This window comes from Sminthopsis crassicaudata, chromosome 1, assembly GCF_048593235.1.
Source record: "Sminthopsis crassicaudata isolate SCR6 chromosome 1, ASM4859323v1, whole genome shotgun sequence".
NCBI lineage: Eukaryota > Metazoa > Chordata > Mammalia > Dasyuromorphia > Dasyuridae > Sminthopsis > Sminthopsis crassicaudata.
This window is the reverse complement of record NC_133617.1, coordinates 262960460-263104638: the sequence shown is the minus strand read 5'-3', so window position 1 is coordinate 263104638 and position 144179 is coordinate 262960460. Positions and strand designations below refer to the sequence as shown.

At 34.2% G+C, this 144179-nt stretch overlaps 1 protein-coding gene and 1 long non-coding RNA gene across 2 annotated transcripts; one reads left to right on the top strand and one right to left on the bottom strand.

Moving 5' to 3' along the window:
- Positions 1-40652: 40652 nt before the first annotated feature.
- Positions 40653-93395, top strand: BPNT2 (3'(2'), 5'-bisphosphate nucleotidase 2). Its single transcript, XM_074278701.1, has 5 exons — positions 40653-41494; positions 77026-77188; positions 81814-81909; positions 88877-89038; positions 90324-93395. Exons 1-5 carry the CDS (start codon positions 41108-41110, stop codon positions 90593-90595), a joined length of 1080 nt encoding a protein of 359 aa, XP_074134802.1. The 5' UTR covers positions 40653-41107; the 3' UTR covers positions 90596-93395.
- Positions 46322-127254, bottom strand: LOC141549268 (uncharacterized). Its single transcript, XR_012484307.1, has 3 exons — positions 127092-127254; positions 47452-47586; positions 46322-47067 (listed from the first exon to the last, which is right to left on the bottom strand). It is a non-coding gene; the product is annotated as an uncharacterized LOC141549268 (long non-coding RNA).
- Between the last annotated feature and the right edge of the window lie 16925 nt (positions 127255-144179).

Genomic DNA, 144179 nt, shown 5'->3' with positions numbered 1-144179 from the left:
AAAAAAAACAAACTTCTAATCTTAATAAGTTCACATTTTAATGGGAAGACAACATGAAGATAACTAGATACATTCCAGATATATACAGCATAGATGAAGATAATATGATGAGGGGAAGAATGAGGAAAAGCTTCTGCATAAATTGGAACTAACCTTATCTTTAAGGAATTCAGGAATATAAGAAGACAGAGGTAAGGAGGCATACCAAACATAGGAGATAGCCAGTATAAAGAAACAGTTGGAGATAGACTGCCATGTCCGAGCATCTGCAACTAGGTGAGTAAACCCACATTGCAGAGAGTTTGTCAGGCAGCAGGATGTAAGGTAGGAAAAGGCCAAAGTCTGGAAAGCTTTAAAGACCAAACAGGAAACTTTTCATGAAAGTTTTAAATGATAATTTTGGACAGTTGAGCCATGAAAGAATCCTAGAGCTGTTATGTACAAAGCACACATTCATTCCTTCATTCCAGCAATGGGTGTGGTTCAGGTATGCCCTGGGGATAGAAGTGTCAAGAGATTATATAAGAGACTAGAGTAAAAGCAGATTCCAGGAATATTAGTCTAAGCTAAATAAAAGATGGTATTTATATGTATATAACAGAAATGACAGAAATAGTGTTGGAAGAAAAATGAACTATGGTATTTTGTGCTGATTTTAAAAATAGATATATCCAGAAATATGAATTTAGTTTGGTCATAGGAAGAAAACGTCTGTATTGAAGTTTAGGTATGATTTTTTTGTTTGTTTGTTTAAAATAAACAAAATGAAGGCAACATGACTTCAAAATTCCAATTCAAATACAACAAAAGGCTACTGAAGCACCTTAAGCATTTTTAAGGAAACTGGTAATCCTTAAGAAACTGATTTCTAAGATTTGCCTCTGTTGTCATGGACCCTACTACCTGAGGGTCAGGCATATTTTTAAAGAATGAGAAGATACTAAAAATAAAATGAAATAAAATAAAAATAAAAAGAAGCAACACAGTCCTGTGATTGGTCAGTTCAAAGAGGGAAAAGGTTATTTGATTGGTCAAAGGAAGGAGGTAGAATTCTATATTTGGCCACAGGAAGAAACCAAAAGAAGGAACTCCCATTTTTGATCAAGGGTAATATCACATCCTCTCTCACCCTTAGTCACCTTTTTATTTAATCAGTGACCAGGCAAGGAGATTCTTGGACTTTCCAATGTTTGTTACAACCATCTGGTGTATAGAAAACAGGAAATTGCAGTTTTCTTGATCACAGCAACGAACAAAAACAACAAGATTTGGGGAGAAGAGAGAGGTTTTCATTCCAATAGGTCTTTGTTAATTATTATATTATATATTATAATAATACATAATTATAATAATATATAATTATATAATATAAAAATGTTATATATTATAAATCTACATATTATACCTGTGCTATAATTTAAAGCAAGATGATCATCAAAATCATCAATACATAATGAACTGATTAATTATAACTTCCTTAATTCTCATTCTAATAACATTAACTAGCTTAAACTAGCATATTCATGTAGTGACTGATACTTATTATTAAAACAAACTGAAGTGAGTAGATACTCAGGTCTGAATACATGATCAAAATGAATAAAGCATTAAAATCATTCTCAGATAACTTAAAATAATTTTTAAAGGTAATACAGAAGATTAAATAGAGAAAAAGTAAACTTAATTATACATTGAAATAAGGTTGATTGTTGTCCTTCATTCTTTTTTTTTTTTTTTTTTTTTTTTTTTGGTGAGGCAATTGGGGGTTTAGTGACTTGCCCAGGGTCACACAGCTAGGAAGTGGTAAGTGTCTGAGGTCACATTTGAACTCAAGTCTTCCTGACTTCAGGGTTGGTGCTCTATCCACTGTGCTGCCTAGCTGCCCCTTGTCTTTCATTTTTGAAAAGGACCAAAATGATAACCCTATGTTAAAGTCAACTTACAGTGTGCCTGACTGTGGCTGATCAGACCAAAATGAGCTCAGAATGCTCTGCCACAAGTTGGATATGAGCATTTGGGTGGCTTCTCTAACTTTGCTCACTTTGTGCTTCTTCTAGGCTAATTTAATTCTGCTTTGCTCATACAATACAGCTCCTTCTCTGATGAAGGCATTAATACAATAAACTGAAAGAAGAAAAAGGATGAATTTCATTTTGTTTGTTGTTGAGTCATTTTTCAGTCATGTCCACTTCTTCATTTGGGGTTTTTTCAGTAAAGATGGTAGACTGGTTTACTATTTCCTTCTCCAGCTCATTTTACCAATGAAGAACTTAGGCAAACAGTGACTTACAGAGACATACAGCTAGTAAAAATTAGAGGCAAGAATTTGATCTCATAAAGAGACTCTAGGTCTGGTACTCCATTCTTTGAACCACCTATTGGATGAGAAAATAGAACCTAAGGGTAGAGGCAAGATGGAGAAGTAGCAAGAAGTAATATAGTAAGCTTTTCTCCCATATAAATTCCTTGGAACAATTTTAGAAAATATTGAATTCAGATGGAGAACTCTAAGAAATCATAGTTGGTCTTTTTTTTTTTTTTTTTTTTTTTTTTCCCCTCAGCCCAGCTCAGCAAAGGAAGACAAACTAATTCTGATGATTTGGCAATAACTTTGGAAGTAGAAATGACCAAAACCTTTACAAAAGCATCTACTTCTTCCTAAAGTCTGTGATAAAGGAGAGGGAAGATGGGATAATCTAGTATGCATTCTAAATTTGGGGAAAGAAAATTCAAAGGATTTAGAAAGAGGATAGTTAAGATAATATGGTCTGAATTTCTACAGGGGAAAATTTCTACAAGGAAAAAAGAAGAGTAGCAAATTCTCAAGAATCGTATTATGAAGTTATAAAGATAAACAATTCAGTTTGACTATTAGAAGAGCCTTTTGTTTGGTCTCCCTACCTCAAGTGTATCCTCATTCCAACACAACCTCCACTGAGTTAATAAATGGATCTCCTTAATATATAGATTTAACCATGTCATTCTCCTCTCATCATTCTCCCATCTACTCAATAATAATCCTATTATAATATTGTAAAATATTATAATATTACATCTAGAATCAAATATATAAAATTTTGGCTTTCACTTCCCTTCAAGCTTGCCTCTGCTTATCTTTCCAGTCTTCTTGCACTTTATTCATTGTCACTTTATTCATATTCTGGGAATTAATGACACTAGCTTTCTTGCTATTCTTCACATATGACAGGCCATATTCTCTCTTCATAATTTTTCATTAATGGTCCACTACACCTAAGATTCTCTCCTTTCTTATATCTGGCTCCCTGTTTTTTCCTTGGCTTCCTTTAAGTCCTAGCTAAAATTCCAACTTCTACAGGAAGCCTCATGTATGTATATATGTTTATACAAATGTGTGTATATATAGACATGTATACATGTAGGTATATAAATTAATACATGCATGTAATACATGCACAAACACTTGAGATAGAGTTTGAACACTGTTTGTATGTTATTTTCCTCATAGACTGTGAGCTCTCCAAATCTCTCATATCTATCCTTTTCTTTCAATCACATGACCATTCAGGCTGTTATCAACATCTCACTTAAACTATTTCCATAACTTCCTAATAAGTCTCACTGACTCAGGTCTTTCCCTCTTCAACCAACCTCCTCAGAGTTGCCAACTTGATAGTTCTAAAACATAATCTGAACTATGTTCTTCTCCTATGTGAGAAGCTTCAATGAGTCCCTATTACTTTCAAAATAAATTATAAATTTCCCTGTTTGATATTACATCTCTTCACAATCTGACTCCATCTGGTTCTATCTTTCCAAGAAGTAATACAGTAAGTTCATATCTTACATTTCAGTAAATCCTCCTTCCCCATCTCTAGTTTGTGTTATTCCATTTCCTTTCTTAGTACTTTCATACAGACTGACCCACATACCTAAAAGGTTCTTTATCCTGTTGGAATCCCTAACTTCATTAAAGAAGCAACTCAAATTCCATCTACAAAAGACTTTTACTGATACAGTTGTTGGTTATTTTTATTCCCATCCCCCAAATTATGTTGCATTTGCTTTGCATATATTTTATATTTAATTATCTCTATATGTATCTTTTAATTATCTTTATGTGTATCTTTTTTCTCTATTTTTTATCTGTACCTTTTAAAATTTTTTCTTTGTGTCATAGATTACTTTGACAAACTGATGAAGCCTGTGGACTATTTTTCAGAATCATAATTAACATCACTTGGTCTCTATTTCCATGCTCTTACTACCTCTTTTCTGGGCTATTGTAAATCTCTTTCTCATTCTTTTTTTTTTTTTTTTTTTTGCATCCATAAAATACAAATAGAGTGAGAAAAATCATCTGTTGGTGTCATACCATTATCCCCTTCTTGCTTCTTGTAATTTGTAATAGCTTTTGTGGTTATTGTTGTTGTTTATTTTATTCTCAGAGAGGACCATCACATTAGGGAACTGATGCTATGACATGCAAGTTAATTGGGTTAATGGGAGGGAGGGCTGAGCAACTACTAATCTTGGCATTTGTAATATTTACTAATCAATTTGCCTTCCTTTAACTACCATCCTTATATTTCTCTACACCTTGACTGATTGGCAATTTCTATGCCAGTCAAGGAACACTTTTCATCAATCAACTATTATACTTTAGTTTCTATAGAACCCCGGAATCAGGATCGGTGTTTCTAGGTTTGAATGTCTATTCTGATAGCTAATAGTTCTAGGACCATGAAAATGGTCATGAAAATGAAGGTGATAATTCTTAAGGTACTGATTTAGACACTGGATTATTTTAAGGAAAGTATTTTGGAAGCCTTAAAATACAATATAAGTATAAGGCATTATAATCTACATCATATTATGTTGTTCCTCTCATCTCTTTTTAAAATACAGTTTACTTTTTTTAAATGATCCATATACTAATCACTATACTGATATTTCTTCCCCTCCTCCCTCTCAATGGATTGTTCATGTAAATATAATTGATTTTAGTTACTAAATAAGAGAATTGGGATACAAGCTCAACTTTTACAGTTACTAAAAGCAGTTTCAGGCTAACTCCATTTCCCCTACAGGACATATGTATGTCTTGCATCTCATTCTATACACAAATGATTTTAATTTTTTTTTCACTAGGCATTTAGATTGTAAAACTTAATATCTAAAAAAGAAAGCATCTTGCAATGTATGAGCAGAAGTTTAGGAACTTGCCCTCTGAAAAAAAGGTCTATGTTTGACATTTTAAAGTTTAATTTACACAAAATTAACATATTCTCCATCACACTGAGCCAAAATCAAGGACCAAAGCTTCCCACAAAACCCCTAAGTGAAAAACCAGGTTAAAATGTAATTAGAAAATATTTTACAAAATTAAAATATACAGTATAGGTTTAGTTATTTTTTTTATCATGTTTGACTCTTCATGACCCCTTTTAGTTTTCTTAGCAAAGATACATGTTTTACCATTTCCTTCTCTAGCTCATTTTGCAATTGAGGCAATTGAGACAAACAGTTCTAAGTGACTTGTTCAGAACCATACTGCTAATGTCTGAGGCTTGAATTAAAGTCAGGAAGATGAATCTTTCCGACTCCTGGCTTGGCACTCTATCTACAGTGTTACCTAACTGCCCACAATACAACATGATGTTAATTTGTAGTTTTCTAGGTCAATATGTGACCCTAAGGTATCCAAAACAATAAATCAAGGTCTGAGTTGTAGCATTTGCTGATTTGTGAGATATAAATACTTTAACTTTTATTTTCTTCAATAGTATTTTATTTTTCCATTTTCATATAAAGATAGTTTTCAACATTCATTTTTAAATAAACTTTTGAGTTCCAATTTTTTTCTCCCTCCCTCTCTAATCTCCCTCCTGAAGAGAGTAAGCAATCTGATAAAGGTTATATATGTACAATCATTTAAAACATATTTCCATATTTGTCACGTTGTAAAAGGAAAATAAGAACAAAAGAAAAAAGAAACATGAGAAAGAAAAGGCAAACAAAAAGGTCAAAATAATATACTTCAATATACATTTAGTCTGCATAGTATTCCTTCTGGATGAGGATGGCATGATTGAATTAGATCACTTCATTGCTGAGAACTATTGTAGTTGATCATCACACAATCTTGTTATTACTGTGCACAATGTTGTCTGTGTTTTGCTCTTTTTACTCAGTATGAGTTCATGTAGGTCTTTCCAGGCTTTTTCTAAAAACCAGCCTGCTCATCATTTCTTATGGCATAATCATATTCCATAATATTCATATACCATAACTCATTCAGTCATTATCCAACTCATCGGCATCCACTTAGTTTCCAATTTCTTGCCACAACAAAAAGAGCTACTACAAACATTTTTGCCTGGGTGGGTTCTTTTCCCACTTTTATGATCTCTTCAGATCATAGTGACACTACTAGATCAAAGGTTTTATAATTCTTTCGGCAGAATTCCAAATTGTACTACAGAATGGCTGAATCAGGTCGTTACTCCAACAATACACTAGTTCCCAGTTTTCTCCCATCCCTTCCAACATATAAATGCTACATACTTACACTGAAATTTTAACAATCAGCTTTCCTGGAGCCTACAGCAGCTGAGTCCAATTTATTCCTGAAAGTGTCTCTCTTAAGGCTCTCTCAACTGGCTCTTCTATTGGACTTAAGACATCTTTCTCCAATGTTTTTCATTCTTTTCCAGTATCTTTGTCCTATCTGGTAGGCTGGGACAATATATACCTTTGGTTAGCTTCTTCTGCCTCATCTTAATTCCCTAATGTTGCTATTCTGCAGCTACAAAATAAGATGAAAAAAATGAGAAAGCATTTCCCAGTTGAAGTCAATCAAATAGCCAGATATATATATATATATATATATATATATATATATATATATATATATATATATATATATATATATATATATATATATATATATATATATATATATATATATATGCTTGTTAAATGTGTGGATGTGTTGTGTGTCTGTAAAATAACTACACACTGCTATCCCAGCATGTTGGATAGGGTATACTGGAAAAATGTTGTAAATCCACACTCTGCTTTGATCCCACTACTGACTGGTGTAGTAGTAATCACTATTATTGATGTTCAAAGTACAGGACAGTTATATAGTAATATGTACCCAGAACCACCAAGGAGACATATTCTTGCACTTTCTATAAAATCACAAACAGATGCCCAAGTTTTTTCCTTGAAAAAAAAAAGGATGGAGTTATTGATTTACTGAACTCCACATCACTTAAAATTAGTAATAATAACCAATAAATCTATTTTAATACTATTCCTTAAATAAAGTTTGAAAAAATTCTTTCAAACTAGAAATTCATTATTGTATAAGAATCGTATTCAATAGGCAAAGGAAACTTGGCTTCTCTACAGAGGTCAGCTATAAATTATCAAGCAAGTTGAGAAGAAATTTATTTAAGAACTTAGAGCAAGTATGGCTTTTCAGAACATCTCAGAAGAATTGCTTAGGGGGAAGGGGAGACTTCAATTTATGTTTCTTCTTAACCCCTTTGATCAGAGAAAAACCTTGCAAACTTTGCAGAATTTGAAGGATTTTGGACTCCCATTGATGTCATAGTAGCATACACAGATCATCTGATAGTATTCTATTTATTAGAAGCCAAAGACAAACTAGGTATAGATTCATGTCTTTATAAGTATATCATCAAAGAAACTACACCAAATCTAACAGAAATTCCTTGATCACCCAATGAATAGGAGAAAAGGACTTATAGAAACTTTGCCCAATGTATTCTCTCTTTTTAAATTTTTTTTTCAATAGTATTTTATTTTTCCAAATACATGCAGAGGAAGTTTTCAACATTCATCTTTGCAAAACCTTTTTTCCAAAATTTTTTCCTTCTCCTCCCCCCCTCCAAGACAGCAAGCAATCCAATATAGGTTAAACATGTGCAATTCTTCCAATTATATTTTAGTATTAGTAATGTTGCACAAGAAAAATCAGATCAAAAGGGAAAAATACACACAAAAATGAAAAAACCACAAGCAAATAAACAACAGCAGTAACAACAAAAGATGTAAATACTATTCTTTGATCTACATTCAGTCTACATAGCTATCTCTCTGGATGTGGATAGCTCTTTCTATAACACATTTTCTGTAATTGCCTAGAAAGCCAATGTATTTTTTAGTTGACCTCACTTTCTTTTGGATTCAATATGTACCAGAATGAGACTGTGTCAAAAGAATATTTTGTATAATTGTTCTTGCCATACTATCTTGGTAAAATCAATTTTTAAATAAGTTAGTCGAAGTTAGTTGATAAAATTATTCTTAACTGTTAATTTTTAATGAAAGCATAGCATTAGGAAAAAAAAAAACACCCTAACTGCCTAAGAGCATCCCTAGTTGCCTAAAGGAGAGTTATTATTAACTTCAGAGACAAAGTAAAATTAATCTGTGAAAATGGAAATTAGGATAAGAAAGCATAATCTTTATATGGGTATATGCCTTTATAAAAATTGTTTCCTATGAGGGTTGGACTTATACTGGTGTTCTTGTGTCCCTCAAAGTCCATATTTTATCCAATAAAAACAAAAGTATATATTAGTATTGGACCAGAAATTTTATAGTAATACACTGGCCTTCATGATTACAATAATTTACATTGTCCAGCATCAATATGAATTCCTTTCATTTTATTAATCTTTTCTATTCCAGGAAGGAAACTCTCTTATCAGTCACAATACTGGATTATAAATGCATTTAGCATTTTACCGTTTTCCATCCAGCTTAACAATAAGGTAGATGCCCTTTTCTAACAAATCTCATTATTGATTGTTTCCCATATCAAGTCTCTTTTCCTTGTCAGGTTTAATTAAGAATTTATTTGAACTACCACACTGGTCTTTGTGGATGTTTTAGAAGCTCTGTACTATAAGAAAAGTGCACTTTGCAAGTGCTTGATTGAGGCCTTTTGATGCATTGTGTTGTCCTCTTGTGATAATGTTGAGTTCCTATATAATTCAGAATTTAAATGTTCAGGAAGAAGATTAATGCATACCATTAATCAGCCCATTTTTGGAGAGCCAGGAATGAACACTTTATGACAGATGCCACAAAGTTCTTTATGTTCATTTGTTTTGTTTTGCTTTGTTTTCCCTCTCAATTGAGGATCAGATAATACAAACCTGAAGTATACTAAGCCTTTGTCTAAATGGAACATGAGAGTAAATTAATATTATGTCAAGTAAGTGACAGAAACAACCTTAATAATTGTTTGCTTTTGTTAGACAGAAACTCATATATATTTTAGTTGGTTTTTGTGTTAGTAGAAACTATTGGAGAGTGCAAACCCTTCTCTAAATCCCCTGTCTGAGTTCTGTAGCCCTATGTAGTTTAATGAAAAAAGCAATAAGATTTAGAGTCAAAGACCTCTTTTTTCTTTTCTTTAATTATTATTATTATTTTTTTTATTTCCTAATTACTTTCAAGGGTTGGCTTGGATCGAAACAAGTCCCCAGACAAGCATTACCTTTGGGAACATTTCTGGTTCAATTCTATGACTGTATCTGGGGATAAGTGTAATTTTCATACTTACCAACAATAGGAATTCTCAGATCTCTTTAAAAACTCTTCATTTCAAGGATGCTAACAAGTATGCCTAATTAACAATTTCTGTAGCTTCCTTAAATTGATAGAGAGGTATCCAGAATTGGGAAAATTGTCCATTATTTCCCAGGATATTTCAGTTTTATTCTCAGGGATAAAAAATATTTTACTGGGAAAAATAAGATAAGATTAAAGGGGTATCTGATTAGTTCCCACAATTTATTTGAAACTACAAAGCATAAGCATGTCCACTAGCATCTTTCTGTGAGAATAATGAGTATCCATAATGATTGGATGATAAAGATTCAGAGGGCTAGAGTCTTGTCAGGGTAGGGAGTCCTCTTTGTCATCATCTCTCTCTTATTCTCACCAGATGCTACCATTCTTGCTACTCCTCCATATCTTAGATAAGGTCCTTAAAAAATCTGTCCCTACTCACAGCTTCCATTTCCTCTGTCTTCTAACTCCTTCACAATGAGACTTCTGATCTCATCACTGAATTGAAACTACGCTGTCTAAATCAGTAAAAAGGATCTTTTAATTATTACATTTAAAGGCTTTTTCTTGGTCTTTATTATTCTTACCCTCTGCATCTTTAGAAGCTGTTGTTCTCATCTTCTCCTCCTGGATACTTTATCCTAAGTGTTATTAATGTGGGGTCCACAGATCCTTAAGGATTTATTGGATAGATTTCATAAGGTCCATTAATGTGGATAGAAATAAAAAAATACATTTTATTTCAATATAATTCAATAAAAATGAATTTTACCTTATATATTTAAAAACATTAGTCTGACAAAGGGTCTATGGGCTTCACTAGATGACCTTTGTCCATGATGTAAAAAGAATAAAGAGTCCCTGCTGTACCCTTTATAGAATTTCATGATCTTGCTCTCTCTCTTTCTTGGTTCTTCTGCGTGTCTTACAGAAAAATTTCAGCTTCCTTTGCCGGATTCATCATCTGGTTCTGGCCCACTAACTATAGGTTGACCCTAAGTCTCTGTCCTTTTATTTTTTCTATCTATAATCTGTCACTTGGTGTCTTTATTAGATTCCTTGGCTTCAGTTGTCATCTCTGAATAAATGATTCCCATTTCACCAACTGCCAAATAGATATTTTAAATTCTATTGTTCACAGACATCTCAAACTCAAACATTTGAAACAGAATTCAGTTATTTTTCTCACCAACCCACCCATCTTCCAACATTCTTAATTCTAAAAAGTGCCAATAGCTTGACAAGTCACCCAAATTTACAGTTTTAGTGTCATTCTTGCCTCTTCACACTATTACTGCAGGTATCCAATCTGATGCCAATTTTTTATTTATCTCACAATATCTCTCATACATCCCCTTCTCTCTACTTACAAACCTCCAACATTACAACCTTCTTACCTTTTAGCTGTACAAGTGCAAAAACTTCCTAATTGGTCTCTCTGTTCCAAGTATATCCCAATGCCAAAAGTAACTTTTGCATTGCTTCCAAAGTATTTTTCCCTTTAGGACAGGTTTGACATCCTTTCCTATTTACTCCCAATCAGTAAGCTCCAATGATTTCCTATTAAATCTAGAATTAAATATAAACTTTTATGTTAGACCTTTCAAATTTTTGTTTCCTGCCTTCTTCCTACATTTCTAGTCTTTTTATTGGTGAAATCTCTCCATAGCACTCCACAATTCATCCATACTGACCTACTTACTGCTCCTGATACAGGAACTTCACCTCTTGTCTTCATGCCTTTGGAGGCTCCCCCTCCACCCAAACATAGAATGCTTGCTCATTATTTACCTTTGCTTCTTGGAAATACTGATTTTCCTCAATACTGAGCTCAAGCACTACTTTTTGCATAAGGCTTTTCCCAGTTCCTCACATGCTAATGCCTTTCCAATTTCAGTTACTATTTATCCACTTCATTTGTATCTTCCATATTCCTATATATGTACATGCTGTTTCTCCCATTAGAATGTAAATTCCTTCAGGACAAATTTTGATTTTTGTCTTTTGTCTTTCTATTTCCAAAACTTAGCAAACACCTTATGAAACAGACACTTAATGGCTATTGAATGATTTAATTTCTCAATATCTTCAGGATTTTTTCTTTGCATTTTTCTTAGTGCTTTCTTTAAAAGCACAACAAGAATGTGATAGGACTTCTTATCTTCCCTCATCACAAGTACAGTTAATAGCATATCATATCTGACTATAGTAAGCTTTCATCTATTTACTTCGGACCAAAATGCATGGCATTTGTAAAAGCTCTCACCCCTGTCATTATTGGGATCCTTCTCAGCAACCATAAGATCATCTAATGAAGACTTCAGGTTTCAGGTCCTATCAACCAACATATCATCTCCACCTCTGCAGTTCCTCTACATGCCCAAACTTCTGAACTAAGGGAGAAGAGAAAGATCTGTCCAAATCCTGTTCTATCCTCCATATAAATGCTCCCTCCCACTCCCTGTGGCCAAAACTCTGGGACCATTCTCTACTGGAAAGTAACACATCACAGTTGTGCTCTTATCCTGCCTGGTTGTTTCTGGTAAAAAAAAAAAAATACATGCTGAATAAACCTACTGACTTGCTTTGCTTTGCTTCCTGCCTCCACAATTATAATTGTTTCCTAAATTTCTCCTGGGGATTTCCCTTGATGTGTTCTAGCTCTGACCTTGTGTCAAGTGATTCCCCTCTACATTAACTTTCTAAGCAGAGCAAGTGGGACATAGAAGCACATGGAATGCTGCACATATTTGCCCATGTGATCTAAAAGGAGTCCACCATACTTTCTGCCTTTTTATTTCCTGTACTGAGAACATCAGATATTAGAGACCTAAGAATACTACCTTATCACTGGGAAAAGATAGAAGTAGCAGAGGCAATACAGAGTACATACAAAAACAAATGTAAATTTCTACTCTGCATTAAACAGGTAACAGTTCTCTGATAAATGTTCCTGACTTTCAGACTCCTGTCTGGGGAGGGGGAAAAGAAGGAAGTAATATGGAATTCCTTAGGTGCTGTAATCTGGGAATTCAGCCTTCTACCCAGGAAAGGGGGATTTCTTAGACAACACTAGCTATCTCATGGGTAATTTCATTTTTTTTTTTTTCATTCCAAAATCCAAGGCTTTAAGCATTAGCCTAAACAAAGAATAATCCTTGCACAAACTAATATCTGTATTTTTTCTTGGATAAGGAAGACAGCCTTTAAAGTACCTAAGTCTAAAGTCCATCAAGAACAGGAGAAAGGCAAGAGATTTGGAACTTGCAATTTCCTCCCCTACTATTACCATGAGTTCCTTGGACATTGAAGCTACATTGGGAAGTGAATTGCTTTTTCAGCAGTCACCTAAGTATGTTTGCCTTCCAGAGAAATTCAAAATTACATAAAATTTGTGGGAAAGAGGCAATCACCAGAAGATCAAAGGTTTGCCCAGACTGTAACCCATATTTCATTTCTGTTAGGATTCTTACAAGGTTCTAAGTCACTGGAATGGATATAATTATCTGATTTAGCATGGTACTTAACAATTCTTTAGTTCAGAGTTCACACTTTTCACACCTTTAAGAGAGCATACTTTTAAGGAGCTCCCACAAGCCCAGGGAGTACCCACAAACCCATTCTCTGGGAGGATATAAGGAGCCAGGATTCAAGGAGGAAGAGTCAAGATTTCATTCCCATGTCTACCTTCATGCTGGCTGGAGACATTGGGGAAGACGAGAGGCTGGAGACACTCTACAAGAGCTCTCTGGAACCAAAGAGAAAGGAAGGCCTCCAAAAAGCTAGCCGAGCCCCAAGTGAAGGAGACAAGACTTGAAGGAGAAAATAAAGGATCTGGAGATAAGATTTGGAAAGAGATAGTAAAGGACTTTAGCTCCAGGCTGCATTTTGGGATTATTGAACTGAACTGAAAGGAAGGCTGCCTCCAGAAGCTCCCCAAGAAAATCTGCCCCAAGAGAATGATTACAATTTAGAGACAACAGAACATTACACATTTCCTTTCCAGAGAGGAAGTAAACTGACTCTCTGTGTACTTTATGCATTTTCTGTATATTTATATATCCTCTGAATTTTTGCTACTTAGTTCATTTTCCAGGAGATTAGGCTGCCCCAAACTTAATTTACCTTTGTCATCTTGAATATTTGTGTACAAGCTGGGGTCCTCTTTACTTATATTTGGAGGCATCAAGAAACAAATTAAATGGAAACTATAGTTAAACTTTTTCCTAGAGTAAAACCAGGTAGAAGCAATTAGTCAAATAGAGAAAATATCTCCTTGAGTCCCCATGATTGAGCCCAATCCATGGGAGCCAGTTTTGAAAGAGACCTGCTTCACAGATTACAACTAAATGAAACATGTATTATAACAAGAGAATGACTTACATTAATCAATGAGATGCCAGTCATTTAGATATTTGAGGTATAAGTGAGAATCATATCTCATTTTTCAAGGCTTTAATTCATCAAATGACAATAATAATGGAGAAAATATAGGATAAAATAGGAAGGAAAGGCAGTTGTCAAAGCTCAGGTTACGGCTTTGTAAATAATAGTCTTTCACATACATGTTAAATAGCAAGTCAGTAAGTTAGTCAACAAGCATCTGTTAAGCACTTACTGTGTGCTAGGAACTATGCTAAGTACTAGGGATAAAAAAAAAAAAAAAAAGCACCTTGTTCCTGACATCAAGAAGCTCACTTTCTAATGAGGAAAGTACCATGCAAACAATGGAAGATACATAACAAAAATAGGAAGTAAAGTAAAAGTGCTACAAAGTCAAATTCATGCTATCTCCTGATTTCTGTTATGACAGAAATATCTTACAAAGTGAGCAGATAATTGAGAACTGAACTATGTAATTTAGACTTAAACACACTTCTACTTTATTTATCTGGCAATTTCCACTGAATTCTGGATTTCCAGCGGACATATAGTCTCACAGTCTTAGGATTTACTTAAAACCTCTTGATAAAGGGTGCAAAGAATATATAATGTCGTCCTGTGCTATGGAATCCAAATAATGTTTTTCTAATATGAGATAAGTCACACAACATGTAAGGTCTAACCAGCTGCTAACCTCATCTGCTAGGCCTGAAGATTGGCCTGAGTGGTTCCTTAACATTGTAGTTCATATTGTATTTAATCAGAGTTAAACATCCTTTTTTTAATAGAACAAATGAACAAACCCTAGAGGTCATTGAATATTTCATTTAGAAACAAGTCACATAAGGATTCACTGAGGAGTTGGGACAATTCTTTGACACTTAGTAATTATACCTATAAATTCCTAAGCCCTATGACTTAATGTTTCTCTTTTCTCCTTCCACCAAGTCTGAACAGACTTCCTCACCTAGGGAATTTTCACATGAATTTCCTCTGTGACCAAAATAGCCCTCTGCTGAGAAAGTGACTGCAACTTGAAAGGAAACTCTAGACTTAGCCAAAAATATTTAGGGATTAAAAATGAATGTAAATTCTAAATGATTTTTTAAATTAGGAGGAAGAAAAACAATAATAATAGATCAAATTGCAAAATCATATTCAATAATCCCAAACCACTTACAGCCAAATGACCCATCTCATTAACTTTAGTATTGTCCTAGTAATGTTAAATTCTCTATATCTTTGAGAATATGAGATTAAAAAAATAGCAAACAGATTTTTCAACTCAAACATCTTTCCTCTATTTGCCTCAGAAAGATTGGGAAGAAAAGTAGGAAAGAAAATGAAAAATCAACTTGGGTTGCAACAGATGCCATCTGATACTGGGAAATATTTCTTTTTTATGCTATTTGCCTACTCCATGCCACCTGATTTAAAAAAATAATCCACATAACCCTTAACAATAAATTGTTTAATCCTATGAATTTAAATTGCAAGATTGGTGGTGGTCTGGAATAAAGGAATTGAGCTAATTGAAGGAAGGAGGTTTTGGGGGGTTTTATTGTTTGGTAATTTATGAGTGTACACTAGAATAGAGCTCCTAGTTACAAAACTCAAAAAAAAAACCAAAGAATGAGATTATAGATTAGGTGGGAGAAGGTATGAATATCTCCAAACACATTTTGACACTTCATTCCACTAAGCAATACAGAAGTTCCTCTCCAGAGGACCCATTTTTCAATATTTACAAAATAAATATAAGGTAATTTGAAGGGCTTTTAAGAAATAAAGTTGACTGATAGATGTGGCCATTTTCAACAATGAGATGAATCAAAACAGTTTCAATAGAGCAGTAATGAACTACAGCCAGGCAGCAAAAGAACTCTGGGAGATGACTATGAACCACTACATAAAATTCCCAATCCCTCTATTTTTGTCTGCCTATATTTTGGATTTCCTTCACAGGCTAATGTTACACTATTTCAAAGTGTGCAGCAAAACAACTGTTTAGTCATGTATACATATATTGTATTTAATTTATACTTTAACATATAACATGTATTGGTCAACCTGCCATGGGGGGGAGGGGAAAATTAGAACAAAAGGTTTGGCAATTGTCAATGCTGTAAAATTACCCATGCATATATCTGGTAAATAAAAACTATTAACAAATTAAAAAAAAAAGAAATAAAGTTGAGATTATATTGAGATTTACTCACAAAATTAATCAGCATGTGCTCTGAAACCTTCATCCAAGATGGGCAACTAATGCTGGAGAAAAAGCAAAAAAGGGGGGGAAATGAAGGGTCTCAGAATGTAGAAAGGGGAAAAAATTCTTCCTTTTTACTTTTTTGGAGATAGCAGTAGAGATTAAATTTTAAAAGTAAGCAAGATAAAGAAATAGGATCTGAGAGCCTTTAATATAGGGGTCTATTATCTGGGCAATCATTATTTTTCATATTCTCCTTGTGCAAAAGATTTGTCTAAGTACTAAATACCCATATTTACTTAACATTGGATTAATTTTTATTTTTTAGGTTATATTTATTTTATTTTTAATTTATGGAACAAAATAATCATTTCCATAATAGTATAATTCTTAAAAATTATTGCACATAAAATTACAAATCTCTATGTATAATTTATAATGTATAATCATGATATATAGAATATATAATATGTTAAATATTATATTATGTGTATTATACTTTAATATATTATATATAATTTATTACTCCTTCTTAGTTTTTTAAGAGAAATATTTAATTATTTAAATCAAGAACAACAAGAGAAGTATTTTTCCAGCACCTAAGTTATGCTACTTTAGTGTGGAATGATGTATTGGGGTTGGGAATTAGTCTCACAATTTAACTCAGTTCCTACACAGCAATGAGAGTACCAAGCTCTGGTCCAAAGCCAGCACTAATCCAGGCTTTTGATAAGCTAAAGTTCAGGAAAAAAGACACTAACATCATCTACAAATGACCTGTTTTATGACATTTAAGTTTTAAAGGATTCTGTTTTTAATTTCTAGTGACAAAAATGACCTTCACAAAAGAATAAATCATTTTTCTTGGGTTCTGTTTTCAAATAATTGTAAAGTGTCCCACCTTTTCTTAATCTGATCTTTCATATATAAGCACATCCATAAAATGTAAACGTACAGTCATCATGAATGTCTCTTCCCTAATTCCCACTCACTTGCCAGCCAAGCTAAAAACTTTTATTATAGCCTAATAAGTCTAGGAAGCAGACCTGAAAGTTTGGGTACATGGAATCTGTTTTTAGTATTTGACTAGGTAACTCCATCTTCCTCCACAATTGCTCATATTTTCTACCTTCATTTTCAGTCTTCCATTGCTATACCTGAATTATATGTTAGATTAAATTGAAAATCCAACCCACTCCCACAGGCATCCAACTTGATATGTCAATGATGCTGTCAGAGCTGGTCCTGGGATCTTGATCGAGACAGGCTTTGGGAGACTATGCCTTTCTGATGCTCTGAGTAAGTCTGACAGCCAAGTCAATATCAATTGTAGGAAGAGGGTCCTCTACTATTAAAATTCCAGTGTGCTTTTCATGACAGCTTGTTAAAAATCCCCTTCTTCTGATCTCTGAATCTCTTATGACTCAGGGGTCTGGAAAGCCACAAATGAGTTTCTCAGTTCAGCAGAACTTTTAAAAAGTACATGGGAACAGAGAAAGCTTACAAACTTCCCCACAGGGATGAAACTAAATTGTTAGCTTACTACCCCTGGAGGTTAAAAAAAGGAAAAAAAAAAAAAAAACCTTCCAATAAATTCTTTCTTTGACTTGGCCTTTGATCGAAAAATTGCCTACTTCTTAGAAATGGCTAAGGCTTCAGTGAAGGAACTCCTTCTCCAGGGGAAAAAAAACTAGAATTAAGGGAATTTCTTTCTTGACTAGATTTCAGTCCACAGACCCTGCAGAAATCTAATGTTATTATTGTAAGTTAATTCTTTCATATTCTCCTAAAGAGATCTTTCTAATTTTTCTTTTGATAAATTCTAAAAAGCTGTAATTATTTGAAATTATTTTGTTCCTCCCTATATTAAAAAAAAAACACCAAATAAAGTAAATATGACCAAAACAAGAATATGAAATGGTAAAAATATAAAAAAATATACACATTTTACAACTGGCATAGCATAAATATCACTGAACTTGAAATTAGATTGTCTGAGATTTGGGCTTGACTCTCTTCCTAGATAATTGCATAACTTTGGACATGGAACTTAATATTTTTGCCCCTTAGTTAACTTATCTGAAAACAGGATAATAATGCTTGTTCTATTTAGTTCACAAGGATCAAAGGAAATATAACACGTGAAAATGCTTTAGTAAGATAGGATAAACAGTGTGACAACAATTTGCCTGAAAAACATCTAGTGGCTTTTTATGGTCAATGCATTTTAGAAATAACATTGATATCCAGAAATAACTGGGGATAACTGGGGATATCCAGAAAAGGGCAACCAGCATGGTGAATTTCTAAACCCTACGAGAACAGAAGCTGGAGTTGCTCAGCCTAGAGAAGAGAAGTCTAGAGGATAGCTGGGCCCATAGGTACTGGAATTGATCTCAAATTAAGTCTAGGCTGAATGACTATTTATTGAGTACATTATAATGAATATTCTTTTTTTCCAGGTATATGTTAGATTTAAAGATTGGCTAAAGTCTCTTCTAACTCTAAATTTTTTTTGGAACTAAAGAGTGTAATGTAAAGATAAGACTTTATAGTAAAAAAAAAAAAAAAAACAAAAAAGCCATTTTGGGTTTCATTTGGAAGACCAAGGTATGAGTTCAAGTTTTGCTAGGATCAAATCATTTGATATCTTTGTATTTCAATTTCCAAATTTGTTAAATCCAGATAATACTATTCCTTCTTAGGATTGTGAAGAAAGCATTGGCTAAACCTTAAAGCACCATATAAATGTGAGGAATTATTATCAGTACTACTCTTAGTAGTCATTGTTGTAAAAAATGTTTGTGGTGGTGGTAGGTATTACTAATTACTAATAATAGTAACAACTTTATTCTTAAATTTATTCCTTAGCTCTTTACATGTAAGCAGAATAGTGTCTTCTCATTAAAGAACATATTTACTATAAGTATGTATAACATCTGTCTCATGGAGAAGGTAAGTCTCAGCTGCATCTATATGTGTTTCTATTTGAAAGATTATTAAGTTATTCCATAAAATCCTAATTAAGCTAAAATAAAATAATGAGCTTTGTTTTTAGGTATAACCTGCTACAACCTCCCAACATACATTGGCAATTACTCAACCCTAGCCTAAATATTCTCATTTCATGGAAATTGGCAAAATCTTTGTGCTTTGGTGAGATCACAAACTTATACTCAGTAAACATTTCTAAATGTCAAAAACCTGATTTACATCTCTTCCACACTTTTTGTGCTTGTATTACTTCTTTGACTCCTAATCAGTTTAATAAAAGATAGGAGGAACTATAAAAACTGCCAAAAAAAATTCTTGTGCCTCCAGGAAAATATCCATCTTCTGTGTAGGAAGATCCAACTTTAGATAAGGCAGAAATGAAGCAAAGATAAAGCCAGGACATCTTAATGTATCCCTCATATTTAAGAAGACCTCATATGGACAATCAGATAAACATGGAGACAGTTTTCCATGCCATGTATGAATTCTTTTATTCCTTTTTTTTTTTTTTCAGAGAGATTGGCGAAAACATTTTTTTCCTAGATCCATAATTAAGATGAGGTGACTGAGGCTTTCTACTAGAAAAAAGAAATTTAGAGCATAGAAAAAAAATCAAACACATACATTCTGTCCTTTATTAAAGGCAGAGCAATAAATTACCCCTTCCATCTTAACTGAATGGCTTAATTACTTCTTTCATTATTTTCACATTATTAATTAATTACAAAGTCACTTAAAGAGTATGAATTTAATTCTTGTCTTCAATGCTATTTCAGGCTGCATGCCTCCTATATTTTTTAGCTCTATCTGTCCTGTGTAAGGAGCCTTTAAATGGGCTGCACCACAGCGTATCATTGAGACCCAGAAGTAATTTCTGTGGATATTAGGACTGCCTTGTAGGTGGGATCCTGGCCATATTGAGATAGCTTCGTAATGGGTGACTCTCTCACTGATTGGCTGTGTGTGTGACCTCACAAGCCCTATGTAAGCCCACTGCAGGCAGCAATCGCCCTCTTTAATCTGGCCTTCTTCACCTTGGCTTCCTAGCCTGGGTGGCCAAGCCAAGATGGATAGCCAAAAGAGGTAAGGGTTTTGGTAGTGAACACATGGGTCTTCTGACCAGGTGTTCACTAGGGAACCAACAAGTCAGGGCATCAGTTAGGGCATTATGTGAGTAGGTATAATAAAGGCTTTTAAGATTACACGTGGCTGTTCTTGAGTGCGCTACCGGTTATTAAACTATAGATTCAAGAGATTGTGGCCAGAGACCTTTGAAGGCCTCAGAGGAGGCGAGCCGGGTAGAGTTCACACTGCAAAGGACAGTGGTCAAAGGTACTCTGGTGGGTCTAGGACAGACTAGTAATTGTAACTGCCAGGAGAGCACGTTACAGTCCTGGATTCCAAAATTACAAGTTATAGCTTTGCCTAAACGTGTGTAAATTTCTAGCCATACTCACAAAGTGGTACAATGACCTGGCATATTAAATCTCTGACAAAAAATAACTTGGCCCAAGAATCATTAATTTTTTAAGCAATTCCATGATGTCCATCTGGATTTAATATAGTTTACAAGACTAAGTCAGGCAGGAAAAGATAATGATAAATGTTAGAGGGGATACATTGATGGTGGGGTTGTAAAGTGATCCAACCATTCTGAAGAGCAATTTAGAATTTTGTCCAAAGGGCCATCAAACAGTGAGTACCCTCTGATCCAGCAATGACAGTGATGGAGTGAGAGGATTTTGGGAAGATGGTGGGTAAGTTAGAAAATTCCAATCTTTTCATATTTCCCCCACAAACAAAACAAAATAGCACCTCATGGTAAATGTAGGGTAATAAAAATAACAAGAGTTGGCATAGAAAGTTGGTCCTTCTGAGACAATCAGAGAAGGGCCTAAGAAAAATCCTAGCATAGAGATTTGGAACTTAGGAAGTGTAAATACCTCCAGGCCCAGGCAAGTTCCACTGAAAAACCAAGTAGGGAGTCCTGGGGCTAGCCCCAGGGTTGGGAGGTAGCCTCAGTCCCAGTCACAGAAACTTTCACTATCCAGAACCTGTGCTTCTGAGGGGGGGAAGGTTGAGGGAAGCTCAGCTAATAGAGGATATCAGGCCTACCTATGCTGCTGAAACATGGCCCTGGACAAGAAGGTACCAGCACATACCCACTGAGTACAGAAAGCTATGGGCCCAGAGGTGCATACTGGAAGGTAGAGTTCTTGGCTTTGGTCCCAAGCCAGAAGGGAAAATCTGAAGGAGGACCTGATACCAGGGACACCATCCCCCATTCCTCAGGACTAAAGATAAATCCACTAACAAGCTCCTAGTAAAAAAAAAAGAAGAAGAAAAAGAAGAGAGAGCAATCAAAGAGAACTCAGCCATAGAAAGTTACTATATTAGAGAGGATTCTGGGAAGATGGCAGAATCAGTCAAAAAGTTTCAAGATCTCCAGATTTTCCCCACAAACAGAACAAATTTGTGCCTCAGAGTGAACATAAATTAGTGAAAAAAAGACTTGGGTTAGAAAAGGGATCCTCCTGTCATAATCCAAAAGGACCAAAATAAAGACCCCAGGCTAGCTCCACAGAAATAGCAAATGGAGAACCCTGAGGATAGCTGGGTGCTAGTCATAGCCAAACCCCAGGAACTTTCACCTCCCAGACAGCATGGGGAATGGGAGGCGGGGTCTGGGAAGACTGAGAGAACCTCTGCTAATTACAAATGCCAGGCACAGATGTGCTGCAAATATGCCCTAGAGAAGAAGGAAACTGGTATACCTAGTGAATACAGAAGCAGTGGGGCAGGGATGCTACTAGCTGCTGGCACTTGCAGAGAGTTCTTAGGGTTCCAGGTCAAATGAGAGAGCTGAAGTGAAGCTAGAGGCACCATTGCCCTACTCCAGGATTAAAGGTGTTTACACTAATAGTTTTTATTTAAAAACAAAACAAAACAAAACAAACAAATGGAAAAAAAAACATAATGAACAGACAAAAAAGAAAAAATCCAATCACAGAAACTTAGTATGGAAATAGGAAAGATCCAGATTGTCCTTCAGAGGAGGACAATGAAATTTAAAAAGCCTTTTCTACCTTACAAAGTAAAGTTAAATGACTACCTAGCCAGAAAAATATATAGAGAGAGAACTCAGAAAAAATAATTTAAAATTCAAATGAAAGAGATTAAGGAAAAAAAATTAACAGATAAAAATTAAAACTATCCAAGAAAAACAAGATTATGGGAGGGGGGGAAGTTAACTAGCCACAAAAGGAAATACAGTGTCTTAAAGAAGAAAATCATTCTTTGAAATTTAGAATTTGGCAAGGGGGGAAGATAGTGAAACTCTAAGAGACTATTATTTGTTATAAGAATAATATTATAATTATTATAATAACTTAATGACAAAATGGAACAAAATGTGTGAAACACTTATAAGAAAAACAACAGATCTAGAGAACAGACCAAGAAGAAAAAATATAAGAATAATTGGACAACTTGAAAGCTGTCACCAAAAAAAGAACTTTGATAATGTAAGGCAAGAAATAATCAATAAAAATTGGTAGAAATTAAAAAAAAAAAAAACACACTGATCACTAACTCAAAAGGATCCTTTGTGGAAAACACATAGGAATATTATTGCCAAATTTCAAAACCTCCAGGTCAAAGAGAAAAAGTTTCAAGAAACAACAACAACAACAACAACAACAACAACAAAACAATTCAAATGTGCTGGGCTACAATTAGAATTGAACAACACTCATCAGCAGCCACAATAAAATCCACAGTTCCTGGATTAACATATAGTGACAATCAAAAGAATTGGCCTGTGATCAAAAATATCATATTCAACAAAATTGTACTTAATATTGAATGAAAAAATGGACATTCAACAAACTTTCGGATTTTTAGAACTTTATCTCAGTCAAACCAAATTTTATAGAAAATTAAACATATAAGAGCCAATATCAAAGATTAATTTTAAGAAGCTCAATATGAAAAAATAGTTTGTGTTATGCATGGAAATGTATATCATATACACTCTACAAATAATTGGGTAATACAAAAGAAAGATTGGGGCAGAGTTGAGTGTGATCTAAAATCAATACTATCTAGGAAAAGTTAAAAATAATAATCATATTGTATAAATGAAGTGCAGAGAAAGAACTGATAACAGATGCTTGTAGCATTACAGAGGGGAGAAGGGTACATGCTTCTGAAAATCTACTCACATCAGGAATGGGTTAAATATTAGGGAACTCTATCTCTATATCTATCTGCCATAAATGGCATAGCCCCCTCCAAAATCCCAGAAATGGGGAACTTAAATAACTCCCCTTCCCCTCCCCCCCAAAAAGAAAAGAAAGTGTCTATAAGAATAGAGAATACCAGGATTCCTTTTCAGAGGAGGATACTGAAGCAAAGAAAACCCTCTTCTACTTCAAAGAGTAACATCAAATGGTCACCTGTCCAAAAAGAATTCATAGAAGTTTAAAAATTGAATGAAGGGGGTTAAGTACAAATTAAAATAACAATCCAAGAAAAACAAGGAGATTATGAAAAGAAGGTCAATCAACTGGAAAAGGAGATGCTCTAGTGAGTCTAATCTGCCAGATTATGGCTTTCTCTTACTTCATGAGGTATTCCCTTTCTCCTGGTTAATTGTGATTTCCCCGGGGGACTTGTCTTTATCCTTAGTCTAACTACATGCTCTCCCAACTCTACTTCATACTTATTATTCCTGATGTCTATTGTATCTTTCATTTTTCCTGAAACATTTTCCCCTAAATAAATCTACCTTTTATCAAAAAAAAATATCAAAAATGCCCACATTTGAGAAATGGAATGTCTTCTTCAGGCAACAACTGGATAAAAAATTGCATGGAGGACAGGTATAAGAAATTTGGTTTATAAGCTGCAAATCATATGTTCAGATAGAAGGTCCTGCTTCCCTAATTCTTTTCCCTCTAAAAGTTGGAAATTAGTTTGGAAAGGATATATTAAGCGATGTGGTATGATTTGTACAATGGGAGAAGTTCCAGAAGGGAAAATGGAAATTAAAACAGAGATACCACCCTCATTATCCCAAAACTAGAAATAGTTACACTAATAAATTCTCATTTAAAAAAAATAAACAAAGAGAAATATTGTAATCATGGAAAGTTACTATGAGAATAGGGAAGACCAGGATTCATTTTCAGAGGAGGATAATCCTCTCCTATCCTAAAGAGTGATGTTAAATGATGTTAAATGACTACTTGTCCAGAAAGAATTTATAGAATTCAAAAAAGATTTTAAAAATCAAATGAGAAAGAATGAGGGAAAAACATTTTAAAAAGAGAACCATTCAAATAAAACAAAAATATGATGAAAAGAAAGTCAATAAAGTAGAAAAGGAGATCCAGTCTTAAAGAAGAAAATCTGAAAATTAGAATTCGTCAAGGGGAAGCCAGTGAAGCTATAAGAGATAAATAAATAGCAAAACAAAATATAAAATAACTTCTTGAGACAATAATACAAGAAATAATCAAAGAAAATGTCTTGAAATGCTAGGGAAAAAATGAAAATAGAAACAGAAAAAATCCATTCATCACCACCTCAAAGAGATCCTACAGCGAAAATATATAGGAACATTATTGCATAAATAGATAGATTATATATATGTAGAAATAAAAAGAGAAAGAAAGAAAGAAAAGGAAGGAAGTTAAGGAAGAGAAAAAAGAAAGAAGAGAAAAAGGAAGGAAAAAGAAAAGAAATAAGGGGGAGAGAATAGAATAAGATGGGATATAGAAGGGTATGTAGATTAAAGTCAATGGGACAAGGTGTTCAGATTAATGGGAAAGGGATAGAAAGGAAAAGCGTTAAGAGAAAAGATAAGAGAGAGACCCATGGGTGGAGGGAGGATAAATAATAGCAAAGCAACTTACAGTATAGGACTAAAGCAGAAAGTTAAGAGGGATAGGAAATAATAGATATATACCAATACAATAACAATAATCGGGAGTAGAATTTATTGGGAAAAAAAGTAGGAAAAGTTATCATTGATCTCAAAGTCAAAGTATCAAGAGAGAAATATAGATTATATGTCAACCATATTATTATTGTTGTTTTAAATGCATGTTTATAGATACATGTATCCATTTATCTATATAAGTACATATATTTGTGTATATAGATATATGCATGTTTGTGGGTATGTATGTATATGTACATATACACATATGTGTACATAAAGATATCCATGCTTAGCTGTAGCCCACTTTGAGGGAATTGGGGGGGTGAAAGGGAAAAAAAGAATAGTAAAAAATACATATCAAAGAATATAAGAAAACCTACAAGAAAGCCAAGAAAAGATAGTCATGAATATAATTCTTTCTATTATTATATGTTTTCTTAAAATGAAATTTATTGTTGACATATTTTCGATCCTTCTTGATGTTCTGCTAAACACATGAAAATGTGTTTTTTCTTTTCTTTTTCTATTTTGTTTTTTCTATTTTCTATTTGTTTTAAATAAATAAAAATTAATAGTAATTTTCCTAAAAAAAAAAAGTTCCCTACAACTTTCTTCTTCCTCTTTTTTCAAAGAACAGGTACAGACAAAGATGGAAGGCTTAAATCAAAAGGAAAGTTGCTTCTCTTTTATCTAAGATTCTCCTCATTCAACCTGGTAGACACAATTGGCAGCAGGAGGTACAGGTTGCTGACACAGATGGAAGTCATTTTGGGGTAAATGGAAAATGCACATCTTGACACTTTGCCACTTTTCCTCAGGGACATGCTGCCCAGATAGAGTGGAAGGTTCAAGGTGTGGTTAAGTTTCTTTTCTTACCTAAAGAGTAAAGGTGGAAGAGGAAGTAATAAGTTTCTTGTGCAAGGGAAAGTCACTTTAAGCAGGAAATTTTATTAGATTGCCATGAAAGTCCCTTCCAGGTCTTAGATTATGATACTGTGGTTATATTCAGAAGAGTCCTTGGTTCACATTCTGATTAAAACTTTGAGAATATCATTTATCTTCTATGAATCTCAATTCCCTCATCTGAACAAATAACAACTTGGTTAATACCCATATATTCCATATCTATCTATTTATATATGTATATAGATATAAAGAGAGAGGTCTATATTAAAGCTTCTTAAGCAGCTTGCAACCTCAGAGGGAGTTGTATAATTGAATGTGGGGGTCATGGAAAATTTGGCAACAGTAAAATGTATCAAATATTCCACCAACATTAATTCTTTATGTAAAAATAAATAAGCATATCCATCTCATTGGCATGAATTTGCTTTCATCTTTAAAAAATGGCAACATGATATTTATACCAAAGAATTATTTTAAAATAAACTTATTTATGATTTGTTATCAGTAAATGTTTGATTTATATACCTATATACCTAGTGTCACATAAACATTTCTCAGATGAAAAGAGGTCACAAGTAGGAAAAGTTTTAAAAGCCCTAATTTTTATCATTATTAATATCACTAATGAAAATGTTAAATAATAATAGCTAATAATAACTAGCATTTCTATTACATTTAAAGGTTTGAAAAGCATCTCACAAATGCAACTCATTTGATCCTTGCAATAGCTTTATGGGGTAGGGGTTATTATTATTCCTGTTTTGCAAATAAGAGATTAAATGACACAACTGTTAAATATTACAGGCAAGTTTCAAACTTCAAACTTCTTTACTCCAAGTGCTATATTCTATAGAATGCTAGAAAATTCAATGAGAAGCATTCCTCCTTTGGACTCTTGGATCTTGATCTGACCTAAATCCAGAATCATCTACAATTTTTTATCTTGTCCATAAAGATAGCATAAAAAATTATGTCAATTCTTTGATGAAATCTAGATAAACTATATCTATAGACTTTCTCTTATCTTTTTGTCTAGTAACATTGTCAAAAAGGAATTAAGATTATTCTGGCTTGACTTGATCTTCAAGTCATACATAGGGATTTTCCTAGATGCTCCCAAGCTATCCTTTCAAAAATATATTCTCTAATATTTTTAGGAATCAGAGTCAAGCTCCCTAGTTTAAAATCTGTATGTGCAACTTTTTCCTTTGTGGAAAACTGTGATACCATTTGCTTTTCTCTATTTGCCATGACCTTTAAAGGATCAGTGAAAATGACTCAACAATCACCACTACTAATTCTTACAATGCTCTAAATTTAGTTTGGTTGGTGCTACAGACTCAAATCCATGAAGTGACTCTATTAATCATTTTTGTCCTGACCTTTCCAATCCAAAAATCATTCATCATGTTAGGAAAAAATAAAACTAAATCCAGAGCTGAGAAGCTTGGACTTTTCTTCATATGTCATCTATCATCATTATCCTATCTACCTGAGAAGCAAAACTAGGAGAATCCCTTTCTTTGATCTTCCCCTTGTTTTCTCCATATCCTTAAATGCCCCTTATATTGCCCTTTCTATTTCTCAGCAACCTTACCTCATATGTGATCTTGAACATTTTTAAGGCCATTTTTACAAGACTATAGCAAGTTTTATTATACTTGCCTTTGATTCTAAATTTTAAGAATCTAAATTGGTTTATGAGTTACTCATGTAGCCACATGAAGTATTTTAGATAAGTTCCTATTTTCTTCTTTATTGGAATGGTTTCTCATAGTCTTCAGATTTTCACAGATTTCATTCTCAACTGTTTCTATCCTTCCTATGCTGACTTCCCTTATAGAATTTTAGGCTTTGGGATCCTACTCTTTCCCTGGATCTTTGGAAATTTGGAATTCATTTTAAACTGTACTCAGTTTTCCTTTTCTTCTCTATCATCTATTTGGAGATAGAGTGGTCACTTCTTCCATAGGTTCTCACTTTTTTTCTTCAGCATCCAATTTCTCAAACTTGATAAGAAAAAAGTCCACAACAACAATTTGTCTTGTTGTTTCTATCAACTTTGGAATAAGGAAATACTCATTAAGTAAATCAACATGTATTAGCTGTTCTATTTTAGGAAAGATAATTCCAATAGATGTCCATATAATTAAAGTTTGCCATCACTGTTCTATCAAGTTTTGATATTAGGCTTATGGTTTAGTACCAAAACCCTTCATCTATTTCTACCTTTTGTATAGTCTGTTGTATACTATCATAATATTACCACTTTTCCATCACACTTTTTCATTCTTGGTTTCTGGATCTTCTGAGATGAACATTTTATTGATATTTAGTGTCATTTTCTCTGTCACTGCCACCCCCTCCACTAAAATGTTCCACTTCCTCAGGGAACAATAATCTACCTATTATTATAATATCTCCTTGATAGAACATGTCAATCTATTGTTCTGTGGCTTCGCTTACAATCTTTATGGCTGATTAGACCAAAGTTTTCTTCTTTGACCAAAATTATCCAATATGCCTAATAGAATACTAATTCTTTTGAGTGAAAAAGCCATCTCATTTTTGTATTAGCATCTCCTTTTGTATTAGCACAACACCTGGCACATGGTAAGTACTTAATAAATTCTGGATCAATCACTCACTCAATATTTGTCAATTGTAGATGATGGTTTATATTATAAAAATGAAAATTCTAATTATACCTGTATTTTTGTTTCTTTCTGTCTTTTTCTGTCTGTCTGTTTGTCTCTCTCTCACACACACTATATATATATGTATATATATACATACAGTTATCCCTTCCACATCATGGCAGGTGGGAGCATGGCACCCCTGTGATTTGAAAAATTTACATAAAAATTTTTAGCTCTCATTTTGTACCAGGGAAGAAGTATTAATTATTGTGGCATTAAAAGACAAAAAGATAAAATACACAATGCATGTATTTCATACATTTCTGAGTTTCTAAACTTTTTTGTGAAATGTTGGGGAAAAGCATGGGCAAATCCATAAACATGTAAATTAATCAAACATAGGAGCTAATGAGAAAATTATAGAGAAAATATTATATGTCTTAAGAAATGAAATTAGAATTACAGCTTTAGATCTGGAAGGTACTTCAGGGACAAACTAACCTAACTCTCATTTTATAAAGAAGAAAACTGAAGTCTAGGAAAGTTAAATAGTCTGTTCAAGGTCACAGAGCAATTATGACAGATGAGGTTTGGTTATAGAAGTTACTGTTGTAAATTTCCTAACATTCACTTTTAAATCATTCTTTTAAAAATTATTGAAGCCAGCCTCAAAACTTTGTTCATTTAGTGGTCTAAAGACTGTGACAAATTATATAGTACTTCCTGATTATTTGAGTATAAAATATCCAAAAAAATCTCTATCCTCTCTCTGATGTTTTGCTGGAAGACTACCATAGTTAACTCAGGGATAAAAGAATCAACTCTGTGTCCTCACTATATGCTCATTAACTATCTTTCCCACCAATGCCTAAGCAAATACTTTTATAAACTGTTTAATGACCTACAAGTAGCTTGTTTCATTCCAAATTAGCCCTAAAAGGGAATGGCCTGAGTCAGGCCTAACCCTGAATAGCTTTAAAAGCTAAGCAGAGACTATTACTTTTGATGTTATAGAGCAGACAATAAAGAATCATTCTGGATGTTTAATATGATAGCTGATAGCATGAAAGCAATGTTTGTCACTGATTAGTTAAATTGGTGTTATGTACAAGATCGTTTATGTTCTATCAAAATAAACCAGATATGAGGTGAAATGAGTCAGGATCACAATGGTGACAATAGGAAGGAAGGGGAAGAGGCAAATCCAAAGACATTATAATAAACACATTATGATTATTATAGAATTAGTTAAAAGGAAACTTATTGGTCATCTAGCCAATAATTCATAATATGGTGTTCATAAATTATAACTATTTCAATATAACTGATTATCAATTCTACTTCTTTTATATATTTGAAAACATTATTCTAAGAAGGAAGCCATAAGTTTTAACAGCCTGCCACAAGATCCATGACACAAACATAATTAAGAACACCTGCATTAGTTGAATTCTCTCATTTTCAGTTGAAGAAACTGAGTCACTGTTGTTTTATGTAATGTAGCCCCAACTTCTCAATGTAGCCCCAACTTCTGAAAGAAAAATGCAAATACAATGGTGTACATACATTCTTCTTATTTATACATCCTAATATTTGCCCTCCTTTCTTCTATCCAGTTATTTGGTCTCTGTAGACATTCTCTGGGCATCATCGCTCCATCTCTCACATTTGGTATTCTCATTCCAATTAGAGACAAAACTCTTTCCTAAATTTCCTTAGTAGGTATCTTCCTCTTTGTGTGATCTTGCTTCAGCCTCTTTATATTTAAGAGATGTGACATTTATAAAGATTGTCCCAGTTTTCACAGGTAGGTCAGTCTTTCCTAGACCTTATGGTGCAACACCAACCAGACTGGTAATTTTCACCCACACAATTGAGATTTATTTATTGTCTACATTTTAGAGTCCTGTCTTGCCCTTTCTAAGTCCTGGGTCTCAGGTGTATGATCTACTGAATGGGACTCTCTTTCCCTCATACTTTATATTAAGTTTTTTTTTTCAACTTTGACTTAGAAAGAAGAAAAAACTTCCTTTTCCTAAGGAAGCTCAGGTTAAGGCATGCAAATATAACCTGAGATATGAGTGAGGGAATTTTAGCTGTCAGTTCTACTCTCCCTTCCCTACCCAACTGTTCCTGAACTTTAAAAAGAAAATCTCTTTTATCTGCTCCAATCTTTTTCTCCTTTCTTAAATTGGTGTATAGACATTAGTCTGCATGCCTTTTGAATGCATGGCAAACTTGCTTTCCACAACTAACTCTTATCTTTTCCACTAAAAGATCTTGGGGTTTTTTGTTTGTTTTTATTTGTGTTTTACTGTACTTCCACTTAGCCTGGCTTTCCCCATCCTAAACAGTGGCTTGAGATTTGGTACTTCTGAAATATTGGAAATCATAAAAAATCTATTTACTTTTTGCCCAGTTAATAAGGTAGTTGTGATGATGCAATTAGTCTGACTAGCTTTGTTTTTTCCTCCCTTTTATTAAGCTATCCCATTAACTAATTGACAATTCTTCTTCGAGAGACTAGTTTAGGCCTTAGGGAAACTGGCTGCTTAATATAGATTAATAAATCAAACATCTTTTTCAGTTTTCTTATTGTTCAGCTTTTATGGGATTTTGTGCTTACGGTGGTCATATTCTTTGTGATTGTTAGCTTTTAGAGAATTCTAAAAACAGATGAGAGAGTCTGCTTTTGAGATAGTGGGCAAACATTTTTCAAGAGTAATCCAAGCGCTAATATAGTAGGATCCAAATCATTTTTGTGTATCTAAAATTTATTTGGATCAATTTGTCAAGGAGGTTTTCATCATCATAATATAACCTTCAAGATAATCTTCTACTTTATGGACACTTAGAATTTTCAAAGATGCTCAGGAGATGAAAAGCAATAGAAAAATTCATTCCAAATCAAGAGTTAATCCAAATCACTCTACCTATTTGAAGAATGCTGGGCTAATGATCATCATTCACATTTATCTATCAATCTGAGGTTTACAAAGCACTCTCCTCATAACTTTCTGATGAAATAGATGATACAAGCAAAATTATGCATATTTTTTAGATGAAAAAACTCAATAGATACTTAGAATTTGAACTCTAGATTCCTGATTCTTGGTCCATTAAAATTTCTATCTCATGAGGGAAACTCTGAAACTTGGACTTTTTCTAGACCAAAAGTTCTTAACCTTGGGTCCATGACAACAGATTCCAGGAGATCTATGAACTTGAACTTTTAATATTTTGATTCTACATGTAGATATAATTGTTTTCATTTGGAATCCTATGTATTTATTTTACATACTGGACAAACATTTTGAAATTGGGTTCATAGGTTTTACCACACTGCCAGATTGCCATAAGTTTAAGAACCCATGCTCTAGGCCTGAAGTTCTTTTTTTTAATATTATTTTTTATTTTTTTATTATTTTTAAAATTATAACTTTTTATTGACAGAATATATGCCTGGGTAATATTTTTACAACATTATCCATTGTACTCACTTCTTTTTCGACTTTTCTCTTCCTTTCCTCCATCCCCTCCCCTAGATGGCAAGCAGTCTTATACATGTTAAATATGTCATAGTATATCCTAGATACAATATATGTGTACAGAATTGGACAGTTCTCTTGTTGCACAGAGAGAATTGGATTCAGAAGGTAAGAATAAACTGGGAAGAAAAACAAAAGTGCAAACAGTTCACACTCATTTCCCAGTGTTTCTCCTCTGGGTGTAGCTGATTTTGTCCATCAATTATCAATTGGAACTGAATTAGATACTCTCTTTGTTAAAGATATCCACTTCCATCAGAATACATCCTCATACAAGTATTGTTGTTGAAGTGTATAGTGATCTCCTGGTTCTGCTCATTTCACTCAGCATCAGTTCATGTAGATTTCTTCAGGCCTCTCTAAATCATCATGCTGGTCATTTCTTACAGAACAATAATATTCCATAACATTCATATACCACAATTTATTCAGCCATTCTCCAATTGATGGGCATCCATTCATGTTCCAGTTTCTAGCCATTATTAAAAGGACTGCCATAAACATTTTGTAGGCCTGAAGTTCTTAAATGAAGTGTGTATGATGGTATGTGTGGTAGTGGTGGGGAGACACATAATACTGAGATATAAACATCTTAATACTTGTTTTTGGTGAATAAATCCAGTATTGGTTTAAAATGAAGCTTATAGGTTAAAGTAGATGACTGGAAGCTGTTCTGATGCTAACACTTATTAAAAGAACATGCTTTTTAGAGGGAAAGGTCCTCTGGACCCACAGCAATCACAGATTGCTATTTCAAATGTACAATATGTTTTCCATTTGATTTGAGACTAAGAATGAGAAGTAAATTTGGAAAACTGTTTTTAGGATTAAATTGGCTTTACTGAGTGAATTGCAATTAGAAGCCTATCCAAACTCATAAAATAAAAAGAATGTTTTGTACTTTTTAAAAAATGAGTCTTTTTTACTGTTGGCCTTTGTAGGCAGATTTGTGGAGGAGGCTAATATGAAGTCTCTGAAATACTTGATAGCTAAGAAAATATTTGATTTATAATTCTTTCCCCCTATCCTTTTGGCTTAAAACCTACAAATACTTTAAAACTTGATGGATTTTTTTTAAGTTTGTGAATTAAACCTGGATTTCTGTACTTCCTTATTTTCAGAGTTCTTACTTTTAGAGTTTGAGAATAGATTGAAGGTAGAGGTACTTTGTAACTCTGGTGATTGGGTGGGGATGAGGATGTTTCCTCTATAAAGATAGGGTGGTGAAGTGCTGAGAGCAACAATCTTGGACTGGAGAGTATAGTCCAAATCTCAGCCATGTGTGATCTTGATCAAATCACTTAATCTTTCTGAGTCTCATTTTCTTTAGCAATATAAGGAGAGTGGAGGTGGGAAGCAATCCTTGACTTCCAATTCTGTAATGTCAAAGATAGAAAGTTTTATTTCAATAACTTGAAGCTCAAAAGTAAATATTTTTCTCAGCTTTGATTCTCTAAGTTTCTCATTATGGAAATGTTTGCCCTCTAAAATTTAAATCAATAGAGTTAGAAGGGCCCTAGAAGTTATCTAGTCTAACCCAGTAGCAGAACTTCACCTCAACAATCAGGTTATTAGGTAATATGATGAAGAGTATATCATGCCTGGAAACAGGACTACCTGAGTTCAAATCCAGTCTGAGACACTTACTGAGATCACCTTGTGATCCTGGGCCAGTTATTAAATATTTGTTTGTTTCATCTGTAAAATGGAGAAAATAATAGCACCTACCTTACAGGGTTGTTGTGAAAATTAAATGAGATCATAATTATAAAGTACTTAGTACAATGACGGCACCTAGCAAGTGCTATTTTTATAAATGGTTATCCAGCATTTCCTTAGATATTATTAATCAATCAACAAGCATCTTAAAATATATCTATGTTTTTTGTTTTTACCTTGCCTTTCTTTTTTCAATATTGTCCCTTTTCCTTCCCCACCAGGTAGACATGTTTTATTAAAAAAAAAAAAAAAAAAAAAAAAAAAAAAAGGAAAGAAACAAAGAAGAAAAAGAAAACAATCAGCTGAACTAATCAACACATCAATCAACTCCAGTAGTCTGTTTTCTCTTCTACTTCCATAGTTCTTTACTTCTACAAAGAAGAAAAAGGAAATAAATTTTCATCAAACTGGGTCAGTATTGTTTTTATGATTACTTTTGTTATTGTTTTATTGTTTATTGATCTGTTACATTGTAACCACTGTACATATTATTTTTGAATATGTATCCAAACCTCCACCCCCAAAAATATATTTTGCTGGTTCTTCTGAGCTCCTCTGAAGTCCTCAGGTCTCAGTCCTTATGTCTTCTCTTACCGCCTTGTATTCTTTTTATTCATCATTTCTTGTGGAGCAAAAATATTTCATAGCATCTATATGCTACAATTTGCATAACCATTCCTCAATAAAAAGGTTTCTACTTTGTTTTCAATTCCTTCTTATTACAAAAAATGATATGCATATGTTGGCATATGTTACTAGAAAGGCTTCTGAGGAAAGGGCAGGGATAGAACCTGGCTGGATGCTTTATTGACCAGATAGCTAAGTTTAAAACAAAGACTTCGATTTTAGGATTCACAGGAAATTGGTACTTGGGAAATTACTGCAAAAATGAACTTTATTATGATGTGGCATAGTTAGCAAGTATGACAAAACAATATAAAGTATTTACACACACACACAAATATAGCATAGAGAGGCTGGATCCCATGGATGTGATGCAAAGAAACCCATCTGTCATCCCATCTCAATGGATGACAGATAATATAAAGATCTGGTTATGTGGGAAGAACTCTCAAAGTAGAAGTCTGAATAGAGAAGCTCAGGGACATTTTAAACTCTAAAAAATTGGCTTGGTAATTGACGACAGATGTGGGAAGGGGGATTCCTAATCAAACCCAGATGCAGTAGAAAAATTCTCAATTACTTATCTGTACCATGTTCAGGTAGAGGAAGTTTCCTTATAGGAACCAGAAATTAGCTGAGGATTTAAGTTGGCTTTCTGAGGAAGAAGGAAAGGAGTAGGCTTACAAGTCACTGTAGTGGTCTTGGCGTCTTATCCAGTGAGAAACTGTGGTCATTAACTGCTACACGTAGAATCAGAATTGGTCAGGAAAGTGAAAAAAATATAAATTGTATGTTATTGCTTTAGAATCACTTAGTTTAAATGATTCCCTTTTGGAATTCTGTTATATTATTATAAACTACAACATCAAATAAAGTAATTTTAAATTCACAATGATCACTGTAGGAAAAGCTCATCAGGAGTTTAGAAAGCTCTAAATATCCCATGCTAGGCAAGATTATGAACTCTCTGTGAAATGAATAGTATGGTTCCTCAAACTTGGTAGGGCACTGTAGGAAATAATCTGCTATTTTGAGTGTGTGATCCAACTACTCTAACTTTAGGATGATGGAGGCCGGGTGTGATAGGTATGGGTAGCTAAATGACCCACAGAAAGGGGTATCATTGGCTAAATGCTGGAAGTAAAAACTGGAAGGGCCAGTTGAATAATAATAATAATAAAAAATATTCTAACCTAGAATGAACCACAAAAGGCAAAGGACAGTATCCTAGAAAACTGCCACAGAAAGGAAACATACCACCTCTATGTTGATATGCAGGGACAAAATTCCAGTTACTTCACTCTTACTGCTATGCCTCTGGGACACAGAAATCTGTTCAATCTAACCACCTCAGCCTCTGGTAGTTTTCATTCTTGCTTATTCCCACAGAGATTACAAATACCAATGATTTTTGCCTGATTATCAGGGAATGGTTCCACTAATTTTGCTCAGGCATACTTCTAAACTAATTTCTGTTATTTATTTCATGAGTTTATGGCAATTCTATTTATTCTTTATATTTGAACGGACTGCATCCATGAAAAAAAGAACACAAAACCCCCCAAAGAAACAAAGGAAGTAAGTTCCAAATGAATTCAAGGAAAAAAAAATGTTGACACTTTTGTTTGAAGGAAAATAAGATTTGAATATTAATAGATGACTTTTAAAAAAATCAGGTTCGAATGAATGAAAAAGCATTTATTAAGTGCCATTAGTGTGCTAAATACTGTGCTAAGCACTAAGGATAACAAACAGAAAAACAGAGATATTCCTACTCTCAAAAAGTTGTCATTTTAATTGGATGAACACACACACACACACAAATAGGTGTTCCAAAAGTCTTAAAGCTTAAACTGCACTAAGACTTTTGGGACAACTTGCATATCAGATACAAGGTTGATGACAATGCCCAGAGGTATAATGGCTTATCAGATGCCATTTCCCATAGATTTATTTGGAGGACATAGCTGAAAAGGAGTCAGGACAGATAGTAAGGTCAAATTGGCCTCCTTATTGGAAGGATTGTAGTAGTTAATAAATCCTAACTGCCCCAAATATTTTAAGCAGCGGAATCTACTTTGTAAAAGGCTGAAATCATTAGACAGAAATAGCAAGGAGCTTGAATTCTATGTTTTCCCCTGAATCTGTGGCAGAACAGGAGGGGAATGGAGTTTTCAATGGTAGGTAGAAGAGATCCTGTCACCTATTCAAGATGTGGGATCACAATGGGAAAGCAAAAAGACTTTTCCTCCTCTTTTCTCACCTGGCTTCCCCATGGTTATCCAAATGTCTGATCCTGACACTGTGAGAAGAGTATAAGATACGGTCTTTGCCTTTTTTCTTGGTTATCTAGGTGAAAAGTCATTCTTTATTAATCAATTTTCTTCAAAATTACAAACCTAATTGAGAGGTAGACAAGTATAAAATAAGGTCTTTGGCCTTTCTTGGTTATGTGGTGGAAAAATTATTCTTTATTAATCAATTTACTTCAGATTCATAAATCTAATTGTTTTTGATGATTGCTTAAACAAGTAATTTTCAATATTTTAACTATTAATTTGTTTACTGTATAACAAATTCTTCAGTAATTACATATATATATATATATATATATATGTATGTATATATATATATATATATGTCATATGGAAATTCCAAATTCTGCCCAGATGGTATTAGGTCACTGATGTTTCCTTGTATACATTATCTAAGGCAACAGCAAAGCAATATACATTTATTAAGTGCTTACCATATGCCAGGACATAGTAAAGCAAAAATTCCAAATTAAAAATACTAAATTTTTTTCAATACAATGTATTTCATTCACATAGTCTGCACTTTGTGAATATTTGTTGGATCAGGTTCAAACATATTTTTTGATCTTTCATTCTTTCAATTCTCCTTTAATAGATGCAAATCTTCTCTGAAGTTGTTTTTAAAATCTTTGTCATCTTTGCTCTCTGTTATTTCTCTTAATTCTTTAATGTTTTTGTTTTAATAAAATGTGTTTTTACAGTTTTATTTGTGTTGCCTTACTAGTCTTTCTTACAGTGCTGGAGCTAGGGTGACACTATCTTCTTTTTCATTATTGATGGGATACAGTATTCAGTTTACCTTTATAAACCCCAGGCAGACTTTCCACTAATGGTTCAATATTTTTCTGTATGATTAGTATTCAACAAGGCTTTTTGTTGATCTCATGCTACTTATAATTTAGGATGGTTCAGTATCATAGAATGTTTCATATTTCAAACTGTCTTCGTTGCTTTATAGTTCCCTGAATTGTGTAACCATCCTTACTACATAACCTTTTCATTTAGAACTCCTTAAAAATCAGTCATGCTTGGTTGCAAAGCTTCCTCCCTACAAGTTGGCGTGAAAGACAGTGGCAATTTCCAAAGATATGATGTTGTCAACACTATGGGGACTGCTCCCTCATATCTAATTTCTGTTAGTATTTCACCATCAGCACTATTTATTTCATAGCTAATTACAAGAAACATTAGTATCAAGAAAACCAGCAAATTCTTGTATATCATTATCTCCATAATAATATGCGGATTTTGGAGATGGCTACAACTCAAATAGAGAAGACCTGTCTAGTTCAAGCAGACCTTTCATTGCCCTGCTTTGTTGACTGCTTGTTGTTTAGGTTTCACTTTTATTTCCTGTTTTCTAAATAATTTCGAAAGTTTTTATGTCCATCTGTCTGATATTTCTAATAATACTATCTGATTCCACTCTCTAAGAATTGTTCAGTACTTTATGGGGCTTGGGGCATGTTTCTTCTCTACCATCAGTTCAAGCTCCCCTCCAATTGTTTTGTCTTAATTTTATGAGGTTCAGTGCCTCACACCTTTTTTTCCATTTAACCATCAGATTCACCTTCATGACTAAATAGGGCAACAACAAACATAAATTTTCTTCCCAACTCTTTGGGAATATAATTCTCTTCCCTTCTGCCCCAGCACACACACACACACACACACACACACACACACACAATTAAAGAGAGACAGACAGACAGATCTTATCTTTGGCAAGGTGATTAGATTCATATCTTAGTTATTTTCTCCATCTGTTCAAGTTCAAAATTCAGCATAGGCTCCCAGAGTTCCAAATCTTGAAGTCCAGAATCAGAAACCTCACTCTGGCATCAGAACCATGATAAAGATTTTTTAAAATAGCTTCAAAGAAAGTTTGCTGCTGTTAAAGGAGAATTGGATGAAAGACCAAAATGTGTTTGAATTCAATCCAATGAGTATTCATAAAATACAGACCATGTGAAAGACAATATATTGAAGAAATTTAATATTTTAAATTTAAAATGTTTTTCTTTTACTATGACTTGGCATATAACTCACTTAATAAATGTATGTTGCTTTGCTTTTGCCTTAGATAATGCAGTGAACTGATAACATTTGGCACAATTTGGAATTTTCATATGACCAAACATGTAAATGTAATTACCGAAAAATTTGTTATTAAACTTTTGAAAATGACACGTCTTCAGCAGCTGTCAAAAACAATTAGATTTTTGAATCTGAAGTAAATTGATCAGTAAAGAATAACTTTTTCAACCAGATAACCAAGAAAGGCAAAGAGTTCTCTTTTACCATTGTTCTAGGTCTGATTCTGGAAGTCATTTAGCCCAAGGAGTGAGGAGGGAAATGAGATCATCCTTAGTCCCTCACCCCTTACCACATGGTGTATGTGAAGTTTACCCTCAGTCAAGAATTCAGGAAAAGGCACTTTAAATTGCTGAGTCATGCCATTTAAAGAGACTAACTTTTTCTGCTTCTTCATACAATAGAAAAGTTTGCTCCTAACCAAATAGGCTGTTACAGAACTTGTCCATGCATGTGCTAGTCCTCCAGTCTTCCAGAAGTAGAACCTCAGATTCTTCTATGTAGATGACACCATTTTTATGTAATTTGCGCATGCGCTAAACCTTTTTCTTGCCTGAGCTCTAATGCTCGCTACTACCTGTGTGACATTAGGCAAGTCTTTTAATGTCCCTGACTCTAAATGGACATAGCCTATATGGACAAAACGTGAATTTCTCAGGAGGAGCAGGCAGGAATCACTTTTAAATTACCTTACTAGGGACGACTCCCACCCAAATCAATGAAACCACAGAGTCATTTGTGCTTTGAGGAAAGCACTGATTTAGGGACTAAGGAACACAAGGAACCAATCTGGCCTGCTCTCAAAGTACTTACACTCTAGTGTTAATAATCCAATACTATTTATAATCTGATAATGAAAGAGTCCAGGAAGGCAACAATCCAATAGAGAACAAAGTGAAGTCTACTTATAAACAGTGCCTTTCATCCCTTAAGAACGAATTCAGGTACATTGTGCAGGCTCCGCTATAGGAACGTTCAGAATTTTTAAAAGTGACATTCTCTGTCTGATAGTGACTGGAGCTTGGGTCCTAAGGTGAATAGGACAAGTCTAATGCGGCTAGAGATTTACTCATTTGGTAGCTTTGAAAGGTTTATACTGGGTTCGAAGTAATTGATCGTGTTTTCTATTAGTCTAGCCCATCCCAGAAACTAATATAGGAGCTTCATAAAGTGAGTCAGTTTCAACGGGGCTCGATGAGAAAACTAATTTCTCCAGATCCTTTCATCACTGGCGCTCAGAGGTAGCAAGTGAAAAGACTTGTACCCCGACCTTCAGGCTTCCCAGGAGCTCCAGCCAAGGAAGCCGGGCGACCCATGTTTAAAATGGCTCGTTCTAATTCACCTTTTCTCTAAGCCTTAATGTGCTCTAGTCATTTGCCGACAGGAGCATCGCGATTTAGGTCACGAATCATTTTGCGGAGGGGTGGGGGGAGAATATTTTTAAGCAAAGCTCCAGCATATCCCTGCAAGAAACCCTATGACTCATTCTCAACTCCAATACCCCCAATTCCCAGCCACTTGAAAGTGCAGATCATTATCTCCGGGCTACAGCGCAATTAACACACTGGGGCAGGCATGCCACACCCCCATTCCAAACAGGAGGCCGGCACGTTTCCAAACCGGAGCGCCAGCTCCGCCCGCTGCGCCCACCTCCCGCGCGTAACCCGGATACACACCCACTCCTCCCCTTTCACCTCTCGCTGCTGTTGGCTAGCGAGAAAGGGAAAGACCCTGCCGGGCTGTGGGGACTGGACCCGGCTGCACCCCTCCCTCCTCCCCCGGCGTGTGGCCGGGACTGGGATGGGAACCGGAGGCCGAAGAGGCCGCAGTGGCTGCAGACGCGGTTAGCGAGCTGTTCGGCTGGGAGCAAGGGGAAGGAACTGCCTTTATTGTGCCTGGGAGAAGAGAGAGCTCGGGGTAGGGTGGTGGGGGGAGGGGAGGAGAAAAGGGACCCCAGCAATTCCATGTGGGCCCCGGCTCCCGGGGGTCTCTAACTGCACGGGCCGGGGAGCCTTGCGGGCGCGATGGAACGCTACTGATTGTCTCCGCGTTCCAAACCTCCCGGGCGGCGATCTCTTCGTGCCGGCTGCTTTGGGGAGGCAGCTGGGGACCGGCCTCCTTCCCCGGGTCCAGCCATGGCCCCCATGGGCATTCGCCTCTCTCCGCTCGGGGTGGCCGTCTTCTGCCTGCTGGGGCTGGGCGTGCTCTACCATCTCTATTCCGGGTTCTTAGCCGGCCGCTTTGCCCTCTTCGTCTTGGGGGGCGAGCGAGGAGGCGGTCCCGACGCGCCGGGCTCCCAGGCCGACGGGGGCACGGTGGACCTCCGCGAACTGCTGGCCGTGTCGGTGCTGGCCGCCGTCAGGGGCGGGGAGGAGGTGAAGAGGGTCCGCGAGAGCAATGCCCTCAACGAGAAGGCCAAAGGGAAAACCCGGGAGGGAGCCGAGGAGAAGATGACTAGCGGGGATGTGCTGTCCAACCGCAAAATGTTCTATCTCCTGAAAACCGCCTTCCCCAACGTGCAGGTGAGTGACCTAGCTGTGGCACGGCAGAGGGGGTGGGGGTGGGGGTGTGCAGCCGGGGCTGGAGTCCTTCAGTCTTCTCTTAAACAGCCGAGCCCAGAACGCCACATGGCTGCTTGTGTTCTGACTCCAGTAAAGCAGAATAACCATCAGACGTTCGGCTGAAAGTAAAAGCTCTGAAATCGGAATTAATTTCCAAACCCTATGCGCGGGAGCTACTGCTGGATAGTTCTAGACTGCTCTGAAACCTCACTGATAAATACTTGGAACTAATCTTCTATTACTTTTTTTTTTTTTTTTTTTTTTTTTCCCTGAGGCTGGGGTTAAGTAACTTGCCCAGGGTCCCACAGCTAGGAAGTGTTAAGTGTCTGAAAGCTGATTTGAACTCAGGTCCTCTGGAATTCGGGGCTGGTGCTCTATCCGCTGCGCCACCTAGCTGCCTCTTCTATTACTTTTTAACCATGGTTGAACATACTATAAAGTTTCTGGCATGAAGTAAAATGACCTTGGGAGTGTGTCTCACCATGATCCAATGAAGGAAATCTTCCTATTCCTTCCTCTCCTCACGCTTACTTTATAATGATCCACATTTACCTCTCTCTCCCCTCATACTTATTCCTAGAATGAGAGTCAGGGGGAAGCTGTTTCATCCAAAACAGAGAGCCCTTCTTCCCCACGCATTGTTAGGAGCGCTGGGCAGCAGGCGGGTCCATGAGCAAGGGCTTCATTCTGTCACCAACCGCTTTAAGGAAGGCTTTAGAATCATACAGTCCCTTACTTGGATGTCATTTGAGGACGCCGTGATACAATGCAAGTTTTATTATCCCCATTTTATGTATGAGGACGAACCTCATAGGGAGTTAAGTGACTGGTCCAAGTCTTCCTCCAAGCCTAGGCTAAGTTTCCTTAGATCTCCTAGAAATTGCGTTTGGTGGTTTTTAGTAAATGTTGCCACATTGCACAAACATCTTATTAATTAAATTAATTTTAAAATTGAATTCATTTTATTTCAACTTTATTAATTTCCACAGCAAGAACTCAGGGAAGTTACTGTGGCATTTCCCTTTGGAGGTTTATGACCTGAGATTTATTAACAATACAGGTCATCTTTATAGTATTTTCTGATTTACTAAAATTATTTTCTATACCGTAGCCCAGAGTTAAAGCTGTGCAGAAATTTAGTTCATGTTACAGGTGAGTTTGGGCCTCTGAGAAGTGAGAGGGCTTTTTTATGTCAGCCTGCTTCACGTGCAGGAGACGAGATTTACACCCAGGTGGTGACTGGTGGCTGTTCAGCATCAATGGGAAATTATTTCCTGAGGAATTTAATAATTGAATGGAAAATGGATTGCAAATGAACTTGAAGTGATAGTCATGACACTGTTTTTGAAGGAAGACCTGGATTAAAATTCAGCGCCTGAGTGATTCTGGGACAGAATCCCTTCTCTTCTCTGGAACTCAGTTTCCTCATTTGTAAAGTAAAGGCTTCAACCAGGATGGTTTTAAAGTGCTTTCTATCCCTAGGTCCTGTGACTTCCAATCAAAAGACCCAGCTTCTGTGCCATATTCTTAAGTATGAGCAAAGAGTTTAAACTCCCAGAGTTCAGTTTTCTTACCTATAAAATTGAGAAAAAATATAAAATTTTGGAAACTTAAAAGTGACAATTTCAAGAAGGGTAATAAAGTGATATTTAAGATAATGGGAAAGATTGTTACTAAAATCTTTCAAAAAAGAATAAGTTTTTTTTTCCCCCTTATATTATTTCCATAACCATTTTGTTCTTTGGGTGATTTCCTAAGGCTGCTACATTTGTTTTCTCACTTACTAGGGAATGCTAAGGCATTATTAGTTGCCAAGGATAATGATCTGCATTTATTCAAGCACAAACACTGAGCTTTTAAAATTGCAGAAATTGGACTCTCCCAGTTTGAGCACAAAATAACTTTTTTGTTCTCTTATGAATATGTGAATGTGTGCAACTAAAATGTTTACATTGGATGGGGGTTGGAACACTAGAGAAGGTAATGTTCGTTTTCACAGTCATAATAGGGTTTGTGTCTTGTTGAGATATCTCCCTTCTTTTCTGCTTTTTTAAGAATAGAGGCCAAATGTTTCAGCCCTCAAAGAAGAAAAAGAAATGGGGCCCTTCCCTCACTCATCCGTCCTGGAAGAAATGAGGACTGCAAAGCTTCAAATTCTATTCTGCTGTCCCTTTCCTTTCCTGTTGTTGAGGGTAATCACTACACCAAAACCTACTGCCTCCCTAAAGACACCTTCCTTCTCAAGCCTGATTAGAGCCTAAGGCTTGGTCCTAGCCAGATGGTGAAGTTCATTTCTCACTCTCCAGAAAATTTCCTTCCAAGTTATCAGCCATGTATTAGTACAAGCAGACAGGTACCCTTGATAGCCAGAGCTAGGTTATGGTCAGGAGATCTCGTTTCAAATGAAATTTCAGACATTTACTAATGTGATTATCTCAGCCTCCTTGGTAAAATGAAATAACACCCCCCCAATGTTGTTTTGAGATTCAAATGGGATACCCTATTTAGAAAATCCTTTGCAAACCTTAAAGGACCCTGCTGATACTTATTGTTGTTTTCTTCATTTCCTATCAAAGAATAACTTACTATCATGCATTTCTTAAGCACTTATGTTCTAGACACCGGGAATACAAAGACAAGGAAAAAATAGTCTCTGATTTGAAGGAGCTTACATTTTATTTTGATACTGATAAATGGCAATGATAAATAAATGCAAACTATATGCAAAGTCATTTGGAGCTGTAACACTTGGTGGTTGGGGGAGGGGAATTGTATTGTACTTTGCTGGAAATTAGAAATTCTTATAGGTGAGGAGCTAGTGTGTTCCAAATACTAGGGCCAAACTTGTTGGTTAGTTGCTTGGTTGGTTGTCCTTTACTCTAAAAGAAGACCAAAATGGCATCATTATGTTAGGATCAAGTTAGTGAATCTGAATATGGCTGATCAGACCAATATAAGCTTAGAATGCTTTTCCACTAGATGGACATAAATACTTCCTATGAACATTTGCAATGGATTCTCTAACTTTGTGCATCTCATGTTTCTTCTCAGCTAATTCAATTCTGCTTTGTCCACAGAGCATAATGCCTTCTCAGATAGGGTCACACTATATTGGGTGATCCTGTGCCATTATCTCCCATGTTATACGTTCTTAAAAGAGACCTGAGAGGTCTTCCTTCTTCTCCTGCCTCTTGAACAGTGGTATCCTAATCAAATACAAACCAGGGCTATGAAACTACATGAGGATTTTTGTGGGTTGAGTATTTGTTTAGAAAATCATACATTAACATCTATGTTTAATTGCATTTTTATTTATTTTCTTAGATGCTTAATTTTAGTTTTAATCTGGTCTGGGCTGTTATGGGCCCAACTGTAAGCAGCCTACTGGCCATGTCTTGAATGTCTCTGCCCTAAATCAAAGATTCTTAACCTTCAGTTCATGAACTTTTTTTCTAAGTTGCAGACAGCTACATTCCAATATAATTATTTTTTCTTTGAAATCCTATATATTTTGTTTATTTAAAAACTTCTGAGATGGAATCCATTGACTTTACCTGACTGCTAGAGATCCATGACATAAAAACAGTTAAAAGCCCTATTTCTAGACTACTGTCATGGGAGGTACAGAGCTCCATGCTTCTCTGCTAAATAGTAGTCATGTAGTTTGGGCTCTTCCAACAAGGTCTGAAGCTTATGGGACTATACTTAAAAACTAGGATAAGGCTAATGTAAGGCATTTCCTCATAGTTCTTTTTGAGTATGATGCTGAGGTTCCCTGGATGAGCCATAATAACTTATTTTGAGGCTCATCTAGTTTTACCATTCTCTATCTACTTTCCATAGCACTCTTGATAATTGACAAGATTCAAAATGGTCTCAGACAGAAATGGGGTAAATATCATATTTTGCTCTTAAGTTAGAAAAAAAATTGAATACCAGAATTTACAGTTGATAAAGGAATTGAAATTTGCTTCATATATGCTGTTTCACTAACAGTATGATGAAGCTGATAATAATAAAAACAATAATAATAATTCAAATCACCATTAAGCCAAATTAATAGAAATTTAATATTTCATATAAGATGAAGTAATGCTTTCACACAAGGTGCTCTGTAATGGTCAAACAGTATTTCATAAGATCATAGGGTTTCAAGGATAAAACAATACTAAGGGTCCTCTAATCTAGCCTATCATTTTATAGATGGGAAAACTGGAACCAAGAGAGGTTATCCTTTGGGTGCCAGGCTTCTGTTGGGATTTTGGGTATAGCTCAAGTAAGGTAGAACACACATAGCATGTCCCTGAACACCTTCTCTCGTCCCTTCATCCCAGTCCACACAACTTCCTTTGAAGTAGTATACCAAGGATGAGTGAGCTCAGAGAAAATTGTGAAACCTCAATGACTGGATCTTCCACAAATTAATGTTAGGTAATTTCAGTTAGGCAATCCTTTTATATTGTTATGGATCTTTATCTCACTCAGATGTCTTCCTCCACTATTCCCTCTTTCACTTCTACTCATTTTGGATTCCAGCCTCATCATTTCAAATGAAACTATACTTTCCAAAGAGATTCCAAATGATTTCTTAATTGAGAAATCCAGTGGTCTTTTTTCAGTCATTGTCATTGACTTGTCTGTAGCCATTGACACTACAGATCATTCTCTTTTCCTTGTTTATTCTTTCTAGGTTTTCAGGAGGTTCTTTTCTTGTGTTTTTTGTTTGTTTGTTTGTTTTGTTTTCCTACCTGACAGTTTGTTTAGCTCCTTGTATGGATGGTTGTCCTCCAAGAGAGAAATCAAAGAAGTTTAATTTCAGCATAAGGAAAAAGGTTTGCAAATTAAGTCCTCCTAAAAAGGAGGGTTTCTAAGCACCAAAACCTCAACACAGTCATTCTTTTTTCCCTATTTTTTTTTATTTTTTCCAAATACATGCAAAGATAGTTTTCATCATTCACCTTTGCAAAACTTGTGTTTCAAATTTTTCTCTTTCCCCATCCCATCCCATCCCATCCCATCCTATAGAAAGCAAGCAATCCAATATTGGTTAATCATTTGCAATTCTTCTAAACATTTCCATATTCTTCATGCTGCACAAGAAAAAGCAGATCAAATGGTGAAAGAACAGTAACAACAAAGATAAAAATATTATACTTTGATCCACATCCAGTCTCCATAATTCTCTCTCTGAAGGCAGGTGGCACTTTCCATCACAAGTCTATTGGATTACCTTGAATCACCTCACTCCATAATACAATCATTCTTAACTCTTAAGTAAAAAGTTCCCACAAACAGTGTGCAGACATTTTAGGAATAATAATTTGGGAACAGTCTGTAAGTTGGAATTGTTGATCTCTGTGAATGTCTCAAATCTTTAGGGTTTTGAACTTTGTGATTGTTCAGTGGGATACATAACCAGAGTTAGCATGATGGGCACAGAAGTGATGCATCTGGTTTGGTTCACTTAGCATGTCGAGATGTGACGGCTTTTTGCTGTAGCATGTCAGCTGTCGTTCCAGCTCCCCTCAGATCCCCTGGAAAATAGGGATCAAAGCAATACAAAAATTATATGATTTTGCCAGAGGGTGAATTCAATGATTTGTTGTTATGTCAAGCTCAGGGCACAGCTTGCTTGCTAGGCTTCAGATTTGGAAAACAGGGTGTCTCAATATTTTAACATTTCCTTCTTTTGGTCAAAGAAAGAGGGTCTGAAAGAACCCCTATTCTTATGGCCAATAAAAGAAAGGCAGTTATAAGCCAAGATGCTAGGAGAGGAAGTTCCTTGAGGGGGAAGTTCCCCCTATTGGGGGAAAGTACCAAGTATCATTTTTAATTGCTGTTTGCTTGCAAGCAGAAAAGGGTGAGGGGGTGGGAGGGAGAATAATGTAGAGGGAGAAAAATATATTAGGACAGTATACCTGGCCTTTGTCCAGAATGTTGGGGACAATGATCTCATTTGGATGTCAACTGCTTTTGGGTCCATACTAGAAGAACCTTGAGGTCTCTGGTGGGCTTTGCAATCCATTCAGGACCAGGGGCTTTCTTCAGATGATCTAGGAGTGCACACCGACAAGATTGGCAACTGTGGGAATAGTCGGACCCCGTAGAGAAAACTCTTTGAAGAAGTCTTTGAATATGAGTTTCTGGTCCACAACCTTAGTTATAAGTCTTTAAACAACATATAGAGATGATTCACTTTCCCAGGCACCCAGGGATAGCCTCAAACGATGCAATAACATTTTTCTCGTAATTCTTATAATTTCATTGAGTCACATCGAGATCATATTACTGAGAGGTCTCATAATGGACTAGTTCTGAGAAGGGAAATTTGATTGTCACCAACGTAGCCAAGAAAACAAACATAAATAATATGGAAACAAAAGACCGAAGTAATACATTGGTTTTCACCAATATTGATTAATGTCAAATCTTTGTATCCCAGTAACTCATTCTTAGTATCCATTTAGCTGGCACATTTTGAGTTCCAGAAGTCTCATATAGTTATTTGTTCCCTGGATATCTTTTCTGGGACAATATCCTTATTTTCAGCACAGCTTTAAATGGGGCCCTGCTCCTCCAGTTCCAAATCTAGAGTTTCTTAGATAATTCTTCTAGTAATGCCACATACATTTGGTTCTCCAATTTTGAAACTTCAGAGAATTTCAGTTTATATAACATTTGCTGTTTCTGATATAAGAATCTTTTAAAAATTTATGAGCTACTTTTCTGTTTTCTAGCCATCACCACATGATTTTGATAATTACTGCCTTATTATGTAGTTTAAGATCTAATATTAATACATTTCCTTTCTTTATATTTTTTAAAAACATTAATTCCTTTGCTACTCTTGATTATTTGTTCATTTTTATTACATTGGTCCTATCTATTCATCAATATTTTATATTTCTCTTATTATTTAAATCTGATATAATTTCTGGATTTGTTTTGGTAAATGTACTTCCAGATATTTTATACTATATAGATGTATTTTAAATGAGATATATCTTACAATATCTTCTTAGTGAGTTTTGTTTTATAATATATAGGAATGCATGTGTATCATTGTCTGCGTAAAGATAGTTTTATTACCGTATTACCTATTTTGATTCCTTCTACTTATTTTCTTATTGCTATGATTTCCAATACAACATTGAATGATACTGGTGATATCCTTGTTTCATACCTGATCTTACTAGGAAGTCTTCTAGTTATCCCTGTTACAAATCATGCTTAGGGATGGTTTTAGATAAACATGCTTTTTATCAATACAAAGGGGAAAAAACATTTTCACATCTACATAATCCTTTTATATTTTTTCAAAACTTTTTTTAATAGAAATGAATGTTGTACTTTATCAAAAGCTTTTTTTTTTTGTGCCTATTGTTATATCATTTTCTTCATGTATAATTGATTCAATCAATTGTTAAGTTTTCTTTATGTTAAACCATTCCTGCATTCCTTATGTAAATCCCACTTGCTTAGATTGCAAATAATCTTATATGTCTTTTAGCTAGTACTTTAGAATTTTTCTATTCATAGTCATTAGTGAAACTGGTCTATAATATTCTTTTCTGTTTTTACTCTTCCTAGTTTATATTTATTTCATAAAAGGAGTCTGTCAGGATCTTCTTTGCCTATTATGGCAAATAATTTATTTAATTTAGGAATTAGTTGTTCTTTAAATGTTTGATAGAATTCACTTGTAAAGCTGGCTGTTCTAGTGCTTTTTTTGGGTGGGGAACTCATTTATGACTTGTTCTGCTTTTTAAAATTATCAGATACTTTAAAAATAATTTTACTTTCTTAAATATTAGTGCAATTTATGTGTAACTTCCCTAATCAATAAATCTGTAATCCAATTTTGAGAACTTACTAGTAAAACATATTCAAAGCCTGAATTTCCATGAATTTATCTTTTATTTCAAACAGTGTCATCTTGTTGCTTTCTCAGATTTAGCATTTCATTTAATCAGAAAACTTCACATTACTCCTCTTTGTCTTATTACTCTCTTTAATCATTTACCCCATAGGAAGATATCCTTATATTATAATTTGAATATCGTTCCTGATATTTATTATTAACTTAATTACCTTTTGAATTTTAAAGCCACTTTAGTTAAGTAAATAAAAATTGCATTCATTTAAAGAAATAATAAGAGTATATAGTATATACCAGTGACTGTTAAGCACTTTACAATCATTATATTATTTTAACTCTTATAACAATCCTGGGGAGTGGGTACCATTATTATTTTTTCCCTTTACAGATTAGGAAACTGGGGCAAACAGATAAATAAGATAACTTGCCTAAGATTGCACAACTAATAAGTTCTTGCAGTGGAACAAAGAAGGGTGGGCTTATCAAGGACAGAGCCTATTGGCTCTCTTCCACCTTGTATTGCCACATTAGGCACTGCCAGGTGCATTAGGACCTTCATAAGCAGTAGGTGGACTGGAATTGTAGAGGCCTGGGCTTGCTTTGGAGACACAGAGTGGGCTTTGAGGGGGCAGTACACCAGAGAGCATTAGCTATAGCATGAGAATGTCAGGATCTTCCATAGTTTCTGGTAGCAAGACGAAGCAGATTCTTTGCATGGGGCTTGGCCTTCCCTGACAACTGCAGTAGGGCTGGGATTAGGGCCATTTGTGACTACTGAGAAAAGGTTGGCAGGATATACTGCACCTGGGTAATGCCTCCAGCCTTGCCTACAGGGGCAGACCACAGGATGTTCAGAGATACAGGGCTAGTGGGGCCTGATGCAGCTGCTCTCCCCTTTCCCCATCAGGTGAAGCCAAATGTAATTCAGATTTCCTTATATTTTCGATTTTTTTTTTCTTTTTTACCTTTTTTTGGGAATCTTACCTGAGATAACAGCAGTTAACAGGGAGAGGGTCTGACCTGGGGAAGTCTCCGTAGTTTCTTTGGTTTAAATAACCTTTTCTCTTTTTATGGTCATAAATGTCAAAAAGAGTTAATTAAGAAATTGCTATAAGACACAATTCATTTACTTACTTTTTCTTTCTTCATTCTAGGATTATTTCTAAACTAGCTGCCTTCTTTCATTATCCCCAATAATGAGCCTATTTATTAAATTTGCCATTTATTTTCAAAACTTGATAAAACTTAATTCTTATTTTTTACTTAAAACAAATTCTATAGAGTGATACCCCAAAACATATTAAAATATTCCAGAAGGGATTGAGTTTCTGGAATTATCACAAAGTCCCAGTAGTTCTCTCCTGCAATCTTAAAAATGATAAATTTTCAGATTCCTTAATGATTACTCCCTGAATCTCCAGTATCTACTAAGATGTTTTTAGAGGTTCTATAGACTTTTCCCCCCTGTAATTCCAACATAGTAAAAGCTGAAAATAGAGGAAGAAAAGTGTCTTGCAAGAGTTTTTCTTTCTTTCTCTTTTTCTTATAACCTAATCTCCCACAGAAATTCTAAAGTGGAAGTTAATCCTGCTTCCTGGGACAGTTGCTTCAACTATGAAAGTTCGTTAAGCTTTCCCAGTATTCTGAATTCTGTGGCTACAGTCCTTAGAAGTTTTCCTGAGAGGCTGCATTTTTAATATTTCAATGTAACAGAATCTAACTCACAGCACAAACTTAACACAGAACCACAAACATTTTACAAAGATAGAAATACAGACAAAATGCAAAGACACACGCACACAGAACTGATTCATAGCTTACTGAGGTGTATGATTAGGCACACAGTTACAGTTGTACAAAAACATGCAGAGAGACCACAGTTTTAAAAAAAACAGGTGCACAGACTGGCCAATTAACATTTAACAAGTGTGCAGTTTAAGAAAGGATATCAGACTGATCCAAAGTGAACGGAGTCAAGGGAGGACCATGGAGTTTTTCTTACAAAGAATTCCAAGTTCAACTAAAATGGAACTCAGAGAGATGGAGCAGGACAAAGGTCAAGGATTCACCCTATAAGAGGGGATTGCATCCTGGAGAAATAAATCTCCAGTGGTACCTAATCTCTTCCCAACTATACCAGAATTCAGTGTCCTGGTTCTGTGTCCAATCCCACTTCTGACACCAATTTAAATATCAACTGGACCAGAAATGGTCTCTAACCTGAGGGTGGCTGGAGTCCAACAGAGCAGGGAAGGCCTTGCTTTAGAGACCCCTTCTATTCTGGTGACAACTTTAACCTCCCTGATGACCTCCAGCTCCACATTTCCATTTGCTTATTATGTATTTTGAAATACATATCAGAAATTATTTACAAGAAATCTTAAAACTCAACATGTCCAAAATGAAAATTATTATTTCTACTCCCCTTCTTCCACCTTCTCTTCTCTCTAAATTATTTACTGCTATTGAGGGTACCACATATCCAGGCTTGTAACCTAGGTATCATCCTTTACAGCTTGATTTCTCTTTTATCCATCCTCCAAATCTAATCTGTTTACCTCTGTTCCCAAATCCTGTCAGTTTTCACTTGTGTAAACATGCCTTGAATTCATCCTCTTCTCTCCTCTATTACTGCTACTACTCATGTTGCAGGCCCCTTATCACATTACACCTGGACTATTTCTTCTATTTGATCTCCCTGCCTTAAATCTCTCCCCATCCTAATCCATCTTCCACTGGACTCTGAAATTGATTTGATCTTGACTTCCCTCTTCCTCTCCAACTCAGTAAATTTTTGGAGCTTTGTATTACTTCTAGGATTAAGTATAACGTCTCATTTGCATTTTAAAATCATTGATTGTAATAGGGAAGTTAGGAAGACAAAGTTTATTTTTGTTGAAGAAATTGGGCACCCACTTTAATTTGTTACCCTAAGAAAGCCTTTTTACTCTTGATCTGTCAGCCTTTGCAAGGGACTTTTCCAGAAATTTTGGAATGGATTTTTAGAGCAGAAAGATAATCTTATTATTTCTAGTGAAACTGAGAAATTTTTAAATGTGCTTCCTCATTCCATAAATCTGGATATCTTCCAAGGTGGTTCTTTTACTGCATTCTTTCCTTTTGTAGTTTCATCTCTTCCTAATTACCTTGGTGCAGATTATTTCTCAAATAAAAATTTCCCAGCCTAATTTCTATCCTGAGTTTTCATCCTATGTTTTCAACTGCCTGCTTGATGCTACTTTAAAACATCAAAATAACAAGTCCAAACTGAATTCATCATCTTCCTATTACAAGATGCTTCCCTAACTTCCTCATTTTTTTCCTCTGGCACCACATTATTCTCCTTGTTTGGCATCTTCAATCCATTCTTAACCCTTCATTCTCTATGCCTAGTAAATGGTCAGGTCTTTTTGATCCTACTCTCAAGTATTTCTCACATTATCTCCCTTCTTTCCACTTATACTGTCACTACTCTGATTCAGACCTTTATTTTCTCTTATTATTCTAATAATCTCCTAATTGGTCTCCCAGCTTTCATTTGTTCCACTTTCTAATTCTTCCTTCCCATTGGTACCAGAATTATATCCTTAAAGCAAAGGTCTAATCATATTCCTCTGCTTAAGGAAACAAATAAGCAACTTTTTAGTGATTCCCATTGCTTAAAATAATGTCAGTTATTCTGACATTCAAGATACCCTACATCTTTTTTTTTTTTTTTTTTTTTTTATTATTCTTTTTTTTTTTTTGCTGAGGCTGTTGGGGTTAAGTGAACTGCCCAGGGTAGTCACACAACTAGGAAGTATTAAGTGTCTGAAGTCGGATTTGAACTCTGGTTCTCTTGACTTCAGGGCTAGTGCTCTATCCATTTGCCATCTAGCTACCCACAAGATACCCTACTTTCAAGCAATCTTCCGGCTTTGTAGAATACTTAAATGCTCAATGTATTCTTTTTATTAGCTTTAAATCTAGCCTGGTTCTTCATTCTGAGCTGCTGTTTCCCATTTCTGTCTTTGCTATCTATCATATTTATTCATGATCTCCCCACATCTCTGCCTATTGAAATTTGTACCTTCTTTCAAGACCCAACTCAGGTGCTCTGGCCTTCACAGATTTCCTCCTGCCTTTTATGTTTGGCTGCTAGGTAGATAATTCCAAGCTGCCTAGAATCAGGAACATTCATCTTCCCGAGTTCAAATACAGCCTCAGACACATTGCAGCTGTGTGACTCAAGTCAAGTTATTTAGCCTCTTTGCCTCATCTGTAAAAAGAACTGGAGCAGGAAATGACAAATTATTTCAGTTTTTTTTTCCCAAGAAAACCCCAGATAAATAATTGGTTTAACAACAATCTTTTAAAGTTTTTTTTTTCTATAATGAGTGCTCTTTTCCTTTTTGAATTTCTCATCTCCTAGTTTCTCTCTCTTTTTTTTTTTTTTTTTTGTTAAATGTTATAGTGAATAGAGTACATCATTGCACCATCATGGTGTAATAAATAGGATGCTTCACTTGGAATCAGGAAGGGTCTAAGTTTGAGGTTTGTCTCATATACAAGCTGTGTTATCTTGAGCATTGTTTAGGACTATATATGGCTATATAACACATTTTAGGAATACTTTTATCCCCAGTAGGAAGAAAGGTTATGGTTAGATATTTAGATCTGGGAATAATAAGTGTAGCAATGATAATGGAGCCCTTAAGAATTGATGATGTCACTGACAGAGTAGAAAGAGAATTTTGTTCTTTCTCATTCTGGAAGCACTAATTCATGAATTGGGGAGGAAGAGGACACACAGCTAATGGGTAAGGGCAGCATTCTTCTGAAAGACTTGGTTAGATGATAAGTAGCTTAAGAAGTACATAGCATCTTTGGCTGTATTATATACATCCTGGAGAATAAAGAAAAGCTTAGAGAACAAATCCTGGGAAGCAGATTGAGGTTATTATCCTTTTTCAGAAGAAGCAGCCCAAATCATACAAGGCAATAATCCCAAGACAGGAATTGTTTGAACTTGGGGTCTTCACTTAGTTCCTTTTGGTGGATTTCCTGAGATTTTATTCAAAAAGACTTTTAAAAGCTTTTTTTTTTTTTGCTGCTGACCTTGTATACAAATTTATTCCAACTGTTCAGCTACAACTCTTCTAATTTCTCCACATTCTTTATTTCATCACAACCAAGTTTGTTCTTTTAATAATTTGATTTTCACTTGATTGTCTAATCATTACTATGGCCTATAAGAATTTAGTTTCCCAAGGCCAGGCAACAGCTTTCTGATAGTTTGTTACTGTTTTTAATGACATTTAAGTAGCTATATTTATATCTTCAAGACTGGTGTTTGGTGGCAGTAATTCCTAGAGAAATCAGTTGTTTTAGCAATCTATGAGAGGCAGTACCATTTTCAATGTGATGAACACAGAACTATGCCTTTTTTGAGCATGTGCTGAATCTTATGTTGTGAGAACAAGAAACTAATGTGAAGGCAAGGATGTCTGATGCATGAGCGGTTAACATTACCCAAATGGGATTTTGTCCTCTCCCCTGATGAAATCTGTTGACACAATTTATATCCCAGCAGAGAAGTTAGGAGATAAAAACAAATGAAGTCCAGATAGTAGAAGTATCACCAGCTAGCTCTTTAGGGTTAGCAGAGCCAACACATCTAATTCACTTAGTAGAGAATTTCACTATAGAAGCCAGAGAGAAATGTCATGCTGAATAATTTATAATAATTAATGGTATGCAAACTAAGGGCATTTTTAGTGAGCAATGCTGTGTAATTGAAAATAATGGCAATGAGTCTAATTACTTTGTCTGTGCTTAGGTGGGGCTGAAGAATCTTTGCTTCCTGGCTGGAACTTGTTCTTTGGTTTGTAACTATAGTTGTTTGTAAAGGCTGGTGTTGGTCCTGGTTTTCCCTTTGGGCCTTGGGCCTCTGGAGGCCTTTGTTTGATTAGAGCTTATCTCATTCCTAAGATTCATTTTATGGGCTGCCTGAAGCTTTCTTTTGTCCACAGCTGTGTTACACTGTTGGAAGTTTTGTTTCTGAGCATTCATAAAGTGTTTTTTTCCCCTTTCTAGTCCCTTTTATTCAATTTTGACTTAGCATTCAAAAGCTGAAATAATCTAAAGCTTGTGGTCTTGATACCACAAACTTATCGTTTCATGGTAGGGGTGGCTCAACTGGGATGAGCATCATTTTGATGCTGGTACCTTGATTCTGATTTAGAATTTCTTTGCTGAGGATTGTTTCCCTTTCTATATTTGGGGAGTTCTTTCCCCTATCCAAGATTAGGCTTATGGAAATACTTTAGAAGTCAGACTGGCTGTCTGTACTTCTAGCCACACCAAAGTTTATGGACTAAAAGGAATCTCTTCACCTTCTCATCATGTTTAGTTCCCTTTGTCCTTGCTGCTTTGTTAGATAGTTGGGATACAGTGATAAAAATGGACTGGTCTTTGGCTTCAAGGAGCTAATAGAAATTGAGGGGAGAAAGGGACATTAAAAAAAAAAGAGGAGCAATTGCAAAATACATGTAAAGTAATTTTGATGGGAGAAGACACTAACAACTATAGGCTTTATGTAGAATGTGGCACTTGAAGAAATTTACTAATGTTACACTTGAAATGCAGACTTCCAAAAAGTACACTGCATTATTTATTATCATATGGGCCAGCTAGGTGATACTGAATAAAGTGCTTTATTTTGAATATGGAAGAGATGAGTTCAAATAGGGCTTCAGACATTTACTAGTTGTGTGACCTTGCACAAGTCATTTATCCTTCATTTCTCTCAGTTTTCTCATCTTTAAAAGAGGGAAAATAATACATCTATACCCTACAGTTGTTATGGGCATCAAATGAGATAAATTAAAAAGTACATAGCACAGTGCTTGGCATATAGTAAGCATTATATAAATGTTAGCAATTATGTTCTGTATCACATATATATCTCATATACTGACATGTCTTGGAGGTAATAGGTTTGGTTTCAGGCCATCATAATAAAATGAATGTCACAATAAAGCAAGTTACACATTTGGTTTTCCAGTATGTACAAAAGTTATGTTTACATAATATGGTAATCTAGTGTGTGCCATAGTATTATGTCTAAAAAAGCAATGTGCATAATTTAATTTAAAATACTTTATTGCTAAAAAATGCTAACCATCATCTGAGCCTCACTAAGCTGAAATTTGTATATCCTTCACACTCTAGATTTGTGTGTGTGTACTAAATTTTGATGTGAAGGAAAAAAAGTAGAAATATAGACATTTTATTTTTATAGAAAATGATAGTGTGATACAATGGATACAAATCCTGTCTTTGATAGTTAATAGCTGTTTGACGTTAGATAAATTTTTCAGTGTCCTAAGCATCTCAATAATTATAAATTACAGATGAAATTGTGGATTTGCATTGGTGAAAGAAGCTTTCATACTAAGAGCTCCCCTTCATATTAAGAGCTCACAAGTTTAGGCCAAAAATAAAAGAAAAAAAATGTAAAGGACTCATTCTCTATATGAGGTCAGAACAGCAGGGTTGACTACTCTTATTGCTCACTTGATAAAATTGGGCATATTTTAACATTTGGGCCTTTTCTCATTTTGCTGTCTATAAATTACCCATTTTAGCATGCATTCCTAACGTCATATAATTGCTATTTATATAGTGCTTTCAGGTTTGCAAAACACTTTAAATCTTAAAGTAGCTTTTGCATATATCCCAAAGATATCTTAAAGAAAGGAAAGAGATCTGTATAAGCAAGAATGTTTGTGGCAGCCCTCTTTGTAGTGGCCAGAAACTGGAAACTGAGTGGATATCCATCAATTGGAGAATGGCTGAATAAATTGTGGTATGTGAATATTATGGAATATTATTGTTCTGTAAGAAACAACCAGGAGGATGATTTCAGAAAGGCCTAGAGAGACTTACATGAATTGATGCTGAATGAAATGAGCAGGACCAGAAGGTCATTATATACTTCAACAACAATACTATATGATGATCAATTCTGATGGACATGGCCTTCTTCAACAATGAGATGAACCAAATCAGTTCCAATAGAGCAGTAATGAACTGAACCAGATACTAGCAAAAGAACTCTGGGAAATGAGTATGAACTACTACATAGAATTCCCAATCCTTCTATTTTTGTCCCTCTGCATTTTTTATTTCCTTCACAAGTTAATTGTACGCAAAATCCAATTCCTTTTGTACAACAAAATAACTGTATGGACATATATACATATATTGTATTTAACATATGCTTTAACATGTATTGGTCAACCTGCCATCTGGGGGAGGAGGTGGAGGGAAGGAGGAGAAAAATTGGAACAAAAGGATTTGCAATTATCAATGCTGAAAAATTGCCCATGCACATATCTTGTAAATAAAAAGCTATAATTTAAAAAGTGGCTTTTGCTGTAGGCACTGAAGATATTTTCCAAGTGATAAAAAGGAGACTTGGTGACTTTTTGAGGGGGCGAGCCCGAGGCAATTGGGATCAAGTGACACAACTAGTAAAAGTTTGAAGCAGAATTAGAGACAGTAACATAATTTGCCCATGAGCACAGACTGGATAGGAAGAATCAGAGGAAAGGATTTGAATCAGATCTTTGTTTTACAGATTTAGTATTTTATCTACTATCATGTCATTTCTCTTTGTAGAACACATCTTATTTTAAAGTTGTATGGATGTGTTTTGTTTGTACCTTACAGACATTTACATTTACATTACTTCTCTTTTGTACAAAGTAAACAGTTGAGTAAGATTAATAATAGAACTTATATCTGAAGGTCTTTTGATGTTAAAAGAAAATATTCTTCCTCCTATTATCCACCCCAATGGGGGGGAATAGAAAAATGGAATATATTTTTTCTTTCTTTTTTTTCCAGACTTTTTTATTATTATATATTTTTTATTTACAAAACATATGCATGAGTAATTTTTTCAACATTGGGCCTTACAAAACCTTCTGTTCCAAATTTTCCCCTCCTCCTTCCCTCTATCCCCTTCCCTAGATGGCAGGTAGTCCAATACACGTTAAATATGTTAAGCAAATATATTTATACATATTTATACAGTTATCTTGCTGCACAAGAAAATTTGGATCTAGAAAGAAAAAAAAGAAAAACCTGAGGGGGGAAAAATGCAAGCAAACAATAACAGAAAGAGTAGAAATGCTATGTTATGGGGCACACTCAGTTCCCACAGTTGTCTTTCTGGGTATATATGTCTCTTTCCAAAACAAGATCATTGGAAGTAGACTGAGTCATCACATTGTTGAAGAGAGCCATGTCCATCAGAATTGATCATCATATAGTCTTGTTGCCATATACAGTGATCTCCTGATTCTGCTCATTTTACTTAGCATCAGTTCATGTCAGTCTCTTCAAGCCTCTCTGAAATCATCCTGCTGGTTGTTTCTTACAGAACAATACTATTCTATAGCATTCATATACGACCATTTATTCAGCCATTCTCCAATTGATGGGCATCCATTCATTTTCCAATTTCTAGCCATTACAAAGAGGGCTGCCACAAACATTCTTGCACATACAGGTCCCTTTCCTTTCTGTAAGACATCTTTGGGATATATGCAAAAGCCACTTTAAGATATAAAGTGCTTTGCAAACCTGAAAGCACAATATAAATAGCAATTATATGAAGTTAGGAATGCATGCTAACATGGGTAATTTATAGATAGCAAAATTGGAAAAGACACAAATGCTAAAGTATGCCCAATTTTATCAAGTGGGCAATAAGGGTAGTTAACTCTGCTGTTCTGACCTTATATAGAGAATTTTTTCATTTATTTATAATTTATTTAGCCATTCTCCAGTTGATGGGCATCCACTCAGTTGGAATACATTTTTTGGTAACATATTCATAGATAAGCAAAACAAATTGCCTCATTGGCTGTATGTGGAAATATATTCCATAACCTAATTCCATCACCTCTTTGTCATAATACATTTCATCATCAGTCCTCTGGAATCATGTATGGTCATTGTATCCATCATAGTTCTTACAGCTTTCAGGTTTTTTGTTTTTGTTTTTGTTTGTTTTTTTAACTATATTGCTATTATATAAATCCCTTTTTTGTTCATTTCATTCTTTAACAATTTTAAAATGTCTTCACAACTGTTAATTTTTATAATAGTATAGTATAAAGTTTTTCTGCCTCTTCTTGTTTTACATTGAAGCAGTTCATATAAATGTTTCTGTTGCCTATGATGTTTATTTCCTTATTTTCTTCCTAAAGAACATTATAAGGGACACAAGCTTCTGTGAAGACCAACCTTCTTGTTTGTGCTATATCAATGTTAATAACAGTTGCTTTTTTATTTACTCATAGGCCTCAATACTCCTGAGGGCTCTGAACCAATTCAAATGTAATTGGGAAATATTTAACAAAATAAATAAAAATACAATAGAACATTGATAATGTATTTTTTAAAGGCACTATATATCTAGCAGAGGTGGTTTAGTGGCACCCATTAATTATACCACTTCTTTTAAGTGCCTCCAAATAGACATCCAAGACTGGTCATCTCAAACTTAACAGGTTGATAGGGGAGTCACCAGATCATATCTCTCTTCCAAGTTTAGAAATTTCTTTTTCATCATAAACAAAACACACACATGATAGCCTGGAAATTTGAAGTTCTAAAATTCAGAAACTGCAACTTAAATACTGATCCAAGATTCTCTAAACTTAATTGACCATCTTAACAAGATTTGGCTGTACTGTTTTAGCCTTCCCCAGGCCTCTGGGGGAAAGGGCTCTACTGAATATGTTGGCAGCCATTGTAGGCCTTGAGAAAATTCACTATTTCTTTTTACTAGCTTGCTGCCAGATTTCTCTCTCTTTCCCACTCTGAACTACTGATACCACAGTACTGCACTTAGTATTTTTATGACACCCTTACACAATATTAGCATGATATTTCTGATTGTTTAATATATCTTTCTAAAACTTCCCTCCACAGTTTTACTTATTTGTTTATAAAGACATACAGATGTATAGCTCCAGTTATAAAATCCCCCAAAGTAAGGGAGGTGAAAAAAAATTCTTTAAAAGCAGTCCAAAAAAAAATTAAAATTAGGGCATTAGAACAGACACTTTGAAGGTACATATTATTATAGATTTAGTCCAGTAAAGGACCTTGGAGGTCAACTATTTCAGCTATCTTATTTTAAACAGGTTAAGTAATTGAAGCCCAGAGAGGTTAAGTATTCTAAGGACACACAGATTACGTAAGTGGTAAAACTAGTTTTGAAGTCATATCTGACTAAATCTAATCTGTCAAATTCTTTCTATCATTTTGTGACTCAGGTCCTTAACATTTCCACAAGGACACACAATTGGAATCTAAGGTTTATATGAACTCAGATCTTCCTAATTCAGGGCTTAGTACTGTCTCCTCTGTGTCTGTATCTATTGAAGCAGAAACTTAGCATAGCCCCTATGACATCCAGATTCTTTTAGGAGCCCAACCTTTCAGTGGTACCATAGGACAGATAATTTAAAAACATCAGTTAAAGTTTGCTGTAGAGCTCTAGGGGTTGGTGAATGAGGAAGAATCAAGTGGAAAGAATATCATGAATATAGTTAAGTTAGAGAGAAAGCAATGGCTTCCTTCCAAGACATTGCATGGCAAGTCATCACTGAATTGGTCAGGATATAGGACCTTAGAAAACATTTGTTGAACATTTACTAGGCATAAAACTACTTCATGCATTTCCTCTTTTCCCCCACAGAATTTAAAATAGAATGTAAGATATTAGAAGGGATAAGGGAAAAATGGGATACTAAGTCATTGCTGGTGGAATTCTGACCTGATCCAACCATTCTGAAAAGCAAGTGGGAACTATACCCACTGACCTATAAAATTATACATATCTTTGAACCAGCACTACCAAAGCTAGTTTTATACTCCAGAGAGAGTTAAAAAAAAATGGAAAAAGACTTGTTTGTACAAAAATATTTATAACAGCTCTTTTTGTGGTAGCTAAGAATCAGAAATTGAAGGGATATCCATCAGTTGCATAATGACTGAACACATGATATATGATTGTAATGGAATATTATTGTGTTATAAGAAATGACAAGCAAGATAATTTCAGAAAAAGAAACTAAAAAAGACAAATGAACTGATGCATAGTGAAGTGAATAGAATCAGAAGAATTGTGAATGACTTAGATCTTCTCACTAATACAGTAATCCAAGACAATCCCAAAAGACTAATATAATGAAGCATACTATCTGCCTCCAGAGAAAACAAAATGATATTATTTGAATACAAACTGAAGAATGCTACTTTTCATTTCTTTCTTTCACTTTTTTTTCTTTTATTCAAGTCTTCTTAAACAAAATGACAAATATGGATATGTTTTACTTAATTGCAAAAAAAAGAAAAAAGAAAGTATACATTCATTCTTACATATATCTTTTTTAAATTAAAAAGTTTTATATTTTTAATAAATTTTACTTTATTTTTAATACACATTGCTTTATGAATCATGTTAGAACAGAAAAATCAGAGCAAAAGGGAGAAACCATGGGAGAGATTTAAAAAAAAAAAACACAGAAAAAGGTGAACATAGCATGTGTTGATTTACATTCAGTCTCCTTAATTCTTTTTCTGCATACAGATAGTGTTTTCTGGCCATTTCTGGGGATTGCTTTGGATTTATATATTCTTTCTCTTTAGCAAATGACACATAATAGGCACTTTGAACTATTTATTTAATGAATGAGTGGGAAAAATTAATGAGAGATTTTTTTCAAGATGGGAAACTATGAAAGTACTTAACCACTGGGAGGAGTCAACAGAGAGGAAGAGATTAAAGATATTCAGAGATGATGGGGAGGGAAGTAGAAAATACACACAGGCACATTCTCTAATAAAGGCTACTGACATAGAACTTGAGTTGAAAAGCCAACTTAGTTTTTTTTTGTTTTTTTTTTTTTTTCTTTTACTACAAAGAGAAAATGTTCACAATACTTGGCTTTTTAACTGAAGCATGAAGAATGCAATCTATTTATTTATTTATTTAAAGCTATCTATAGCCATACTGATAAGGTGCTGCATAGCCAGGTGGGCCTTGTCTGAGAAAACCTGAATATCTCTCTGTAAATAATCTGGGAGCCTAGCTACTCCTTGAGGCAAGCAGAGAGATATTCAGATCTTTGCTAATTCTTTTTTATGGTACTGAAGCCTGCCAAAGTATTCTTCTACCTCTTGGCATCTTCCCCTTAATGGCATTTCCTGGTTATTATTAGAGAACTTGTCTTCCTCCTTATTAATTGTCAAAACCCCTTTTTCCTTGCTAAAGACTGTTATGTATTTAGCCTGCTCTCAGAAATATAATAAAATCTTTGCCCATTGATTTGGAGAATGTCTCAGCTTACAAATTCTTTCAAGATAACACAACACTATCTCATAACTCCTATGTTTTTGGATATCAGCCCATACCCCATTATTTGGTGGCTAATTCCATCATTCTGGTGGCCATGAGAAAAAAACAAACAAGCAAAAAGTGAAAATACTATGCTTTGATCCATATTCAATCTTTATATTTCCCTCACTGGATAGCGATAGCATTTTCCATCCCAAGTTTATTTATTATCCCAAGGAATTTCCTTGAATCCCCTCATTATTTAAAAGACCTATGTCCATCATTGTTGATCTTGTTTTTATTATATTCAATGTTCTTGTGGTTCTGCTTACTTCACTTGACATCAGTTCTTGAAAGTCTTTCCAGGCTTTCTGAAATCAAGCTGGTCATCATTTCTTATAGAACAATAATATTACAATACATTCATATACCATAACTTATTCAGCCATTCCCCATTTGATTAACATCTACTTGGTTTCTAGTTCCTTACCATTACAAAAAAGATTTACAAATAATTTTGCACTTATGGGTCCTTTTCCCTCTTTTATGATCTGTTTGGAATACAGACCCAGGAGTGACACTTCTGTATCAAAGGGTATCCATAGTTTGATAGCCTTTTGGGCATAAATCCAAATTGCTCTCCAGAATAATTGAATTATTTCACAACTCCACCACAACAATGCATTAGTGTCTCAGTTCCCATCCATCATTTATCATTATCTTTGTTTGTCATCTTAGCCAATCAGAGATGTGTGTAATGTTACCTCTGAGTTGTCTTAATTTGCAAAAAGAAAATATTAACAATTTATCTATTTCACCTTCTATATGCCATGTACTGTGTTAATACATTAGAAACATGTCATTTGATTTGGACACAATCCCATGAAATAGATGTCATTATAACCCAAACTTTACAGTTGAGGAAAATGAGGTAGATGGAAAGTGAGATAGACAGAGGTTGAATGATTTGTCAGGGGTCCTACAATTAGTTGAGGTTGTATTTGAACTCAGGTCTTCCTCATTTCAAGTCTGGCTCTCTTATCTCCTGTAGCGCCTAGCTGTAAGCAGCCATTAAAAATATATATATATATATATATGTATATATGTATATATATGTGTATATATACATATATATATTTTTTTTTCAGTGATATCTTTTGTATTGCTTTGCCTTCATAATTACTTGTTTGCATGGTGTTACAGTTCTAACTTCTACCTTTTGCCTTTCAGTTACTTTTTTGATTATTTCCAAACGGCAATTTTTGGAAACTATAATGTTCTGTGACTTGGAGACATAATTGCTGGAAGAATATCTGTATTGAGATATGTGTGTGTGTGTGTGTGTGTGTGTGTGTGTGTGTGTGTGTGTGTGTGAGAGAGAGAGAGAGAGAGAGAGAGAGAGAGAGAGAGAGAGAGAGAGAGAGTAGAGAGAGAGAGTAGAGAGAGAAAAAGAGAGAGAAGAGAGAGAGAGAGAGAGAGAGAGAGTAGAGAGAGAGAGTAGAGAGAGAAAAAGAGAGAGAAGAGAGAGAGAGAGAGAGAGAGAGAGAGAGAGAGAGAGAGAGAGAGAGAGAGAGAGAGAGAGAGAGAGAGAGAGAGAGAGATGGTCATTGTAGCCACAGAGTAAAAATATCAGCACTGGACTCTATAATCAGAACAGTCCATCCTTGGAGTTGGGGGTGAGATCTTAAAACCCTGGACTCAGTGTATTTTAGGAAAGAAAAGAATGGGGTGGCACTGCAAGGTCATTTAAGATAAACAGGATAGGACAGAATATGTGAAATGTGTTTAAGATTAGTTATCAGGGTATTTTTTTTCCTCTGAGGTTAGAAGAAATTATAATAAATGTATAATACATTATGTTTTGAGTTTTAAAATAAATTAAATAGCATTTATTAAGTACTTTCCAAGGCCAGGCACAATACTAAATACTCAAAATATAAATAAAGACAAAAACAAATTCTGCTAACTCTGACTGGACCTGTTTATCCAAAGCTTTAACCTTTTATGGTAACTGTGTGTGTTCTTTAATCCCCACCTGTACCCTGGACTAACATGTAGGTATGGGCTGGGTCAGCTAAGGCCTTGTGCTATAGATAAATACATAATCGTTTTTAAAGATAATTTTACCACAAGGACCTACCTTTAAATTATGTTTTAACTTTAATTATGTTTTGACTTAGGTCAAATTTTTTTTTTCCTAGAAATTGCTTAGCATTTAAAAACTATATCCTTGAAAAAAAAATGAAATTTTGCTTTTAGTGATTTTACTTTTTTAAAATCTAAAAACATTATACCCTTGTTATTCCTTTTAAAAACAATTTTAAGAACTATAATGTTAGGTTTTCAGAAAAAAAATGGTATTTTTACTAACTTTCCTAATTTCCAGAGCTAAAAATACTATTATAGTTTGTTTTGGGCTGGAAGCAATATTAAAGTACTAAAGAATTAATTTTTTTTTCAAAGTTGGTACAACATGGTAACTTTAGTTTACAAGCACAAAATTAATGTATCCACTGACTTTGGGGCATTTTTTAAACTTGTTCCTGGTTATATTGATAATTTTACACCTGAGTTTGTTGTGCCTTGTGTTAACAAGTAACTCACTCAATCTTCATTCTTTGAGAGCCCTTCCTCCCCAGTCCTTGCATCATCTCTCATTGGGAAAGATTCCTATCTGTATCTCAGCAAATTGATGCATCTAGTTTGGAAAGTATAAGTTTAAGAAGTAGTGCAATTATTTTTTTAATGAAATTTAATTTTGTCACTTTTTAGTTTTTCCATTTCCAAGGAAAGTATTGAAAGTTTTGACAGCTTTGTTATGGAAAAAAAGCAATTATATATTAGAAAGTCATTTTCAGTTACTTGTGTATTTATAGTAAGCTTTAAAAAACTTGTCTTCCTCCATTCTCTTTGGCTAGAAATTTCACCCCTCAATTATTGTCCCTAATAATGTTTACCAAAGATGGTATTGATTGCAATTCCTTATTTGAGATAAGTGTTAATGAAATACTTTTAAGTGGTGAGCTGTGGACAGTAAAGATATTTCTCTCTATAGGTCTTTCTGGTGTCGTTATATACTAGCTTTTGCATTATTCTTTCACTGTGATCATCTTAAAACATAGTAAACTGAAAGCAATTATTGATTTTTTTAAAAATTATTTTGTTCACATGCTCCTATAGGAGCCATTCATTCATATGTTACCTATAGAAACTTACCACATTATAGTATTCTTTCCTACCTCTTGCCTATTGAATGACTTTAAATAGTAAATATTAAGGACCCATAGGGTATATGATCATCACATTACTAGACCATATGCATATACATATTTAAAAACAAAAATATCCTGCTCTTTGTAGTATTGGGCATATACTTATCTTTATTCCTTCACTGATGTGTTTTGTTTGTTTGTGTTTTTTAAAGTGGATGTTCTTTTAACCTAGACTTGTCTAATAGATGGTCTTCTGGTTCTAGTGGGGTAATAAATGCTTTAAGGTGCTCTACCTTCTCATGATAAACCTGCCCAGATTAGATAGGCTGCTTCCCCCCCCCCCCCTCGGAGAATAGTCTTGTAATTCATTGCCAGATCTGTACTCAAAGCCTTTACAGAAGGGGTAAAACTTGTGGTTTTTCTAAGAAAACAATGAGAACCCAGTAAGTATTATCTTATACCATGGTATGCAGGCTATGACTATATTGTTCTTTAGAGTAGGGCAAACAAAATGGACAAACTTTTTAACCGAAAGAAGTTTGAGATGCTATTCCAGGCAGTATTCTAAAAGTTCATTTGTAAGTTATTTGTTTGGAACTTGAGACATCCTCTTTTACAAAACCATTGTTTTAAATTGTCATTATTGGCATTCCCTGACAATTTCCAAACAGTACTTCTTGAATTATGGACATCTTCCTCATAAACCTCTGCTCTCCCCTTGGGGCCTTAGACCCCTTTCTTGCCTGGAACAATGTCACTCCAGTCTTTTCCAAAGCATACTTGTGTGTGTGTGTGTGTGTGTGTCCTCCTTTTCCTGGTTCCCCTTCCATTCCATTAGAATAAAAGGTTTAATACAGACTGTTTTCTTGCATATATTTGTATCCCTAATGCTTAGCTTTGTAACTGGCACTTTGTTTTTCAGTCATTGCAACTATCTCCAACTCTTCATGGCTGCATTTGAAGTTTTCTTGGCAAAGATATTGAAATGGTTTGTCATTTTATTCTCCAGTTCATTGTAAAGATGAGGGACTGAGGCAAACAGGGCTAGGTGACTTGTCTTGGATTACACAGTTAAGTACCTGTGGCTAAGTTTAAGTGACATCTGTGACACCTAAATGCCCCAACGAGCAATCTAGTAAATACTTAATAAATGCTTTTTTCATTCATTCTTATTCCATCCATCCATATCGATTCCATCCATCATATTTTTTAATCTCTCATTATGTCATAACAACATAGTTATGACATAATGAGAGATTCAAAAAAATTATAGGATCCATGGTCCCTGATCTTAGGGAATTTACAGTTTAAGTTGGGGAAGAAAACTTAATGTTATAAGAGATAGTAGAAGAAGATTTAATTCATAGATTCTGTATTGTTAATAATATTTTCAGTGAGCACTTATATAATTTTTTTTGAAGTCATAATGTCCCTTTACCGTTTTATCTTTCAAATGCTGGGTAGCTTTTTGGATTTACATGCCCTTTGGGAAATTGCATGGTTGTGTTTTTGAAATAGACTCCTTGATCTGCATGATTTTCTGGGGTTTTCCAGATCAAGTAAGCATGCTGCCACTTTTAATGATTGTCTGGGAGAGTTAACATAATTCAAAGAGCAGAAATCTCTGGAAGATTTGATCTTTCTTAAGAATTCTTGCTATTTTCTTTAACTTCTTCCTATTCTGAAATTCACTTACATGATAAATTGATAAAATTTTCGTGTACGTGCACATGCATTGTATGTGTTTGTGTGTGTATGTGTGTTTAAATCACAAAATCTTAAAGTTTGAAGGGGCCTCAGGTTATCTTACTGAATCCATACAAAGGGTCTTACATTAATGTCAAAGCACCTACCACTCCTTGCGGTAATTCATTCCATTTTTAGTCAGTTTTAATAGTTCAGAAATTAATCCCTACCTCCTTACATTGAGACAAAATTTACCTTTCTGCAGCCTCTGCCCAGTTTTTAGTCTTGTGCTTGGATCACCATAAGTTGGGAGTACATAGTCAAAGAAGACAATGAATATTTTTCATCTGTAATCTTAGCTCCCTTTGATTCTTTAATCGTGGGTATAGCCCTTAGTTTCAGCCTTAGTTTCCCCATGTATATAAAACTAAGCTAATGACATGGTAGCCTAAATGCCAAGGACTTGAAAGAGTGAATTAGATATTTAAAAGATTATTGGGCATGGGAATTAGGAGTGCTAATAATGTATTTCACTAGTGCCTTTTATCTAGACATCTAATAATGGTGACATCTTTACAGCATCTATACAGAGAAGCCCAGCAAGAATATATGCTTACTATGCCCATTTTTGCTTATAGAAGCTTAGAGTAATAACTTGATTTGTTCGATGTTACTCATCAATTACAATGCTGAAATAAAAGAGTTATAGATTCAAAATCAGAGGAATAAGGTTCAAATCTTGTCTGTAATTATTTTCTTTGTGTGTTTAGTTAAATTCCTTCCTCTCTCTGGGCTTCAGTTTTCCTCATATATGAAATGTAGAAGTTAGATGATTCCTAAAGTCCCTTCTCTTTGTAAATTTCATTTTCCTTTATTTCTTGATGTCAAATATAAATGTATTTGTGTAATTTTCAGATGATAAAAGAATGCAATGTTCCATACCATTGAAAAGTTGAGAGATTTCTCTGAAAGCAAATACTTTAAAAAAAAAAAAAAAAACTTTTTTGATGTATTAAAGTGGTTGTAGTCAGTATTACAATCTGTCCATCATCACATATGACAGTACTATAGGTCAAATTAGTGTGAGTATTCTGATAGCAATCACATTTTGATCTGATTTAATAGAACAGCTCTGCTTTTTTTCATGTCATGCCTGTTGCTCTACCTTCCCCTCCCCTTCCTCTCTTCCCCCCCCCCCCCCCCAAACATTCTGGCTAATGTTTGATCTGATTGATCAGAATTAGTCATTGATAACCCCATTCAGAACTACCATATTGTTGGCCAGAATCTTTATGTAAGGTTGCTGCGTTAGTCTTATTGTTCTTCTTCTTTTCCTCATATACACTTTTTACCGCTTCTGGTGATAAATTTAATTTTACATTTACAAATGGGGAAACTAGGGGAGTTAAGTGACTTGCCCAGTATCACACAAATAGCAAATATCCGAGTCTGGATTTGAAATTAAATTTTCCTGACAACCTAATCCAGTGCTCTTGTTCACTTAGTTACCTAGCTGCTTGTTATTTAAACAACCATTTATTAAGGACCTGGAGGGTAGAGACTTTACTTTTTTAATTTTTTACTTTTTTTTATTCCCATCACCTGGAGCCATGTCTGACACAGAAATGCTTAATAACCTTCTACAAGAAGAATTATCTGCCACCTCCACCATTCAGGATAGTGCTTCCGTAGATTCAATAGATATTGATGGGGGCATGTCCCTTATCTGTGTAGATGATAACTCATTCCTAAAACTTACTATGACAATAGATTTGACAAATTTCTCTAAGAAGGACTTAATGGGTATTTCTGACCACATCAGTGATGTGGATCTCTGATTGATTTCTGGAAATTTTGCTTCATTTCCCTTTTTTTTGGTGGATGTGGCTTTTAATGCAATTTTTAAGTTTTTGAAGCACCCACATATATTTACAATCTCTTCCTCAGAACCCTCATTCATCAGTAGCTTGTCATTGATCTTTTATATGAAAAGCAGAAGAGCCCTCATTACTTTTTCAAAGCCAAAACAACAAAAGCTTATCTAAATTTTTTTTCTCTCTCAATGATTATGGCATTTACTCTCATTTTATCTTTCTAAAGATTACTTAGGAAAGGATTATGAAATTAATCACCATGAAGGGTTGTTTCATACTCCAAGAAGGAATGCCCGATAAGAAGAATAAGAGTTGTTAGTGATGTTCTATTTTTTTTTTTTACTTTGAAGTAGATTTCATTTCTCTGCCCCCCCCCCATAAAGATAGATATTGTGGACTTTTTTGGGCTAGTTAGTAAGTATTATAAGAGTGTACTATGTGCCAGGCACAATATTAGGCACTGAAAACACAAAAAAAGCAAGGGGGAAAGTCTAATAGTGGAGACAGCATGCAAAAATGAAAAACAACTAATTACAAATAGGATAAATCAGAGATAATAAAGGGGAAAGGCACCAGCATTAAGGGACTTTGGGGAAAGCTTTTGGTAGAAAGTAGAATTTCACCTAAGACCTGAAGGAAGCCAGGGAAACCAGGAGTCAGAGATAAGGAGAAAATTCCAAGCCTTATTCCCCATCAAAATGGTCTCTTGGCTATTCCAAAAACAAGACATCCCAGCTCTTGCTCTGGGCATTTGTTTTGGCTGCCTACTATACCTGAAGCTCCTTCTCTTCTCTGTTTTATTGATTTCCCTGGCTTCCTTTATTTCCCAACTAAAATCATAAATTTATAGTACATTTTCTCTAACTCCTTTTAGTTCCAATGCCTTATTTTTTATTTGTCCTGTATGTAGCTTATTTTGTATATACTTATTTACATGTCTCTCCAGTTAGATTGTAAGCTCCTTGAGTATGGGGACTATCTTTTATCTCTTTATGTATTATCAGCGCTTAATACAGTGCCTGGTGCATAATAAATGCTTACTTATTGATTGAGAGATTGAAATATGGGGAACAGCCCATGGGAAATGCATAGTTGGGAGATAGAGTATCTTGTTCAAAGAGCAGCTAAGAGGCCACTTTTACCAGAGCAAAGAATACTTTGAGGGGGTGGAGGAGAGTAAGATGGTAAAAGTAGGTGGGTGCCATATAATAATGGTCTTTGAAACCTAAATAATATTTTATATTTGATCCTGGAATTGGTAGGGAACCACCAGCTTATTGAATGAGAATAGGGTATGGTATGTGACTTGATTAGCTCTGTACCTTAAGAAGATCAATTTGACAGCTGAACATAGGATAAATGAGAGTGGACAGAGACTTGAGGAAGGGAGATCCTCAGTATATTAGTGCAATAGTCTGAGCATGAAGTCATGGAAGTTTGCCCCAGGATGACAGCAGCCTCTTTGGAAAAGTGTAGGGAGCATATTCTAAGTAGATAGTAGGGAACGAAGAAGGAAATAAATACTTATTGTAACCCTAACTACGTAATGTGCTAAATAAACACTTTGCAAATATTATCTGATTTGATTCTCACAACAGCCTATGAAATAGGTGCACTTTATGCTTGAGGAAATTGAGGCAAATTTGTTCTGGGGCAGGATTTGAACTCAGATTTTCCTGATCTGATCCTAGGATGTTATCTACTATGCTACCCAGTTGCCATTCAAGAGATGTTATGAGAGAAATTGTAAGACTTGGCAAGAGATTGGATATGGGGGAAAGGGAGGTTTAAGAATATAAGGAATGAAAGTTAAGTACTTAAGTACAAAGCCTGGGTGACCTGAGAATGATAAGGATATTAATAGTTATCAGAGCATCAGGAGCAAAGTAGGACTTTGGAGAAAGGTTATGACTTCCATTTTGGACATGGCAAACCTAAGATGTCTGTGATATTCTCTTTGGGATGTGCAATATAGTCAGATAGAGAAAAAAGGCTGGAAGTCAGCAGAGGCTAGATCTGGCAGTCATCAGCCCAGAGATAAATGAAATCTTAGAACGGATGAGATCATCAAATGAAATTGTATACATGGGCATGCCAACCTCATTTTAAAATGGACACAGACAACCCTATCTCTGATATTCTCATTTTTGTAGCCATAGTTCCATTGTTTACCAGTTGTGTGCCATTTAGCTTCCCTGGTGCTCACTGTCCTCATTTGCCAAACGAGATATTAGTAGGGCTCTTGAGTTCCCTTCCAGGTTTACATTTATGATAGATAATTAATAATCTAATAATTTAGGTTTAGAGTTTTATATACTTTATCTTGCTTGACATATATGTTATAAGGTAGTTACCATAAATAATATCCTTATTTTGCAGTTTATTTGGGGGTAACTAAGATAGTTGGGAGAACCAGGGCTAGAACTAAAGTCTCTCAGTTCTTTTTCTACTTGGAAATTGCCTCATTTTAAAAATTTGTTTCTATATTGAAATATCAAAAATCAAAGTTTCTTGCTAAATAGTTTAAACTTGCATCTGGAGAAATATTGGAAAGAACAGTAGTCCCATATCACACCCCTTTTTGATCCATCCATACTTAAAAATAAAACAGATACTCTGTCTCCTGATGCAACTATATAGTAACACACATTGTTTTAGAAGGTAAGTCCCATTAATGTATGGACTATTTTTCTGTTGTTTTTTATTGGTTTATTTTGTTTTTGAATCTTGGGAATAGCTTTGCTAGTCATAGACTTCTTATTCAGTTAGATGTGATTTTATTTTTTTAGTACATAAATCATAATTTATCCAACCCGAGCAGAGGCTATAAATGATTCATCTTTCCAGTTATGTGGGAGAGCTCTCTTAGTCTTGTACTTTTGAGCCAGACAATGAATTCTACTCTCCTTCACAATCAGACAAAATTTATTATCTTTATCCTTTCTGTTTCTCTTGAGATGCTTTTGAACAGCAACAGGTTTCTTGATCAGTGATAAAGATTTATCAGAGGCAAGTCTCTTGGTCTTAAGAATTCTCAAAATTTTGTTACCAATTTCAAAGCATAGCTATGCCATACTATGAGAGTCCTTAAGATTCCATCATCTGGGAAGGTGTCAGGCCCTTCTTGGCCAGCCTGTGGATCTGTTCCTTTATGCTATCCTAGGTGAACTTCAGCCATATGGGTATACTGTGGTAGAATGGCAGACAATGCTGGTTGTCTTCCCAGTAGTGTAAACATAATCGATGATGGTGATGATCAGGATAGTGACAAACCTGTAGTAGACGCTTACTAGATGCTTCTTGATTTGAATTGCAATCATAAAATTGAATTGACACTGAAATTTAAACTGCATTGGCTCTAACACGTGAAAGAAAAAACATTAATACTATACTGTTATACATACTCTGCCAGAAACAATTTAAAAATTAGCGTTAATCTAATAACCTAAGCATTTCTAACTTGGAGTGTTATTTTCAAACCCATATAGTCCCCCCTGCTTTGAGACATGTCCCTTACTAAGCAGAATTGAGATGATGCTTAAGAGAATATGAAACAAAGGAAAGATCATAATATGTTAAAAATAACATACTTGGGTTAACATTCCAAAATAGTTCTGACTACTCAGTTTATTCTTTGACTATTCTCCTTAAGGATTGTTAGAACCTCATTCCTGTAATCAGTGGAGAAGTGTTGGTGGTAACCTCATCCTTTCTTCATTTGGAAAGAGGATACTGTTTCTAGATGATTTAATAGTGCAGTCTCTTCAAGAAGTGAGGGAAGGCAATTATTCATTAACCAAATTAGAGGTGCTCTTTCTTCTAAGTTTGGTTATCATCCTTAATCTCTTTGCCTAAAGCAAGCCCTTTTGTTCTTATCCTAACCCACCCAAAGAGAAAAATCTGTAAAGGATTTTTAGGCCAAAGAGAATATTATTAATATTTCTAGAAAAACTAAAATGGATTTGTGTTTTTTAAAAAATATGTTTACATAAGCATAAGTATTACATTGTTGTTAGCTTTTCCAGAATGATTTCTCTAATTTGACATGTTATTGAAATAAAGTAACTTTTCACAAGTGTTATTCTTAAAACAACCCTGAGAATTAGAGTCCAAGTATTTTGATTTCCATTTTTCACAAGAGGAAACTGAGCCATAAAGACTTAAGTGATTTGCCATAGATCGTCACATAGTTGATAGGTAAATTTTGTAAGGTTGTACACAAATTCAAATAAATATAAACACAACCAAAAATCATGGTAGAAGTAGGTGAATTAAATAAGTGATGTATATATAAGTTCAGTTTTGAGATGGCAAGCATTGGGTACTACCTTAGGGTTATTTCATGGATTAGACTTAAATATTGAAATGATGGAAAACATTGGCCAAATGGAAGAATTTTTAAAGGGCATTTTTCTGGTCATTAGTATTGATTTGATGAGGATTTCAGTGGTGGAAGTGGTTAAGATCAGACAGAAGGAACTTGTGTAACTTAGAAGGAAGAACATGATGAAGAAGGGAAATTCTATGACATTTGCAAACAGTGGAATCAGGTAACTTTGTTCTGGCCTTCAGTCAGGTCAGCCTGTTCCTTTTGCTAAAGCTGAACCTGTTGCTATCCAGAGAAGTCTTGTTATAAACAGTTTTGGGATATGGATAGCAAGTATGGCCTTGGTAATTCTATGGAGGTGGCAGTTGGGACAGGGTAAGGTAGAGCAAGGAAGATCAAGTTTGTGCTAGACTGGCCTCGGCACTGGAGATACAGACAAAAATGAAAGACTTTGCCTTCACTCAGGGATATTATATTGGAGAAGATATTGTAACATAAATAACTATATAAAAATAAATATAAGGAAAAATTGGAGGGGCATAAGGGGTATTCAGAGAGCTATATTGTCTGGGATAGATTTTTACCTCAACTTTTGTAAATTACAGTGTTGATGATTATGAACTGCCCCCTTTCAGTGACAATCTCTCTCCTCAGATTTTACTTATCAATTTGTTTATCTGTATTAGTTGTAAGCAGCCTGGGTTAGTAGATAGAAAGTCAGCATTGGAGTCAAGAGGTCCAGGGCTGATTTCCAACCTCACATACATATTAGCTATGTGAACTTGGACAAGTTACTTCATTGTCTTCAGGCAACTGCTGTCCAAGGCTAAAGCTCTTCACCTAGGGTCCCCTAATTCATTTTTCACAGTAAAAGCTCCCTATACCAAAGAAAAGACAAGTGTGTACCAGACACACAAAATCCTTCTCATGCCTTATATATGTGTATGTGAAGTGTGTGTGTGTGTGTGTGTGTGTATGTTTGTATGTGTGTGTATAATTATGTGAGTATATGTTACACATACATTCTGTATACAAATATAAATATATGTGCATGTGCATATGTATGTATATATGTTATCTGCATACTCTTCTTAGCAGATTGTGCTCTTTATGAAAAAGAGACTATGTCTTATCTAAATTTAGTATTTGCTTTGGTGGGGCAGCGAGGTGTAAGCAGTGGGATAGAATGCTGGGCCTGGAGTCAGGAAGACTCATATTCTTGAGTCCAAATGTGGCCTGAGACACTTATTAGCTTTGTCATCCTGGATATTTAACCCTATTTGTCTTGGTTTCCTCATCTGTAAAATGGACTAGAAAAGGAAATGGCAAATGCCTTCAGATCTTTGCCAAGAAAACACCAAATGAGGTCACAAAAAGTCAGCTATGAGTAAAATGATTGAAGGACAACAAAAGCTTGCTCCATTGCCTTCTCTGTACATAGCAAGTGCTTAATAAATATGTAATGAATGACCTATTTTGTAGTCTTTTTAAAATTCATTTAATTGTTTTTGAATCATTCTAATCCTACAGTTTATTCAGTATAATACCAAATATTTATTGAATTGCTCTTAGGTGCCAAGCAAGGGATTTAGGTGAACAATTTGCTCCTATGCTGCTGACTTCTGTAAGTTATTATTTTTCAATACTTAAGACATATTTTTGATAATGTTTTCCCTCTCCCTAGTCCTTTCTGTGATATTGGCACTGAGGTAAGAGGATGTTTGTTGAAACTGTTAAAATGTAGTTGTGACTGACCTCTGTCTCAGTTCTGCCATGTGGATTGGTGACGACCAGTCCCTGGTGTGTCCCCCATTTCTGCCCTGATTTCTGTACTGCAGGGATATAAAATCTGATCATGGAACCACAAGCTGAAAGTTAGTACTGGACTGGACTAGCCATAAAAAAGCATTGTTAGAAAGAAGAGAACAAAGAGATCTGTCATATTCAGAATACTGATCTTTTACTGAAGGGTACTTGTGCCCTTTCCTTTCACATTTCTGGGGGTGGCAAAAGTCTTTCATTTTGCATTAAAATTTTTAGCTTTTATCGAGTGACTTAACTTTATAACCTTACCTCGTTTCTGTGCAGAGAGATACAATATGAGGATGCATATACTCATATATAATAAAATTTCATATATATATTATAGATATAGATATATAACAAAATGATTCATGAAGTGTCTTTTGTAAAATTGATCTATGTAAATTAATTCACATTTTACATGTGTTAAAGAAAAGAAACTTTCTGTCAAAGGAATTATATATGGGGAAAAAAGACTATTTATGCTAAATTTGCAGATGAGGAAAGATTCATGAAAGTTGGAGTGTCTTGTTTGAAGGTCATATAGCTATTTAAGTATCTCAAGTGAGCTTTGAACATAGGTCTTTGTGACTCCTAGGAAATCACTATAACATCCATTCTTCCATGCTTCTCTTCTCAGAGATTTATTTCTGGCATTTACTATAATTCTTTCTATGATACTGTAGCATAGGTTTTTCTCAAGCCCCCATTCCTACAGTATATTTACCTTCCAATTTGGTTTTCTCATTTTTTATTCCTAACTATTAAGGTAGCTTATTGTGTTCATCAAGCCAAATTCCAAATGTTACTCTCAGATTTTTGATCAATTCTTTTTTTTTTTTTTTTTTTTAATCAGGTAATATTAGATCTTATACAGCTTTGCTTTAAATTGGCATCTCAACTTTCTGGTTCTTAAAGTTGTTTCCTGTTTTACTTATATGACACTTTGATTTCTGTGTAGGTTCTTTGAAAAAAGTCAGATGTGAAGTTGAAATTCTCTTTGATGATGGTCTCTTTCCATTTTGCATTGAGAAAAGTAGATTTGTCTGTAACATACTCCATTTAGTTTTTGTTTCATTAGGAATGTAGTGTAACCCTTCTGAGCTTCAATTTTCACACCTTTAAAATATGCCTATCTCTACACCATGTCATAAGAATTTTTAGAATTTATTTAGAATTTTTTAAAACTGATACATTCTACACAAATTTATAATATTATTGTTATCTTAATAACAGTTATGATATCTGAAATGTTTCTCTCCTTATTCTTGATTGTATTTTTTAAATGTGTGTTTGCTTTTTTTCTCAGATTAATACCGAAGAACATGTAGATGCAGCTGACCAGGAAGTTATCTTGTGGGATCATAATATCCCTGAAGATATCTTGAGAGAAATAACCAAACCCAAAGAGGTGCCAGCAGAAAGTGTTACTGTCTGGATTGATCCACTTGATGCTACACAAGAATATACAGGTAATTTTGAATTAGATAATCATTGTAAAATGGAAAATTATTATCATTTAACTCTGTTTGCCTTAGTTTCCTCATCTATAAAATGAGTTGAAGAATGGTAAACTACTCTAATATCTTTGCCAAAACAAAAAATAAACAACAACAAAAAAAACCCAAATGGAATCATGAAGATTTAAACACAACTGAAATGATGAACAACAAAAAAAAAGAATAAATTTTGAATTATGCCATTTTTTAGATAAAAATTGACATTAACATGAAGTAATGTAAACTTATTACTTTATAGGTGAAGAAATAGATTTCCTGGCTAGTTAAGTAATCTTCCTGTGTTCACACATTCAATTAGTGACAGAGCCAAGACTAGAATCTAATCAATTATCTAGCTAGAATCAACTCACTATTACTTTCTTTTTTCTTTCTTTTTTTTTGGAGGCAGTCAGGATTAAGTGACTTGGCTAGGGTCAGGGTCACACAGCTAGTAAGTGTCTATGCTGCATTTGAATTCAGATCCTTCTCATGGCTGATGCTGTATCCATGTACCAAACTGCCTCTACTTCCTTTTGCAACAGCACACTGCCTTCTGAGATGGTTTAATTACTTAATCTTTAAATAGTTTTAGATTTAGAGATAAAAGTTAACTGACCTGAGGATAAAGCCATTTTAACAAATAGAAGGATTATATTCTAACCTTTTGTGGTCAAAATCCATTCTCCAGTGTTAATCCTTTCTCTAATAAAAATGACCTAGATTCACAGATACTCTGAGCTGAAAGCAACCTTACAGATTGTCTAGTCCAACTTGTGTCAGAACCAGATTCTCCTTCAAAACATCCATAACAAGTAGTCGTACACTTCATACTTGAAGGCTTGAAATGACAAATGACTCCTTTTATTTTTATACTGTCTTAATTGATCTGAAGTTTTTCCTTCTTCTAGTACCTTGTGAACCAGTATGTTCTATTTTTGGACAGATTGAATAGTTAGACAGTTTTTCTTTATGCTAAAATAAAATATGTCTCTTCATACTTTTACCCATGGTTCCTAAAGTTATACTTTCTGTAGTTAAGAAGAAATTCCATACTCTTCAGCAGGGTTGTAAGGCAGTTCCTTTTTTTTTTTTTTTTTTTTTTTTTTTTTTCCATAAACTCCTTCCTATCCCTTTAAAAAAGAGAAAAAGAGATAAGCCACATTATGGCATAATGTATGGTAGGCTGAGCTTGAAGACCTGGCCTCAAATTTCCCTCCTTTAACTAGCAGAATATGTTCAGATGCCTCCTTTCTCCATTCTATATTTTATAACTAATTTTTTAAAAACTCAAAACAAGAGCTTTATTTTTTTCTTTATTAAATTTAATTCCATCAGATTTATTCATAGTAGCCTTCTGAGATCTTTATGGTTCCTGATTTTGCTTTTCAATTTCACTTTCATGTTATCTGCATATTTAATAAATATAATCTGTGCCTTTGTGCAGTTCAGCAATTTTACATATACAAAAAATGAAATGAATTTTAGTTTAAAATGACTTTTTGAAGAATTTGTACTATCTTTCAGTTGTTAGTGTTTTCCTTTGTAATTGTTAAGCTTACCTATTAATATTATCTTTGACAGTTTCCTCTTAGCTAAACTCAAGTATGCTTGCCTTTTGTGTGAAGAATCCAGATTCTTCTCATATTAATAAAAAGTTAGGACATATTTACCCTCTTCCATCCTAACATATCTTTCCTATTTTCTGTAATTTTTTTTCCCAAAAATCCTATGGCACAGCAAAAAATATCTGAATATTTTCTGTGCATTATAATAGAGTACATCTAAATTTGGTGAGTTGTGAACTCTTTGTGGGCTGCTCTGTTTTCTGAGAATATCCTGCTTATAGGGTTTTCTTCTTACTGCTGGCTATTTTTGTTCTGTCCTTTTCAATGTGAAGATATTATATTCCTTAATTGTTTACAAGTATCTTACTCTTCATGACTTCATTTGTGATTTTCTTGGCAAAGGTATTGGAAGGTTTGCCATTTCCTTCTTTGACACATTTTACGAATGAGAAAAATGGGGCAAACAGTAAACTTGCTCAGGGTCATACAGCTAGTGAGTGTCTGAGGCCAAATTTGAATTCAGGAAGATGAATTTTCCTGACTTCAACTCTGGTACTCTACCCACTAGGCCATTTAGCTGCCTTGTTTAGGCTCTAGCCATATGATAAATGGGCCATAGGATACAGTTTATTAAACAAACTAGATTCAAATCCTGACTCTTGGATCATAGGCATATTCTTCTGACCTTTCTAAGCTCTTATGTCTTCTGCCCAAAGAGTAAAGATAATATTATTTGGATTGTCTGCTTCACAGAGTTATTAGGAGGACTAATTGTTTTCACAAATAATAGAAATGTGTTTTTGATTATAATGATTATAATGTATATCAAATTGTCTGCCTTTTCATGTGGGGAAGAGGAAGGAAAGAATTAGGAACTCAAATTTTATAAATCAAATGTTAAAGGAAAAGAATTGTGAAATATCGCTTAGATAGATGAGTTGATTCAGATGAGTTGGAAAGTAAAAACCAGGTATAATGCCCTGGGATTTGAAATCAGAATATCTTATAGTATAATTTAAGATCTGGTATTACTAAATTGACTTTACATTTTTTTTTTTTATTAATTCCTTTGAAATTCTTGATGTTTTGTTCTTCCAAATTAAATTTTTTTCCTAGTTTGATAAAAAAAAATTTTGGGTAATTTAATTAGGATAATGTTAAATATAAAAATTAGGTAAAAATTGTCATTTTTTAAAAATATTGACCCTGCCTATTTCATGAACAATAGAGCTCACCATAGCGAAATCATAGGTATAAGCTCGGACTCATAGGAAAGCCATAGTAAGAAATCGTGTTTTTAGTATGAAAGAGATGGAGTCGATGTGGGTGAGGTTGGTGGTAAGGGAGGACCCTAAGAATAAAATTGTTGTGATAGCATTTATTGCAATGATATTTGCGTATTCAGCTAGAAAGAATATAGCGAAAGGACCGGCTGCATATTCTACTTTGAAGCTGGTTACTAGTTCGGATTCTCCTTTGGTTAGATCGAAGGGTGCTCAATTGGTTTCTGCTAGTGTGGTTCTTCTGTTAGTTAAAACTAATTTTATTTGTATAAAAAATTTATTCATTCATTTATTTGTTTTTACAATTTTGTTTATAGAGTTCTGTTTTTTTTGTTTTTTTTGTTTTTTTTGTTTTTTTTTTGGCATATATTCCCCCAGGTATTTTATATTGCCTAGAGTTGTTTTAAATGGAGTATCTTTTACTATCTTTTGCAGGGTTTTCTTTGTGAATGCTGATGACTTTGTGAATTTACTTTATATCCTGCTACTTTACTAAAATTATTGTTTCAGCTAACATTTTAGTGGACTCTTTGGGATTTTCCAAGTGTGTTAGTTATCATTTTGTCTGCAAAAAGATATAGTTTTGTTACCTCAGTTATCTCATTCTCTATTCTTATTACTTCTGTTTCTTCTTATTCTTCCCTTATTGCTATTGATGGGGTTTCCAATACGATATTGAATATTTAAAAAACAATTTAATAAATTATCCTATTTGGATAAATTATACCCTCTAATAGTGACATTCTCATTGTGAGGCACATTCCACCCGTTTTCATTAATATTTATTTACTAAGTAAATGTTAATTTTTGTAGGATAACCTTAATTACAAAACACAACTAAATACACCATCAGTTGTGCTAATTTTCAGGGGAAAGAGGCTAATATGAGAAAAACAAATTTCTAGGGATTGACCAAAATTAGATTCATTCTAATCTCATGGAACTATTACAACTCCAGTATATCCACGACAGTAAGATCTGATACTGAGAATTTGGAAGATTGACCCTGATGTGATGGTTCTGCTGCTTACCTTAATATAGTGGGCAGAACACATTATTTCTTCTAGCGTAAGGGTCCTCTCTGTCAAATAAAAGATTTGGTCTCTTAGAGATAATCTCTAAGCTCTCTTCTAACTGTAAGGCTGCAATACTCTGAATCATACAAAAGATTAAGTGATATTTAACATGTTTATTTAATGCTATCTTTATTGATATACTGATCTATTGTTTTTAATATCTTTTAGAAAGGCCGAAAGTATACTGATTATGTATACCTTAGATTCTACTGTTTTTTGATTTGACAAGAAAATTCAATTAAACACAATACTCCATTCCCTTACATTTCCTATACATCCAGAATTTATTTCATATACATTCATGATCTTAAAGATTCACAGAATGATTCATGGGAGAAGCTTTGAAAAGTTTGATGTGCCATTCACTTTGAAAGGCAAGATAGTTGAAACAGGAAAAGAACATACTCATTTGGATAAAATACATTGGGAATAGACATTATGTAACTGTCTTTCACAGGAGTGGATTGATAAAAAATAGAATTTCCTTTATATTTGCAAAGGGTTTATCTTGGAGTAGGTATACATCATGGCTGTATTTAGGGAAGACTTGCCCCATAGAACTATTTCTAATCATTTTTTAAAAAAATAAAGCAAAAAAGCTTTTGTTATAAAAGCTGATCAGAATTTTTGATTTATATTTTGTAACTTTAACCTTTTTTTCTTCTACTGTCTAGAGGATCTTCGGAAATACGTTACTACAATGGTGTGCGTAGCTGTCAATGGTAAACCAGTACTGGGAGTAATACATAAGCCATTCTCTGCATACACAGGTATTTTTTTGCCTTTCTTCATTGTTTTATTTTCTTTATCACATCAAAGAAGCTAATGTTTGTAGCATTAAGTTCATATGAAAATGCCACTGAATACCTTAAGCTCCAAACTTGGTTTGTTGCTTAAAAGATCTTATTTTCCAGATTGGTTTGTTTGTGGCTACTGGCAGAAGCCAAGGAAGGGTAGGAAGTATATGTATTAAACTCACTATATATCATGCTTTTTTAAAGCCTGAGAATGCATATATATTAAACTCACTGTATGTCCTGCTATTTCAAAGCCAACTCAGAAATTACATTTTTGATAGCTTTGTGTCTCTTTCTGTTTGTTACAAATACTTTAAACTTGCCTATGGTTGATAATGAATTAGATATAATATATTAACGGTTAAAATGATTCATTTGCATTTTACCACATTATGCCCGGCACTATGTATTTTTTTCATTTTCTCTTCTCTTTCATTTTTTTTTAAACTAGATAGGTGATTCATTAATACAGAGGATACTCCCAGGGTCCTTTATTAATGCAGATTTCACCACTTTAAATCATTTCACCACTTTAAATCATTAATTGTTCTAGTATTTGTGTGTGTGTGTGTGTGTGTGTGTGTGTGTGTGTGTGTGTGTGTGTGTATGTATCTAGCACTTCCTGATTAGGAGATTACTGTATCATACTGTCAGTCATGCAATATAATAAAAGATATTATATTTATCTCTATCTTTATCTAGATAGATGTAAAGAGATAGATTTTGTTGTTCACTCATTTCAGTCATGTCTGACTCTGATCCCATTTGGAATTTTCTTGGAAAAGATATTGGAGTGGTCTGACATTTCTTTCTCTAGCTCATTTAATAGATGAGGAACTGTAGATGAGCAAACAAGGTTAAGTAACTTGGCTATACAGCTAGTAATATCTGAGACTGGATTTAAACTGAGGAAGAAGAGTCTTTCTGATTCTAAGCCCCAAGTGCTGTATCTGCTATGCAATCTAATTGCCATGGTAAAATAGATGGATAAAGATATTTCTGTATATTTCAGAGAATCCAGCAAACTTAGAGGTACCTAGCTTTATTCTTCCTTCGGAATGTCAACCTTCCATTTAGGTTGTAATGTATATATTTCATTCGCTATCTCCTACCAATAATGCTCTTACAATAATACAGTTTGCAAGGCACATTGACATCTTAGATATTTCTTTTAAGAACCCTGTGAGAGTAGAAGGTTGAGCATAGAGAGATTAAATAACTTATCCAAAGACATGATGTAGTCTAGTATCATTAGCATATTCTTCTATTATACTTTTTGTCTCCCCTGTTAAAAATGTAGCTCTTTGGGGATAAACATTGTTTCATTCTGTGTGTTTATATATCAATGCCAAGTACTGGTACCTTGGGATATAAATAGATGCTTATTAAATATTAATATTTAGACTTCAAATATAGGGTGTTCTCATTTCACTATATTATCTTTGGCTTTATATTATTCATGAGTTATCAGAGCTTTGGAAGATTTCATTATTCTGTTTTGTATAAGGATAATCTGAGACATAATGAGAATTAGAGTGTGTTTATAACTTCCCTATATATAATATTTTCTTCACAATGATTGAATAATGTATACATGGGGGATAAATTACAACATAGTTACAGGCATCATTACTGAAAATTGTTTGAAATTCAGGAATCATGATTGATTTAGTCCATGCTGTTGTGAGTTATGTGCTCTGTACAAGGTCTCAGATAAAATAAAACTGAAATAACTTTCACTAGTGGAAGAGAAAACTCATTTGTTTTTCTGCTTTCAAAAAATAATATCCTGACATTCAAATACAGTTAGTTATCCTTCCCTTAATGAGATATTTCAGAGCAAATCTTGACTAAAACAAATGTCATTAATCACATTTTTATTGACTTCTTGTAAAATACTTATGGATTTAATAATATACTTTAAAATACAATCTACCTTTCATTCTTAGATAACTTAGTTCTTACTAAATGCACAGCAGTATATTAGTGACAAGTGAGATTACAAAAACAAAAAAGGAACCTTACTCTTAATAAGATTACATTCTATAAGGTAGATATATCATGTGCGATATGAGTAACACCTTAATTTGAGGAGGGAGACTTGATTGTCTTTGCAGTAGATATTGTAAGGGAAGAATAGTGAAAGGTTTTATGGAAAAGGTGGCATAAGAAGTGTCAGAGAAAATGAAGAACCAAGGATGCTTCCAGGGGTACATACCTGAATGCCTATAAGAATTATAATCTTTCCACAGAAATAGGAATGTTGGGAAGAGCTATGATTTTTAAAGAAAAATCTAATGAGTTCTATTTCAGACAAAATGACATCTAGTTGGAGATGCTGGAAGGAAGGGAGGAAGAGAAGAGAGATGAAAGGAGAAATATAAGGAGGGAGGAAGGATTAAATGCATACTATGTGCTAAGTGTTTTACAAATAATAGCTCATTTGAGCTTTACAACAACCCTGGGAGTTAGGTGCTATCATTACCTCCATTTTAGAGGCGAAGAAACTGAAGTACTCAGAAGTTAAGTGACTTGATTAGAGTTGTAAACTAAGGAGATGTTTGAGGCTAGATTTGAATTCAGTTCTTATTTACTCTATTCCGGTGCTCTATCAATTGTTCCCTTTAGCTCTGCAATGATATAGATATAATGATATATATATAATGATATAGAACTGGTGCCCAGAAGAGAACCTAAGGCTAGATGTATATATCTGGGAATCATATGTGTAGACTTTACAATGAATACATAGGAGCTGAGGAGATCCCTGAGAGAGAAGTAAAGAAAGTGAGTGATGGAGCTTTAGGGTCTATATCACAATTAGGGAGTGGGGCATGGATAATGAGTCAGTAAAATTTACTGAGAAGACAGGTTACAAATAATCATCATTGGTGTTAAGCTGTAAAAAGTTCAACTTAGGTCAATACTGAGAAAAGGTAGATGGAGTTAGAGACTATGGAAGTCAGGTTGCAACAAAATGAGGAATTAATGGATTAAAAGGGAAAAAAAGGAAAGGTGCCTTTTCCCTCCTTCTAGTCATTTAGCTCTAGAAAGGATGCTGTGTTGAGATAATGATGATGATGACATAATCGGATGAAGTTCTTGTTGTGCCTTTTTTTTCTCCTTTAGAATGAGGAGAGACCTGGGTATGTTTGTAGGCGATAGAGGAATTAGATAGGATGCTTTGAAGAGGGAGGGAAGGCAGCTGATGAGATACCAACTTCCTGAAGAAACAGTGTTCATCAGCCCACAAATAGGAGCAGAGAAGGTAGATTGTAGGAATAACTTAGGGTTTAGCAAGACATGACTGGCAATAACATAAGCATTTTAATATAACCTTAGGTCAGGCTCTGCCAAGTCCTAGTAAAAGGAAACATGTAGTTCGCAGTAAGACAGTGAAGCAAGGCTTTATCAATGGTAGATATTCACAAAATGCAGGTAAAATGATGGAAATATGTCCAATAGGCCACATTGGACTATTTGAAACAGCTTCCCCCTCCCTAGAATCCAAGGGACAATGACTGTACTATATCTTGATTTCAAAGGAATCTAGTTTTCTGGAAGTCCCGTAAGTGACATTCTTGATTACAAAAATATAAATTTAGATTTGGAAGAGACTTTTTGAGTTCTTCAAGTTCAAATCCCAAGTTTAGTGGAGTTTTAAGACTATGGAAAACAGGAATAATAAAAATTCAAAATGGCCCAGAAAATTATTTTTAAGTATAATATTTCAAAATCAAATATAATGAGACACAAGTGGTAATATACTTAAATATTAGAAAAAGTGTATATTAAGTGTAGTTACACATTGAATACATTTCCATCATACATGAATAAGCTGCAGTACTTTAAATAAATATTGAGAAGAGGCCTTGTAAGGTCCCAGATGATCACAAACTAAATATCGCAAAGATTTCATTGACACATAAAGATTAAACTAGTCCTTTTCCTGACACATAAAATCAGTTACCCTGGATTGTATAATTTGTTTATTTCGTTCTTTTTGTTTATTTCATTCTTGTTTATTTCTACAATGTGATTGTGTCCTTACATGTGCCAGCCTTGTAGCTATGGGCAAGTTATACGATTTGGTAGTGCTCCAGAGATCTCTCCCAGACACTAAGTTATAGACTTGGCTGCTCTGCATGGTGTTTGGATGGGGAGGGGGAGAAAATTTTTTTTCAAACTAGGATGAAGTCATAGATACTTACACCCTCCTTACCCCTATGAGATCCTGATTGAGTCCTTTGGAATTGTAAGCCTTGTTCAATAATTGAATATCTGTACTCTCTTCATCAAGGAACTGTCTTTTCTTAAGTATCTCCAAGGGCATAAACTACAAAATATTCCCATTTCAGGACTTAACTGGCTTGAGAAGTAATGTTCTTAAACCAAACAAAGAAGGTAAAAGATAGAACTGTGCCCTGCTTTAACTGAAGCCCTTTCCTTCTGGTTCAAGACCCCTCCATATCCATTAACTCATTTATTCATGAAACATTTATAGCTGTTTTTCCTTTTTAACATACCACTATACTTTACTGGAGTAAAATCTTATCCACCAAGGATTTGTGGTTATTTGGACCTGTTCTACTTTTATAACTTCTGAAAAAAGGATTAGCTGAAATGGATTGTAGATATGATGCAAAGGGTATGTAGAACATATATGGGATGGCCCTTAAGTTAATCAGGGAACTTTGAAAAATCTTAAACTGTATAAATTGTAATTATTATTTCTGATGTCATTATTATTAGGTCCTGTTATACCACAAAGTTTGAAGTGCTCAGCATTTTCTGTCACAAAAGCTTAGCAGTGTATTTAAAGAAAGATCCTTTTAAAATTCTCTTCCCATTAGTGCTAGATACTCTTAACTTTTGTTTCTAAGTTCTGTTTTCTTACTCTTTAGTGATTTTTACCACCTTCTGAATCTTGTCTCTGAAACGTTGTTAAAACTTGGGGACCAAAACAGACAGATCACAACAGTGTAGTAAGAGTCAGAAAATATAGTATTTAGCAAAAAATATATATAAACTTTTCTTCGGTGTACTGTCATAGGTACTTAAAAAGATATATAAATGTAATGCAATTCCATATAACACCAAAATCCATCCTTCAGATGTGTTGAGGGCTTTTTTTTCTCCTGCAAGGCCCTTTTCATGGACTTATAAAGCTAAAAGTTTGTTTTATACCTCCTGTTTTCATCATCACCGTTATACCATAATTATTTTTTAAGTGGGCCACTGGGTGGTGGTCATACTGTGCCTTTTACAGTTTTGAACAATTATGCTTGTATAACATAACTAATTAAAAAAAAAATACACGTACACAAATATTTATTTAAACATGCAGTTTTCATAAAATGAAGGGTAGCAGATTTATGATTTGAAATATCATTATTTCTGTATAGAAATATTTAGTAGCAAAATAGATAAACATTTCCTTTCCCTTACACAACACTGACCTCTAGAGATACTAGTTTGCAAATTCTTTTCTTAGTAAATAAAACATGCTCTAACTGAAGGATATTGATTCTTGTTAGTTTTTTTTTTTTCTTTTTTTACATAATTACTGTATGTGCAAATGTTTACTGGTACGTTTTTGTTTTAAATTTTTTCATGTTAGGAATGTTCCTACATAATTCTTTTAATGTCTCTTCATTTGGGGAATTGTTGCACAATCTCCAACTTTTTATCCAGGAATAACATAGGAAATGGATTTCTTCTTTCCATAATTATAATTGTTACTTGATTGGGCTACTGGAGAACAGTTCAATTAATATAGTCAGTTGCGATTTAATTAATTATTTTGGAAATACTGTTTTAAGAAAAAGCAAGCTCGGGACAAATTGAGTCACTCAGATTAATGAACAGTTTAAAAAAGGAGTTTTACTTAATTGTAGTGTTGAAAAGATATTAAAAAAGGACACATTAGGGTTTAGTTGGAAAGTTCCACATGCACACATTTACTTCTAAAAGGAAATGTATCTACTTAGCAGCACATAGTATGATGTCTAATCATATATTAGGACATTGGGTCAAACCCAATATGAAGGTAGGTGGACTTTTTTTTTTTTTCCTTTACGTGACCAGGAAGCCATGTCAGTGACAATTCATACTCCAGGAAACAAATGGGGTCCTGGGATGGCTGTGTTGCATTTTAGGGAAAAGTAGCATAACTCATGTTTGGGAAAATAATAGAATTAGGGGTAGCAGGGAAGGTGGGACCATGAGACCATGGTAGATATTGGTTATATCATAGCCTCCAGACAAAGACTTCTAGAGATCCCTGTTTAAAGATATAGGTTTATGTATTTTTTAAAATATTTACAAAAATGGAAAACAAAAACAAAATCCTATCCAGGTTATTACTCTTTGATTATGTTGACATAGGTAAAATCAAGTTGAGAATTATGCTCCTTTGCCACAGATTGTGCTTTAAGATTTCCATTTTGCCCAATTAGATGCATTTCAGAGGGAAAGAAACATATAGCACACTTAAAACATGCATGTATATACATATAACCTCCATATACTATATATGTTTACATATTATTTGAATTATCTTTCAAGTGGAAATAATTTCACATGTTACCTTTTGACAGTCATTGGAAATGGGGGAGAATACTTTCTGAAATTAGAGAAATTCAAACCCAGATTCTGAGATTATGGCAAAATTTAACTACAACAGCAAAAATATAAATCGGGAATAAAGAGAAATAGCAATTTTATAAATTAATCATCTATGATTATTTTTGCTTAGTTTAATTAAATGTCATTGCAGAAAATTCTTATTTGGGAAGTTTTGTTTTTGTTTTGTTTTTTTTTTTTGTTTGTTTGTTTGTTTTTTTCATTTGAAAATATCTGTGAAATTAAAGAATAACTCCTAGTTTCAATGATCAGGTCATCTTCCCAATTATTAATGGAGGATAAATTTCCTTTATAGCTTGGGCCATGGTGGATGGTGGTTCCAATGTGAAAGCTCGTACTTCCTACAATGAGAAGACCCCAAGGATCATCGTGTCTCGCTCCCATTCAGGAACAGTTAAACAAGTAGCTCTTCAGACATTTGGAAACCAGACCACAATCATACCCGCAGGTGGTGCAGGTATGTTACTATTGTCTGCTTTAACTATAACCTGATTCAATTACAAATAATTAGAGATTTATTGCAGTCAGAAGGAGTTTTACAGAATATTTAGTGCAGTTCACATCTGAACAGGAATCTCCTCTTCAGTAGCTTGGAAATGGCAGCCTTGGCTTGAAGACTTGTTGTGACAAAGTAAGCTACCTTCTGTCACTGTGAAATGTTTTTAATTATTGAGAAGATTTTCTTTTCACTGAATCAAAATCTTAGTCTGTCACTTTGAAATATGGAAGTGAGTTTATGTGTGAATCTTGTTTTCTCAATTAGATTGGAGTTGGACCCATTCAGAGTTTTCTTGGCAATGATATTAGAATGGTTTGCCACTTCCTTCTCCAGTTCATTATACAGATGAGGTAACTAAGGCAAAAAGGGTTAAGTGACTTGACCGTGGTTACACAGCTAATTAAAGATCTAAGGCCAGATTTGAACTATCTCAGTCTTCCTGACTCCCAGACCAAGCACTCTTATCAATGCCACATCTAGGGATTTTAAATAGAGGATGATCACTAATGTGCCCTGTAGCTTTCAATCTGTAATATACAGTTACATAGCCCTTTACATAATTTTTTTTTGAGTGTAGGGAAACTGAGGCTCAGAAATAATACTCACTAAAGATACATACATATTATGTGGCAGAACTCAGATTCTTTGACAAAGCCTAAGGGGAGAAAAGCATTGGGAAAGGAGATTGTAGAGTGCAGAAATGTCAATCAGTGATAAATAAAAGAATTGCTTGTCAGAATGAGGAACCAACTGAGACTGGTTACAAAGGATACCTCTATAATTAAGAGAATGCAATTAAGAGGCTTTCAAGACTTGTAGGGATTATGGACTAGGAGAATCAGGAAGGTCAAAATGTGGATTAAAAAAAAAAGCCAAAACACATTTTTTTCAACTTTAGCTTTCAAGTAGAATTTTCCAAAGTTTTTGAGTGAAAAGCATGGGTAGTAATTTACTTAGTTCTTATGTCCATAATGAACCTACTATTCCATATAGTTCATAAGAAAATATCATTCCATTGAAAAAAACTGCAAGGAAAAAAAAAATTAAACCAGAACTATAGGGATCTGGTCACAATTTAGACTCTAAATATCACTAAGAATAATTATTAATATTTAAAGTGATATTAGTAACTTATATTAATAGTATAATAATATGTCCTATTATTTAGTAATTGAGTTCATATTTTCAAAATACAAGCCACTTAAAATAAGCACTAACCTAAATTCTATGCTTTATTCTTTAGGTTACAAAGTTTTATCCCTTTTAGATGTGCCAGATGAGAACCAAGAAAAAGCTGATATCTATATCCACGTGACATATATTAAAAAATGGGATATTTGTGCCGGCAATGCCCTCCTCAAAGCTCTTGGGGGCCATATGACCACCTTGAATGGTGAAGAGATAAGTTACACTGGCTCTGATGGCAATGAAGGAGGTCTCTTAGCCAGCATCAACATGAATCATCAGGCATTGGTCAGAAAACTCCCAGAACTTGAGAAGACATCCCACAAATGAGCATAAGGGTCTGCAAGGATACATTTCTCCTTCCAGAGCTGCAAAGAGTCTGCCCGAAGGATTCTGGGCTACAGACAATCTGTGGAAGACTATGCATGATCAAGGCCATCCAGTCTTCTTGAGATGATGGAAAACAACAGGGACTCTCCCCATCTTCTACTCCCTTCCCTTTAAGATGCAAGATTGAGGAAAAGAATTGTAGCTTTTTATCTCATTCACCATCTTTAATTTGGAGACTGTTTTCATACAGCTGCCACACTCAAGGTGCATATATGTAGATAGATTGTGGGTTGAAATCTAGATTTGAACAGGCCATATTTGAGTGATTTGTCACAACAGCATCATTAAACTTATAGTACTTTTCACAATCAGGCAGAACCAAGGATTAATTTTGAAAGCTCATTTGGCATTACTTTATAATATACCTTGTTGAAAATGAATTCCCATCAAGAATTTTTCCCTAGTTCCATTTGAATGGAAAGCACAAGGAGCCAAACACCTATCTATATGCAAGAAATAAATAACTATTCATCTGTGACAGAAGAACATTTCTGACTGATTAAAAATAACAGAACAGTTTGAGTTTGTTTTTTCCAAAACTTTTAAAAGTTGGTCATCCAGCTGGCAGAAAATATTGAATTTTTGATGATTTGTAAATCATGGTAATTGTTATTTCTGTGTATTTTAAAAGAAAATTGTGTTTCTTTACATAGCTTTAACGTCTTGCCGTTGATTTTCACCTTCTCTGTGAAAGATGCATGACTCATTGGGTGCTACCCCAACCCCTTTCCCAGTCCTAATTATTGATTCTTAATACTTGTAAGTTTAATTTTCAAGTTTCAGAATTGGCCCTAAGGATTTTACTAAACCTTTCCACAATCTATTTTTAATGAAAAGATTGTTGAGGGAATTAGGTTCAGAAAAAGGAATCATAAAATTTTAAATGAATTATTGATAACTAAAAATTGATGTAGTATCAGAATTGGGCTAGCCTTTCTCATCCACCCCCTAAAAAAATACTCAAATTAACTATGATTTTTTAAAAATGGTTTTATCTAGTTTGCATTTAATTGATTTGAACTTCATCATAAGGAGTTACTGCTGCTCTTACTGTCTCTTTGAGTATTTTTCCCCAAGCTGCAAGTGGTTTTGGGGCATCATATAAATAAATACACTGCAGGATAAAAACATTGAGGCTTAGAATTCATTCTGATGAGAGTTTTCTTCTGAGTACACTTCAGACTCTAGTTCAAACAGGAAGAATGAAACATTTGCCTCATGCCCTGTTGTGTTTTGGCTATAATCAGGGCCTATCTCTGAGCTTTCATCCAGAAGTCTGGTTTCTTTCTGGGTGATTACATACCTGAACACTTTAAGGACACCAACCAGCGCCATTCTTTTTTATCCCTTTCGTAGTCCATTGTCCTATGGAACAATGGCAAAGAAGGGATTCTGTTGAGAGAAAGGTTGGACTTAAACCTTTTAAACTTAATTTTTTATGTTTTTTTTTTCCAGTAACATGACTTAATGTTTCTGAATGATGAATTATGGTATTTAGCATTACTATGGAGTGTACAGCCCTCTTAACTTCATAATCTGGTGAAGAAAGCTTGTTTCATATAATACAGACCATGTTGAGGATATCATTTCTAGGTCCTTTCTTGAGGAAAATGAGTAACATTGCAACCACTTGAAGTGTGGCTAAAGGCTGCTGATATTACCTCAGTGACCAGAGCCACTACCAATGTCCTAGTCTGCCTAAAAATGATATGCATAAGATGTGATGATTTGTGAGAGTTCTATAGTCAGGAAAAAATCTAAACTCCCTATAATAAGGCAAGATCATACTGTGTCATCCATCCACTTACTTTGACTTAGTCCTCAACTCTGATAGTATAGCTGACAAGATGGTAAGTGGGAGTATGTGGTCATGAACAAAGATTCCCTTTGGCTTATCTTTATGAAATAGGTTGTTTATGTACCCATGACCATTTAATATTTCTTTTGTTGAGTGATGCGTATTTTTTGGTCATTCTAATAGTTAAGATTTTTTTTTTATTTATGCAGTTAGCTAGGAATTCTGTATACAGTGTTGAAAGTTTTAAAATTCTTAGCTAGTTGGTTAGCATTGTGATTAAAAAGGACTTCTTATTGCCATTGTAAAAATAGCAAGAGAGGTAGATCATTGCTAATTCAACTGGAATCCTCTAGCAGTGTATATGGAAAAGGCATTTGTTTTCATTCTATAAATGTCTTTATTAAAGATCTGCTTTGTGCAAACCACTATTTTGAATGTTGAGAGGGATGCAAAGATATGTGAGGGAATGTTTTAACCAGCACATTTTTAGCTGGCATTCACCAATAAGTATATACCAGCAAACAATTGATTTGTACCAGCAAAGTTAATGAGTCACATGTTTGCCAATTTGGGCCTCTGTACTAAGACTAAATATTTTAGGAGGAGAAATTTAGCTGACAGTCTATTTTGATTACATATGGCATATGACTTTAGGTTTGAAAATTCCAGTTCAGCTAGGACAAGGTACCTCCTTTGACCTTATTCTTAAAAAATTTTCTTTTTCACACATCTGCATGACCACCAAGTTCATTCAGCAATGAACAGACATTAGTTGGTAGTCATATATGATTTCGTTGATGTGATAATGAATTGTGAAATTGGTATTTTGAGTTTTAGGTTGGCATTGTGTTTTACCCCTAGTATTGCATAATTAATTATGTCTTAAAATGTTTTTCTTATCTTCTAAGATAATTTAAAATAAATTATTTTGAAATGGTCAAAGCTGCTAATTTTTGTTATTTTTTTATTATTCTTCCTTTAGAAGATTGGCAAATATATTTTAAGGGGGAAAGGTGCTTGTCCTAACTGTAAATGTCCACATTTTGTGGAAATTGGAAGGATATTTGAAAGAAGAGAGAAAACTAAATTAGATTTGTTAATCTGAAGTAGAAGCCTTTTCCTAATTAGCAGAAAAAATCTTCAAAGAATAATTTGCAATTTGATTTCAATAGTTAGGACTTGTGAGATACCTGGTGTACACAAAAATTAAGATACTGGCTAGCAATTAAACATTTCTATAATTTGTTTGGCATAGTTGGTTGAGACTTACTTGCATGGCTGATTTCTTTTGGAAGTGCTTATGTAGCATATTAATTATTTTTAAATGTTTTCTAGTTATCTTCAAAAGCTAGTATGCCTTGTTTCCCAATGCATGAAAAATGATATTTTTACTTTTTTTTTTTAAATAAGAAAACCCATTTTATTTCCTTTTCAGTAAGCAGAAACAGTTGCATCACATTAAAAGAGCTTAAATATATGGAAGTATGAAATATAATTTCCCTTCCTGAAGTAATGAAATTTTAAAAAAATTCATGCGTGATTTGGGACAAAAGGAGGAATTTGGCAAAGTCACATTTTGGCACATCCTGCTGTTATCCTTTCATTCTTCTATTTTCAAAAAAAGTATTACAAAATATTTGGTTCCCTTTCTCCCTTCTCTCCCCCCGCCCCGCATTAGTGACAACTGGTCTGTTTCTTTATTCTAAACAGTCACTCTGCCAAGTTCCATGAATCTCAACATAATAAGCCATTTCAGTACCACTGACATGTGTCTCCATCTTCTGCTGTAATTTCACTTTCTCTGTTACCTTTCCATCTCTATCATTTTCCCCCCCTCTTTCTCTTGCAGCCTTTATGTTATTATTTTTTTAATACTGTTCTCTCATTTATCCATTTATTGCTTTTGAAACTTGGAGTATTGTGATTAGACTACCAGATATTTCTGGTCTTTCTAGCTCCAAATCAAATCTCTTAATAGTGATGGGTGGCACTTTGTTAAAGAAACTGCAGGGAAAAACAAATTGTCTATCCTGAAAATTTCCAAATTAAATATGTTTTCACCAGATTCCCTTTAGAAATTAAAAAGAAAAGACAACTCCCTAAACTTCATAGTTGTCAAATTTAATCTAATGCTTTTATTTCTTCAAAATATTTTTTTCTCTTTCATACACAAGTTAGGTATAAATATAGGAGAACATAAAACTACAGAGGTAAAGCCTTTGGGGAAAATGGCTTTAATCATTTTCAAATCTGTGCCCTGTTTTAGAATATAATGGATCTTCACCATATCTGTGGTCTTGTTATGTTTACAATTTTATTTAAAAAATTATACGCTTCTCGAATTATTTAAAGTTGTGGCAACAAAATGATGTGAACACACACACACACACGCACACCCTTTCATTCACACTGTTGCAGAATGTCTAATTATTCCCTTATGTATTTGAAAAAAATGAGGGATAAGGAAGAAGGGGAACAGTGTAAAAGGGAAGCCTTAGAAAAAAATAAGATCCATCTTAAAGAGTAAGAATTTTGTGTGACAGTGGAGATATGGGGGAAGATATGGAAAAAAAAAAATCACCTTTCTTTACAATGGGTAGCAAGAACAGTTGAAGGCACATGGGCTCTCCCATTAGAGTTCGGTTTCTCTTAGAGCCTTCCTGTTTTCTTTGATGCTAGTAACTAGAACACAGGATAAATAAATGCTAATTGGAGAAAACTAGAGGAGGATACTATCAGCTTCCTTCTTCCTTCCTTAGCTGTGGGGCCCACTATTCTTGTTTTGCTTAAGAGTAATTAATTTAGGGAATTTCAAGCCCAATTGAAGAGGATGTGTAATGAAAAATTAGTAGATTATTAGGGAAGCAAACATCTTTTGGTATTCAATACAAGGTAAGCCCATTTATTTTGAGTTTTGAGACATGTGCAATCTGAAAATTGCTTTTAGTGTATACCTGATAACAAATTTTGAGTCTTCCTATTTAATTATTTAGCTTAGCAAATTTGTGCCTTACTGCTACTAGGGCATTGTGTGTTCATAGAGGGGAAAGACTTTCTAGTGGAATGGGGAAAATAGTTACTTAATGGGAAAATAAATTATTTCAGTGTTTTTAATGTTAATTTTGGGAGATAATTCATTAAAGGAATGACAAAATATTTTTGCATACTCTATAATATAGTACGTAACTTTTATATGAAACTGGTTATCTTAATGTTTATAGGTCTGAAATGTTACTTCATCTTTTGATTTTTAATTTAGCTTTATTGTTACATTGTAACATTTTAAAATAATGTTTTAGATAACCCAGTTTTTAAATGAATTACTTTAGCATGGAGTTAAAACTGTTGTTGTAATTCCCATAGAATCAGTTGCTATAAATTAGCTAGTCCTTTTCAATGCTGTTATAAATTAGCTATGTATGTATGTATCATATCAAATGATGATAATGTTAAAAATTACTTGTGTCCATGTATTTATAGATAGTTATGATTATTTGTAAATAATTTCACAAAGGGGATGATTTGAATTTTGCACTTTTCAAAAAAAGTCTTTTGGTTTATGGGGTAATGGTGTATAAAGGTTTTTCTTTCAGAAATGAGAAAAAAAATTCTGGTCAAATCTGGCAGGTATATGCATTTCTAATTTGCCACTAGTAAAGGTTTATAAATATTAAAACAGTTGACAGGAAAGCTTTTTAGAAGTTGGGTGGTGAATTAATCATGTGTGGGAAAATGAGATTTATAAGTAGTTTTCCATTTGGGATGAAAATCAGAAATGCAAGCCAAGTTGGCTTCATCTCTTGTTAAAAGAAAAAAGGTGATGAATTACATTAAAACAACTTATTCTATATCGTATGCTTAGAAGGGTTCCCCAAAGTATTTGTACCATAAACGTCATCTGTGTAGCTTGGCAAAGCAGAAATGAGTGTTCATTTAGTAGTGTTTTCCATTAAAGTTCTGTGTGTGGTTTATATGCATTGCACACATGGTACATTTTCCATCAGATGAGAAATGCTCAGCATATGTCTTGATATTACGGGAGTTGGTAGGGAGAGTAGAGATGAAGTCCATTCTGGCTATAACTCCATCAGTCATTAGGAGGATCAGTTAAACATTCAAGAAGAGTTTACTACTTCTCTCTATATAGCAGCATCATTTAGTCTTTTCCAACCAGCCCTGAATGAAAGACACAAAGGATCAGATGGTGTGTTTTCTCTCAGTAACAAGCTTCAGTCCCAAGGCTCTTCTGAAAGCCCCTCTCCTGATCGACCATTATAAAAAATGCTATTTCCTTCATCTTCTGGGTATCTTTCCTTAGGTACCAGCTACACACTCAGAAGACTCAATCCATACAAAATATTTGTACATCGGCATTTTATGTTTTCAGCCTTCCTCTCTAGTTTTCTGAAGTCCCTTTTGCAATTATTTCCAAAAGGGTATTTATATAGTCCAGTATTGTAGAGGCTACAAATGGTCTCCTAACCTTTATAGGCCAACTTATTTGTCTTAACCCAGTGGAAAAGAAATGAAGGCAGGAGCATGTGACAAAGAGGGCATGATACGCTGGACATTCAGTTCCCTCCAACAACATGTTGATTAACCCTTAGCATTTATTAGCTTTTACTTTCTTTGTAGAGAATTTGAACATCTAAAAATGTGCAAATTATGTTCCACAGTTTCTTCTAAATTCTCTAAATTTATGACTGTCTTCTATTTTAAATTATTTTTTTCCCTTAAAAAAAAAATCTAAGGAAACTTTTTTTCCCCACTCCACCCCTTCTGAGTACTGCTCAGAAATCAATGATTGCTAGTAAATTTGAGAATGTCTCATTTGAAACAATCTGTTGTCTAGCCCCAACAATTTGTGTGTGACCTGTCTCTCTGGCTGATACTTTGCCAAACTAAGTCTAAATTCTCAAAATAAACTACAACTATGTATGAAAACTGAAGTGTGACAGTTTGATTTGGGGAAAGAAATTAGGGATAATGGAGTAATGGAAAAGGAGTAAAATTTTTAAAGAGATATAAGATGTTTGAATTAAGGAATGATAGATTGGGGGAGACAGTGGTATGGAAATGGAGAAAATGCGAACTAGAGAAATGGTGGTGGTAAATAGCTCAAAATAACAAAAATGTCATTTCATTACTAGATGAAAATATTTAAAAATTATAATTAAGGATTTAATTTCCTGTCAGATGCTGTGCTTTGTTTTGTGTATTCTTTGTTAACTCCCCTGTCCCCTTTCAGCTTCTTTTTGTTATCTTCTCCAGTTAGATTTCAAGTTCCTTGAGGTCAAAAGCTTTTTTTTTTTTTTTTTTTTTTTTTTTTTTTTTTTTTTTTTTCCGTATCCCTAGTGTTGAATGCAGTGCCTGATACATTGTAGGTTATAACAATGTTTACAGAATGATTATTGACTGAGGATGAAGGGGAAGAGATTAAAGGGAGGGGAAAGAAGATAGGAAAGAAAGGGAAGAAACTGCAGGTTTTAATTAATTGGAAGAGATAGTTGAAAGAACCTAGACTTGAAGGGCTTGGAAACACTTAATACTAAAGATACCCAAAGAATCAGTATTGAAAAGTCAGGTGGGAAACTCAAGCATCAACACTTTCACATGCTTCACAGAGTCAGGCATTGTCAAGTTTCCTAAGGAAGATGCAAACCAGATCAGATTGGAAATAGAACAGCTAAGTCCCTATGCGGATCACTAGTAGAATGGACAGCATGCGTAGCCCCAGACAGGATGAGATGGGACAACCTGTCAAATTTGACCTACAAATTTGAATATAATTTGAAACAAAGCTTCAGAAGGATGACTTTTTAAATTAGCTTTACAAAGGAAAATGTATGATGAATGTCAGAAATGATAGGAGATTGTTTAAACAAAGAAAAGGAAAGAAATGAGGGGAGAAGAGTCAGAGCAAATAGTTCTAGTAAAAGGAAAGGGGGAGCAAGATGGCACCGGCCGTGTAGTTAGGAGTACCTAAATTCAAATCCAGCCTCATACACTTAATAGTGGTGTGATCTGGGCAATTCACTTAATCACAATTGCCTCCAAAAAAAGAAAGTAAAAAGGAAAAAATGAGATGATAGTGATGCTTATGGAGGAGATCAGAAGTAAAGAGAAAGTAAAATGGAGAGTGAGAATGGAGAGAATAAAGATTGAAGAATAGCAGTGAAGGGAGAGAAATCATAGATTGGAATGGAGAAAAAGGATGAATGAGGGATTGAAAAGAAAAAGATAAATTGAGCAAAAGATGGAACAACTTGAATAGACCAGAAAATTTTCTATGTGAATAGTTGCAAAAGGTCTGAAGATACAGGATTATATGTTTAGTTTGCAAGAGGTGTTTGCTATTGATTTGACTGACTACTAGTAACTGGCTGTAAACTTTACCTGCCAAAAATGAAGTAATGGTTAAATGAAAAGAAGTGAAGTCATAGAGAGTGAGGAGTCTAAGATACTGGACATTGGATGGATAGATGTTTCCTTCAATAGAAAATGGGATGTTTGTCTTTGGAAGAGGGAAAGATTAAGAGGGGAAGTTGAGTTTGGTTTTAGATCTATTGAATTTAATAGGTCTTCAGAACATCTAATTTGTAATCACCAATAGATGATTTGTGATCAAGATTTGAATTCAGTGATCTTAGAAGTTTCTGTTCAGAGATCAATTAAAAAAAAAAACAGCTTTCAAATGATTGAAGATTAAGTGAAAGGAAAAGAAATGGAGGTAGCACCTGTAGACAAGTTTTCCAAGGAGTTCATATGCCTATGCAGTCTGGTCTGATGTGGTTGGGGTGAGGAACTTTAGGATTTATACCTTAAATCCATCTCTATCTGTTTTCTTCAGTGATGAGTGAATATGTCTAAAAGATGTGACTATCATATTTAGGAAAGTAACTCATGCACATTTTACATATATATCAACTTTGCCCCTATTTATGTTACATATGAGGACTCTAGTCCTTCAATCTGACTGGGATGGAGTTAAAGAATTTTGTAAAGGGCATTGGAATAACTTCACTACTCTCAAAGTCCATTGTTATCTCAGTTACAATTGGAAGTGTCCTCAGATCATATATGGCAGATGTCTACCATGTCTGCTTTTCAACTCCAATTAATAATTTTGCCTCCTGTTCTTTATCACTTAACTTGATTGTAATAATTTTATAGATTAAACGTTTAAACACCATAATCTCTTCAAAGTTATAAATAGAAGCATCCTTGCCCAGGGCAATGTTCCTATCTTGTTAATTATTTGACGATATTTTTTTCTTAAAATCTTAAATGACCAAAAGCTTCATTAAAATACCTCGAGGCTTGACAGAAAACTTGGTCATTTGGAATTAGACCAGAAATAGCTAGAAGATCTTCATGTGAAGAATTCTTATAGTTATTCTGGGAAAGGGTTACATAGAGAGTTGCTAAGAGAAATTTTGTTGATCAGCTCTGGCAGAGCTTGTTGGCCTTTCCAATACGTGGAAACAGACAGAGGGGACAAAGACAAATTCTGACTCAGGAGGAAACTTGTCAAGAAATCAAAATCATTAGTGATTTCACTATCTCTTCTGCCTTAGACCTCATATAACACTTTGCTTCTCTCTGATGCATTTACATGTTATTTTCTAACATAGTTCTAACAATTTCTTTGGGGGTTTGTGGAAAATCTTCTCTCCTCCTTTTTTTTTACTCTTTTATAGACAACTCAGCTCCAAGATTGAAAGTACTCCATGCTGGCTCTTTCTCCCTCCCATGGGAAAGAGCTTCCTCTTAGATCCATCAAAACACCAAGATCTTTTTCTTAGTAAATCATACAGTTTATTTAAATTAAGAGATGTGAGATAGCATCAAGTAATACAGACACAGGTAGCAAAAAAATGCATCAAATACAATCATTTTCAAAAGCACCTCCTATCATTCCTTATATCCCAGGATTGAAGAAATATAAACTCCACCCAGGACAGTAACATACTACAGGCAGCATGGGACTTGGGTAATATTGGAGAAAGCTTTGTGGTTTCTCCTCAGCACAGCAATTGAATAATAAGGTCATGAAGACCTTCACTCTGGCATTTCTTCTAGCTAAAGCCTTTCTTCTTGGTCATTTAACCTTCACTATCCTGCCCTCTCCCTTCACATTCTCCCCAGGATCTCTTCTTTCTTTCTAGCAGATAGTAGAAACAGCCTTATTAGGAGTATATTAGAATGATGAGTCTGGTATAGCAAGTAGAAGAAGATGTCAATAATTATTATACTCTTTAGCCAGATGAGAGAAGGCTCCCAGGACTTCCAAGGTAAGGTGGGCCAGCCTTTTTTGTCTTTCGAGAACTTCCCAGAACTCTTTCCTTCCAGAAATGTCATCATATTTTACATAAAAGTCATTTGGGAGATAAAGTCTAGAAATGCCCTTTTATTGTTATTTTTATATCTATTATATCTCCCTACTAGACTTAACTTCATAAAAGCATGATTTATAACTTCATATCTTCCCCATTATCTATACTATCTTCCCCATTGTCTTTGTACCAGGAGGCATTAGAAGATTTGTTGAATTGAGTAAAAAAGAGCTAATATCTGTACATCTTCTAGACTTGATTGATTTGATGATAGAAAGGAGTAATATAACTAGGTTGAGGAGAAACTCTTTTTCCTCAAAAAATGTTCAAAATAATAAGATATAGTTTAAGGTTAAAGACCATGGATCTGTTTTCTTAATAGATATGAGTTTTTTTTTTTTTTTTTAGGCTGACCACATGCTTTCCTTCAGTATTGATTCATGATCAGCCAAACTTCTTCTCTGATGATGATTTTTGTTATAACACAAGAGATATTATTAGAAAATTTAAACCTTTTGGGAAACACCATATTGTAGCAAAAACTACTGGGCATATAGTTTGGGAAAACAATTTAAATCCAACTTAAGACACTATGTATCCCTGGGCAAATTATTTAACCTCTGACTGAGTTTCCTCATCTGTTAAAAATAGATAATAATAGCACCTATCATAATTATGCAGATCAAATGAGATATTTGTAAAGCCTTTTATAACTCTTACTATACCGATAAATATTATTATATGTTTTTCCATTTCCCTTTGGGAGAGATGTGATTTTGATTATTTAGAGAATGAGTTATTCTGTGATTTATACCACATTGATCGCTGAGTGTTTATTGGAGTTAGAGATAGGCTTTTATGTCTGCAAGTGCTTTTACATCATTAAAAGTATTATTCAGTTTCTTGAATTATATCCAAACCATTCCTCTCTTACTCTTTATCTCATACCCTTCTAAACCCAACTTTTTGTTTGCAATAGATATGTTTGTGTATACATGCATGTATGTGTGTGTGAAAAGCAAATCATTCAATATTTGCATGAAAGGAATCTACTAATCTCCCAAGGAAGCTCATTCCACTTTGGAGAGATGTGAAGGTTAGGAAATTTTTTTTTTTTCTTTTAAGCCTAAATTTGCCTTGGGACCCTTTACATTTTTCCTACTTATGTCCCCTTGACCAAAAAAGACATATTTAATTTCTGTGATACACAGCAGTTCTATACTTAAATGTAACAAAGACATCCCCCTCCCCCGCATCTAAGCCTCCTTTTCCCTAGGCTAAAACCTTCAATTTCTTCAGCTGATCCTCATATGGTAAACACTTAGTGTCCCTCACCATCCATATTGACCTGTTTTGGACACTCTCCAACTAAACAAATCCTTCCTAAAAGGCACTGACCAGAATTGAAAACAATAATTCAAATGTATTCTTTCAGAGCAGAGGAAATATAACCTCTTACTTGCTGGAAGCTACATATCTTTTCATGGAGTCCAAGGTCTCATTAGCATTTGTAACTATCTTATTACATTATTGATGCCTATTGAATTTACAGTTTAATAAACCCTTCTGGTTCTTTTTTATTTGTTTATTTTACAAGTGAACTCTTGTCTTACCATGCTTTCTCCGCCTTTGCAAGTAGAATCTGATTTTTAAAAATTCAGTTTCAGACTTTACATTTGTCCCTATTATTTTCATCTCACATATTCTTAGATCCTAATCAGTGTTCTAATCCATCGAGATATTTTAAATCTCTTATATTGTAAGCTCCATGAAGACATCTCTGGAATTAATTCATAAAATTTCAGTCTTGCCCAATACTGTTTTTTTTTTATCTTGTGGATTTTATTCTAATTATTCTACATCAAATGCATAATTTCTTTTGTTTAGATGTTGGAATTTTGAAGACCTTTAATTGAGGCTAAATGGCTGCTATTTTGCTGATCACCAAACTGGATTCACTCAAATTCAACATTTACAAAGATCTTACTATACATTAAGCATTGCATTGTTTATTGAAGATACAAAAATGAATATCACTTATTTCTTGACTTAATCAAGCTTCTGAGTAAAAAATGTTTCATTATAAAAAAAAGTTAATGTTTATGTTTGTCAATGATTACTAAACTGATGAATTAATGGAACCAAAAGAATCATCTTCCTGTGTTCTCCGATATTCCCATGAATATTATTGCTGTCACAGCCCTTATCTGAATCACTTTTTGCATGACTAGGAACATTTAAAATATAGGGAAAAATTTTGGCTAGTTTAAAACTCAGCTAATACAATTTTGAAAATCTATAAGATTTTGATATCTTATTTTTGACCACAAGAGGGCAATATAGTTTTCAGAAAAGCCAGAAAAGTTCTATGAGTCTCAAAATTGATTTTGTCAACTCAATGTGAGCTTCATCTAGGAGTAGCTTGAAAGTTCATTCATTAATTGTGTTCTGTTTTATATCTATAAGGAGCTTCAAGGCGCTTAGGATAAGATTGAGATATAAAAGATTTCAAAGAGCCCTGGAAAAAGAGGAAGAGGCCTGGGATGCAACAAAGTTGACTAACTAGACTTTAGAGAAAACCAGGAACATCTTAGGGAATAGAATGGAGGATCAGGGTTGAGCTAGAGAGCTGGAGGGTCTAAATTGTTTTGAATCACTATAGGGTGTAGAAGACAGTGAGGGAGGTCAACATGTAAAGTCCATAAGGAAAAAATAAAATTAAATCAACAAAAGACAACAAAAACAAACAAGAAAAAGTAGTTGAGAGCAGAATATAGAGCAACAAGAAATCAATTGGTAAGAGATAGTTAATATGCCAAAGGGACTTCAGTTTTATTTTCTTTTTGCAGTGAGCAGATCTTATTTTAATGAGCCAGCTGACCTACTTTAATTCATTTCAATAAACATTCAAAACATTTATTTGTCATCTACAAGGCTCCATATTAAGTGCCCCCACTCCCTTTGTCTAGGATTTATAGATAGGTACAGAAAACACCAAGGGAAACTTAACTTGAGCAACCCTTGAAGGTTATTCTCAGAAAGCCTCCCAAAGAACTATGCTCTTTATAAAAGTAATCCGTTTCCTCTTTAATTTTTTAAAAGAAATCTATTTCCTTCAATGTCGTGCAATCTAAAGTTTCTTTATAAAATAAGCAAACATACAAACAAACAAATGAATAAATATATAACTGAATTAATAAATCATTATACCCTTGGCTTGTTTATTTTGGGTTATGTCTTCTCCCACCCCTATCCTATCCTTCTTTATTAGGAAGAAAACCAGTTAAATTCAATTAATTTATACAATGGACAGCTAGGAAGCACAGTGGATGGAGTACTGGATTTGAAGTCAAGAAGACTTCCTAAATGAAAATCTGGCTTTGAGATAATTACTACCTATGTGACTCTGAGCAAATCACTTAAAACTATTTGTTTAAATTCCTCATTTGTAAAATGAACAGAAAATAGAAAAGGCAAACTACATTAATATCTTTGTAAAAAAAAAAAACACTCACTCAAACAGTCATGGAGCTTTAGACACAACTGAAAAAAATTGAGCAATTTATTCAATAATTAAGTGTAATGTTTTCTAGTTTGGTTTTCTTGGGGTCTCTGGGAGCAGCTTTCTTTGCAGCTCAGTAATCACAAGAAGAGTACCCAGGGTTAAAGTCCAAATCCTTTATTATCTCTTCCAAAGTCTTGTCTCCTTTCCTGGGGCCCCGTTAGCTTTCTTACAGTCCAGATTCTTTATATCTTCTTGGGGCTGGGCAGCTTTCTGGTGAGCCTTTCAGACCCTCCTTGGTCTCAGGAGAGAAATGCAGGAGAGCCTGCCACCAATGGCCTAACTGAAGATCAAATGAATGTCTGTCCTTGACATTCTTGAGCTTGAGCTCCCACCTGTCTTCTGTGCCCTATGAAATCTCCTCTGTGGCTCTCAGTCCCTGTTTATATGCTCCACTCTGAGTGTAAACCAATCATTATACCTCTAGGAAACCATTAGTTGTTGTAAGATTAAATCAATCATACTGAAACATGCTAAACGAGATAACCATTGTCTACTCAATTACACTTAGTACCTTGTTTCAAGTTCTGTCCCATAACAGTTAAGCATTTATATGCAATGATCTGTTTCTGAAAGCATAATCCCTTACCCCTTTACTCTTCCCTCCTCAAAGCTCCCATACCTTTTCTTTCTAGCACTCTCTCAGGAATTTGCCTCTCACTGAGAAAATTTAGATCAGAACACATTCTCTTCTCTCATTCTCTTGATTTCAAACTCACTCTCTCTTTTTTCTCCTTAACTGTTTGATAGAGAGGCAGTTTTTCCTGGCTAAGACCAACCCTTCCACATGTTCATTTGATCCTTTCCTCCTTTGTTTTCTTGATCTATATCTTGCCACTGGACCCAAATGGCTCTGGAGCAGAAAGTGAGGCTGATGACTTTGCACAGCCCATTTTCACTTAAATCTAATTCACTTGTATGTCATGGCACCATCTCCCTGATATCATGGCCATCTTTGAGAACAAAGAACAACAGCAGCACCTCCAATCATCTCCAGTTTAAAATCTTCAGTCTTTCCCTATTGACTGGTTCCTTTTCTACTGCCATCAAAAATATCCAAGTCTTCCCTAACCTAAGCCTCTCACCAACAACCTTTCACTAGACTATACCATCTCCTTAAACTATTGTGTTTTTTTTTCCTTTTTTTCAGATAGGATCCTTGAAAAAGTGGTCTTTGAGCTCTGCATCCACTTCTCACTCACTCCTCTATACTTTGTATTCTGACTTCCATTTTCACACAACAGAAACTGCTCTCTCTAAATTTACCAATGATCTCCTAATTGGCAACTCTCATTTTCTTTCTCAGATTTAATCCTTTTTAACCTAGCTATTGCATTTACCACTATCAAACACTCAGGTTTTTCCATTATAGTTTCTCTCCTGGTTCATCTTCTACATGTCAGAATTCTTAGTCTCCTTTAATCTCTCATTATGCCTCTTAATTGGTATTTCCAACATTCTACTCTAGGACTTCTTTTCTTCTTCCACATTCTTTTTCTTGGTGGCCTCATCCCATAGGTTTCCATAAGCTTAACTATTATCTCCATTTATATTCTTTCTAGATAGATATATCTAGCTCCATTCTCTCTTTGAACTTCAGTAACACAGTAATTTTCCAATTGATATCGCAAACTCAAAAGGCCTACAAACAACTCATTATATTCCTCCCTCTCAAAACTTTTTCTTCTTTCCAAATTTCTTTATTTTCCTTCCAATCTCCTTGACACATAACCTGGACATTATTTGAAATGTCTTATTCTCCTTCATCCCACATACCTAATCAGTTACCAAATATTGCTTTTGCTACTTTTACGTCATCTCACATCTGACCTCTTCTTTCCACTCATAGTTATTACCTTAGTTCAAATAAGTAAAATCTCTCACATAGACTATGGCCATAGCCTACTTATTGTTTTTCCTGAGGCACATCTCTCACCATTATAATTTGTCCTACTTACTATCAAATCAATTTTCCTCAAACATACATGCACTCATACATACATGTTTATGTGACTTTCTTATTCAAGTAATTCCTTTGACTTTTTAATGCATCTAGAATAAAACATAATTTTATCTCTTTATTTTTTAAAAAAATTATTTTATTTTTAATTTATGGAATAAAACAAACATTTATATAACATACCATAACAGAAAAAAAAGGTTGCATATGAAGCTGAAAATCTACTTTGTATAACTTGCTATTCTTTTAAAATATACAACAAAGTCATCAAGTAAATTTTTCTCCCTAGTCATATATATAGGGATATATATGTAAAATTATTCTATACATACTTCCATTTATAAGTTTTTTCTTGGGATGTATATAGCATCTTTATACATATCCTTTATACTTAATTGGGTATTTATAATAATAAAAAATAATTTATTCTCTCAAAGTCATTCTTTAAGCAACATTGCTGTTACTATATACAATGTTCTCTTAGTTCTATTCATTTCATTCTTCATTATTTCATATAGATCTTTCCACATTTTGCTATGGTCATTGAGTTCATCATTTTTTAAAATTTAATTTCTTTTTAAATCTTTTTAAATAAAATCCCAACCTGTCTTTTCAGTCTTACTGGATATCACTCCCTAATCCACTGAGATATAGTCAAATTGATCTTCTCTGTATTCCTTATACATTACACTTCCTCCCTCATCACTGTTTCTTTACACTATTTCAAATGTCTGGTCTTTCTTACCTCTGCCTCAACTAGAGTCTCTCTTCCTTTTAGATGAAATTCAAAAAAATCTTCTTCATATAGTCTTTCCCATTTCTTCTATTCCTAATGCCCCCCCAACTGTCTTGTATTTAACTATTTTGTAAATCTTTTTATATATTAAGTCAATTTTTTTCTGAATATATTTTCATTTGTCCTTTTCTTTACTAGGAGTTCCTTGAGAGTAGAAATTATTTAATTCTTTGTACCTATAATTACAGCATCTAGAGAGTACCTGATATACAACAAATGCTTAATGGATATAAATCGACTGTAAAATCCTTTTACTGCACAGTCCTTTGTTTTACATTATTTTTCCTTGCGTTAAAGATTTTGACATTTTAAAATTCTAAATTATGGAACTATACTTTTAGTCATATTGGATATTCAACATTCCATTTTATCCAATTCTAGCTCAAATTGTAGTGCATGGGTCTTCCATGAAGTTTAAATCAGGTGAATTTCAAGGTCAATGAAACATATTTATCTTCATTTTAGATGAATTTCTTAATCTTTCAGGACAGTGGCATGAAGTAGTACTCTATCAACACTTAGAAATTTCTGAAATTCTGGAACAATTTTGCTTCTCATTATATCCACACATTCATGAGATCTCATCATTGCTGCAATGGAGAAAAGACTTCTAGGAAGTTAAACTTGCCCCAAACATTTTTTGGTGGGTTTTATAAACTGATGAAGATACTGTGATCACACAAGTTTTTCTGAAATTCTTCCAACAAATAATCTGTTATGTATAGTCTTGAACTAAAGAATGAGTTTCATTTTAAAAAGAAATAACCTAAAATCTCTAACACTTAATCTGGGAATTTTTTGGTAATGATAGTTTTTTTTTTCTTCATAGCTATGGTTCGCATCTAGTTTTTTATTAGTTTTCTTGCTGTTTTTTCAACTTTAAGAAGGCTATACCCACACTGAATTTAATCTATATAAACCTTTCTTTTTTCAGGTCTGTTGGAAAGTGTTTGCTTTTTTTCTGAGGCTTAAGGAGGCTGTTTGGTAGTATTAGTTTTTTTAAGTTCTCATCTTTAGTTCTTCATTACATTTTCCTTTGCATGTGAGTCTAACTGATTTTTTCCTTGTTGTGATTTTTAATGATAATTGAAACATTTGGCTTTTCTTCACAAAAATTGCAATATTTCATTCAGTCATTAAAATGTGTTTTTTAATTAAAGCTTTTGATTTTCAAAACATATGCATTGATAATTTTTCAACATTGACTCTTGGAAAACTTTGTGTAATCCAATGTGTTAAACATGGAAAATATATATTAAATCCAATATATGCATACATATTTATAAAATTATCTTGCCACACAAGAAAAATCATATCAAAAAGGAAAAAAAATAAGAAAGAAAATAAAATACAAGCAAGCAACAAAAAGAGTGAAAATGCAACTCTCTTCATCACAAGCTCATTGGGACTGATCTGAATCATCTCATTATTAAAAAGAACCACATCCATCAGCATTGATCATTTTATAATCTTGCTATTTAATGGTCTTTTGGTTCTGCTCATTTCATTTAGCATTAGTTTATGTAAGTCTCTCCAGGCATCTCTAAAATCATCCTCCCAATAATTTCTTATAGAACAATAATATTCCGTAACATTTATATACCATAACTTATTTGCCATTCTCAATTGAGGGGCATCACTCAATTTCCAGTTTCTTGCCACTACAAAGAGGGCTGCCACAAACATTTTTGCACATTTTCCCCCCTTTAAGATCTCTTTGGAATATAAGCCCCATAGAAACACTGCTAGATTAAAGGGTATGCATATAAAATGTATTTTTTAAAAGTTATAATTTTTGCACATTTGCTTGGATTAATAATGATCCTTATAAATCTTAGAAAGAAAACTCATCAAACTAAAGAAGTAAAAATCTAACAATAACTTAAGAGAAAACCAATCAAATGTGGGGAAACCATATTATTCTGATTTTATTTGGTCATGATAAGATTTTATTAATTTATCAGTAGAAGCGTCATTCATGGACATAGCTATCACAAAATGAAAACATACCAACATTATTGCTTCTCCCAAGTAGTTCATTCTCTACTGGTAAAAATATGTGGTAGGAAGAAGTGTGGTATAATGGACTTAGAGCTGGCCTTGGAGCCAGGCACACCAGGGTGCAAATCTTTTCTTTGACAAATATTGACTATGTGATCTTAAGTAAATCAGTTAATCTCTTGATGCCCTAGACAAGTGTCTAAGACTCTTAAGTTGCAGAAAAATTATTTTGTTGTATTGGTAGATAGAGCTTCCTCCTCTGGGAGTCTTTTATACTAATGGAAGTACCATTTCTTATCTCCTAAATAAATGTTGTATCTTGATAAATTTGTGTTCTCAAAGGTAAGCATTATTTTACGTTTTTCCTTATCTTCTTATCACTTAGCTCTTATTTGGCATCTAACAAGGATGTAATAAATGCTTGCTTGATATATATGAGAAAACTGAGGCTTGGTGAAGCTTAGTGAAACTAAATAACTTGTCCAACTTGGGCTCTTTTCAACAATGAGATGATTTAAGGCAATTCCAATATACTTGTGATGGAAAGAACCATGGCCTCATCCAGAGGGAATTATGGAGATTGAAAGTGGATCAAAGCATAGTATTTTCACTTTTTGTTGTTATTGTTGTTTATTTGCTTTTTTATTTCTCATGTTTTTTCCCCTCTTTAATCTGATTTTTCTTGTGCAGCATGACAAATATATACATATGTTTAGAAGAACTGCTCATGTTTAAATTATAGCAGATTGCTCGTATCTAGGGGATAGGGATGAGGAAAAGAGTGAGAAAAATTTGGACACAAGGTTTTGCAAAGGTCATTGTTGAAAGCTATCTTTGTGTGTATTTGAAAAAGAAAATTTTATTAAAGAAGAAAAAGAAAAAGGAAAAAGTAACTTGTCAAAGGTCATACAAGAAGGAAGTGACAGAGTTGAATTTGTAGATCAGTTGCTTTGATTCCAAACAGAACTTTGTTCATAGTATGTGCTTAATAAATATTTCTTTCATTCATTCTTTTATCCCAACTCAACTTTTCCTACTGCAATACTCTACCTCTATATCTATGTATTCTCTGTCTCCACATCTTTCTATCAGGTCATATTCCACCTGACTCCCTGCTAAAAGTCAGATTGTAAAGGTGGGAATTTGGGCTTCTTGTCCTGATTCAGCTACTAACCCAAAGAATAATATCAATGAGCAAGGCTTTGTTCTCATTTTTACAATTCTATGATTCATTTAAATTTAAAGTGTTTTTTAAAAGTATTTAATAATAATAAATAAAAGTATTTAGTAATAAATGCAGGGCTTTGGGATTTTAGCATATGTAAAATAAGCACTTTGAGCTAATCGAATTCCAATTGATCAATGATGGACAGAATCAGCTACATCCAGAAAAGGAACACTGGGAAATGAGTGTAAACTGTGAGCATTGTTTTTTTTGTTTTGTTTTGTTTCTCTTCCCAGATTATTTTTACCTTGTGAATACAATCCTTCCTTTGCAACAACAACAACAACAATAAAATGCGATTCTGCACATATATATTGTACTTAAGATATACTATAAGATATTTAATATGTATGGGAATGCCTGCCAACCAGGGGAGGGGAAAAACTCAGAACAGACGGGAGTACAAGGGATAATGTTGTAAAAAAAAAATTACCTATGCATATGGACTGCCAAAGAAAATGTTATAATTATAAAAATTAATAAAATAAAATAAAATAAGCACTTTGAAAACAAACAAACAAAAAAATCCCTTTCTTTATCCTGTGTCTGTTTTTTTTTTTTTTTTCTCAAAAGGAACTTGGAATCTGTGGAGTCCATTCCAATAAGATAGGAAGATGGCATTGGGGATGATAGGGGTTGAGGTCCCTTTAAGATTTCCTTTCTGATTTCCCAACCCCCATGGCTGACCTTGATTCACAAATCCTGGTCAAAAAGCACCCTTTTGAATATCAGGCCCAGCCCCCTGAGCTAACTAAAAGCCCGCCAGAATTTGGGGTACCACCCATAAAGCCCCTTCTAGGTATAAAAGAGCCAAGCCAGAGCTCTCTCTCTCTCTTTGCAGGAGCCCTTCCCTCCAACACATGGTATCTTTCCGGCCAGGTAAGGGTTCCTGCCTGACTAGTGGCCACCTTCAGCCCTGGCATTTTTCTAACTGAACTTTACTTCCAATTTCTACAATAAACCTTTTATTTATCAATCTAGGTTTTTGGGCCTGTAAATTCATTTACAGGGGACATTGGGGGATCTTTGTGCCGACAAATGGGGTTTCCCCTTTCCTTTCTTTCATTAGGGCTGGCACCAATGAAAGTATGAGTGTATTAAGTTTTTTTCTCAGTTACTTATTTATCTTTTCTGCCATAGCCCTGTCATTACCAAATTTTTCACTCCTTATTACAAGAATTTTTTTACTTTTTCTATACTAATTTTAAACTTCTGTAGTTGACACTATGGAACATGGTCACCAACAGAAACACTTTCATCATGTTCTTTTCTTTTGTTTGCCTAATTTTCAAGATTAAGAATAAATTTTAATGTTTTCATATACCTGGCCTATAGTTGGCATTTAATAAATGTTTATTGAATGAAGAAGTTAGTTCAAATGCATTTCTCATGCATTTGAAATAAATATCTTCCTGATTGTCACTTATTACTTATTTTCTTCTCTGGTTGTATTACTGTTATTCTTACTTTTTATTAGGTCTGTTACTCTACAGTCTGCTTTTATTAACCCTTTTTTTTCCCTTCTTTCCCACCCTGCCATTTTTGTGATCCCTTTGTTACTTCCAAGCAATAATATTTTCAATTCATTTAGAGACTATCTTTAATGACTCCCATAGTCAGTAAACTGAAGTTTGGTAGTGTAATTGTATCTAAGTGAATTGAGAAGTTAACAAGTGGCAATTCTTTCTGAAGAAAAAGATTTCAATCCTTGACTGGTGAGAAACAGAGAATGTCTCACAAGACAGAGCTCAAGCACTGATTTCATCTGTAATTCAACTTTCATTATCATATAAATTGATTCTGTAATTCAACATAGAACTCATTTGTATGTTTAATGTTTGAAACCCAGGCAGATTAACTTTCTGAAACATTAAGTCTAGCATTTTAAGCAATTCTAGAACCCCTGTGGTAAAATAGTTAAGTGTTGGGTATGTGTGTGTATGTGTAAGGAGCAGGGAGTGGGTTAAAATATCAGGCCTGTAGTCAGGAAAAATCATCTTCTTGAATTCACATCTGGCTTCAGACATATGAGAGCTGTATGACTCTGGGCAAGTCATTTAACTCTGTTTGTCTCAGTTCATCTGTAAAATGAGTTGGAGAAGGAACCCGAGGGTGTGTGTGTTTGTGTGTGTGTGTGTGTGTGTGTGTGTGTGTGTGTATGTTCGATTTATATTTATATTTAAACACACTGCCTCCGTATATATTCGTGTATGAATTAATGACTGGAGGACTGGCTTTGGAAATAAGAAAATGTGGGTTTAAAATATTATAAGCAACGCTAGCTTTGTGACCATAGGCAAGGCATTTAACTTCTGATTGCCACCAGAGAAGTCTATTATCAGTTACAAATGAGTTTGTGTCAATGGAAAAAATTTCTCCAGTGAGAGTTCCCAATGATCCTTGACTGTTAACATCAAGCAGAGCATGAGAGAGAGAGGCATTTTTTTAATCTGTAATTTTTGCTACTGTCATGGATAATGTTCAGCATAACATTAGAATGGAAGAAGGCCTCTCTGTGGATGGTGAGATCCTGAAGTTACTTCTGATTTTAAATGATACTGTGCTGATTGTATCAAATTCTAGAATATTTTTGTTCAACTCTTTCTTACTTTTTCTGAACTCATCTGAAGTTTTCTTGGCAAAGATATTGAAGTGGTTTACCATTTCCTTCTCTAATTCATTTTACAGTTGAGGAACTGAGGTGAACAGATTTAAGTGACTTGCCTGAGGTCACACAACTAGTAAATGTCTGTGGTCAAGTTTGAACTCAGGGCTTCTTGATTCCAGACCCAACACTCTACTGCTCCACTTAGCTACCCAAAACATAGTAAAGCCTATTGAGATCTATGATCATTTAAAGAAGTTTGTATTAACTCTTCACAAGAAACGGCAAAGGATATTTATTGTTCTGAGTGCTATGTAGTTGTTTGGACAACTCAATATCTAGTCAAACAGTCATTTCAGATGGATGATAATAAACAGAACTGAGGCAGAGGAATAGACAACTGGATTGCTTTTGAGAAATTGTTCAAAACTTTAAATATCTTTCTTAAACAAAGAGTCATCTTTTACATTGAAATATTCTTTCAGTGATGCTCATTCCTACAAATAACTATTTCTGAAGAACCAAAATTGTGGACCACAAAAAGGCATAGAACAAAAGCAAAGTAAATGTGAGGCCTAAGGAGGCTGTATTTAGCATGATACTGCTCCTCTAAGAGGACATATATTTATGCATGTACATATATGTGATGACTAATATTTATGTAACACTTTAAAATTTGTAAAATACCTTACAAAGGTTATCTCATTTTGCCTTCATAACAATTCTGGAAGGCTGATGTTATTATTCTTGAAGTAGCTGAAGCAGACAGAGATTAAGTAACTTGGCTAAGGTTACCCAACTAGCATCTGATTTTGTATTTAAACTCATTTTGTCTAGATTTTTGTTGGTGGTAATACACACACTTAATTATAATATTTAATAGCCTCTGCCCTTCTGAGTGGAAAGCTAGAGGGTGAAACTAAAAATTCCTCTTAAAACTCTATGTTCAGAAACCCAGACAACTCTTCTTTTATTATGAACTATATTTCTTACATTTGACTCCACCATCCTCGTGACTCTAAAGATTGCTTGCCACCTTTCTGCTTTCTTTCTAATTTTGATAGCATTGGTTTTGTCTATACAAAACCTTTTAAATTTAACAAAATCAAAATTATCTGTTTTATAGTTTATAATGCTCTCTATCTCTTTTTTCGTCATGAATATATAACTCACTTAACATTCCCCTTAAGAATTTGGATGCTATCAAAATGGGTCCATGATTTAGGCATAAAGAATGAGATCATAAATAGATTAGAGGAACAGAGAATAGTCTACCTCTCAGACCTGTGGAGGAGGAAGGAATTTATGACCAGAGGAGAATTAGAGATCATTATTGATCACAAAATAGAAGATTTTGATTACATCAAACTAAAAAGTTTCTGTACAAACAATAATAATGCAAACAAGATTAGAAGGGAAGTAACAAATTGGGAAAATATTTTTAAAAGGAAAGGTTCTGACAAAGGTCTCAATTCCAAAATATATAGAGAACTGACCCTGATTTATAGGAAACCAAACCATTCTCCAATTGATAAATGGTCAAGGGATATGAACAGACAATTCTCAGATGATGAAATTGAAACTATTTCCACTCATATGAAAGAGTGTTCCAAATCACTACTGATCAGAGAAATGCAAATTAAGGCAACTCTGAGATACCACTATACACCTGTCAGATTGGCTAAGATGACAGGAACAAATAATGATGAATGTTGGAGGGGATGTGGGAAAACTGGGACACTGATACATTGTTGGTGGAGTTGTGAAAGAATCCAACCATTCTGGAGAGCAATTTGGAACTATGCCCAAAAAGTTATCAAACTGTGCATACCCTTTGACCCAGCATTGCTGTTATTGGGATTACATCCCAAAGAAATACTAAAGAGCGGAAAGGGACCTGTATGTGCCAAAATGTTTGTGGCAGCTCTTTTCGTAGTGGCTAGAAACTGGAAGTTGAATGGATGTCCATCAATTGGAGAATGGTTGGGTAAATTGTGGTATAGGAATGTTATGGAATAGTATTGCTCTGTAAGAAATGACCAGCAGGAGGAATACAGAGAGGCTTGGAGAGACTTAAATCAACTGTTACTGAGTGAAATGAGCAGAACCAGAAGATCACTATACACTTCAACAACAATACTGTATGAGGATGTATTCTGATGGAAGTGGAAATCTTCAACATAAAGAAGATCCAACTCACTTCCAGTTGATCAATGATGGACAGAAATAACTATACCCAGAGAAGGAACACTGGGAAGTGAATGTAAATTGTTAGCACTACTGTCTATCTACCCAGGTTACTTATACCTTCAGAATCTAATACTTAATGTGCAACAAGAAAATGGTATTTACACACATATATTGTATCTAGGTTTTATTGTAACACATGTAAAATGTATGGGATTGCCTGTCATCGGGGGGAGGGAGTGGAGGGAGGGGATAATTTGGAAAAATGAATAAAAAAATTTAAAAAAAAAAGAATTTGGATGCTATATCACTTGGTGGATATTATGTGTTCTTTTAATGTCATTGATTTTTGCTTCCCTTCAGCTGATTGTCTCTAGAAGTTCTGCTTTTCTTTCACTGAAGCAGAATGTTATCCATGAAGGACAATATTCACCCAGAAGTAGTAGTTTTCCTTTATACCAACTCTGCAGATTAGACCTATTGTAAGGTTTCTGACTCTTGTTACAAAATATATTTCTTCTTTGCCACTCCCCCACCCCAACTTTCCTGAATAATGCTCTTCAATCAGAGGTCCCCTGACTAATAAGAGGAGATTTTCTTCTTTTCTCCTGTTTCAACACTTCCATTTGCCACTTCACTCAATTTTCTTGAAACTCTCTTTCTAAAAAACTCTAGTGGTTACCATCCCTTTGTTGTTTACCCATTTGTCTCTATGTGCCACCTACTTTTTTCTCTGCCATTCATTCTTTGATGATTTAATTTTGTCCCTCGAAATATGTTGATTTATCTGAAGTAGAGTCATAAGTTCCTCCATCATTATTTTCCTTCTTAAACTCTGTTTACATATTTCTCCCCTTGTGTATTTTTAAAAATAAAACTTTCACAATATGATTAATGTGGAAATATGTTTAAAATGATTACACATGTATAACCTATATCAAATTTCTTGCAATCTTGGGAAGGGAGAAAAGATAGGAAGGAGGGAAAAATTTGGAACTCAAAATCTTATTAAAAATGAATGTTAAAATTTATCTTTACATGTAATTGGAAAAATACTATTTACATAAGAAACAAAAATACTATTTACATAAGAAACAAAAATTAATGGTCTCTCTATTGTTGTTATTGTTTTTATTGTTGCCACTAGATATTTTCTTTTTCATTTCTTTTAATAATTTGAAGACACAGAATAATTTATTTCACTACTTATGATTGCTATAGTGGTGATATCTATTTCTTTTCCTTGTGTTTCTCTTAGTTTATAAATTAAATAATCTGCTCTTATTTTATTTTCTTTAAGAATGCTGCAAAGTATTCTTTTATTGAATATACATAATTTTTTCATTCATGATTAGGGTTTTGAATTGCACCTTGAGCTTCTTTCATACTTTTCTGACACTAAGGCCATCACTATACACTCAGATAGCAGAAGCAATGATTTATTTGACCTCAGAGTTAAAGTAAATACCTGGGTTTGAAATTTCCAGAAAATTGGTCCTCAGGAAAATGATACAATCTCTAGCTTTATTGTTATGCCATGCAGCAAGCAGCCTTGCTTACTTACATAGCATAAATGACATAAGTAACATAATAATAATAATAAATAAGTAACATAAATAGACAGAGGTTTGTCACCACATGCAAGAACCTTAACCCAGCCTGAGGGTAAGGAAGATATTGGAGGGGGAGCACACTCAAAACTGGGGTTCAAGTGGCAAGATCACATACCCTAAAAATGGGCTGAGTTGATAACTCGTAATTCATGCCAGATGTAGAAGAGGGTATTCTTAATCAGAACCAGATGTGGTAGAAAAATTCTTGGAGTCCCTTACCAATACCAGTCATGGGTGAAGCTGCTCTAGGAAGCATTTCCTTATTGGGACTGTGAACTGGTGGAAAGATATAATGTTAAGTAAAACAGCAGAAGAAGAATGAGTGGAAGCCCCTGCAGCAAGTCAAAATTCATCCAATCAAAAAACTACAAACTTTGTCTGCCTGACACAGAGTTAATAGAGGAAATAGAGGACACACTGTCTGTTTTGCCTAACTTTCTATGAGCATTGGGACCACTTAGCCTAATTGACTCCTCCATATTGGAATCCTATCATTAGAAATCTAATATCAAACCAAAATAAGTTTATAATTATCACAGAAAGGTAGGTAGTTTAGTGGCTAGAGAGCTAGTCTAGGAGTCAGGAAGGTATTAGTTAATATCCTGTCTCAGCCACTTATTAACTAAGAGACCCTGGATAAGTCACCTCACCTGTTTCTTCAAGTAAAATGAGGATAATGACATCACCTATCTTGCCAGGCTGTTGTTAGAAACAAATGAAGCAATATCCTGACATATAACAGTTGCTATATAAGTGGTTATCCCATTCCTCCCCTTGCTAATAATATAGGATTATTTGAAAACTTGATAAACATGCCATCTATCCTTTCATCTAAAATAAATAAATAAATAATAAATGAAAATAAAACAAACAAACAAAAAAAAACAAACAAACAACAACAAAAAAAAACATTGAATGGAACAGAGCCAAGGACAGAACCTTAGTATACACTCTTTTTTAGATACTTCTTTCCAAATTAAATCCATTAATTTCTACTCTTGAATTTTAGTCATTCAAGGGAATTAAAAATCTACTTGATTTCATGATTAGCTTACATTTCTTTATCATGTCCAATTAATTCAATTAAACAAATATTCATTAAGTGTCTCCTCTGCTAAGACACTAGGGATTCAAAGAAAAACAACAACAAAATGATCCTTGCCCTCAGAAGAGTTTATAAGGCCATAAAACATATACTCAGATAACTCTTACCTCTGAAGAATAGAAATACTAAAATATAATGAAAATGAAACTGGACTTTAATTCAGAAATCTTGATTTCAATTTCTGGCTTTCCTTCTAACTCACTGTATCACACAGAGCTTTTACCGGATTCAGATCTTCATTTTAAAATGAATGAGTTCGCCTAACTGATTTTTAAGATTTTTTCAGTTATAAAAATCCAAATCGATAAATAAAGGCCAAATCATATACTTAATATTGCATAGGAATATATCATTTATGTGATTAACAGTGGACATTTATTTCACATAAAATGTTATTTTATTTGGCTTCTTGTTACTGATTCATGAATACTTTTATCTTATGATATATCAACGTCAATAGCATATATATCAACAACAGGCTAGACTTTTAGATTAATTGATAAAGTATACATTCCTGGATATGTCAGTTTAATCTTAAAACAAGATTGTGCCTATTTTATTTCAAGCATCTTCACATAAACATTCTGAATTTAGATCTGGAATCTTTCTGAATCTTAGGTTATCATTGATGTGTAGTATCAACAGCTTTAATAAAGCATCTTTTATATACAAAGTGCTCTTCTAATAAGATAGACCACAAAAGATATTATAGGATTCAGAATGAGAAAGGACTTCAGAAATTATCCAATGCAACAACCCCCTCATTTTACAGGTAAGCACATTTATACCTAGAGAGAGAAGTTGAGGCTTGCCCAAGGATACTCAGAAAATATGTAGCTACTTTCTTCCCCAAACCCTTCTCCCACCAATTCCCCCAATATTTGTTTTCTAACATCATTTCAATGTCATTTGTAGAAGTTCATGAGCAAAGGATTTTCTACTTGATAAAGAATTTTTTGGCAACAAGTCACTAACCAAAATATGGAAGGATTCTCCTACTCATTAATAGAGAGCATACCCATATGGATAATATCACAGATCTTTAAAGCATTAAAGTGAATCTCCTTTGTAGAGCCTTTCCTCAAATGGTTGTTTGGGGGCTTAGAATTAGATTTAAACTGAAATAAAATTAAGTCTTTTTTTTTTCTTTTTTTTTTTTTTTTTAGCAGTGTCTGAAATAAGATAACTATAATGATAATGATGATATTTAGAAATAATTCATGTTAGTCAATTAACATGTGCATATACATATATGTATTTATAATTCTAATTTTTCAATTCTGAATTATTTTAACCTTAGAAGAGATAATTCTACCTTCTTATCAATAGTTGTCAAGCTTGTATTTGTGTAGCAGTCTGAATTGTTATCTCTATTCCTGTTATATTTAAAGAATGTTATTATGATTTTCTGTGACAGCAACATCAAGATCAGGAGTCTACTTGTGATAAAGGGCAAAACTATAAAAAATATATAATTGTGTGAGTTTATGTATGCATGTATGCGTTGTAAGCCTGTGTTACAAAGCTTAAAATAGGCATTGAATATATGTGGATATATATTGAATACTGAAGAGTGAGTGCAAAGAAGTTAGGACATCTGATTTTTTAAATCATATAGGAAAAGAAGGTTCCCCTATGTGTAAATGACCAAAGTGGTCATGATTTCTGCATTAACACTTCTGCAATAATGACTTCTAAGAAGTGGCACTAACATTTTAAGGTCTGAAGATGAAGTTCAGAATATCTTTGTATAGATCTATATATAGACACAATCATCAATGAATATATCAACATAAATATATGTGTATAGTTATAAACATACATATGTACATAAATGCATATTATATATACACATATACACACATACATGTCTACAGATACATATGTATATATATATACATGTATAGATGTATGTGTGTGTATATATATATGTGTGTGTGTATATATATACATATATATATATATATATATATATATATGCTTCTGAACTGTTCCAGCAGATCTTTGCCCCAGTGTTCTACTCCATTTAGTTATTTTCAAAGATAATACTCAGTTATATCTCAAGAAAATATTATTCATAATAAATTCATCAGATCAATAATCCACAACATGTCTCATTAACTTCCCTCTATCCTCTGATATTCACCACCTCATGCCAGCCAATCCTATTTACAAGATTAACAAGAGACCAGGGAGGAAATGAAGGATTCTGCCTTGTTAGGCTGAGGGGTATTTTCCTTTTCAAACCAGATTTCCGATCATGAAACAAGTCTTACACAGTTCTGGTGGCAATCCTCCCCAGATATGTGTTAGGTCAGATCACGTTTCATGGTGAGGAATGTAAACACCACATTCACTAAAGAGTTTCTTTCTGTTTTTAGTAAATTTACTTCCCTGACTGGATTAAGATCTTTGGTTACATCAAGCCTCTAACTGGCAGAGGACCAAGCTTAATTTTTCAAAGAGAACATTGTCATGGAAAGGGTCTAAATAAGGAACTATAATTGGTCTGAAAACAGCTGTGGAAAAGCTAGAAGAGGAGTGGAGGGGAATGGAGTGGAGTGGTGTATATTTGCAGGGGAGGAACGAATCTCTTTCAATTTGTACTTCCTGAGAACTCAGTGGTACAAAAATTTTCAAACAGAAGTCTTGGTTTATGAGGATGTTTCTGAAACTTCAATGAAAGCAAATCCTTTAAAACGTGCAGTCCTTCATGTACCCAAACAATATCCTCACCCACTATCACTCAAGAGTTATTTTTCTCCAAGTGATAATAAGTTGTTCTGATCCCAGTCCTGTTGGTGAGTAATGGATATACCTACAAGACAGCTGGATGCAGCTTGGAAAAGAAAAAGAGGAGGAGTCATAGACTAGAGTTTTTCTCCATGTAAAGCTTAATCCATTTGCAGAGTTTTTTGTTTGTTTTAGTTGTTTGTTTGTTTTAGCAAATGCAATAGAAATTTGTAAAAGGCACACATAAAACATGCATTCAATAGTGACAATAATGATGATGACAACAATCAACCACCACCACTTGGAACAGCAAAAAGGTAACTTTATGTAGGTCTTTTAATTGCCAAGAAACAATGGAACATCTGATTGGTTTCAGATTGGAAAAGAAGTATGACAACGTTATGCACTTTCATCTTATTCAATTTATATGTAGAGTAAATCATTTGAAATGCCAGGCTGAGTGAATTAAAAGCTGGAATTAAGGTTGCCAGAAGACATATTGACAACGTGAGGTATATAGAAGATACCTCTGATGGTACAAAGCAAAGAATGAATAAACTTTATGATGAAGGTAAAAGAAAATAGTGTAAAAGCGGTCTTGAAGCTTAATATAAAAACCCATGGTAACTGATCCCATTGCTTCCTGGCAAATATAGGGAAAAATAAGTTGAAGAAGTATCAGATTTTGTATTCTTGAACTCAAAGGTCACTGGAGATGGTGACTACAACCATGAAATTAGGACATGTTACTTGAAATGAAAACTATCACAAATTTGGATAGTATGCTAAAAAGCAGAGATATAATTTTGCTGACAAAAGTCCATCGTCAAAAGTCAAAGCTGTATATGTTGTAATGTATAGTTGTGAGAGTTAAACTATAAAGAAAACTGAGCACCTCAGAATCAATACTTTTGTATTGTGATACTGGAGAAGACTTTTGAAAGTCCCTTTAACAACAAGAAAATCAAATCAATCAGTACTTAAAGAAACTCAGCCTACTCATCAGAAGGACAAATATTGAAGGTGAAACTTAAATACTTTGGTCACAAATAAGAAGATAAAACCACTGGAAAACACTCTGATGTTGGGAAAAATTGAAGACAAAAGAAGAAGTGAACAGTGGAGGATGAGATGGATCGATACCACCATGGAGGCAATAAACATGAGCTGGCATAGATTTTAGGAAATAGTCGAGGATAGAAATGTTTAGCATGTTATAGTCCATGGGATCACAATGAATCAAACAAAACTCAAAAAATAGTCGAATAGATTTTGAAGAAAGGCAAATTATATAATGCACAGTGTAGTGACCTTAAGAGACACAAAGACAAGGTTCAAATCTTGTCTTTGTCACACATTAGCCTAATGCCCTAGAAAATCTCTATTTTAAATAATGGATATTTATATTTGCCCTTCCAACTTAGAAAATACTCAATCTTTCCTTCAAAGAAATTGAATCTTGTTAATTGTTTTTATTTTTTAAAAATCATTTGAGAAAATGAAAAAAATAGAAAAAAGAAAAAATACCATAGACACAACAAAGAATGAAAAGATTCAAAATATGATGTACTAAATTTACATTTCAAGAAAGCCTACATAATATGTACTACACACTTTGTTCACAACTTTCCATCTTTTCTTTGCTTCCTGGTAGATTTATTTTTGTTTTCTCATGTGAATTTTTACTTTTTTCTTTTTGCCCTCTTTCATCTGCCCTCCCCCAGAAGGCTATAATTAAGCACAGATATATTTATATATACATATATATGCACACATACACATACAAATATATATATATACATGGATATTTATAATCACACACACACATATATGTATATATATTCATGTATACATTAATATACATCTATGTAAGACCATACTATCCTTGTTTGTTTTCTGTTTCTCTTGGTGAATGATATCATACATCATAAGTCCAAGTCTGCAATATCCAAACTTTATACTTTCTAATAATCTAAAATATTCTAAATCGTCTAACATTCTAAAACTATATTAGTTTTAGTCTAAACTAATACTAATAGTCTAAAACAATATTGACTAATATGACTGACATATAGTATATTTTTTTCTATTTTTTCTTTTGATGAAATCTATTTTAGCTTTAACTTTATCTGAATTAAATGATTATTACCCCTGCTTTTTTCTTTATAAATTTTTTTTTCTTAATAAAGTCTTTTTGCCACAAAATCCTGAATGTCTGAAAGCTCATTGAATATCCTTCTTTTTCAGTTAGGATTATGCTTAACTTTTCTGGGAATATTTTTGTCCATAACCCTAATTCTTTTGCTCTCGTATATATAGTATTCCAAGTCCTGCAGTTTTTTAATGTAGCCAGTGCTAGATTTTATGTGATTCTAATTGTGTCTTCCATATTTGACTTTCTTTTAAACTTGTATCTCATAATACTGTTTCTTTGATCTGGTGGTTTCAGCATCTATTTTCTCCTTGATCTGGGGATTTCAGAATTCAGCTATGATGTTCCTAAAGGATTTCCTCATAGGATATCTTTTAGGTGGTAATCAGTGAATTTTTTTCTATTGCAATTTTCTTCCCTTGTTCTAAAACTTCAGAACATGTTTAAAAAATATTTATTTAATCAAGATTTTTTATTGTACTTTCCAGGTATTCCAATTATTCTTATGTTTTCTCTTCTTGATCTGTCCTCCAGTTCTGTTGTTTTTCTTAGAAGATGTCTCACATTATTTTCTATTTTTTTTCTATTTTATTACTTCTTGGTCTCATAATTTTACTAACTTCCCCTTGCCCAATTCTGGTTTTTCATGGACTCGTTTTCTTAAGTATCTGGATTTCATTTTCTACTTGATTGACTTTTCATAATCTTATATTTCTTGGATAGTTTTTGTATTTTTAATTTTTCCTCAAGTTGTTTTAGTTTGCATTTCTCTAGTAAGTAGTGATTTAGAGCATTTTTTCATATATTATTGGTGACTTTTATTTGTCATGTGAAAAATGTTCATATCCTTTGATCATTTATCAGTTGGGGAATGACTTGTATTCTTATAAATTTGACAGTTCTTTATATATTTTAGAATGAGACCCTTATCAGAAAGAGTGCTTGTAAAGATTTTTCCCAGCTTTGTACTTCCCTTTAAATCTTGTTTCTATTGGTTTTGTTTGTGCAAAAACTTTTTAATTTAATGTAATCAAAGCTGTCCATTTTGTTTTTCATAATGTTCTTTAGTTCTTCTTTGGTCATAAATTCCTCCCTTCTTCAAAGATCTGATAGGTAAATTATTCCTTATTTTCCAAATTTGTTTACTGAATTATCCTTTATACTGAGTTGCTATATACATTTTAACCTTATTTTTGGATGGGGTGTGAGACATAGGTCTATGCTGAGTTTCTGACATATTATTTTCCAGTTTTCCCAGCAATTTTTGCCAAATAGTAAGATCTTATTCCAGAAGCTAGAGTTGGAGGTTTTTTTTTTTCTTCAAATTTTAGATTGTTATAGACCTTGATTATTGAGCTGTGTATCTAATCTATTCCACAGATCCACCATTCTATTTCTTAGCCAGTACCAAATTGTTTTGATGACGGCTGCTTTATAACATAGTTTTGGTACTATAGGTTTGGTATTCCTAAGCCACCATCCTTTATATTTTCTTTGCATTAATTCCCTTGATATTCTTAACCTTTTGTTCTTCTAGATGAATTTTGTTATTACTTTTTCTGGTTCTATAAAATAACTTTGAGACAGCTAGATGGTGCAGTGGATCGAGCACTAGCCCTAAAGTCAGGAAGACCTGAATTGAAATCTGGCCTCAGACACTTAACACTTCCTAGCTGTGTGACCCTGGGCAAGTCACTTAATCCCAATTGCTTCAGCAAATAATGACAAAAGTAATAATAAATAAAAATAAAAAATAAAATAACCTTTTGGCAGTTTGATTGGTATGACACTGAACAAGTAGACCAATTTAGTCAGAAATATAATTTTTATTATATTAGTTCAGTCTAGCCATGAACAATTGATATTTTTCCAATTGTTTAGATATGATTTTATTTGTGTGAGAAGTGTTTTGTAATTGTGCTTATATAGTTCTTAGGTTTGTCGTAGCAGGTAGACCCGCAAGTATTTTATTTTGTCAAAAGTAATTTTAAATGGAATTTCTCTATCTCTTGCTGATGGGCTTTGTCAATAATATATAAAAATGCTGATGATTTGTGTGGGTTTATGTTACATTCTTCAACTTTGCTAAAGCTGTGAATTGTTTCTGGCAGATTTTTATATGATTTTCTAGGATTCTCTAAGTATATCATCATATCATCTACAAAGAATGATAGTTTTATTTCCTCATTGCCTATTCTAATTCCTTTAATTTTTTTTTTCTTTTCTTATTTTTAAAGCCAGTGTTTCTAGTACAGTGTTGAATAATAGTGTTGATAATGGCCAATCTTGTTTCACCCCTGATTCTCTTGACAATGAATCCAATGCTTGCTGTAGCTTTTAGATAGATACTGCTTATTATTTTAAGTAAAGCTCCCTTTATCTCTATGCTCTGTAGTGTTTTTATTTTGTGTTACATTTTGTCAAAAGCTTTTTCTGCATCTATTAAGATTATCACATGATTTCTGATGGTTTTGTATCGATCATAACATGGTCAATTATGGTTATAGTTTTCCTGTTATTGAACCAGCCTTGCATTCCTGGTATAAATCCTACTTAGCCACAGTGTATTATCTTACTGATAATTTGCTATAGAGTCTTTGCAAATATTTTATTTAAATTTTTTGCATCAATATGCATTAGGGAGATTGGCTTGTAATTATTTCTTTGTTTTGGCCCTTCCAGTTTAAATATTAGTGCCATATTTGTGTCATAGAAGGAATTTGGCAGTACTCCTTTACCTATTTTTTCAAATAGTTTACATAGTATTGGAATTAATTGTTCTTTTTCTAACTTTTTTAGTTGCCTCCCTAATACCTTGATCTTTTATTTCTCTGTTTAGAAATACAAAATTTCTCCTAAGAACTATTTTGGCTGCATCCCATAGATTTTGGTATGTTTTCTCATTATTGTCATTTTCTTGAATGTAACTAGGGATTGTTTCTGTGATTTATTGTTTGATCCACACATTCTTTAGAATTATATTATTTAATTTCTAATTGTTTTTTAGTCTATCTTTCCCTAACTTTTTATTGAATATAATTTTATTGCATTGTGGCCTAAAACAGAAGCGTTTACAATTTCTGCCTTTCTGCATTTGATTGTGAGGATTTTATGCCTTAATACATGGTCAAATTTTGTGTAGTTTCCATGTACTGCCAAGAAAAAAGTGTATTCCTTTCTATCCTTATTCAATTTTCTCGAGAGATCTATCTAATTTTTCTAGGATGCTATTTGTTTTTTGTTTGTTTGTTTGTTTGTTTTGTGGTTAGATTTGTCTAATTTTGAGAGAGGAAGGTTGAAGTCTCCCACTAGAATAATTTTGCTTTCTATTTCTTCCTGTTCTAGGAATTTGGCTGTTCTACCCCTTGGTGCATACAGATTTAGTATCATTAGTACTACCTTATATCAAGAATCATCCTTTTTTCAAGATGTAGATGTATTTTTCCTTCTTATCTCTTTTAATAAGATCTATTTTAACTTTTGCTTTATCTGAGATCAGAATTGCCACCCCTGTTTTTTTTTTTTTTTTTACTTCAGCTGAAGCATAATAAATTCTGATCCAGCCTTTTACCTTGACTCTGTATGTGACTCTCTGTGTGTTTCTTGTAAATAACATATTGTAGGAGTTGTTTTAATCCACTCTACTATTTGGGAGAACTCATCCCATTGACTTTCACAATTATGATTACCAGCTCTGTGTTTCCCTGCATCCTATTTTCTCCTTTGTATATATTTTGTCCACTTTTTCCACCTGTGTTTTTTTATCCAACCCACCCACTACCTTATCTCCCATTAACCCTTCCCCCCATACCATTTTTCCTCTAGTATTTCTGCCCTCCCTTTTGTAGCCTGCCCCTCCCTTTTCTTTTCCTCTATCTCCTTCTATTTCTTTATAGAATTAAATAAATTTCTATGCCCAATTGAATGATTAATGTATTCCCTCTTAAAGCCAAAAGTGATGAGATCAAATTTCAGACAATGCTTATTCCTCTCTTTTTCCCAATTGTAATAGGTCTTTAGAGCTTCTTGTTGTGAACTAATAGTCCCATTATACCTTCCCTTCCCTCTTTTTCCAGAACAGAATTTTTACAAAGACCTTAATGTCTTTTTCTGTGATGTCATCACATGAGAGTGCATTCACAACCACACCCTCAGTTTATGTAATGCCCCCCTTCGTCTGCTCCAGTGTCAGATATAGTTCTTAAGCATTACAGATATTATTTTCCCATCTAGAAACAGTACAAGCTATAAATAGTTAAATCTTTAAATATATATTTCCCCCTATTTACTTTTCTATGATTCTCTTAAGTCCTGTATAGATTAGTTCTGATTTTTTCAATAGAAATGATTGAAAATCTCTTACTTCATTGAAGCTCCATCTCTTCCCTTGAAAGATAATGTTGAATCTCACTAAGTAGTTAATTCTTGGTTGTAACCCTACAACCTTTGCCTTCTGGAATATGGTATTTCAGATCCTCTTATAGTTTATGGTAGAAGCTGCCAGATCCTGGGTAATCCTGATGCTCCTTGATATTTGAATTGTTTTTATCTGGCAACTTGCTGCATTTTTATCTTGAGATTATAGTTTTGGAGTTTCCCAACAGTGTTCCTAGGGGTTTTCCTTATGAAATCTCTTTGTAGAGATGATTAATGGAATCTTGCAATGAGTATTTCCTCCTCTGTTTCTGAATATTAGGATAGCTTTCCTTAATGACCTCTTGTAGAATGCTATCAAGACTCTATTTTTAGTCATGGCCATCAGGTAGACCAATAACTTTTAATATGCCTCTTCTGGATCTATTTTCCAGGTCAGCTGTTTTACCAATGAGGTATTCACCCATTCTTCCATTTTTTAATTCTTTTTAGTTTGTTTGACTTATTCTTGCTGTCTCACAAAGTTATTAGCATACATTGTCCTGTTCTAGTTTTTAATATCTGATTTTCTTCAGTTATCTTTTGTTATATCTTTTTCCATTTGGTTTATTCTACTGCTGAAGTAGTTGTTTTCTTCAGACAATTTTTTTTGAGATTTCTTCTGTGGACATTGTGTCCTTGTCTGAATTTGTGTTTTGATCTGCCCTGTCACCATAGTAAATTTCTGTGGTCAAGGTTTTTTTCTGTTTCTTTCCTCTTTTGGTATTTGCTCTTTTTTTAACTTTTAAGTTTGAGCTCTGCTCCTGGGGTAAAGGGGGCATTGTACCAAGCTTTCTGTGTGGCTCTGAGCTTTGACTTTAACTACAGGGATTCCTCGTGTTTACAGGGGGTAGCTTTGCCTGTTCTTTTCAGGAAACAGTCTGGTTTCCCAGATTTTGCCTTTTGAGCTGGAACTAGAAGCTGTCCCCCTGATTTGCTCCTTTATTAAGCCAGGACTGAGGGACTCAGTTGCTGATTTGCTTCGATTGAGACCCTCTCACTGGCTTTCCTAGAGATTATCTGAGTTTAGCTGAAACCCCTTTCACACCAGTGAGACTGTCCTTTCTTGAGGTCCTTTCTATCTATCTTGAGTGGAGAGGGGTTTCATTCCATCAGATTCTGTTCAGGGGCTTGGTTTCATGTTGTTTTTGAGGAAAACTGAGAGAGCTTGGGCAGCTTCCTGATTTTACTTCTCCATCTTGGCTCTACCCTGGGAATTTCTTTTGAGGTAGAAGAAAAATTTTTTTTTTAAATTTCAGTATTCTCCTCTGAAGATGAACTCTGTTCCTCCTTATTCTAACAACAACTTTTTAAAAATTGGATTATTTTCCTTTGCCTGCTCCCTCCTTTTTTTTTTAATTTGTAGCAGATTATTGGTGTAACTACTAATCCTGAGTGTGGGGAATGGTGCCTGGATTTAGGTTCTCCTTCAGTTGGCTTGGGACCAAAAAGCAAGAACTTTGCCCTCTTATAAGTGCCCACAGCCAACAGTGTCCCTGCTCTACTGCTTCTACACTCATTAGTTGTGTGCTGGTTGCTTCTTGCCCAACACTGCCTCTGTGCAGCCCCAGTGGCATTTCTTATTAGCAGAAATTATCTCAATCTTCCCCAACTCAGATGCTTGAATGAAGGGACACATCTGGAAGATGAAAATTCCTGTGCTTGGTCTGAGACTGACTTCCAATCCAACTAGTCACACACAGGACTTACTGCTTGTTCTTTCAGTGGAATTGTCCTCAAGGTGTTTACATTTCACAAAGACAAAACTTCATTCCTAATACCTTTCTTTGGATTTTCTCAGATTGTCCCAGAAGGAAACTTTTTGCCTCAGTTCTTATTTATTTTTACTACACTATGTTCTCTGGACTGAGATGTAGTTTGTTTTATTTGTGGGGAGAAAATCTGGTGAGCTTGGAATTTTCTGACCTTTTTCTGCCATCTTTTCAAAATCCTGTCATAGTCATTTGAAGAAATGTAGGGCTGAACATTCTCCTTATTACTTAGCTAATTCTAGAACTTATAATAATGGTAAAATGATTGAACAAGATTTCACTTATTCTCAAAAATGCAACATTATTTAATCAGAAAATCTTCCAAAGCCCTGGAAATTTGGGAATAAATTGCTAACTGATCTGAACTTATAGGTTTGAAAATTGACTTGTGAGAAGGGAAGAAAATAGCAGCCCAAAAAACTAGACTTATAAAATAGCTTAAATTCATGGGATAGGGATAGAAAGAGGAATCAGAGTAGTTCTTATCCAAAATTATACCTGTTCTAAAGGCACTGATATTCTCCCAGGTTAAAAGGCAAAATTCAAGGAAAACGAAACAATATATATTTATCATGAATCTGTTACATGTGGTTAAGTGTGTTGAATGCATGGGAGAGGGGATAAAAAGAGAAATAAGACATGGTTTCAGTCTCATGCAGCTAATGATCTAGTAGGAAGAACTAATGCAATAGGGGTTCCTTATATGGTTTTCCTGCTTAATACTTCTCTGCAAACCCAATTGCCCCGTATGATATATCTGGTGTAAATCTTGGCAATTATTTGAAGACTAAGTGAGTCAACTGGACAATCCAACGAGTTAAAACATGAGGAGATGCAGTGAGTTCTGCTATAACATGATACATGTATTACCAAAAAGCATCTTGAAATGCAAAATTGTGCAATAAAAGCTATAAAACTTATGGGAAAATGGGGTTGGGTACAATGTTAAAAAAACTTCAATACTGACATAAAAAAAAGAAAGGAATCCAATGAAAACTGCAGCACAATTTTATATATGTTAACTCATTAGGAAATACTATAACTAGTGGTAGTATGGTTGCTCAGATTTCTCTTCCAGGTCTCTGCCAGTCCTTGGGGCCCAGGCTAGCAAACCCATTAACTGCTTAGGCTACTACCCCAAGCCTTCACTACAACTTCTATGCTCAAGTAGGAGATGATGGCTGAAGTTTGAGGGAAGGGTACAGACCACCTCTCTTTGGCCCACACCACCTCTTGTACTAGAAGATATATAATAAATATTTCATTTACCATGATAAAGACCTGAAATTTGCTTGTGAAATTAGCCATTAGACAAATTGAAGTTTGTGAGTTATTGAGGAGTGGTTACAGTTTTCTGCATTCTCACTATTTCTTGGGCAAAATATTGAAAGTAAAGTAGCTTGAAATGCTATGCTCAAAATGTTCCCTAATATAACAATATCTTTGAATTATATTTTAGTTTGGTTTTATTTTTTGAAATGAGCCTTATAGCTCATTTTAAAATGTTTTATATAATAAAAATTTTAAATATTATATTGCATATGTAATATGTTGTTTATTATGAATGCATGTCATTCATCACATGAATAAAACTTGAACATTGCTCAATAAATTACTTTTTAACCTGTGTGATAAATTACATTATGTATTAATAATTGTTTATATATACATAATGCCATCTTTCACCATTCTCAAAAAAAAAAAGTCATTTGAGCCTTCCATCCTGGTTGTCATTCCATTTCTATTATATCTTTTGTGGCTAAACTCTCTTGATAGAGAGCATAAAATGCTAAACATGGAAATATAACAAATAAATCTTTTGAGAAAAGATAAGAGAGCCTCAATATGAGGCAACAGTTTGATGAGGCATCTAAAAAAAAGCTAATACAAGTTTGGGTGGCAATGAAAGGAATATAACTTCCAGGAAGGAGTCCTGTGATAACTCTTAGACCTAGAATATTGGTTCAGTTCAGTATTGGTTCTAAGGCAGAAAGAAGACTAAAACAGTGGATAGCACACTGGACCTGCCTCAGACACTTCATCGGTTTGTGACTCTAATCAAATTACTAAACTTCTGGAAACCTCAGTTTTCTCACTTATACAATGGTGATAATAATAGCACCTACTTCCATGGATTTTTGCAGAGAACTATTGAAATAATGTATTTAAGGTGCTTTGCAAAATTTAAATGCTATGTAAATGATTTTATTATTATTATCATTATCACTAATATCTCATATTAGAAAGGACAACAATAAACATAAATGAAATATCTATAAGGCGGTATCAGAAGGGTGAAGACATGTGAGTTCATGCTTATGAGCCTTGTTAGAAGAAGCTGATTATGTTCAATTTGGAATAGAGAAGACCGGAGTGGGAACATAATATCTGTATTCAAATATTTGAAAGGTTGTCATGTGGTAGAGATTTATTCTATTTGGCCCTGAGGAGCAGTAGTATGAACAATGAATAGAAATAAGTTTAGACTGCCTGTAAGAGAAAACAAATAAAGAGAAACCTTTCTAACAATTACTTCCAAAAGTGAAGTAGGCTACCTTAGGAAGTAGTGGCTTACTGCTCATTGGGAGAAATTTAAGCAAAGGCTCTTTAAGAATATATATTGATTATCTTGGAAGTGATGGTTCCTTTTTAGCTATTCATTGAACTAGACAGGTTTCTGGGGTCTCTTTGAACTCTAAGATTCTGTGATTAGAATTTGTGATTAGAAATGATACTTTAAAAAATAAAAAAAATATATGATAAAGAAATATTTTGCTGCACAAATTATACTCTAAAATGTAATTTTCAGTAAGGAGAGGAGAACCATTCATTCTCATTTAGCTGAGTTTTAATCACCATCACATCAGCCTTAAGTGATACTATGGCTCTGATTTGCTTGATACTGATTGATGGCTCAGCCTGCAATTTTAGAGGACACAGGAATCCTAGAGAAACTACAGCTATAATCTTCTACAATTGTCATTGAATTACCTAAGGAAGATTCATTTGGAAGTATACAAAATATTCACTATCACTAGAATATTGGATCCATGGTGGGTACTCTGGAATTCTCAGATTGTTGATATTCAATGTCTCCCTGAGTCACTTGGTGAGCAGTCTCAGTGGATCTTAAGTGTCTTCAAATGGGGTAATTATCAAAGTGCTACAGCATAGTGATGGCTCCAAGTGGGACTATCTGACTCATCTGGAAAAGAAATTAAAGAACATTGTGCTCTGATCTGCTGGCCTGTCAGACGAAATTGTTTGTTCTCCTCTGATTGGGGGAACCTTAGGCAAGAATGAGTCATTGGTTTCTTAACAATGGATAGAGAGATTGCTATGGAGGAAGAAACAAATAAGACAGAAAAAAGAGGTTTAAATTTAAGACAAATTTCAACTATTTTACTATTTTAGTTAAGGTTGACTAGCTGGGAGTGTAATTGACTTATTGCTGTCCCTTCATTTCACATACTATCATTTCAGCTAATTTCCTAGATAAGAGACAAAAACAAAAAACCAAAACAAAACAACCACAATGAGCCAATCAAAAACACACCAAATAAAAATACTGACCATTTGGGCATGATAATATTATTCTCTCTCCTAAATTTTAAGTTTCAGGTGATATGTCCTATCCATTATCATTATTCAAAGCTAACCATAATCATTTAAAAATACCCAAGGAAGCAAAACTGGCTAATTCTATGTCTCTTTGGATAATATTCTTGATGAAAATTTTTATCTTGGTTTTGTCATTTGTAAAATGGGAATAATGGTATCCTTATTATTTATCACAGAGGATTATTTAGATCATTAAATAAGAATAAAAAGGTGCTTGGAAGAGAATGAGATGCTAAACATATGAAGCTTTAAAAGGATGATTGGGAAAAAGGTAGTTGAAAATAAACAAAATAATTTCCTGGATCTGAGTAACAATGACTGAAAATGTAAATTAAGAACAAAAAACAAAATAATTTGGCTTTGAGTCCTTGGGGCATTTTGGAATGGAGCTGAACTAGCACAAAGTAACTGAGTCTGGGTCCAAATGCTGATATCCCAATGGGATGTGATTTTTCCTCAGGAAATAGAGATCCTTATGCCTTCATTTCCCACTGCTGTTCCACTAGAACCCTTTAAAAGTTCCTGTGGTCATCATATCCTTTTCTAATGTGGTTTTCCTATGACAATGGGACAGGCTATCCCTGCCTACATATGCTGCTTAGCCTACGAACTTTTGCCACATAGGACAACTAGGATAAGTGAATGAATGGTGTGTATTATTGATGGCTACATTGGCTTTCTCTATTGTAAAGTCTCCTTCCCCAGTAGTAAATTCAGCACTAGCCACTGACCTAGTATACTCCTTTGTCCTTCCATTCTACTGTCCCATCTGAAATCTTTCTCTGTCATCATCAGTGGAAAGATAGATGACTTTAGTATCAGCAGACCTTAGTTTGAAATCTTGTTCCCATATACTACTTCTGTGACCTGGTCAAATTATTTAACTTCCCCAGGTTCCTGTTTTCCTTATTTATAAAATGAAAACCCTTTACAGTTCCTTGAAGCTTTAAATCTTTATTATCATATTCCATCTTTTGATCCTTACTGAAAACTGAATTTCTCCTGAAAACATTTTTCTTTTGGCACTCTCTTGGGCTGATCTTTTCATACACAAAGGGAAGAAGCAACATGTGTTTTGCTCCCAGACAGTCTGTCTTCCATTACTACTTAGTAATCAATCAACAAACATTTATTAAGAACTTACTATGTGCCAGGCACTATGCTAGGCTCTGGAATAAAAGTATAAAAATGTAACAATCCCTATTTCTAAGGAACTTATATTTCTAATAGGGGAGAATGGAAGGGCAAATATCATCATATATAACATATGTTTATTAAAATTTAAGATTTTTACTACAAATATATAGAAAACAGTTAAACATAAGGAATTAGGAAAGGAGTTCACTACATATGGGACCAGGAAAAACTTCATGCTTGATTTACAATGTAAAGGCAGAGGAAAACACTGTGAAGCAGAGCTTAAAAAGAAATGTTTCCACAAATGGGCAGAAACATGAGAGATGGAGGATTCATGAGTATATTTGGTTAGATCACAAAATATAGGAAGGTAAATAATATCCTGTAAGTGTAATAAGGTAAACTGGGGCAAAGTGATACAGAACTTTGGAAGCTTAACATTGGAGTTTATTCTAGAGAATTGGAAGTCACTTAGTGGGTGGACTGGAGAAGTCAGATGGTCATCATACACCAAACCATCAACATCATGCTTCCATCCTTTCCACTACCTATTCAGATGTCATTGGTCCTCTTTGAGAAGGAAGAATGGACTACAATAACAGCAGCCATCCAGAGGAATAATACAGTGTCTCATGTAAGGGTCAGGGCTAACCTAACCTAATCTCAGATTCTATCTGTTCTTCATCCCATGCTCTTGACATTCCCTGGGGATAGATTTGACCCAAAACTTGCCCAGCTTTCATTGTAAGACCTCTTGCTTCCCCATTCCCCTTCCTAAATTATGAGTTTCTCTCCCCATTTATCAGGTACTTTTACTCCTAAGATTTCTTCTGTTTTTCTCCTTATCCCTGCAATAATTCACCAATTATTCCTGCAATCCTTCTCATGGACTTTATCTGCATCCTCATGCCCATCTCCTTAGTGTGATATATCCATGTCCCAATTCAATCCTGCTTTCTTCTTCCATTATGCCCTCTGAATACCCTGTTCCTTAGCAAACATCCTCTTCCACTTCTTCATACTGAACTCCATTCTCTTAAGCTATTTATTTAGTTCTCACTTGGCTCCCCTGATAGTATTGCATCCCAGAATATTCTTTTCCTCAGGTTTTACCTTCTGTCATCTCTTCCCCCCTCATTCTAATCTTGCTAGAAATCAGAATAGCTCTTGCTTTTTCTCCTTCACTCAATATCCTTTTCTCTTGAAGATTACACAAATAAATCTTTCTATCCAATCAAAATTATGACAATTGAAGTATGCCAACCTCTCCTAAACCCCTCAGAACTTAGCTCACATTTTTTTCTTTCTCCCTCAACTCCTACTCTTACACTAGGAAATTTTAGTATTCATGGGGATGGTCCCTCAAATTTCCTAACATTTCACTTCCTCATTCTATCCTCTTTAAGACCCATGACTGTGATTTGGCCCCATATAGGGAAAGTTACTCAAAACCATTACCACAAGTGCTATACTCCCTATATTAGGACCTCTGACATTCCCCTAGCTGATCCAAATTTCCTACTATTCCACCTTTCTTTATGCTTCATTCATTTTACACTGTTCTTCAATCATATCAAAGTCTGAATTCTCTATCCTTCAGAACTGTCTTAGGTCATTACTCTTACTCTGACTTCAGGTTCCTCATTCTCCAAACTTGACACAATAGTTAGCTATTTCAACTCTAAACTGTCCTCTGCTCTTGAATCCCTTGCCTGCTTGTTCTATTGCCACTCTTCTCTTGCCAAACCTCAAGCCTGAATTACAACTGCCATCTGCCTCTTCCACTCTTACTAACAGCTGAATGAAGCTGGAGGAAATTCTATAACCACAGTGATTTGGTACATTACAAATTTATGTCATACAACCTCAACTGGGAAAACTGTACTTTTGTTCTTCCCAAGTTGATTTTCCCTATCATTTCCCTCAGAAACAATTTCAAAACTTTTTTTTTTCCCTCCTGAGTCCTATATTTCCTTTTTTTTCCTTTCCCTAAGCTGAGGTTATTGCCTTTTATTTTACAGAAAAAAATTGTGACATTTGGTCTCCCTTTTATTTTCTCCTTTTAATCTCAAGAAATATTATCTTCCATCTTCTCTTTCTTTGTTCTAGTTTCTGATAGAAAAGAAGCTCTTTTCTTTGTCAAGGACAACTCTCATATATGTCCACTTGAACCCATTCCCCTCATCTTGTCTCCTGCAATTTGCGTGCTCAATCATTCCTTCTCTCTCTTGAATTTTTAACCTCTCCTTATCAGCTGATTTCTTTTCTACTGTCTTCAAATATGTTTGTTTCCCTTCCATCAAAAACAAACAAAACTTCACTAGACTCAATTATCCCTAAAAATATCATCCTTAAAAACTATATAAATTTATATAAAATCTCAACTGGATCCTTACTGCTACTAGGCAATTCTAGTATACCATTGTTATCAATTTATTATTCTACTCTCCATAGCAGCTCTTCTAAATATTTTTCATCCCTTCTCAAACCTACTTGGCTCTCTTCCCCCCACCAAAAAAATCTCAGCTGAGAACCTTTCTTCATGTATACAGAAAAAATTGAGGCTATTTGTTCTGAACTTCCCTTCCTTCCCTCTTCCTCATCTTCCATTCTGGTGCCTTCTTTTCCTTTATCCTTCATCTCTGTATGTCATGAAGTGACCTCACTACTTACTTAAGTTGATCCTTCTACTTCTTGTTTCCTTCAACGTATTATCCATTCTCTCATTCCCATTTTCAGTCTGTCTGTCTGTCTCTCTTTCTCTCTCTTTTTCTTCCCTCTTTCTTTCCTCATTTCTTACTGATTTCACCAATGTTTGGCTTTTCAGGATAGTAAAGACATAGGCATGGTGTAGGCAGTAGGAAATGAATTATGAGACCCTTCTTTCCCTACTATCACCTTATATATCTTCTGTACATATAGCTTCTTGAAAAGATTGTCTATAATAGGCGTTTCACCTTCTTAGCTTTTATTAGCTTATGAACTCCTTACAATCTGGCTTCTCATCTTATCACTCCATCAACCCAATGGACTTTTTTCAACCCTCACTCTCCTTGACCTCTCTGTACTCTTTAGTATATAAGTGACCCTTCTCTTCTCCTTAATAGATTTTTGTCTTTAGGTTTTCAGGATGCCGCTCTTTCCTAGTTTTCCTCATACATAACTGACTGTCTCTTTTCTGTCTCCTTTCTGGATCCTCTTCTAGATCAGAAGTTTTAACTATAGATATCCCTACTGGGCTCTCCCTATATACTACTTCAGTTGATGATCTCATCAGTCCAATGGATTTAAATACCATTTCTATGCAGATAATTCTCATATCTGCCTTTCCTGTCCCAATTTCTCTTAAACTGGTTTCAGACATTTAAAACTGGATGTCCAGTAAACTTCTTAAACTAAATATGTTCAAAACAGAACTCATCTTACCCCTAAATCCTCCTCACTTCCTACCTTCCCTATAAGTATAGGGGGCAATACCATTCTCCTACTCCCTCAGGTTAGCAACCTAGGAGTCATCATGCATTCCTCTCTCTCTCTCTCTCTCTCTCTCTCTCTCTCTCTCTCTCTCTCTCTCTCTCTCTCTCTCTCTCTCTCTCTCTCTCTCTTTCCCTCTCTCTCTCTCTCTCTCTCTCTCTCTCTCTCTCTCTCTCTCTCTCTCTCTCTCTCTCTCTCTCTCTTATCCCACAAATTCAAAATTGGCTCTCTTCTTCCTCCAGGTTTTCTTATTATAATTACCCAACTTCCATGGGTTTAATTATCTTTATGCAGATGACTTCCCCATTTGCCTATCTAATCCTGGTCCTCTAAACTTTTCAGGTTCACCAATTACCTATTAAATATTTCAAAGTAGAGGTCCCAGAAACATGCTAACATGTCTAAAATGGAATTTATAATCCTGTCCCTAACTTTCCTCTGCCAAACTTCTCTATTTCCTCTTAAAACACCATCATTATCACAGAGCTTCTTGTTCCTAATCTTAACATTTTTCTCAACTCCCTACTTCCTCTTATCCCACATACCCAATTAGTTACCAAATCTCACCATTTCTATCTCCACACCATCTTTCAACACCTGACTCTTTCTCTTCACAAGTGTAGCTACCATCTTAGTTTAGGCCCTCATCACTTTTTAATCTGGATTACTGCAAGAGTCTCCTAATTATCACCTCTGCCTCAAATGTTTCATTCCTCCAATCCAATCTACATACTGTTGACAAGGTAATTGCACTAAGTTTTTCTTAAGAGCAAATGGGATTTTGTAGCTCCTCTATTCAACTAACTCCAGTGACTTCCTTTTTTTTCAGTAAAATTAAACAAACTACTTTTTTTTTCCAGTGTCATTGGATATTACTGCCTTTTTAGAACTTGTTGATTTCACCAAACTGGATTTTTTTCCTTCTATTCTTCATGTGACATTCTACCTCATGGTATTATACTGTTCACAACCTCCCCACTTACAATGCATGTAGTCTGTCTCACATAATCACTCTTTTCCTGTTAAAATATAGTTAAAACACTGTCATCTATCTGAAGCCTTTTCTTGTACCCCCTCAATTGCTAGTACTCCCCTTCCTCCTTCATATAGGTATATAGGTATGTATATGTATACATATGTGTTAATATGCATTTATATATGCATGTACATATCGATAAATAATATTCTTTAATTTTGAATATATATATATATATGTATAAATAATACATCCCATGGTATGTATTCCCTATCTGCTCCCCACAAAAATAAACCAGAGCAAAAGCAAAATAGCTGTCAATAATTGACTAATCAATGAGGATTTATTAAGATATTAAGATATAAATATAAGTATATATTAATATCTATATGTGTATATCAATTTACATATATTTGTAAATATATTTTAAGTAGATATACATAACTATACAGAGAGAGAGTCCATATATATAGATATATGTATATCTATATATGTGTGTGTGTGTTTATATATTACATTTATGTTGTATTTGAAAAATACTTAATCATCACACTCAGAAACAAGTAATATTTTGCTATGATTATTGTGTAAAATAATATAAGATCATTGTAAGTAATAGCATTTACTTCATTCTTTTGGCGTGGGGGTAAGCATTTAAGTGACTGCTATGTACTAGAAACTATAGTAAATGTTTTACAACTAGAATCACATTTGATCCTTAGAGAAATCTTGTGATATAGATTAAATTATTATACCCATTTTACTGTTCAGGAAATTAGGGTAAATAGAGGTTATGTGGCTTGTCCTGAATTACACAATAGTAAGTATTTAAGACTAGATTTGTCTGATTCCCTTCTTTATATTTATATCCTCAATGCCTGGTACATAATAGATCCTTAATTTGTTTATTAATCAATTGTTGCTTTTGTTGTTATTTTTCTTATGAGAAGGGAAGAATGGGGAGTGCTTATCATGGATTAATTATGTAAAATAAACAATAAAACATCTGGCTGCTCTGCCTTCTAGACACAGTCCAGAGAGTCAGACAAGTACTGGGTGAAATATCAAATATGACCACAAAGGGGAACTAGAGCATTATCCTTTAAATCTACATGCAGAAAAGAAATTTTTGTTTTGTTTTGTTTTGCTTTCTTTCTTTTCTTTTTGGGGGTTTTAAAACCCTGACATTTGAATAGAAATAATATATGAAGTTATTTCCATTGCCAATAAATGCTCTTGTTCGTGGTCTATCCAATTCATATGCTTTTTTTTCTTAAAAATTGATTTTTAAGGAAAAGAATTGTCATTAAAATAAATTGGATACCTCACATTTTAACAAAACACTTCAATTTTGGTTCTTTTATTTTTCTCCTCTTGGATGGGAGAAAATACTCTCCTTCTATTAGAGATACCATGATAGACAGTGTGGGGCAGTGGAATGCCTCTGAATTTATAGTTCCTGCCCCTGAATTACTGTGTGCAATGGATTATAAGAGCAGGAACTACATCCTCAGTATCTGGCACAGAGTAGGCGCTTAATAAATGTTGGTTGATCGACTGATTGAATTTGAATCCTGCTTCTGTCCTAAATTTCATGTGTGACCCTGAACAAGTTATTTAACCACCTCAGTTTTTCATCAGGAAAAGGAGAGAATTGGATTAGATAATAACTAAGGCAATCTCCAGCCTTAGACTGATGATCCTATGATCTATGACATAAGATTTTATAATCTTCTCTAACTTCAAGCAGAGAACAGATAATAGGAGAACATAACTATTTAGTAAACACAGACACTATTGTCAAAAAAATAAGAAAAAGCATTAACTCAGACATACCTTGGAGAAAAGAATTTAATTTTTGTAAGACTTGTAGAACTGTATATGCATATAAGTAACATCAGCAGGAAAACTAAAAACACAATTTCTTTAAATTCATCTGAATTTTTCTTAGAATTATTCATTGTTCTTGTAAGTCATAGAGAGGAATAATTCTTGCTGTCTCTTATAAATTTTAGATTAGAATGGAAGTATGAGTTTTTGGACACATTTCTAACTATTATACATGCAAACTGACAGCTCTTACTTTTCTGTGTGGTTGAAAATGAAAGAAAGATAAAATAGTTTGAGAAATATCTCTTAAAAATGTCGAGTTTTAGAATTATTATTCTCTGTGGTCAATTCTTCTCTCTCATGTAGCATAGACAATGACTTGAGATTCCAATGGTAAGAAAATCACCCTCACAGATCCATTCATGCTTTTATTTTATACTATGAAAAAATGGCACTTATGGTGAACAATCTCCCCTATCATGATTTCCCGAAATTACTGTATCAATAACCACAAAGTGTGAGTTAGGATACTCAGTATAGTATCTTGGAAGTACACTGGATTCAGAGCTAAGATTTATGAGTTTAAGGCCCAACTGAAACAAACTAGTCCTAAGATCATGATCAAGTCTCAACTTTTCTGATCCTTACTTTATTAATTTATAAAATGGGTATAATAATATTTATACTCCTAAATTCACAACTTTATTGTAAGGAAAAATTTATAAACTTTGTTTCTCTATATAAATGTGAATTATTTTATTATGTTATCTCAAGTAAAATCAATATCGTTTGATTTGCTTGCACCAGTCAAGATAGTCTTGTAATAGGAGCCATTCCTACAAAAGTGTAAGGCCTGAGGGGAATTACATTGTATACTTTCTATCATTTTTATAGTTACAAGATCTGATATAGAAAAAAGCAAAAGATGTTTAAAAAAAAAAAAGTGTAATTACCAGGCACTCTCTGCTGGTTGCATGGCAAACATTTAGTGTCTTTACTTTGCACTTACTGGATACTGTCTCATTCTTACATTTACATAACTGATATCTTTGTAGAGCTTTGTAGGTGTTTTAGGAGTTTTTTTTCTCAATGCACTTTTTATGGAGTTAGTATTTATCTCACCTGTATTGGGTTCAAGTATTCAAATGTCTTATGTCCTTCAAAAAATGTAAGCTCTATCAGGGACAGTACATTTAGCACAGGGCCATGGAAATAATAGGCACAATAAATATCTGTTGAATTGAATTGAATATGATTTAATTTACAAGGAGTAGAAATTGCAGAAAGGAAAATTTAATCTTGATGTCAAGAAAAACTCCCTAATACTTAAAACTATCTATTCATAGAATTATTTAGAGAGATGGTAGGTTCCTCCTTCTTGGAGATCTTTAGCCAAAGGCTGGATGATCACTTGTTTGCTATGTTCTAGCAGGGATTCCTTTTGTGTGTGATTTGGAGTAGATCAATGATATGACCACTGAAAATATATTCCTTCAGCTCATACTCTGACTTAGAAAACCTCAAATTAACAATTTCTATGTTATATTATATTTTTATTTATTTTATTAAACATTTTTCAATTGCATCTTAATCTGTTTCTTTTTGTTGTTGTTTGTTTGTGATGTTTGTTTGTTTGTTTTTTGGAAAAATCATGGCCAGGGGAGCTGGTCCTACACACAGAACTTTAATTTGAAGAGTGTTTGAGGGAAGCAATCATCGAATGGAATCTAGTATACTCTTTCCTCCTAGAACTCCCATCATTTCTAGAAAATGCTAGTTTGAGTTTTTTTAAGTCAGCATACACATCCAAGATCCTGAATATCTCTAAAGTGTTATTATAAATCTATGGCTGATAATCTTATGTGGGCCCTCACTGCTGCTTGGAAATTTTTCTAGTTAAATGTGGTTTATCTAATTTCTCACAGTAACTACTTTAAACCTTTTCCCTTTTGTCTAGCTCCCAACCCCACATACTTCTCATGACTTAGCATTATTTTTATCTGAGTAACTAAAAACTAAAGGCTGTTAGACTGGACTTTCTTTTTTCCCTTTTTATTTCTCAAAAAGACATAAAAAATTCTTCTCTCCACTTTTATTTCAAAGGAAGACATAGTTCTGCTTTTTGCTCTATGTATATCCCATATAATATCTTTCCTTCCTTTTGCAAAATTTCAGTGTAGTAATCTTTCACTCACTCTTATACATAAGTGATATCTGCTTTGTTATTGCCTTATTCCCAGTTTCCTACAAATATGCCTAACTTTCCCCAGTTCAAAAAAAATAATTTTGTCAATTACTGAACAAATGATTTCCTGCTGCTTTTTATTGCTTCATTTCTTCACTCATTGCTTAATCTATTCTTTTTTTATTGCCAAATTTCTTGGAAAAAAAGTTGTTTGTGTGGAAAAATCTATTTCCATATTACCTACTTAATACTGATAATAATAGACTAATAATAGCTAGCATTTATGCCTAGTACTGTGCTTTGAAATCTCTTTAAAAATACCATCTCATTTGATCTTCATAGCAACCTTGGGAAGTGGGTGCTATTATTACTCTCTTTTTTGCAGATGAGGAAACTGAGGCAAACAGGTTGAGACTTGCCCAAGGTAAGTCCAGATTTGTACTCAGGATTTCCTGACTCTGTGCCCAACACTCTACTGTACTACCTAACCACCTAATTGGTCCCAAACCCCTTGCTTTTATGACTTTTCCCCTACCATTCTTTTCAAAATTGTTCTCTCACTTCAGTGATCTTTCTATAGTACTTAATTCAGTTACTCATCTGTTTCTACTAAATATAACTAATTCTTAGATTCCTGATTCTACTATTAATCAATTAACTAACTAAACAACTCTTATTTATTAGATTCCCATTATATTCAGGATATTGTGTTAAGCACTGAAGATATAAAGACAATTTAGAAATATTCCCAGCTTTCAAGGAATTTTGTTGTAATCGAGACCTCATGTACACACACACACACACACACACACACACACACACACACACACACGGAGCTTTCCACTAATTTAATGGCTTGTTCCCCGAATCTTTTTCTTTCTTCTAACCTCTTAAGATAAATATTTCATAATGTTTTGTTAGCTTTCTATTCTATAAATATCTCCCTTAGCAGTATCATTTAATCCGATATTTTCAACTATCACTACTATATAGAATATTTCTAACATTCATCCTTCATCCAAGTTCCAGACTCACATCTCCAACTGCCTACTTTCTGATACCTCAAATTCATTAGGTCAAAAACAACTTTTGGTTTTGTTCTTCTTTTTCAGAAGTCAATAAACATTTATTGAGCACTTATGATGTGGTGTCAGGCAGTGTGCTAAGTGCTAGTGATTTTAAAAAATTTTGTGCCCTCAAGGAGCATATAATAGGGAAATAAGGAAAATTAAAAAGGGCTTACTTCTGTATGCCCATGACTCACATTAATCAGTTTCCTGGGTTTAAAGCTTAGGTGCTAAGTTTGACTTTTCTTATTCATTAATTTTCTTATCTAAGTTGTTTTTAATTATAATCTACAGAACTTTGAAAATAGTCATATAGTAATGATCTATTGGGTAACAAAGCATTGCAGCCACTCCTACCTTCAGTTAATATTTCTGTCTGTGAAGTTATAAGCTTTTTCTAAGGTTTTCACCAATAGTCTGTCTCAACTTGCACTTGTCGGTATTTGTATTTATGAGAGTATTTATTTATCCTCAAACTTCTTCTCTCTTTGTTCTTAACAAAAATTTCCTTTTCTTGCCCCTTTCAGGGCATGTGTGAAAGAATCAGATAATAGTTTATACTCCCCATACTTCTAAGCCCAGGTAGTTGAAGACAGTGTGGTGCAAGTATAGAATCTGCAGATCTAGGCTAGAATCCTTATGCTATTTATCTGCAGTGACCTGAGCCAAGTCCCCAAAATGCAGTCTTCTCATATACAAAAAGAAAATTAAACTAGATGTCATACAATGTCCCTCCTATCTCAAAATTTATTATCCCATGTCCCACCTTCTTCACAAATCCTTCCTGACCTTCAACCCATACTCAATTCTTCTAATCTCTGTTCAAGTTTTCTATCCTCCAGCCAGATTGTAAATTGGTTGAGGGAACAGAATTATATCAGGTATTTGTGTTGTGAGGTGGTGTGCTCTGAGGGAATACTTTCAAGTGATCCTCTGAGACCATCTTTCACCTTCTCTCCAGAAGTCAGATAGCATC

What these genes read in the sequence shown, in the direction of transcription:
- BPNT2 (XM_074278701.1), top strand. Translation starts at nt 41,108, where the DNA reads ATGGCCCCCATGGGCATTCGCCTCTCTCCGCTCGGGGTGGCCGTCTTC. An exon ending in CCGCCTTCCCCAACGTGCAG is followed by an intron (nt 41,495 to 77,025) that starts GTGAGTGACCTA and finishes TTTTTTTCTCAG; the next exon opens with ATTAATACCGAAGAACATGT. An exon ending in GCCATTCTCTGCATACACAG is followed by an intron (nt 81,910 to 88,876) that starts GTATTTTTTTGC and finishes TTTCCTTTATAG; the next exon opens with CTTGGGCCATGGTGGATGGT.